At 37.0% G+C, this 114,161-nt stretch overlaps 8 protein-coding genes across 12 annotated transcripts; 4 read left to right on the top strand and 4 right to left on the bottom strand.

Annotated features, from left to right (window-relative positions):
- The first annotated feature begins 24,634 nt into the window (after positions 1-24,634).
- Positions 24,635-40,411, top strand: LOC129356819 (G1/S-specific cyclin-D2-like). The gene is made up of 5 exons (XM_055026372.1): positions 24,635-25,043; positions 26,596-26,811; positions 31,100-31,259; positions 34,505-34,653; positions 37,936-40,411. Exons 1-5 carry the CDS (start codon positions 24,849-24,851, stop codon positions 38,098-38,100), a joined length of 885 nt encoding a protein of 294 aa, XP_054882347.1. The 5' UTR covers positions 24,635-24,848; the 3' UTR covers positions 38,101-40,411.
- A 974-nt stretch (positions 40,412-41,385) lies between these two features.
- On the top strand, positions 41,386-47,200 carry tigarb (TP53 induced glycolysis regulatory phosphatase b). Its single transcript, XM_055026376.1, has 6 exons — positions 41,386-41,442; positions 41,634-41,671; positions 42,647-42,768; positions 43,361-43,438; positions 43,538-43,648; positions 44,680-47,200. The coding sequence occupies exons 1-6, from the start codon at positions 41,411-41,413 to the stop codon at positions 45,031-45,033; spliced, it is 735 nt and encodes a 244-aa protein (XP_054882351.1). The 5' UTR covers positions 41,386-41,410; the 3' UTR covers positions 45,034-47,200.
- A 991-nt stretch (positions 47,201-48,191) lies between these two features.
- fgf23 (fibroblast growth factor 23) lies at positions 48,192-50,389 on the bottom strand. The gene is made up of 3 exons (XM_055026374.1): positions 50,155-50,389; positions 49,963-50,066; positions 48,192-48,638 (listed from the first exon to the last, which is right to left on the bottom strand). Exons 1-3 carry the CDS (start codon positions 50,387-50,389, stop codon positions 48,192-48,194), a joined length of 786 nt encoding a protein of 261 aa, XP_054882349.1.
- A 1,511-nt stretch (positions 50,390-51,900) lies between these two features.
- Positions 51,901-61,395, bottom strand: fgf6b (fibroblast growth factor 6b). 2 transcript variants are annotated; one of them, XM_055026368.1, is made up of 4 exons: positions 60,645-61,395; positions 60,159-60,262; positions 55,372-55,597; positions 51,901-52,681 (listed from the first exon to the last, which is right to left on the bottom strand). In XM_055026368.1, exons 1-3 carry the CDS (start codon positions 60,985-60,987, stop codon positions 55,421-55,423), a joined length of 624 nt encoding a protein of 207 aa, XP_054882343.1. In that variant the 5' UTR covers positions 60,988-61,395; the 3' UTR covers positions 51,901-52,681; positions 55,372-55,420. The 2 variants fall into 2 exon arrangements, with proteins under 2 accessions (XP_054882343.1, XP_054882342.1); XM_055026367.1 differs by having other exon boundaries at positions 51,901-55,597.
- Positions 52,844-79,942, top strand: rad51ap1 (RAD51 associated protein 1). 3 transcript variants are annotated; one of them, XM_055026363.1, is made up of 10 exons: positions 52,844-52,989; positions 75,933-75,992; positions 77,418-77,464; positions 77,755-77,890; positions 78,066-78,163; positions 78,247-78,336; positions 78,398-78,523; positions 78,603-78,788; positions 79,248-79,367; positions 79,446-79,942. In XM_055026363.1, the coding sequence occupies exons 1-10, from the start codon at positions 52,946-52,948 to the stop codon at positions 79,571-79,573; spliced, it is 1,035 nt and encodes a 344-aa protein (XP_054882338.1). In that variant the 5' UTR covers positions 52,844-52,945; the 3' UTR covers positions 79,574-79,942. The 3 variants fall into 3 exon arrangements, with proteins under 3 accessions (XP_054882338.1, XP_054882339.1, XP_054882341.1); XM_055026364.1 differs by having other exon boundaries at positions 52,846-52,989; positions 78,250-78,336; XM_055026366.1 differs by lacking the exons at positions 52,844-52,989; positions 75,933-75,992 and adding an exon at positions 77,104-77,331.
- A 328-nt stretch (positions 79,943-80,270) lies between these two features.
- LOC129356813 (probable polypeptide N-acetylgalactosaminyltransferase 8) lies at positions 80,271-88,322 on the top strand. 2 transcript variants are annotated; one of them, XM_055026361.1, is made up of 12 exons: positions 80,271-80,680; positions 80,759-80,851; positions 82,230-82,470; positions 83,916-84,082; positions 84,288-84,471; positions 84,551-84,748; positions 86,055-86,169; positions 86,742-86,927; positions 87,064-87,201; positions 87,746-87,841; positions 87,910-88,077; positions 88,158-88,322. In XM_055026361.1, the coding sequence occupies exons 1-12, from the start codon at positions 80,659-80,661 to the stop codon at positions 88,320-88,322; spliced, it is 1,773 nt and encodes a 590-aa protein (XP_054882336.1). In that variant the 5' UTR covers positions 80,271-80,658. The 2 variants fall into 2 exon arrangements, with proteins under 2 accessions (XP_054882336.1, XP_054882335.1); XM_055026360.1 differs by having other exon boundaries at positions 80,271-80,851.
- Positions 88,323-88,391: 69 nt separating this feature from the next.
- ada2b (adenosine deaminase 2b) lies at positions 88,392-99,866 on the bottom strand. Its single transcript, XM_055026362.1, has 10 exons — positions 99,795-99,866; positions 98,597-98,985; positions 96,926-97,145; positions 95,489-95,699; positions 95,278-95,405; positions 94,458-94,548; positions 94,262-94,370; positions 89,354-89,511; positions 89,072-89,274; positions 88,392-88,496 (listed from the first exon to the last, which is right to left on the bottom strand). Exons 2-10 carry the CDS (start codon positions 98,895-98,897, stop codon positions 88,409-88,411), a joined length of 1,509 nt encoding a protein of 502 aa, XP_054882337.1. The 5' UTR covers positions 98,898-98,985; positions 99,795-99,866; the 3' UTR covers positions 88,392-88,408.
- A 124-nt stretch (positions 99,867-99,990) lies between these two features.
- On the bottom strand, positions 99,991-106,315 carry atp6v1e1b (ATPase H+ transporting V1 subunit E1b). Its single transcript, XM_055026369.1, has 10 exons — positions 106,207-106,315; positions 106,021-106,082; positions 104,619-104,684; positions 103,318-103,427; positions 103,048-103,114; positions 102,867-102,956; positions 102,116-102,184; positions 101,644-101,738; positions 101,479-101,566; positions 99,991-100,651 (listed from the first exon to the last, which is right to left on the bottom strand). Exons 2-10 carry the CDS (start codon positions 106,051-106,053, stop codon positions 100,589-100,591), a joined length of 681 nt encoding a protein of 226 aa, XP_054882344.1. The 5' UTR covers positions 106,054-106,082; positions 106,207-106,315; the 3' UTR covers positions 99,991-100,588.
- Between the last annotated feature and the right edge of the window lie 7,846 nt (positions 106,316-114,161).

Below are 114,161 nucleotides of genomic sequence, written 5' to 3' on the forward strand. Positions count from 1 at the left end.
GCACGGGCCAAACAGAACACACAAGTGGAGCCAGGCAATGCAAGTCAGATGCAGCGGGTTTTTCCAGAGTGGCTGACAGGGCCTCAGTGCAGACCCAGAGCCAAGAGGCCTCGAAGAGGGGTCCACCGGTCCAACTGTAAATGTCAGAAAATGAATGAAGGCCCTCAACCCCAGATGAAATCTGATATTGCGCGCCCCAGGCTAGCTAGCCCGTTTGATCCGATGCACAATCCGCCGTTCAACTCGTCCGGATAACTGCGCCTATTCTCCGTGATATGACATTGCAAAAGCGTTTTCATGTGGAAGGCCTGTGAGAGCCAACTTCAATGAACTTCTCGGCCCACACAATGTTCCATTACTGCGGGGCTGAGCGACTACTCCTCTGGGGCTGCAGAGGAGCAACAGCCAGCGACTCTTTGTCACGCTGAAACCCGTGTGCGATTTCTCAGCTTGCAATGCAGTTCTGCTCCAAGGTGTGATCCTGAAAGTCCCGGCATACGTGGGATTGATCAGCATATGAAGCCGAGTTGGTTCAGATCTTGTTGACGACGTTACCATTGAACGTTTTGACAATTGTATGTGGTCATATGTTTAGGGTCAACTTCCTCTTAGAAGGTAAAGTCTTCCCTTGTCTCGTCTAATGTAACATCTTTAAGTCCAGCTCTGCTTAGTCTGCTTTAATCTAACCCCAGTTAGTTTCTCTAGAAAGTCAGATTTATTAGAATGCATAATCAAACACTGATGCAGACTAAAAACAGAGAACTCTAGTCCTCCCAATAACCTCGGTATTGGTTCAGTTAAAGTGAACTCAAGTGCGGTTCAAATGCATATGTGAATGCCAAGCAGACCGAAGACTGCTCCCAAAGCAGGAACTGAACTGTAGCGCATGGTATTCTGAGTAAACACAAACAAAACAAACATGTATGTCTCACTCTAGCAGGAGACATGACTTATTGTTTTCCCCAAAGACAAAAAACAAATCATACAACTGCTAAGATTTGACGCTAATACATTTTTGTTTACAATTCATGCAGAATAAAGTTGCCTTCTTCAGAGATTGTTTCCTTCGGTTGTTTTTAGTGCAGGGCCACCACAGGCGAGGAGGGTAACAGGTTTTTCCAGGGGTTTAGTTTTGGCTGAACAATATGGCTGAAAACCATATATAAGTGTTTCATTTAGTTTATATTGATAATTATCAATTAGTTGACTGTCTTAAATATCTAAAATAATTCAAACTGGAGACATGACCTTTACTTTTTCATCTACAGTTTCCACTCCATGTTGTTATTTTAACCAGTTGGTAGTCAGACGAAATGCCGTGCGCTTCTGGATTTGAGTTCAGTGAAATTATTGAATATTCTGCATTCTTACTTTAATCTTATATTCTGTCATGGTGTATATGTTGTTGTTGAGTCGTTGTCCAGCCCTTGGTTTGTTTTGTTTGCAGTGTGAAAGTGAACCACAGCAGCTGAAAATGTAACAATGTTGGAATTCGGTCCCCAGTTGAACCGAGTCTACCGGACTATCGTCCCTAAAATGCGTTGCTGCTCCAGCATACCTGAATCAAATGGATTCAGGCAACCTTGATATTAGCATCTAGGTTGGCTAATATCATATTTATTTACTTTAGCAGTGTTGAAGAAGAGTTGCATCTATGACATGAGGAGAATGGGCTGTTGGAACAATGTTTATGGATTTAATGGATGATAAATAGCTGTTAGCACAGCCGTAAGCAGAATATTTCCTGACTTAAACCATGTTTAATTAATTACAGGAAGATAATATACTCAAAAACTGAGATTTAAAAAGAGGTGAATACAAATGCAGACCCTATTTGTTTACTTCAACCTCAAATTTTTGCGCTACTTTTTGTTGGTTTGTCTCGTATAATTCAAATAAAATGCATGGAAATGTTCTGTTTTTACATAGCAAGTTCTGAAAAAGCTGAAGGAAACTGAATGATTTTGTAGGTATTTGTATATGTAAGGCAAAAAAAAAAGCAATTTCATGACAAAAATGGCAAAGATAAACCTGGCTGGTTTCAGTGGATCTGTAATACCCCTTGGCCAGACCCTCACACATCATCCGAGACACGGCAGGGCTGTTTGATATGCCCGCTCTGATAAAGCACAGTCGTTATCTTTTATAGAGCTTGCTCAGTCATGCCACCATGTTTCCTGCTATGCGAAGATTGTACACAAAACAGAGTCCGCTGATCTTCTGATTACATAGCCAGATCGTCGTTTTTTTTTCCTTCATTGTTGTTGCAGCCAGTGTGGGAAAGCATGCGTTCTGGCTTTGTGAAAATAGGGTGCAGCGCTCTGCATGCTGGCACGTGCCCGTCCGCCCGTCTGTTGTCCATTGCTGTTTACCCACATGAGCGACAGAGAAGTGAACGTCAGGCGTGAAATGTCTCAGAGTTGTCAAATGTCGATTCTGTAGGTGGTGAGAACATCAGAGTTCCTGTCGGGCCCAAGATGCAACTCAGCATCTGTGGGTAGAAACGACTGACTGAGCAAGAAACGGAAAAAAAAAAGAGAAACACGTCAGACAAGCCACTTTGAAAGCTTTCGCTCTCAGTGCTCTGTCAGGTCCTGCACTGAGACGTGAAGTTTTGTAGTGCGGTTACTCTGTGTAGGTGGTGTTGTGATTGATGTCATGATGAGGCAAAAAGATTATTTGAAGAGCCAAAGGTTTTACCTTTACGTGACTTATTCTACTAAAATGTATATACAATGATGTTAAAATTCTGTACTGAGAAATATTTTTGTTTTATTTTAGACTTACAGAATTCACATTTTGAACATTTTTATACTTCCATTTAGGTCCCATCTGCTTCTAAAAAGTCCAAATGCCTAACAAAATACAAAAGCATCCAGTTGTTTTTTGGTAATGTTAATTTTTTTCTGTGCCAATAAAAAAAGCTGTTTCAAAAACCTTTGAAATATTAAGTCAGAATCGGCAGGCTGTGCCAAGTTTCCTAGCAACCCTAGTCGAGCCCTGTCCTGATGTCTAGCAACCCAGCGCAACTCCAGCACATTTGGTAAGCTGGTTTTGCTGCTATATAATGAGAAAAAACAAGTGTATGTAATTGGCTTACCGTCCAGAAACCAGTTGCTGCATTCTTGTTTATTGTGAAAGACGCTCTTCTTCTTCTGCTTTTGCATCTTACTCAGTTTAGATGTACTTCAGGAAGCTATGAACGGGAGTTTATGAGCAGGAGTTTTTTTATTTAAAGTCCCCCAAAACAGTTCATTCTGAAAGGAGTTCAGAATTAAGCAAAGTGAAATCTCATTATCTGAGAATGGTTATGTGAAAAATATGTAATGAACATGTTTTGTATAGACCGTGAACCAATCCTAACCTATTCAAAGAAGCATAATAAGTCACCTTTAAATGATCTCTGATTTACAGGTAAACATAAAACACTATCTTGTCTAACTCAAGAAGGCTTCGTTTAGCTTCTTGCGGGCTGCTCTCAGGGTGAAGTTACTATTTCTTAAAAGTCCCTCACTTTTTATTTTCTGTACAGTGGATTTGCTACGCTCTAAATTATTTAAGACCTCCTTACATCCTTTACCAGACTCGTAAGTTCCAAACTATATATATGAACTTTAGACAAATTAATATTAGATGTTTAAAGATATATCCAGATATGTAAAGGAAAATTACGATATTACAGAATGTCTTATTTTTTCCACTTTAAATAGAATCAAGTTGTATTTTTTGCTCCACTTACCAATACAAAGTGCATCATAAGCGTCTGAGGTTTTGGTCTTCATGCAGCAGACAACTTGCAAAAGCCTGTTGTGGTTTTCTGTTTCCATGTGGGGACAGCATCAGAAATAAGAGAAACGACCTCCAGTGCAGATCAATCTGCACCCAGGAGATCCTGGACAGCTACGGGTCGCGTAGGTTTTGGCCAAGAGCCGAGTCTTAAAGGTCCACAACGTGTCACAGAAATGTCTTTCAGCAGCACAAACTCTGAGTTGTTTTTTGTATGACTTTATCGGCCTCTCACATCGCTGTGGAAGAGCTTTAGTCCACTGTAACGGTGTTTTTGTTCATTGTGGTTTGAGGGTATTTGTTTTGACACAAATTCTAGATGAGGTGTGAACGTTGACTGGACCAATGTAACACATGGATTATTTTCTGTTTCAGGTATTCTGTTGTAGATTCACTGTTATTTTTGAGGTCATTGTTGTATTGATGACTCTGCTTGGGGAAACTTTAGCTCTCCAAAAGGAACCTCTAGGGCACAGGTGTCAAACTCAAGGTCTGTGGGCCAAATCTGGCCCACAGAAGGTTTTTATGTGGCCCTCTAGATTCTAGACTAACACTAACTCTGCTTAAATATTATGTTTTCAGTTAAATTAATTCAACTTTTATCTGTTTACTGCCAAATTCTATCAGTCAGTCCTTCCAGTTTCTTGAGAATTATTGTGGAAATTCACAAAATCAACAAATCTTGCACTTTTCTGAGCTAATAATTGGGAGTTTATGGGAGATTTTTCTCAAAAATTGTCAAAAACTTTCTTATTTACTGCTGCATCAGCCTTAATTGACGTCAGATTATAATCTATGAGCTGTACAGCAAGTGATAAAAAGTCACATCTACAGTCATAAATAAGCGCAAATATTTCCAAATTGCTACCACAAACGCTTTTTATTGCAAAAAAAATCATAAAAACTGGAGGGACTGAAAAGATGTTCAATAATATTGTTTGATTTATAGAATTTATTGACATGTTAACAGTTTGTGAATAAGTTTTATCATATTCTGGCCTTTTAATACCATTCATGATTGTGATTTTATTTTTAAATTGGTGCATTTCCATTAAGTGAATTTATTTTCATAATTCCAATTTATACAATTTTATGGTCAATGGAAATACAGCCAAACATGGCACCATTTGTTACGTTTTCAGCGCCACCCATTGGTCCGGCAGACCAACTACAGCGCTTTCAGTGGTGCTTCGTGACACATATTTTTTCTTAGTTATTTACAAAAATGGACTTTGTTTGTCTTTGTGTGTACAGGGCCCAAGGCATGTAGGCTCCTTGGCAAATGTCTGGGATTATCAGTCTGAAAGTCATAACTTCATTCTTCCCAAATTGTTGCGTTACATACAATTACTTCTTCTCTTTGTGATTTTTTTAGCCTAGTCCTGCATGGTCTGGATAAGAATATTGTCTGTACTCCTGCTTCTACAGATAATAAGATAATCAAGTCATAATTTACTGCTTTACGACTTTTGGTGCAACATTGTACTCAGATTTAAGAAGCATTGACAGTCATGGAAACGTTCCCATAACTGTGGAAAGGGAGGCACAACAGTGCAATTAAACTGTCTCCCATTGTGGTTTCAGTGCATTGTTGTGCCTAATCCGCCCGGTAACAGATCACTGATGGACATAAGATCATAATCCCACCTGACTATGGTAGATTAGGCATATAACATTTGATGAATAGATAGTTTTACCCCAGAATTTGTGTCTTGTCAACATTGCAAGATATGAGCAGAAGAAGTTTATAGAACTTGCTAAAATAAGGTCAAATTTGTTCTGGTTTCCCTCAAACTAATATCTCTTGACATATTCCAAATCTGCAGCTGCGTTTATTTTTTAACCGGTCCAGGGAAGCTTTGATGATGATAATCTATTGATGTTTGGGGCGTTGACTTCTTCCTTCCACTGAAAACGGATGGCGTTCACTTCTCTATTTTTATGAATGAGATTTTTTTTGTGTGTGTCTGTGAAATGTATTTTTTACATGTATTACAGTATCTTGGCCAACAAGTAGAACAAAATGTTACAACATTTGTTTCTGTCTTTCCATTCTGTCTCATGCTGCATTTCTCATTTTTGAACATGAGAAATGTTACAAAATGGTGAATCAAACCCAATAATTGGCCAATCACAGCAGCCCATTTTATTAAAAAATTAAATTGCTGTACATATGTTTATGAAAGAGTCCTATGGATACTCTGCCTATCTGCAGTTGAAAATTTTGGATCCCAACTATTCACAACTTTTTCATAATTCCAATTAATTTGTGGAAAATTCAGTTAAAACCAGAAGTTTACATACAAACACATTTTTTCCCCTCAAAGTCTGAAGTTCAATTGGACAAAACTTTTCCTGTTTTAGATTAGTTAGAATTAATAAAATTATTTCTGTTTGCTTCTTTAAAGTTAAAAAAGATGGACTGATTTGTTTTATGCTTTGTATTGTCAAAAAGTGGTTTATAAATATGCCCATTTACTTCAAAGTAGTTCACATTAAAGCGGATTAAATTTTTATTAGAACTTTGTCTAGGCCATTACATGCACCTTTGCTTTAATCTAAGATATCCTATGTTATCTTTGGCTGTATGTTTAGTCGAAAAATATAAAAATAAATACAAATCTCATTGACAAAACAAACTCCCCCATCATATCCTGAATATCCTGTTACCTATGCTTCTTTGTAGCAATGTGCTGGCAGTTATTTTAGGAGTAACAACATCATTAAGCATAATTGTCCCTCTGTTTGTCCCCACATGTCAGATATCAGTCTGTTGCTCCGCCCACTTTTCCCAAATATGGCCGTTTCCTCTTCCTAAGAGAACAATAGGACATGCAAAACTCTATTGCCAAAATATGAGGTTAAAAACCAGTTTGTAACGACACTGTGGCTACAAGGATATTTGTAGATATGCAAGGTATGCAGAAAAAGTAAATATCCTGAAGCAAACGCGATAATTAGGACTTTAAATGAAACTTGTTGGCTTTGAGTGGATTTCTCTGACATGTATGATTGTTAAATTACATACAGAAACCCTTCATCTACCTGCTTTGGATTGTGGGGGGAGGTCAAGAGGCATGGGAAAGTATTTCTTCAAACTGTAGATCAGGATGTGAGCTTTTTAATGCATTGAGTTTCAAAAGGCATTTCTTAAAAGTCAAATGTGAAGAATTTCAGTGACAAGTCCAAGTTATGTCCCAAGTTTGTGACAGCTTATTAGTCAATGTCACGTCTTTGAAGGCCAAGTCCAAGTTGAGGCCCAATTCACATCAGCATATTTACACCACCAGAAATAGAAAAATGCATCTATGTTAAAAGAATAAGTGTTATTTATAGGACTTGGTGATATGGATTCAAAATAAAATCTCTTTTTTCAAACCAGATCTGATTTTAATGGGGGGTTTTCTTGCTTTATTTTCTAAAAAAAGAAGGTACACACATAAAATATCTTCAAAAACTGGTATTTATTTAAATCATCCCTTCTGTGAGTTGAACAATAGAGTATAAGGGCCAGGCTACTAAACATGTTTATGATATTAGTAATAAGAACATAATTTTACCAGAAAAACATCCAAAATTAAATTTTTATGAGAAAAAAGCTTTACAAGGTCCGATGTGGCCAGCTCAGTCCGTGTGGTTTTCTTCAAAATAAACATTTGTTGGCACAATCGTTTAAAAATTCTGCTACTGATAATAAATTGATGTTGATCTGTTAAAAGTTAAAGTATATTTTTATTTGTTATAAAGAACAGCGTCACAACATGCTGAACATTGTTTTATTTTTCATGTCTCATAATATTCTCACAGTATTACGACTGCATAATATGATAAATTCCCCCAGCCGTTATTGTGATAAACAATAACATTATTGTTTTGAGGCCATTATCAAGTCTCAAAACTTGAAAATGTTAAATGTTTGATTATATTTAACATTGGAATTGGGAGACATTTGAAACAAAACAACTGAAACAACAAATAAAATGGACAATATACAATTTGTAAACAAAATTGTTTTCAAAAATGAAAATGATCAATCTTGATTCCATTTAGTATTTTCATTCAACATATTAGATCTTTATAACGTTTTAGCAGAACTATAACCTTTTAAGAGGCATGTAAGGACCTGCAGACTTGCAATGCTAGATTTTCATGTGTGAAAACATTTCCAATCATAATAATGTCTCAGCTTTTCCACTTTCTGTCCCAGGTCATCTGAGGACAAAGAGCTCAGATTTGAATGTTTAGTTGTTATTTTGCTCAACTTTGCCTGTTTTACTTAAAGCTATATCAACGGTGTAAGTTATCAGGTCGCTTACTTTTCAGCTTTTGCTTCTACTGATGCACATTTTGCAGCACATCCTCTCTTCCCCCTCAGCTGGAAAGCTAGCTATCGAAGCAGAAACTGTGCCTCAGGGAGGAAATGATTATAGCATAACAGAATGTGCTATCATTTTCCCTTTCTTGTGTATTCTCCCTTCAACCAGCTGAATGTCATGTATCCGTGTTTCTTATCTGTTGGACGTGAAACCACCACATGTCACAACTTGGACAAGAACAGCTCGACTCTTCTGTTGCACTTCAAATATGGACATTTCCGTGTGTCGTGTCAAGATGATTAGTCCAGGCGTGGTGGTGAAATATCAAATGTCTTGAAGGCTCTTGTGTGGCTGCACAGTGGAGGAGACTGTATCATGTTCCCCATCCATCAAACGCTGCTCTCTGGAGGAAGCGGACCCAGCTGTTGTCGGCCATTGATACCCTTTTGTTGTTCCTCTCTGTTGAACCGCAGTAGACCCAGGCATCAGCTGCTGCGGCCTTGTTAGTTCACTTTTATGTTCTGTGTACATGCCAAAAAAAAGATTGCCTCATTCTTTCTTACATGGAAAACTGCGTTAGCTGATATGTAATCTATAACCGCCATCGTTAAAAGAAAGTCGTCTCTCTTTCAGTTTGGACGTTTGTCTTTACCACGTTCATAAAACCGCAATGCAGGACAGTACACAGTCTTAATTTATTATACACAAACGATCGAAAATTAAAGGGCTGTTTGGGGGAAAATTAAATGTAATTTATAAACTTCTATAATTTTTTGCAACTCTTTCACCTTCTTGAGGCGTTTGGACCGACTCCTGTGCAGAAAGCAGCCAGCAGCCCACTGTGTTTTAGAGCTAAAACTTGTTCAATGTTTACAGAAAATTTAAAAACTGTTATTAACAATACCTATAGACCTTCTAAAAAGTATAAATACAGAATTTGTTGGCATTTCTTCTGTTTTTATTCTAATTAAAGGCTCCAAGATTTTTTTGACCTTGTGTCAATGACTTGTTACTTTATTTGCTGAAGCGTGTAAAGACAGGAAGTGGTTTCGGAGTTCCTGTAAATTAAAAAATAGACACCTGGACTCAGTCTCCCTATGTGTACACATACTGTCCACACTATGTTGCCATTGTGCTTCCATTTGTTTCACCAAAGAGACTCTTTAGCCTGTCTTCTCTATCGTTTTCACTTAAACTTATAAGCCTGGTTGGGGACAAGGAAACGAGAGGAACACCTCTCGTTTGTTTCATGTCATGGTTGACTTGATAACTGCAAAGAGTTGCAAAACAATCCGGAATCATCACCACTTCATCGCCTTGCTTAACTGTTGTATTGGGTTTGGCCTTCTTTTGTCATCTCTTCTTTGGTTGTCAGCACCAGCTGAAAATGTAGCAATTGTTGCAACTTTGGTCCCTGGTTGAACCGAGTCTACCAGACTGTCAGGTGTAACGGCTACTGACCTAGAGTTTGTGCTGTTCTCTAAACATGGCATTGTGACCAAACACCAATTCTCTGTGCAAATAAAATAATGTCTAATAAGTCTTACAGTTCATCTGGATGCAATTTGAAACTTATGATCCATGTTCTTTTTTCTTTTAAAGCAAAGAGGCTTTTCAAACCAACTATACCTGTTCAGTCTACATCTAATTCTGTTTCCATGAGTTTTAACGCTTGGCATGCTTGCTGAGGCGTGTACAGTCTGAAATGTAGCTCTTTGAGTCTACATAGTCTAACCTTGGGGTAAATGTGCTGGGACATATTCCTAACTGCTTTAAATGTTTTCCACTTTTGATTGATTGTTCTTACTGTAGAATTAAGGAATTCAAATAGTTTGGAAAAGCCTTTGTGACCCTTCCCAGAAAATGGCTGCTCTCGGGTCATTGTGTCATCTCTTCTTATTGATGTTGTGCTAACAGACTTGTGGATAAAAAAACAACTGTTGGTCCAGTTTATTTCAGACCCTGGTTTGGTCCTCCAGGGCAGATTCTGCTATATTTAAATTTAAATTAATATTTTGCATGTTTTCCATTTTGGTCTCAATTGTTTTTAAAAACAGCCTAAAAACTGTTTTTTGTAATAATTTAATTATAATTTTTTGTGCTTTCCAATTGTAACAAATCAAGAGATAATGCCCCTTACCTACCAACCTTAGCTGAACTCCAGCTGGTTTTACTGCTGCATGCTCTGTACAGTGGCTGCTGGAAAAGGCAAGTGTTTTGTTGTTGAAACCACTTGTCATCCAGAAACCACTTGCTACATTCTTGCTGGCAGTGCAGGAGGCTCTGCTTCTGCTTTTTAAAAATGTATAGTTGTATAATTGCTCATTTGTTTGCAGCTATTTTCATGTGCAACTGTAAACGTAGATTTATAGCAGCTTACCTGGATTTAAAGTGACAGGATGCCCTATACTAGCTCAAATATGCAGAACTGAGCAAATCTAATTTATAACATTGATTCTGAGCTCTAAATGTAATGAACATGTTTTGCATAGCTCACAGACTGATCCTAACATGTTCAAGGAAGTATACTAGCTCCCCTTTAAGACGTTGGAGGTTTGATGACTTATAACTACATGAGCACTAACTTGAAACTAGAAATGAAATGCAAATATGCACAGCCCCTTCCACTGCAAATATATGTGCAACTGTAAATGGTGAAAAAAACAGACACACCTTGAAAGACCTGGCAGCTTGTCTAAGAGTCGGCTACATGTGTAAGACCTTGCCTCCCACGCTGGACATTTTACACATTCCTCATGAACGTTTTTTTTTTTTTTTTTTGTTTGTTTGGTTGGTTTTGTTTTTTAAAAGCAGGCTGGGAGAATGAATCCTGAGTTGCATTGTGTCTTTCTAGCAGCATATTTTGTTCAGCTTTTGATGCTGCTCCATAAAACATTTTCTTCTTATGCAATTCATTCTTTGCCAAGTCATCAGTTTTTCTGCAATCTGATTGGAAGTCATGTCTCTGTCTCTGAGTATTTATGTCTTCATAGGCAAACCATAAAGATATCCTCCCTGCGCTTTCATTTCCTCACTGACAGTGGGAATCCTTACCAAGGGCTTGAGCTCTGGCCAGGGCTCCAAACATGACATATTCCCCGCTATTTCCTGTTACTGGGGATCACATGAGGTTTTAAAACAAATCCGACATAAGTTGTCTAGAGATCAGCCAATTTCAGAATAAAATAAGTTTAATAGTGACAAAAATGGAAGTAGGGCTGATCAATAAATCAATAATATATTGTGATAAATACATGATCAGTATCAATAGGTAATCTATTTGATAGAATATGCAATTATTTCACCTCAATTTAGCCTTCAACCTCTCACGGCCAGCTAAACAAAGTTGGTGGCATCAACTCACTCACTCGTTGGTTGCCTAGCAACAACCTGTTAAGTAGCTTTGAGGAGGAAATGAGTAAAAAAAACTTGAGAAAAAACTTTGGATAAAAACAAGAGTGGTCATATCACTAGTTTGGATGTACTTTACATATTTAAAACAAAAAACAAACCATTGATTGAAGCACTTATATTGTGAAATTTTTGTCAGTTTAGCCCTAAATGGAAGTGTAGCAAATAATGGTATATTAAGATGAGTTTAATAACTGAAATTAATAAGAGCAGTTAATCAAAGGTTCCTCAGACATGTTAAATTCTGTACAGTGTTTACCTTAATATCTTAAGGGTGTCATATCAGTTGATATGCATAACTATCAATTAGCTAATGAGGGAATTTTATACACATTTAATATTGAATATTCTATCAGACATATTATCTATCTATTTATTATTATTATTATTTATTTATTAATTGTCCACCCCTAAATTTATATGATTTATGTGAGCAAGTTGTTTTTTATAAACTGAAATTAATAATTCCATCATTTGTTGAAATAAATAAAAAATGTACCTCAATTTTTGGCTTCAGGTTAAATCTCTGGCATTTTAGCAGACTTTTGGTCACTGCTGAATGAGCATATAATTTTTAGGTCAGTGTTGCAATTGCAAAGTGATACAAGTTGAGCGGCGCTCCCTTGGGACGAGGCCTCGGTCCTGGGAAGCGGTGGCCTAGGATCAAGCAGAGCACTGCAGCATCAGGTCGCAGCAGCACTGGGAAACTCCTTCTTTCCCAGCATGGTCTGTCGGCTGACATTTGAACAGCCCCTAGGATTAACTCTGTTCCTCCCAGACTTTCGGTGGGAAGCACTCAAGAGTTTCTCTTCAGGAAAGGATTTTATTTGGGGCGGTAACTATTATTAACGAGTGTGATCGGCTGCTAAACAGGGCAGTCCTTGTGGGAATGTTTAGTTGAATCGAATATCCTGTTTCCAGGGGTGTGAAATTGTTTTGTTTTTCTAGTTATAGCATGTTGTATCATGATCAGTCTGATCCTCCTCTTGTAGCTTGGGGGGTAACAAAGCCCCAGTATCTGGTTCTGTAAGCTTGTTATTTGATTTGGACTAAACTTCAGATTTTGGTTTCAACGAGCTTTGTCTAGGGTGGAAGTATTTTTTTGCTTACTTTTGGTGTCTAAATCTACGTTCAGCCGGCAGAACTGGATTTTGAACCTTTGACTTGCAAAGTTCTGCACCCAAAGCAATGCTTGGAAAGAGAGAGATCCAAGAAGTCCCTCAAATAACTCACTGTACGTTGTTGAATTGAGTAAAAAGTCTGAAGATACTATTTGTCCTTTGTTAGTTTGAGTTACTCAGTGCTCAAACTCGATGTATGGGTAGCATAATATTCATAAATATTACAAAGACAGCCTAGTTTACAAACATATAATCTCCTATTTTTTGTGATGTTTCTTAGCTGTTCTCCTAATGCTAAAGCATCTATTAGCATGTGCTAAAACTCTTAAAAAATATTCTTTAAAAAAAAACCTGGTCATAAATAAACGTTTTGTCAATGAAGATTAAAACATTCTAACAGTCAACCGTCTAAGTATTAAACGATCAGACGAACTAGCAAATTTTGCAGAACGGTAACTCTGCCACACTTTGCGCAATCTGAAAAAGTCCAACTGTTTCTGAAAAGGGAGACGTTGCGCTTTCCATCCAATGTCAGGTTATTACGGTAATTTCACCCCTGTGTAGCAGGGAGTGAACTTAATCTGAGGGGCACACTTTTAATAGATGGTAAAAATAACTGCTAGATATTGAAAGTTCCAGTCGTTATGGATAAATGGGAAAATATATTTACTCACAGGACATTTAAAGAACTTTCTACTATTAAAATAAGCAAAAATATCCAGGCCTGCGGGAGTTTAAATTTGGGATATCACGGGTTAAGATGACATTTAATGTTTTTCAGCATTTTCTAAAGCTAACCTTTGAAATAGACTGATGTGGGTAGGAAAAAGTGTTTCCATCGCAGTTTCGCGAAACACGCTAATTTCGATTTAGTCAAAATTTATTTTTGTAATTGCATATTACGCAATTATACGGCCACTGGTAAAAATACTACATCTCAGTATTTTTGTCTAAAGTTTTGAAAGAACGTGCAGGTTGTGGATAAATGTTCACTATTAGAGCCAGATGAGGCAGATCCAGTGGTATGTGAACTTTCCTTCCACTATTTGAGATGGGAACACCCAATGTGGACCATTGCTGATGGTCTGCTTGATGGCATGCATGCTGGCGGACTGATGGACTCCTGTGCGCCACTGGACCCTTTTGTTGGCGCTCTGTGGGACCCCCCACCCAGTGCATGATCAAAGCTCCGCCGGACGTCAGGGGACAGCAGGAGAACGCCGCTGTCACCCACCCTTGACTACGCCATCACCATGCTAACTCGTATCATGGCATTTCCTGCAGATAGGCCTGGTATGCCGCTGTTTGTCTTCATTCTTTTATTCTAGGGCTCTCTGGAATGTCAAATTTCACAACATGCAAGAGGGAAATATTGGATTTCGCCATCGCCAAAGTGTTTATTTGTTGGGTTTAGATTGCTACCAGTAACAGTTAGCTGAATGCAGGCCTCAGATCCGCCAGACAATTGCCCTGTGGCTTAAGTGGTGGTGCTCATTTAAATCATACAATGCTATGAAGCTTTTAGGTTCTGCAATTCACTCTCTCTTCTCTTTGTAGTCTATTGAAAATTGAATAAGTTGTTGTCATTTTCTGACCAAATGTTTTGAGGAATTTCTTCTGAATTCAATTAGGCAATCAGACCAAAGAGGTGAGGCAAACTAAGTCAGCCTTACAGAGGCCTCTTTATGCCACTGTCATAGTCAAAAGGGGCCCAAGGTTAGCATGCATCACACATAGGAAAACACCAGGCAAGCCCCCAGACAGTCCAGACCAGATCTGAAACGCTCCCTGCTACTCGTTTATAAGGCCTCGCTAGCACCGCTTTCAAAGGGCTTTCCTTAACTTTTCGAGGCCCCTCATTTCCTCCCGTTTCTCAGGAGGGAAATGTAAGTGTGTAGCAGTGAAAATGTTGCAGAGCCGAGGGGGGAAATGAATGGACGAAGAAAGCGATGTTATTTGTGGAGCTGGGAGGCCCATATGCTTAAAATAAACTTACACAAAATGACTTACTGGAAACTTCTCGGTCGTCTGTTGCTGATTAATGCCTCGTTTTTCTGCAGGGCTTACAGATTGTTTGAGAGCAAGACATAAAGAGAAAGAGAGGCTTCACTTTTGTTCGACCAAGGTCATTGAGTGGCCAGCTGCAAGGCTCTCTGTCCACCGCTGGGATCCGTCTTCCTATTGGACATCCTGTCTCTGATGAATTGTCACTCTTCTCATTGAGGATCACAAAGAGGAAGCTGGTCCATGCCAGGACACGCCCACTTTACCTCACCAGCCAATCATAGCTCTCCAGTTGTCCAGCATCCTTTGCACTCAGAGACACAGCTGCCACTGGAGCTCCTCTGCCGGATTTTTGTTTTGTTTGTGTCCTTCCCTCCGTAATCTTTGACTACACACACTTGTTCGCTTGTGACAGGCAGCCACTGCCTTTTGGCCTTGGTCCACTTCAGTCCCCCCCACCCGGGACTTCAGCTCCGCCCTGAGACATGTGTGTTGTGCAGCAAATGGGGATGAAGGCTGGGGGAACTTCAGAGTCAACTGTTGGAACAGGACAAGTGCCCCCCCTCAGCAGGGTTATATAACAAAAAGCAAGCTGTATTACAAGAATGCTGCTCTGTCTTTTTTGGAAACACAAGTCTGTGTTTTCCATGGATGCTCAGGCGCCCAGAGAAACTGGAAAAGTATCATGTTATCCAGGTATCAGAGTTACTTTATAGTTCAGTGTATTCAAGCTGCCACTTGTCACTTATGAGTTAACCCAGGCTTTGTGCAGAGTCCCTTCTGTGCTCCTCACTGAAATATATTTCCTTTGAGAACTTTTGCAAATAGTTCTCAAAGTTCTTTTTTTCGACATTGTCTAACAATAAATGGGACTAAACATTTTGAAATTTCTAAATGCCATGTTAAGAAGTGACATTTTTTACTTAAAATGTACATTAATCCTTAATATTAGGTTACATTTAAAATGTAACTTGACTCAAACAGTTTGATTTTCCTCAAGAGTTCCCTCAGTAGTTTGCTGGAGTTTTGACCTATTCCTCCCAAGGAAACTGCTTAGGGCCCCCACACCACCAGGGGGCCCCAAGAGCTCCAATATTTATATTGAAAATAACATGGATTCATACAGACAAAATGCTTTTACTCATGAAAAGTGATTTATGAGGGTAGTATTATGTGTTTTACCGTTCATTTAGTGCCATTTTGTAGCATAATCAAGTAATTATAAAAATGCAACATTTATCAAATATGACTTAAAAGACATTTGACTTTGCAATTTAATGTCTTGAAATTGGGCCTCTGTCTCTGAGAAATTTCTCCTCTTTCTGAAACTCCCTTCACTCCTCTATTAACCCTTTAACAATGTTTTTACCAGCGTTGCACTGGAAAGCAGCTTCAGCAGGTGTTTGCTAATTGCTGCTGGCTAGTCTGAAGGAGCTGAGGAGGAAAAGGAGATGCATCTCGAAGACCTGTGTGTGTCCAAACCTCAACTTTCTAGTATAACTTGAGATGTTTCTTAATTAGTTTCACATAATGTTCTTTCCTCTTGAAGCCATCTCTTGATCAGCATCAAAACATCCATGCAACATGATGCTGACACTGCCATGCTTCACATTAGGGATGGTGTTTTCATGGCTTACTTTCCTCATTTTCCTCCAAAGGTAACAAAGATCAATACAGCCAAGTGTTTCAATGTTTTAGCATTAAACGTGGAATATTGCGTGTCAACAATTCAACGTTTTATCCTATTGTAGGTCAAAGTTTTCTGGAGTCGTCAGAGCAAACAAAGGAACAGAGAGAAGATAAGTTGCCAGTCCTTTGCATTTCCAATCATGCATTCAGCCGCTGAAGGTAAATACTATGAGTCACTATTTAACTTATGTTTGCATTGACCTGTCACAATGAAAGATTATGGTGGATCACAAATTGTCCTGGTAATTTTTGGGATAAACGATAACATTGTTTTGAGACCATTTTCAAGTGAAATATTGATAATGGCATAATAATGCAAGTTCCTTCTCTCTTTGAGAGAAAGAATATCTGAAATTACAGATTTTAAATATCAAAAATAAAATACAACAAACAGAATAAATAAATAAAAACAACACACAACTAAAATCATAAATAACGTAGATTAGGAAGTCTCAAGACAGAATTGCCTTTCAAAAAATATTAATCATCAGAAAGGAAATTGTTTAGCTCAGTTTAAGTTATTCAGCTTGGTAAAACGCCTGGGTGGCCTAGCGCCACCTTTGAGACGCAGCTCCTGCTCTTCAGTTCCTTCAGACTAGCCAGCAGCAATTAGCAAACACCTGGTGAAACTGTACATCTGCAGAACTCATTATAGGAGCTACTTCTCAGTGAAACGCTGGTAAAAACATTAAAAGAGGAGCCATGTTGTGTTGTGATGACTTTCTGAAGGAGGAGTTTTAGACAGAGCAGGAGTTTTTAAAGAAACGGGGACCGAATTTCAAGTCAAATTTCTTTTAAGTCACATTTGATATATGCAGCACTTTTATAACAACTGAAGGCTAGATAGTTTCTTGATTGTGCTATAAAAGGGGACTACGTGCTTGGAAAATGCATAATACTGCCTCTTTAAGGTTCTAAAAAAAAAAAAAAGTGGTTTTGCAAAGTTTCCAGAGCTGCGGTACGGTCCTGCCACAAATAGATTTAAGGAAATCCCAACAAGAAGTACGATTTCCTTGACAGGAACAACATCAGGACAAAGCACCCGTCAAGCATTGTCAGACTGGTTGTTTGTGGCGTTTAATGAACTTAACTTGTTGACGACGTAAAGAATCAGAACATTTTTGATGCAGTTCATGGAAGGAGACGTTAGGGCCGTAAACCAAGTGGTGAGCACTTTACAGTCTCTTGTTCCAGCACCTTATAGACCCTCCTTTGTTTTAAATTCACGCTCATTATCTCCGCTCTTCGTCTGCTGTCTCTCCTGACTTCATGGTGGAGAATGGGGTAATGTTCTCCGGGGTTCTGGTCGCATCGGGGGATGCGATCACCGGACGTCAGACTCGTGTGCAGACGTAAAACAGGAGGGGGGTAAATTCTGCAGTGACTGAGGAAAAGAAACCCTTTTTGTGCTCGGGGCCCAAAACAGGCCCGGATGTTGCTATCTATCTCTTCATTGTCTCCTCAAATGTTGGCATTTGGGTTTGAATGATGGCTTTCAGTTTAGCCAAAACATTCCAAAGACACAGCGGGGGAAACACCCTCCTCTTCCTGCGCTCACTCCGTTTGTTTTCTAATCTTGCCTTCGCAGTTGAGCGCAAATTAGCTGCTTGTACCGCAGATTCCAATCACATCTGACTGATGGATTCATGGTGGGAGTTACTCTGTGGATTTATGCATCTAGAGAAATATAATTAAGAACCAAAGCAGTTGTTGGGAGCAGCTTCAACACGCCTTGCTGGAATCTCCTGGAAAGCCGCTCCGCAGTGATAACAGACCTTTGATGTGTGATAAAAACCTGCCCCATGCCGCTGATAGCATGACCAGAATAGCATATGAAAGAGCAAGAACATGCAAGTCAACATTTGAGTTGCCTTCTTTTTCGGTTCACGAGTGTTTGGACTCCTTCCACGGTGTTGCAAGTTCCCAGAATGCGAGCATGTGACAGAAAAAAAAGCAGCTTTATCTCCGTCTGAGCAACACCAGCTATCGGTTAGCTCTGGGAGGAGTGCTCACCACTGTTCACACCACTGCATTCCAGCCATAGCATCCTCTTCTCTGCTGTCAGTAAACCCAAACAGCCAGCTTGACTCGGCGCACATGGGTAACCTGTAATCAAGCTCTGGAACTGGCATGCCAAAGTAAATCCTGTGTTTATATCCGAAAGCGGCCTCCCTCGTGGAGCAACTTCCTTGATCTTACACAGGAAATGCATTACATGATTTTAAGCTGCAAACCAAACTCCTGGATTACAGATCAAGACTGCCATCCCTCTTCCTTTGTCTGTTTCTCTTGATCATTGGCAGCCTGCTTATCTGCAGGCCCCTGTGCTCTGGTGGGTTCAGCGGACTGGTATGCAGCAGGAATCTTTGGATCAAGGTGATTTCACGCTGCTCCACGTTTTCCCAGGGTTTCAGGCTCTGACGTGTTATCACAGGACACATGCACAAACAGCAGCATTGGAGTAAGGCTGCTTTTATCTGTTCAACGCCTCAAGTGTCGGAGCTTTGACTGGCTGGCATGGAAGGCTTCATTGTCATTACAGAAAAACTTTGACGCAAGGATTTGTCAGCCTCTCCGTGGAAAGATAACTGGATAACCCGACATGAAATCTCAATTCTGAGAGCGGCCCGTTCAAAGACACTCCTTCTTTTAAAGCAGAACTAATCTTGCTAACCCTGACGTTCCCTCACAGACGGTTCTGATTCTCACTTCACAGTCTGCTCTCATAATAGCTCCACAGTGCTTTGTGTGTATGTGTGTGTGTGTGTGTGTGGCTTTTTTTCTCAATGAAAGTCCATATCTCATTCAGCCGTTTGGTGGCAGCTGTGAAAGGGGGAAGTCTACAACGTGACTCAGTTTAGCTCCTCTGTTTGCTCAAACAGTAAAGTTGCCTTGATCCTAACCGGCGAGTTTAGATTCCTGCATTGCTCCCACAGAACTGAATGAAGCTCCATATATAAAATACACAAATTCGCTTTATACGGAGTTGATGCTTTTTAAAAAATAAAAATAGAATTTTTGTACTTCTGTTCGGGCCTCCGCTATTTTTTGACAATAAGAAAAAAATTTTTGTGTGTGTCTGGAAAACATTCCAAAGGCAAAGTAACAAATCGCTTACTAACGTGAAGCCCAGTCCGTTACCTAGCAACCCCAACAGAGTTCAGGCTGTCACCTAGCAACGCAAGCAGAGCTCCAGCAGGTTTGGTCAGCTGGATCTACCGCTGCTGAAAAAGACAAAGGTCTTGTTGTTGACTTAGCATCCAGAAACCACTTGCTGCATTCATTGTTGGTTGTGCAGTGAACTCCACTTCTGCTTTTCAAAAATGTGTGGTTGTGCAATTGTGTATCTGTTTGCAGCCATTTTCACGCGTGAGTGTAACAGTTGAGTTGGGAAGTGTGGACAGCAGGTGATTATTTGGATTTAAAGTGACAAGAAGCTCTAAAACCATTATTAAACCATTGTTTAATAAAAATAAAGATTTTTTTTTTTTTTACTGTCCCACCAAATTTTGGCTGAATTTATTCATGGCTGGATTTTTTATTTTTATTTTCTCGTTTATTATTTTTTTAAAGAAGAAGATTCTGTCTTGCAGCTCTACTACTCTGTAGTGCAGGTAAATAGAGAATATGGAATTTTATTGTAATTTGTAGAAAACAAATTATATCTTCTGGAAAGACCTGAGATCCTACAGTGTGCAAATCATTTCTCCTTATAAATCCTTTATACCTTTTGATCTTCTATAAATATAAAATATTTAGCTGAGCTTTATTGGAGGTTGATCTGATTCATTATATTCAACGTAAAACATAAACTCGATTGAATTCTCATATTTGAGCTAAAAGAGCTTGATCAAAAAATTTGAAAGTTTTTCTGTACCAATATTTTTGTTTTATCTGTTCAATTGCGTGAAATATGTCAAATTACTGGTGGGAAATGAGTAAATAGTTTTTTTTAAATTTCAGCTAAATGTGATTTTCTCAGAAAAAAGTTTGAGATTTACTGTATATTCTAAAATTTAAATTCACCAGAACAGTCTCACAAATCTCTGTTTTTACAGACATGTCAGCAAGCATAGTTATCTTAATGTTAACCATGAATCCAAGCATCCTCTCATGCAGTGATGACGTTAAGACTTAAAAATACTCAACACCTTTTCAGTATTTTAAGAGCATCATTAGAAAAGTACTTTTAGGAAGCATGTAGCTTTTTGTGAGCCACTCAATATCTTTTTAGCTTTTATTGCATAGTTTAAGAGCTGATATCATTGTAACTTTTTAACTCATACCAGTTATTCCCTGCTCTCTGTTTTGCAAGTTGTGTCTGGAAAAATAGCAACCACTGAAAAACAAAGAACGTGGAACAGAAAAGACTGAGGGGTGACATATTTTAGGTTCGGGTCCTGAAAACATACTGTTTCCGTTCAATCATATAAGTTTATTATTTCAGTAACACCTGTAGACATATTAAATGATGCCTGTTCTATCTAAATATGATTAAATTACGGTCCGATACTAAGCAGTTTGTCTATATATTTGTATATATATTGAGGTTTTTATATAAAACCTCAATAGTGTGTGAGGTTTTTTGTAGTGAATTTGAACTTTATATTATCTACAAATGTCAAGCAACTAAGTCAATAATTAACTGAAAAGTATTTGCATGTCCTCTTCCGGAGCAGGTTAGCTTTTCAGATAAGAAATATTTGTGCGCCTCCCGGCCAATCAATGTCCTGAGAAAATGAAGAACAAAATGCTGAATGGACAGTGAGAGTTTCCTGTTTGCGGTTTCTCCCAGACTTCCACGGTTACCTTTGACTTTTACTGGAAAGCATCTTCATGAGAGACATCTCAGCTGAACTGATACATAAAGCTACCTACAACAGAGAACATTAAGGAATTAAAAATTGGGAAGTAAGCATATTTATTCATGCTTTCTTAAATCCCAGTTGCATTTTCAGAATAGATGAGTGTACATAGTGTTCATGCCTGGGGATCTTGAAAGGATTAATCACATTCAAAGGTCAACTAACATGCTTTATGTAACAATATTGAACCTAGATGAAAGAATTTTCTTTATTGGGGTGATATTTGTCTTTGTTTCTTTTTATTTGTTAACAATATTGAACCTAGATGAAAGAATTTTCTTTATTGGGGTGATATTTGTCTTTGTTTCTTTTTTTTTTTTTGTTTGTTGTCAAAACAGCAACTGTTAAACATATCTGGAGTCTAAAAGCTCAGAATGACATTCCAAGTTAATGAACAGCTTGGTACAGATGACTGTGCACTGCAAAATTAATACTATTAATATTACTTAAATAAAATTAGCTGATAACACACTGGATAAATTGAACGTTGTTTGGAGTCTCTGGTCTGGAACAGCATCAATCAGCTGAGGAGGTTTTACCTTAGAAGTCGACCTCGGTCATCCACACCCAACTTAAGAGTGTTTAATTTGGAAAACCACTGGTATGTGCTAAGTATTGTTGATAAGAGACCAGGCTAATGCCGATTAACCACACCAAATTTGTAAGATTTCAAGAACTGTAAAATTAGGAAGGGATGGTACAGGGACAGCAACGATTTAAGGAGTTGCAAATCAACAAAAAAGCCAACTAACAGTTTAGTCTGTCGCTATTACCGCATTTTATGAATAAGGAGCCGTTGCAGATTGAAATGAGAGAGAAGAGTTGTTATATTTGTACCTGAATGTCAAAATTTCTGAGTTGTAAGTTGGAAAAATCAACTGAAATTGAAGGAACTGGAATTTGTTGTTGGGAAATTGAACATTTTTCACCTGTACCAACTCAAAATCCAATACATAGAATGTACTGATATCTGCAACAGTTCCTTCACACATTTTTGATTTTTGTCACAGAATCTGCAGAGAGGAGCACTGTCACTGGTTGTATTGCTAAAAGTAGTAGTGGTTAAACACGGTTAAGCACTGAAAAATAAGGCCAAGGTTATCATCTATAGAAGTATAACAATCTAATTATTGGCATATCTTTTAGATTAAAATGCAAATTTTTATTTCAATTGGTATTTTATATTTACACCATGTGATTTTTTTTTTCCTGTTTTTTGCACTTTATTGCATCTATTACTGTTTTTATTTTTGTATTTTATATTATTTGATTTATTTTTCTTATTATTTATTATTATTTCTGTTCTATTATTTTGTTTAAATAAAATGTATTTTTTATTTTTCCTACATTTTTGTTAAACTGCTTTACAGATATGTGCATGAAATATGTTTTATATATATATATATAAAATTCCCTTCTCACCCACCGCGGGTGGTTCTTATCCTCTGATATATATATATATATATATATATATATATATATATATATATATATATATATATATATATATATATATATAATATATATATATATATATATATATATATATATATATATATATATAAAAAAAAAAAAATTCCCTTCTCACCCACCGCGGGTGGTTCTTATCCTCTGAGCTCGGGTCCTCTACCAGAGGCCTGGGAGCTTGAGGGTTCTGCGCAGTATCTTGGCTGTGCCAAGGACTGCACATTTCTGGACTGAGATGTCTGATGTTGTTCCTGGGATCTGTTGTAGCCACTGCTCCAGTTTGGGGGTTACTGCCCCGAGGGCCCCGATGACCACAGGCACCACTGTGGTCTTCACCTTCCAGGCCCTCTCCAGTTCCTCCCTGAGGCCTTGGTATTTCTCCAGTTTCTCGTGCTCCTTTTTCCTGATGTTGCAATCACTTGGTATTGCTACATCTACCACAACGGCTTTCCTCTGATGTTTATCCACTACGACAATGTCTGGTTGGTTCGCCATTACCATTTTGTCTGTCTGGATCTGGAAGTCCCACAGGATCTTAGCTCTGGCGTTCTCCACCACCTTTGGGGGTGTTTCCCACTTTGATCTCGGGGTTTCCAGTCCATATTCTGCACAGATGTTTCTGTACACTATGCCTGCCACTTGGTTATGTCGCTCCATGTACGCTTTCCCTGCCAGTATCTTGCATCCTGCTGTGATGTGCTGGACTGTCTCAGGGGCCTCCTTGCACAACCTACACCTTGGGTCTTGTCTGGTGTGGTAGATCTGGGCCTCTATTGCTCTGGTGTTTAGGGCCTGTTCCTGGGCTGCCAGGATGAGGGCCTCTGTGCTGTCCTTGAGTCCAGCTTTTTCCAGCCATTGGTAGGATTTACTGATATCAGCCACTTGGGTTATTTGCTGGTGGTACATCCCATGTAGGGGTTTGTCCTCCCATGATGGTATCTCTGGCACCTCAACCTCCGTTCCCTGTTGTCTGAGACATTCACTGAGCACATTGTCTGTTGAGGCTTTGTCCCTGATGTATTTATGGATCTTAGTTGTTTCGTCCTGGACAGTGGTTCTCACACTCACTAGTCCTCTGCCTCCTTCCTTGCGGCTCGTGTACAGTCTCAGGGTGCTGGATTTGGGATGGAACCCTCCATGCATTGTTAGTAGCTTTCTGGTCTTAATATCTGTGGCTTTTATCTCCTCCTTTGGCCAGCTAATTATTCCAGCAGGGTATCTGATTACTGGCAAGGCATAGCTGTTTATCGCACGGATTTTGTTCTTGCCATTGAGCTGGCTTCTCAGGACTTGCCTTATTCGTTGGAGGTATTTAGCTGTGGCTCCTTTCCTTGTGACCTCATCGAGGTTGCCATTTGCTTGTGGTATACCTAGGTACTTGTAACTGTCCTCTATGTCTGCTATTGTTCCTTCTGGGAGTGAGACCCCTTCTGTGTGGATGACCTTCCCCCTCTTTGTGACCAGCCGACCACATTTCTCTAGTCCGAATGACATCCCAATGTCAGTGCTGTAGATCCTGGTGGTGTGGATCAGTGAGTCGATGTCTCGCTCACACTTGGCGTACAGCTTGATGTCATCCATGTAGAGTAGGTGACTGATATTGGCCCCATTTTTGAGTCTGTATCCGTAGCCAGTCTTGTTGATAACTTGGCTGAGGGGGTTCAGGCCTATGCAGAACAGTAGCGGGGACAGAGCATCTCCTTGGTATATGCCACATATACCAAGGAGGCCTTGGTATACCAACACCATAACAGAAACCAATATATATATATATATATATATATATATATATATATATATATATATATATATATATATATATATATATATATGGTTTTATTATTTTTACTTTTTTGTATGTTTTTTGTGTATCTTAATTTGCTTTTATTTTATTTTTTCATAAGACCGGATATCCCGTACTCGGCTTTTACTTTGAAGGTGTCTCCGGAAGTTGTGCGTCGCTGTAGCTGCGTCCTCTGCCTGGAGGAAGGAGCAGACCCGAGAGGCAGCAGGTCGGGAGAGAACCTCGTTGCCTCAGCCTCATGCTTCGTCTCGGGGACTTCTGCTGCTCCGGTCGGCTGACGAAGTTATTATAACAATATTTATTTATTATTATTTTTTATTTCTATCACTTTAATCACACACAAGCAGGAGAAAAGCGGCGGAAGAGCAGAAAGGGGGCCTTAGTCATGGAGCTGTATTGCCTGGAGTCGGACACAGCCGTGAAAGCCCAGCCTGACCCAAACATCCTCTATGATGATAGAGTGCTGCAGAGTTTATTAACTATTGAGGACAGTTTTTTACCTCAGTGTTCGTATTTCCAGCGTGTCCAGAAGGACATCCAGCCGTATATGAGGAGAATGGTTGCAGGCTGGATGCACGAGGTTGGTGGGAACTTTAGAGTTTAGCTAACTTCTGTAGCCTTTATTTGCACGTTTTACCTAAATGTGGCTTGAAAAACAGAGATGCGGTTCAAAGAATGGCTGTTCTTGATGTTAACCTGTTTTACAATTGAATGAGAGTGACTCACCAAAGGCGTGGGGGAGTCGGAAATTCCTGAAAAAGGAGCCTCAATGTGCTTAGCTACTTATTTACATTAGTTTACAGCCACACTGTTGGGAATTTTCGCTTCATACCGAGCTCAGACGACAGCTAAAGACTTTATCTTAATTTACATAATCGAAAATCTGGTATTTTCCATGTGCACTAATTATTACGAATTTTTAAAAGTGACTCAAGCTGCAAGCCATGGAGCAGGCAGAGCCGCTTTCAGTTTTGTGAACAGAAATAAGTTGATTTTATTCAACTTTCATTCGATTCGAGTGTCGGAAACAATTCGATTTAGTGTTTTATCTGCATCTAAAAGGCGTTTGAAGGGTTTATCTGAGACAGTTTTTATTAATGGAGAAATCGACAATGAGGAAGAGGATTTGAAAAACGAGAAGGGGGTTGCAGAACGACTTCCTACTGAGCTAATTTGCTTGATTTTTTTTTTTTTTTTTTTGCCTTTCATTCAGTAAAATGGTGTGGAAATTAGCGATTTAACCACGAAAAAGAAAATACTCTACTCATATACATGCAATTCCTCTTTAAACCTATTTGTAAGCAGGCCATGCATAATTTATGATTAAATGTTCTCGTTAAAAATCATTGATTATACTTAAAGCACTTTAGTTTTGAAATGGAAAATGATAAATTCAAAATTTAGTTTTCAGCTTTTTTTTGTTGCCAAATACGAACTAAAAAATTAAAATTAGATTTAATCTTTTTTATATTTAAGACAATAACAAAGAAATGGCCCATCTTCTTATTCTGACTCCATTTTTTACTGATGTATGTTCAACCTGTGATGTCACGTTTTGCAAATATTCTGACTGGGCCCACAAAGCATATCAAAATATGAAGCTTGAAGTTCATCAAAAACTGGCTCAATTATTTTATATGTTAAAGTTTCATCAAGTTCCAGTTGTTTGTTTTTTTTCCCATCAGTTCTGCGGAAATATTTGCCCAGAAAGTTTCAGTTTTTAATGTAGAATTTATTCTAATATATATTTTTTGTTGTTTTTCATCTTGAAGACATGATGCTTTGCTCTGATTCAGTTTTTTTCCTGATCATTTTTCAGGAAAAAACCCATTTGTAGTAACTTGTTTGAGTATTTAAGCAAGAAACATTTAAAACAACCAATATCTTAAAATGTGCCCCTAGTGGAAGTAATCTGAATTACACTTTGATTAAAGAACGAAAAGCGACTTGACTTTCAGACCAAACGCCATGTCTGTCACACAACTTCATTGCAGTGTTTGTTACTTTTAACCATCTAATATTTAAACCCAGTTAGTTTTGTCTTAGTCAACACTAAGTTTAATTCAGCTGGATTTGTCTTTAACAAGGCCCTTCTAAGTTTCTTCTTCTCTGTTAAATTCCTGTCATTCCAGGTTTGTGAAGAGGAAAACACCAACCAAGATGTCTTCCCTTTAGCCATTAATTATTTGGACAGATTCTTAGCAGTGATGCCTACAAGAAAAAACTATTTGCAGCTCTTGGGAGCTGTGTGCATCTTCCTGGCTGCCAAGCTGAAGGACTGCAGGCCGCCATCAGCGGAAAAGCTCTGCGTGTACACAGACAACTCCATTACACCCCGAGAGCTGCTGGTAAGAACCCAGGTTTTATTCATTAATTCATGCATTCATGTGAGTCTTTAAAAATGCAGCATCACATTCTTTTTTTGGAGGATTTTATAATGCTAATGGCTGAATTAGTCTCACAGGAAGTATCCAATTTTCATCACAAGTGAAACTGTGCAACACAGCCACATCTGTGCTGTGCATTCATGCAGACAGCAGAGGCGTGTGATGCCATCTAGTGCCAACAGTGCAATACAACATAGTTTTATCATTGTAGTTCTCTCTGTTTTTGCTGTTTTATAGTTTTATTTTAACACAATAGATTTATTGTGTTTAATCTTTTGTTTTGCATGTACGGACTATGATGATAGGTTGAAGTAGAGATCGTCTGAGCTGTTTTTAGCACTCAGGAAGCAAGAACACCCAACAGCAAAATCTCTTCACTGCTCATCTTGCAATGACTGATCTTTCTTTTAATGTAAGCACGTAAGATTTGGGTTATGCACAGGAAACCCACGCAAATGTGAATGGTTACCGGCGTCCGAGGTGACGCTTTTGGAAGAGCGCCAGCGGGGACGGCCCCGGCCTTGTGTCGGGGTTTCACTGCTTACTACGTTTGCTTAGTGGGGATTTGTTTCACCGTAGGGGAAGTTACAAGTCATGCATATCTGCTTCTGATCATCACAGTGTTTAAATGTCGAGTCGTTTTATCTGGAGTTAGCTGTGTAGTTTCTAGTTCTGATTTTAGTAAATTAAATTAAAATATTTTCCTTTGGCTTGTGCTGCTAATTAGCCATATTGGTTGTAAACTTCTGAAGATGTCTGCCAGCTTTTAGATTTTGACCTTCAGAAGAATAATGGAAAGAAAGATAGATGTTTTTGTTTTTACATTTAGCACTTTCAAACATCACAAACTGCTCCATCAAGACATTCCTGAAAGCTTGTTCTGTCTTGCGATGCTGTTTTGCACTCAGATAGCTGTTTTCATGGAAACATTAAAGATTCAGTTCTGTTAACACACCAAGCTAATTATTCTGGTTTACTCAATCTACAGCCAAGGAATGCAAGCAGCTAGTTTAACAATTAGTCATAAGATCAGAGGCGACTTATTCCAGCCACTTTCACTGTTTTATAAACATGGAAGCCATATTGGATTTTGAAGCATTTGTGAGTAACCTCCAACTGTTTATTATGTTTATACAAGATAAATGTATTTCTATTTTTCAGTCCTTTACTGCTCAGAAGAAAGTTGTTGTTTTTTCTTTTCTGCTCTTCTTTTTGATGCACTGATCCATTTTCGATACAGATATCTAAGGTTCAGTATCGGCTAATGCCGATCTAATACAGAAAATTGTGCTGAATGCAATGTTTCTTTTTTTTAAGCACTGAGATAAATGTACTGAATCACAGATTTATTTGATAGCTTTACGCCAGAATAGCACACTTAAATATACCAATCAATACCTTCAAAAGTTTGGTTAAACATGTAAAGAAATTTTCATTTATTAAATCTGTGTAATTAGGGCTAAAGAAGTCAATTTTAAATAAATGATAAAGCATGATGTTACTCAGCATAAAGCATAGAATTAGACTGAATAGATTTGCCCCTATTGCCTCCATGAAGGAGAGTCGTCCCAACGAGAGTGATTACTCTTGATCGGACTCTTGTTTGGACTGGTTGTAGGATTTCAATGGTATTTTGCCATTACCATTGAAACAACAGTATCATTGTTTATCGCAATGGCTCTAGTTCTCGTCAGAATGAGAGTCGTTTGGACAAGAGTCGTTCGGACAACTCTCTAGTTCAGACTCTTGTTCGGACTGGTTGTAGGGTTTCTAAGGTATTTTGCCATTACCATTGAAACAACAGTATCATTGTTTATCCCAATTAAATTAAATACTGTGATTGACACAGACATGAATATCTTATTGGTGCAGCTCTACTCTCCTTCCAGTTTGCTAACCGTAATTTTAAAACCGCATTACATGAATAAAAGTGTTTATGTAGTTTTCCTTTAGTTGGAAAGCCATTTTTATGTCTTGTAAGAATACGGAAAGTGCAATAGCCTTCTTTCAGCCAGCTGTCCAGCAGTGTCCACCTCCAGGTCACAGAGGGAAAGCGCTGGTTGCTTTGTGCTCCATATTCACTCCTGGTGAACCTGTAAATCATTAAAACTTTGGTTTAGCTTAATACCAAAGTAAACTTAATGGCGTAATGGCTGGACTTTAGTATAAAATATTAAACCAGTAACAGTCTTGTAGTAGGAATCAGAGACCAGTTGATTATGGTTTTCCTTCTTGAAGAAATCCAAACTAAAATGGAGTACCATAAATTTTTAGTGGTTGTAGGAGTTCTGTTTCTGCTAAAAGACCACAAGATATCCTGCCAACTAGCACTAGACTAACGCATTTGCTTTGGTTCTTATTACCCAGAATGCCCTGTGCTTTAGTCCACTTCCTGCTTTTGGAGGGGTCTCCAATCCAGTTAGCATTCACATAAGCATTTGAATCGCATCAGAGTTCACTTTAATTGAACTGAGAACTAGGATTTTAGTTGGACTAGAGTTTTTTTGTTCTGCTTCAGAATTTGATTGTGCTTTCACACCTCCACAAATGAACCAGACTTTCTAGGCAAACCGGTGTGAACCCTGATTCATGAAGACCACTAATACCAGAAAACATTTAAAACAACAACAACAAAAAACCTCAACAAGTAGGCGTTCACTTAAGTTACAAATTAACCAATCGGAAGCTTGCCGACCCATGATATTCTGACTCTTTTTCAAAACGGTTTTAAAATAGTTCAATCTTAGTGCATGTAAATGTTTCTGAAGAAAGTCATTTCTATATAAACATATAGTTTTAATATATACCATAAGTGGTAAAACTTTGAAAACACAAGACAATAATTAATGATCCATTTCTAATCTTGATACTGAAAGTTAAAGAGACGATTGAAAGGTTGGTAAATCTTTCATCTCAGAGTGCAGTAAAGCGGAGACACAGGAAATTAAAAGGTGAGAATGCATAGACCTGTTTTGCTGCTACAAAGACCGACTGTTGCCTGTGCAGTGTGAACTCGTTGTAGCTGCTTGAGGCTTGTGACAGGAAGCTCGGCGCTCGCCGTCTCATTGGCAGGGCCTCTAAGCAGGGCAGAGCTCGTCACATGCCGGCGATGTGAACACAAAGGATGCGAGGAATGAGAAAGGCATGCAGATAATAAGACACAGTGAGGAGAGATAAAATGAAGAAATGTTACTCATCTTACAGAGCTATTTCCTCTGGGAATAAGAACTGGCTGTGATCTTTTTCATGGTCAATGAAGTCATGGCAGCACGCCACTGGAGCCCGACTGGGTGGATTTTGTCTACTATTATAGTTTTTAAAGGGCTCATATGATGCACAATTCACATTTTGAACGTTTTCATCCTTCCGTTTGGAAGTGTAAGAACTTCTAAATACTTAAAAATAAAACATTCAGCCATTTTTGGGCAAAAAGTTTGTTTTTTGGTATCAAAAATTTTCTGAATGTAACGTCACAAGTCAGCAGGCGCTGCGCCGTTACCTATAACCCCACCTCATCACTTAGCAACACAAGCAGACTTCCAGCATGTTTGGTCAGTTGGTTTTACCACTTAATATGCAGTTACGTTATCGATGAGTAATTGAATGAGCTTGATGATGATTTTTTTTGAAGGAGAATTTTGTTTCAAATTCAACTCAAAAATACTTTATTTATCCCAAAGGAAAATTAAATGTTAAATGTAAGACATTAATTCAAAATTCTTCAATTATTGTCCATAGTTATTATTACAGAAATGTCATAATACTTTTTTGTTTATGGTTTCTATTGTGTTTTTATTGAGGTTCTTGCATCTTATCTTGAATACTTAAAATGTCTTCCAATTCTCTATAATATTAAAGTTTAGTAGTCTTGCATTATTTTGCCATTACGATTGAAACAATGGTATCATTGTTTATCGCAATTATTCCTGGGTCAACCTATTAGTATTGTTTGCGTTGCACAATGGCTGCTGGAAAAGACATTTGTTTTGTTGTTGACTTTCCATCCAGAAACCACTTGCCACATTTTTCTGGTTGTGCACTTCTGCTTTTTAAAGATGTGTGGTTGTAAAGTGAAATCTGTTTGGAAATATTTTCATGTGTGGGTGTGCAAAAAGCTAATTTCTAAGAATTATTTTGTGCAAAAAATATGTGCAACTTGTTTTTTGTTGCCCATAAGCCTAAACTAACCTGGTCAGAAAGTACAGTATGTCACCCTTAACCGACTGTTTTGTGTTTTTTAACACTTTAGGAGTGGGAACTGGTCGTCCTGGGGAAGTTGAAGTGGAACATGGCCTCGGTCATCCCCAATGATTTCATAGAGCACATCATGCGCCGGCTGCCCCTTCCCAAAGACAAGCAAGCGATGGTCTGCAAACACACGCTGACATTCATCGCCCTTTGTGCCACAGGTACCCTCCTCTCCATTGCTTTTTGTTTCTCACTCGTTTACATGCTCCGTTTGTGCCAGAATATTCCCACACATTCTCCTGGAGTGAGTCATCTGTGACGACTCTCGTCTCTGCAGGCTGATTTATCCTCCGCCTTGTTCTTCTTCACAGCCACTTAAAGCGTTTGCCGTGTTTCTCCTTTAATATCTGATCTGTGCTGGGATTGTAATTATTTCACTAGATCTGCTCCAGCTCTGGCCATCCTGTGTTGTTTGTTGACAGGGAAGCTTCCAGGTTTAAAGAGTCAGGCTGATCTTCCTTCCTCCGCCCATCCTGGCCTCATGTCCAAAATAAACTCTGAAAGCTGTGGGGAGAAAACGTCCCCCTTTAGGCCTTTCCTTTATACTTTCATGGGATTCCTGTTGCCTATACTTGGAATCCCTCTAATATTTTCATATCCTGAAAAGAAATGCTACTTCACTATCATCTAATAGGCATAATGTCTAGGAGTGTGTCACAAGACGGCCTCTGCAGCTAATTCGATGAAGGAAACAAAACAAGGAAGGTCACCTGGGTGCGATAAAATCCCTCACAAACGTCAGCGTCTCTTTTAATGAGTCTCATGCCCTTCTCGGCTCTGCACAGCTTTCTGTGTCACTTCTTTATGCATTTGGGTGTGTTTCAGCGGTTGCTTCTGCTATTCATAAGCAGCTGCTCATATCAAAGCACAAAGCAGCCGCAGTGGGGGGAAAAAAGGGGAAGCCTGCTGCGGTTTAGCTGTAATGTAAATGTTTGGAGTTTTATACAGAATGGAGATGTTATTCTTATATTGGTCACAGCTCCTCCTTTATGGACAGCTGGACTGGACGGTTTAATTAAACCCATCAGGACTTTAGAAAAACTTCTTCCCTTGACATGTTCTGCTGCAGGTAATGGGCTGCCTTAAATTCGCATCTGCACTGTTAATTCACAGAAATGGGCTTTAGAGAATAAGAAACAAGAAGTTAAAAAACTGCTGACCTGCTGGTGTGAACATCAGATTGTTACAGCGCATTGCACAACTGTTCACACCCTTTGATCTCTCGCATTTGGTCACATTTCAACCAAAACCTCAATGCACTTTCATGATGGTTTTTAAGTTATTTGCAGATAAAAATGTGCATTTGTTTTTGGTATTTTTGAGATCAATACATCAACAATTAGAGATTCCGCCACTGCCATATTTGAGTATCCATACATCTCACAGTGACGCCTAATAACTTAAAATTACAGAATTTTTTAATAATCACTTCGTGTTTTAAAATATTGATGTAACAACAAATGCAGATCATTAATAGTTACATTTTTTCTGTAATATTTCATATATTTCCAAAAAGAATGAGAATAAAAGTGCCAGTAATATTTTATTATTTTATTTATTTCATTTTCCATCCCACAAAAATAGAACATTGATCCTCCTTTATGTTAATTTTTATATGAAATTCTAAAAATAGAAATAAAATTCTGTCAAAAATAAGTGGATATTGTCTAAATTTATATGTTTCTTCAAAAACTAAAAGAGGAACTAGAAGTATAATTTACATAAATCTAACTCTGAAAAGATACTTGTTAGTTAGTTTTGTCTTATTTCAAGTGTATGAAGATATTTTCTCTAGAAAATAACCAAAAATACTTTTATTTATTGCATTGTGATGCTGTTTATTCTCTGAAAAAACTTTTGCAGAACTTCTGTATTTGTACTGAGTCGTAGGGCTCAAGATTGCATAAGAGAAACTTTAAATTGTTTCAGGTTTGAATGAGCTGAGAAGGGATTTCACTTCATCCAACCAGGTCTGCTTTAGTTAAAGTTTCTCAGACTTGCATGTGGACTCAGGGGAGTCATGCCTGGAGCTCATTGCACAGCGAGTGGGAGAAATTCCTGCTCTGCTTTTGCAATCAGAGCGGAGGTTTCTAAGAAGGAAAACCCACACAGGTTTGTTTTAGCTGCGTCTGTTGAAATCCAGACTGTGGGAAAAATCCGGAGCGTGCGCATCGGAGATGATGACGAAGGGCTGGGCGATACGGCTAAAAATGTAAATCTCATAACCAATCCTATTTTTTTTGTCGTGTTTTCTTTTCTAAAAAAAGAAATTTCAAATGTCAGATGTTTAATTAAGAGAAGATAGCCATAATATTAGCGAAATAAAGACATCATTTTACCAGAATAACTTTAAAAACTTGTTTTAAAGAGAAAAACAAGAAAGTTTTGATGTGACCAACCCAGTCATGCTACTGATAATAATTTGATGCTGATGCTAAAAGATCCTCATCTGTAAAACTGATACCAAAATAGAACTCAACATTCCTCATTTTATGTTTTTAAATTATTTTTCAAATTAATACTTCATTTTCCTTGTATTACAACTTCACTTTGGCAATTTTAAAACTTCATATTTCTATTATTATGACAGTATTCTTGTAATATTATAATGTTCTTCTTCAGCTAATGTCTCAATAAAAGAAAACCCTTACCATAGCTTTAGTCCTGAAGTTGACCTGAATTCAGAGCCCAAAGAAATAGAATCTATAAAACACGGTTGTGAAACAAGATGGCCGCCTTGGTCGTGCTGACATCACTCATTTAAACTTGGAATCCAAATAATTAATCAAATTATGATTAATTGTAGATCAATTGTTTATTGGATTAAAATTACTTCCAATCGATTGACTTATAACGCCCTTTACTTTCTGTTAGTGTTGTAGTTTGGCTGCCATCCAGCAGAGGGCACCATTGGTCATCCTTGAGTGGAGCCAGGTGACACAGAAAAAAGATGGCGGAAACGGTCCACAGTCGTTGTAAAATGTATTTTATGCGATTCTCTGTGGAAATATAAACACTTGACAAACTAATTGAGTTTCATAATGTTTATGTTTCTTAATTTAGCAATTTATAAAAATGTAGCCCTTTATGCTATGGAGAGATGGTAGAACCCTTTCATACAAGCGGCCATTTTTTTAAAGAAAGTAGTCGCTTATCAAATTATCGATGAGATGAACCAACTTTAGATTGACTCTATAATCAACGCTTCAAAAACATTTTATCAAGTGTTTTTGGTCCAGTTTCCAGTGCAAATATGTTCGTACACTAGAAATAAGACAAAACTAACATAAAAGAAACTTTTCAAGATATAAGAACCCAAGTAGCGGGTTGGTCGAGTTATCGTCCAGTCCTGTGATTGCATCACTTCCACCTGCTGCGGTTTCATTCAAACACCTTTCCTTGACAGACGACCGTCTCGCTATGAACCCTCCCTCCATGATCGCCACCGGCAGCATGGCGGCTGCGATCTGCGGCCTCCAGCTGGACCACAGCGACCAGAGGTTGAGTCGGGACAACCTGACCGACCTGCTGGCCAAGATCACCAACACTGAAGTGGTAAGCATTGCACAAACGCAACAGTTATTAGCCGGGATTGCAATATCGCACGCAAGCAGCATAAAAAAGTCTTCAGTAAACAACAGTGACGACTTGAGTCGCAGCAGACTGAAGCGATTTGCTCTTCATGGAGAGAGAGAGCGTTCTGGTTGCTGGTCGGGCAGCCAGACTGCTGCTATAAAGAGCAGCGGCTGGGGGAATGTCTTCTTAAAACTCAGAGCCCACATTCTTGTGGTGGGACGCATGCAGTTTCTTTGCATGCCTCCCACTTTAGCTGTGGACCCCTCCTGGTGGAGGAATATGTTTGCAATGAAGGCGAAAAAATTTTAAAAAATGTCCTCAGTGGGTGAACGTTGTCCAAACTGTCGTCGTTCTGTGAATCTGAGCAGAGAAACTCTGCTGACCCCAATCTACAGTTCGTTTTTTATGTCGTCTCTGAAGGTTCGGGTTTTTATTTGACCGACTTCCGGGTTTTAATCAGACGTTCTCCAGTCCATCTGGTGGACCTTACTGTCGTCCGTCCACTTTTTTCTCCAGGAATCTGTCTCTGTCTATCCAACATTTCGTCCTCAGTTAGTTTCTTTGTTCTTCTTTCTGCTCATTATTCATCCAACCAGCTTTTTCTTTTTCTTTCGTCCATTCTTTATTGTCATTTGTTTCTAAATTTATTTTTTTGTCCTTTTTTAGTTTCTCTGTCCTACCTTTCTTTTTTCGTTTCTTCTTCATCCTTTCTTTCTTTTGTGCATTATTTCGTTCTTTCTCTCCATTTAGTCTTTCTTCCTTTTGTTCTTTTATCCTATCTTTTTAGTTTTTCGTCCTTTTTCCTTTAGTCCTTTCTTTCACTCTTTGTTCTTTGGGATCTTTCTATCATTCTTTCTTTTTGTTTTTTGTCCTTTTTCATCCTTTCACTCTTGGATTTTCATCCTTTTGTTTTGGTTTTCCACCGTTCTTTTCATCTTTCTTTTTGCTAAGCTTTTCTTTCTGTTATTCTCTCTTTTCATCCTTTCTTTGTCCTTTTGGTTTTTCGTCCATTTTTTGTCTTTTAGCGTTTCTTTTGTCTTTTCTTTCATCTTTCTGTTCGTTTTTCATCCTTTGTCTTTTGCCCTTTGTTGTTTCTATCCTTCTTTTAAGCTTTTCTTCCTCTTGTTCTTTCTTTTTGGTTTTTCATCCTTTCTGATCGTTCTTTTGGTTTTTCTCGTTCTTTCTTCCTCCTTTGAGCGACTGTGATCTATCCGTTGTTTTTAAGTCGTCTTCAACCTTAATAAATGGACGTCTCTGACATTTATGAATCGTCGAGGTTTTAATTAAATATCAGTTTTCTGCAGCCGTCTCTCTAAGCTACCACATGAACCACAGCCATTGTATTATTTCAATAATATTTGGTGATAGGCTCTAAACAGTGTTAAAATCAACACAAACGTTGTTGTCTCCAAGCTTGTGGTTGCGTTGCTACGGTTACGTGGGCCCCCCAGCACCGCCGTCATAACAAGCGCCCCCGACTGCAGCCCATCGGGTTCCAATTATTGGTGCGTTTAGAGGAATGCTGGCCTTTTTTCTCCTTTTTTGCGAGCTTCGGCTCGTTCTTTAAGGGTTCAGACCTCCCACATCTTCAGACCTGCAGCGGGGGGCCGACGACGCAGAAAGGATCTTCTTTCATAGCAGAAGTTTTCCAAAAACATCCGGTCCCACTGTCCTGCGATCTGTTTTAGGCCCAAACTGTGAGGGGTCAAAGTTCAGTGGGTCAAAGCCATTTCCTCTCGGCCTCCACATGGGGCTGAGCGCGCTCTAAACCCAAACTACTGGAGGATCGAGACGCACACGTTTACTTCTGCTCGTCTTATTTGTTCTTTCTTTTTTGTTTGTCCTTTAGTTCTTTTATACGTTTTTCATTCTTTCTTTATTCCTCCGGTCTTTAACTATTCTATTTGTTTTATTCTCTCTTTTGCCCTTCCTTCATTTGTCCTTTTTCTTCTTTTATTCTGTTTGCTCGTTCATTCTTTTCCGTTCGTTTTTCGTTCATTTGTTTTTCGTTCATTTGTTTCTCATTTGTTCGAATTTTCTTGGTTCATTCTTTTTGTTCGTTTGTGATCTTTCGTCATTCCGTCCTCCTTCGTTTGTTCTTTCATCCTTTCTTCGGTCATTCATTCTTCATTTGTTCCTTCATTTGTTCTGCTTATGTTCTTTTGTTCTGTCCTTCATTCTTCGTTCATGTTTTCCTCCTTCGTTTGTCATTTCTTAGTTCGTTTGTTCATTCCTTCTTCGTTCATTCATGTTCGTTTGTTCTTCGTTTTTTTCCTCATTTCTTCATTCATATGTTGTTTTTGTTCCTCTGTTGTTGTTTGTTTGTTCCTCCCTTTGTTTTTTTTTCTTCTTTGTTCGTTCTTCATTTGTTTGTTTGTTCCTTCCTTGCTTCATTCCTTTTCATTTGTTCATTTTTTGTTCGTTCTTTCATTCATTTTGTTTGTTCGTTTATTTTTCCTTTCATCCTTTGTTTCGTTGAAGTGCTGCAGGAACTGTTTCCATGATTTCAGCTCTCTCTTTGTCTCTTTCTCCCTCTCCGATCCCTGACTTTCCCTCGTTTTCTCGTGCATGGCGTTGTGGATCATTCCTGTACCGCTGCGTCTCGATCGCGGCTCTGCTGGTGTTCAGCGTTCGCTGGTACTCATTGTTCTGGTCCTGATGGACCACCTACCTCAACACATATAATTCCCCTCCGGTATGCCAAGCATGTGAATAAAAAGGGTGAACTCGCATGACAAATGGAGCAAAATAACACCCATTTAACTGTCTTTGAACAGGTGTTCAGAACCACAGAGTCGTCTTTAATCATCTTGATTTTATCTTAAATATCTGAAAGTATAAGGTTTAATTTTATTTTTAAGTTTTTAACCCCTTTTTTGTGATTTTTGTTGGGATTTGATGTGATAGAGCAACACTTGAGTTGTGTATAATCGTGAAGTGAACGTTACAAGGACTTTTTTTTTCTTTTGGCAAATCTGAAAAGTGTGGTGGGCACTTCATTTAGCTGACACACCTCTCACACACATTTACATTTGTAAACCTTTTTAGATCTTTCTCTTCAATTAGGTGTTTTCAAGGCCTGGAAAGTTCTTGATTTCTGAAAAAAAAAATCCTAAGTGCTTAATAGTTGATTTGTTTTTATCAAAATCTTTCAAACTCTTTGAAAGATTTTGAGTTAATCTGAGTTACAACATTTAATTTCCCTTTAGGAAGCATTTTTGAATTTGAATTGACCTCTTTTGACGTTTCTTGTGGTTGCAGGACTGTTTGAGGGCGTGCCAGGAGCAAATCGAGCGTGTGCTGGCCTCCAGCCTGCAGCAGGGCCAGCAGTATGGACCCGACAGCGCCGTCAGAGGTGGCAGCAAGTCCAGGGAGCAGCAGGATCAGTCGAGCACCCCCACGGACGTGCGCGACGTCAACTTATGAGCTCCCATCGCCACCTGACTCGGCCGCCGCGTGCCTGCTTACCAATGAACTGACAGGAGCGAGACGCTGGAGGGAGAGAGGGGGCATTAACTGCCAGTATCTATTTTAAGTTGCCCCCTTCAGTGATGGTGCGACAATCTATGAACTTTTAGAAACTAAGAAATTTGTAGTTTTTCTCTTTCTTTTATTTTTTTTGCCCCATTCACACTTGGTTTGGGTCTTTTTTCATCTTTTTTGTACACGTCTCTAGCTATTTAAGAAAAGAAACGGATGAATAATTGTTGAAGACTTGATAGTGCCTTAGGTTCCAAAAACCTGAAAATATTTTTCATACTTGAAAATTGCATAAATGTATGAGATATACCGAATGATGTATATTTAGCCAGCATTTATAACTCTTTAACCAGCTTTAGTGAGTAGTAGTTATCGATTTACAAGAGTTTTCCTTCATTTGGAATTCCATATAGCAGTAATTAAAGCAGAGGAGTGCTACCGTAGCTAGCGGCTCCGTCTATCATACTGTGCACCTGTAGCACGGCTTACTATTTATGCAGAGAGGTGCTGGCTCAGAGTGGGCTGGGCCTGCTCACGGAGGAGAAATGAAACAGGTTTGTGGTCCGGAGCAGTCGCTGCTGTTGACTCCATGGAGTGGCGTTTGAATTCACCAAAGCCACGTTATTGTTTTTTGATGTTGTGTTCAAGCACATTTAGGAGTGTTTAAATAGCGCAGAAGGGGTTAGCATTGATGAAAGAGTTTTTAAAAAATAAGTTTTTGCAAGTTCTTCAAGGTTTCAGAGGCTGAGCAGTTTGTTGGGAAGGAGAGTCGAAAGCAAGTGCAAAGTGGTTGAAAAGTGAGCAGAATGTGGGGTGAAAGAGAAAGCAAGGAGGATATTTTTTTAAGCTTTATGATATTTCTGCAGGATTTTTGTTTTGCAGAAAATCGGCGAAATGTCGTTTTTGGGGTTTTTCTCCTGTTATCAATTACACCATTGGGCCTTTTGTAGAGAGGGCGACGTGGAACGATATCAATGCACTTTTAAAACACACTCCTTAAGTTTCGGTAAGGGGATGGTTTGTGAGGACAAGTTCGGAGGGGTCATTTGTTTTTATTCTATCTTTTTCTTTTAAGTTATTTGGGTTTTTTCTGGGCTGGATTCCCATGGGGTGAAGCATGTTGTCTTGAATGCTTTGCCTCAATTGGTGAGTAGACTTATAAAAATCACCCTCCTAATGTAAAAGTTTATAAATCAAGGCAAGCCACAGGTAGACATCTGTGCTCTTGATGTCTACCTATCGTGTCATCCTAAACTTGAATTTATTCCATTTCCAGATTTAGACCCATTCCATTAGATCTAATAGTTACATCCTTCTGTTTTGTGTTTATTTCTTGTTTCTGATCTGCAGTTTCTTTCAAAGGCGCCCCTTTGACACGTGTAAATACCCGACAAATGCTTGAAACTGTTTCTCGTTTGTTCTGATGCCTTTTTCGATGTGCAAAAAAAAAAAGCCAAATCGTTTTAAAAAAATGCTTTAAGGTTGAGCATGTTTAATGCTTTTATGTTTTTTCCAAAGTAAAAAACAAATAATCGACGACATTCTTTGCTGCTATTAAGCTTTTTCTTTTCTAGTCTTACACAAAAATGCCTTATTGTCATTCACTTGTGTGCTGCTATATTTTAATATGTTGTGTATGTAAAAAGTCTGCTTTTCTCTGTCAATGTACCAGAGGGAAAAGGAGCAGTTTGGTGCGGGACTGGAAATCTGTTTTGATCAGCATGTTTTATTCATTTATTGTTTTAATCGTTGTAATCTTTGTTCTATCTTCGTTCTCTCAATATTCTTGCTGCTTCTTATGTACCTCAGGATAATTAATTGGATAGACACAGCGAGAGGCCATCTCACATTACCTCATCACATGTCACATCACACAGAATGACTTCGCTCCTAAATCGTCGGACGGGTTTCACTTTTTTTTTTTTTTTCCTGTATGTTAATAAATCCACATACCAGATTTCACTGATTTTTAAAGTGCCTCCAGCCTACTTTAAAATGGCTAATTTTCATATCTGGTGCTAGTTAAAAATAAAAAGCCTATACTGTGTTTTATAATTGTCTGAAAAAATCCATTCGGGGAAACAAGTTTGGATCAGTTCAATGAAATGCATTGTCATTTATTTTTATCGAGGTACCCATTTACTCGATTCTACAATTGTTTGCTGTGGTTGTTCATACAAATCCTTTTCCCATTTATCCCCATGTGCAGCCACCTGTGTACCTCAATAATTTGTTCTAAATAAATTGGCTAAAATCACTGGTGTGGCTTGTCTTTCTGTTGTAATGCTTAGCTGCCACCAGGGGGTGCTAGAGTTGTCAGAAATGATGCAATAGAGAGAAAAAGTGATAACGGGCTTCATTATTAAAATAGTAAAGGTCAACAGAAGTAATGCAGAGTAATGTGAGGAAGGAGCAGAGTCTAGAGGTCAATAATCTCAAACAGGTGTGTGGAAATCGAGAAGAGATGTCGGAATTTCAACATGACAACGCCAATAAACGCCATTTTAGGCCTTAATTTCCACAGGCAAACGGCACTTTTACTTTGTTCAACTTACAGTCTTGGGAAATATTTGTAACGTTGATTTTAGGTGCTTTTCTACACGTCTGTCTTCTAAAACAAACGTTTTACAAGACAGCAACATCTTCCTGCTGTTGCTGCGAGAAGAAGCGGCCATCTTGAATTTGAAACGCGAAGTCTTAATTGAGAGTAGTTGGAGTTGCGCCCAGTTTTCCAGTGACAGAAGCGACTCCCGTTGGAGGAAGTCCTAGTTGACTTTTTCCAACTGAGAAGTCTTAACTCATATTTTGATCTGAATCAAATTACATGACAATTTAAATATTTACTAACACACTTTTGATATAATTGTAGCTAAGATAGTTATAAAATTGCAGTGTTTTTAGTACGTTAGAAGTGTAATGTATTAATAATTTTTTTCACCTGCTTAAAACATATTGTGTATTAGAATAATAATTACCAAGCCTTATAACCAGGGGTATCAGTACACACAATCAATTTGTCTTACAAGTGAATAAAACTCATTAAATCATCTTAATAAATAAATATATATATTTCAATTATTATTTATTTAAATTGTTTATTCGTTCCTTCAAACCGCATTGTGTTTAAATTGCGTTATAAAGTCATGCAACGTTTAAAAATCGCATTTTAATTTTCCGACAGCTCCACCGCAATGCGTCATGACGGAGAACGCTACGTCCTGTGACGTATGACTCAACCAGGAAGTAGCAGGTGAAAATGGTAACGTTCACGCTAACGTTCATACGCCAGTAAGTTGGTCTTTTAACAGCTCGTTTCTACTCCAGTTGTTTGAATTCGCAGCTTATATGTGTGGCAAAGACACATGAGGTTATTTTTACGGGCTAATTGGTGAAATAACGTCGACTAATATGAAGTTTGACTTTGTTCTCTCACTATAACAATGTGACCCATTTAATTCATTCACTTTGTTTTCAAACAGTGGGGAGACGCAGTACAACAGAGACAAGCTCCTGCAAGGTAAATAATACTCACAAGGATTTATTTATTAAACTCTGTTTAGGTTACAGGAAAAGGGGTTTATTTAACATGTTCAGTGCCTCTGAACACGCACTGCTTGACCTGCAAACAGACTAATCAGTGTGAAGGAATGAGCCGATTTGGGCATAATTTTATCCAAAGGTGAAGCAGCGATGGTCCTGTAAATGATCCCATTTTCAAATAAGAAGATTATGGTTTCTAGTTACGTTTCCATTACAATTGTGCACAAAACTTTATAGGTGTTTGGGGGGGGGAGGGGTATACTTTTGCAATTGTGCGTTTCTGTTGAATAAGAAACACAATTAAAGTCATAATAAAACAAAATTAAAAATAAGATAAAACGTGAATAAGTTTGTTCGTGGGATAAGTCATTAAAAAAAGGCTTTGTCATAATCCTCCTCCTGCCTCCTGGTGTTGTCTTCGTGGACAGCACCAGGAGGCAATATCCGTTTTTTGACAATACAACTCCTGTTATGAGAAAAAAGTGTTTCTATTGCAGTTTTGACAAATAAACAAATTTTGATACTCTTTTTTTCCCCAAAAAAATTATCTGTTTTCCATTAACCAGATTTATTTTCGAAATTATTTGGTCAATGGAAACAATTCAGAATGTTAATAGTTTCATATTCAAAAAAATCTGCAAAATGAATAAAACAGTGATTGGGGAGGGATTTGGGTCTAAGAAGCTGGAGGTTGGTTTGACTTGATAGAAAAGCATGTTTAGCTAATAAAATGGTTGCAGGTGGAGATGAGATGATGGTCAAATCTACCTATTGAGCACACCATTTACTTAGCATACTCTACCATATACAAATCTAAAAATGTCAGCAAAAAGAGAACTGTTTTTATCTTTTAGACATTGAATGTGAATTAAAACTTGTAATTTGGTGGGGGGGGTTTTCAGTTTAATAATGAAGTATAGCTTTTCCTCAGGCTGAATATTGTCTGTTCCAGGTCAGGGAGTGGACACGCCTCTGTCAGAAACAGGTGTGCAGCAGTGCAAAGCTGTGGGACGATACCTTAGAGACATCAAGTTCTGCAAAGTCTTTGTTAGTAACCTGCAGCGAGCTGTGCAGGTAAGACTATGGCACTTCAATCTGTAGAACTAATTTGGACATGATATATCTGATTGTTTTCAACGCTTGATGTGAGATGCATCATAATTCGACACCAGAATAACTCTAGACGGTAAATCAGAATATAAACGATGGCTAAAATTAAGATTATGAACTTGAAAAAGAAATCTGTGTCACTGAAACGCATCACAATCACCCCATTTTAATTAGTAAATAAAGTTTATTTATAAAGCTCTGTCATTGAAATGGAAAATAGACTGTTTTTACTCAAAAATTCTCCAACCTACCAGGAGATTCTTCCTCCACACATGATTTGATTAACCATAGATCAGCAACTAAACACATAAGTCTGTTATTTTTACTAATTCCTGCCTATTCCTGTCATCTTCATGGCAGCATCCATGGAAAATCAGTTGAAGCTCATGTCTGTCTCATTAGTAAGACAGAAAACAGGATGAATGACTTATCAATGAAATAGTTGTTTGGACATTCATGTTTCTGTGAATGTTTGACTCACTGCTGCTTTATGTTGTCCAATCCAGGAATGAATTTTTTGAGTCATTAATTTCCATGTTGCTTGTCTTCTTTCTAGACAGCAGAAATAATTCTGAGGAACAACACTCACTGCTCTGGTATGGAGATGATTTTGGAGCCCTTACTCAGAGAACGGGTAAGATCCGCTCAATTTTAGATGAAAATGAAACCTGGATGTGTTGAATTATTGTTTTTTTTCCTGGGTTCGGTTCTGAGCTGAGTCGTTCTGCTTCAGGGTTTTGGAGTGGCTGAAGGACGTCACAAAGAGGACCTGAGGAACATGGCGAAAGCAGCTGGTCAGTCCTGTCGCGATTTTACGCCACCGGGAGGAGAAACTTTAGACCAGGTGAGTCAGAATTTGTCAATTTACTGCAAAACAGCGACTCACAGTGGCCATCTTTGGGTATTGCAATAAAATAACTTGGCCATTTTCTCAAAATTGCTTTACAAGTATAGAACAATACTGAGAAATTTAATTATTCCATGTTGAAATATAAATTTAAAGCCTTGCTTATTTGTGTTTATTTCCATCTGTTTGTGTGAAAAACTTTTTGGAGCTTTTTTACTTAAAATATGTTGATACAATTATTGCATCAACATCCCTTCCATCAAACAAATGCATTCAAACTTCAGTTTCCTTCATTTGAGGTAATTTTTATGCTCTTTTAACTGATTAGCCACATTGCATTAGTTGCTCAGAAACCCATCAAACATATTAAAAACCTATTAAACTGCAGTTGAAAATGTATGAAAAGTTGAAAAGATGGAGGTTTTTGGGGAAATTTTCTTAACTAAAATGTTTGAGAGCCAGGAAGGTAGATATCAAAATATTTATGTGTAAGAATGGCCCAGTCAAAGTCTAGATTTAAACCCAATTCAGAATCTGTGGAAAGACAAATGTTGTTTTGTAAGAACAGACTGAAATATCAGTGTGGCTCCATGCAAAGCGAATAGAGACACACCTGAAAATGCAGCAAAGGTATTAAATGAGAAGACGGAGAGGATTGTTTTTTTTCCACACTTTTACATTTTTATTTGCCAGAAATACTTGAAACCTTGCATCATTTGCCTTCAATTCACAATTATCCACTACTTTGTGTTAGTTTCTCAGAGACAAAGGTAATAAAATGAAATTGTAACTTCACAAATGGAAAAACCTTTAGGTGACTTGAGTACTGTACAAAATCTTACCAAGTATTTTTGATCGAGTTTCTAGTTCAAATTCCTTAGTACACTTGAAATAACACAAAACTAACTTACAAATAACTTTTCAGCAAATGTAAAATCCCTAAGAAGGAGAATAAAAACAAAAACTCTGCTGAGTTTTCTTCTCCTCAGTGATGTTCAACTTTTAGCGTTCTTGTCGCTTGATTCCAGGTGAAGCAGAGGTTCAAAAATTTCCTCCAAGTTCTTTTTAAACAAATGCTGGACGATCAGGAAACGACCGAAGAAGTCGCCAGTGATGGCCACCAGGGGGCGTCGGCCCACGTCCTGCTGGTGAGCCACGGCGCGTACATCCGCGTGGCCGTCAGGCACCTGCTGGAGGACTTGAGGTGCGTCCTGCCTGCAGGCGTAAAGATGTCGCAGCTGCTCTTGCCGTGTCCCAACACGGGCGTCAGCCGCTTCGTTGTCACTCTGGACCGGAGCGAGTCGGGTCCGCTGCTCTCTGCCGCCCGCTGCCTCTTCACTAACAGGAAGGAGCATCTGGAGAACCTGCCGCCTCTTGAGTAGCAGAGAAGAAACGGAAAATACTGAGCTTCCATAAACGAAATCAAACTGTTGTCTCGATAATCAGCGCGTTTTACTGATTGCCAGTGATGAGAATCATTTCAAAAGTTGCATCTGTAGGAAAAAAGCACTTCATTGATAAACTTTAATAATTTAATACCAAAGTTGAATCTATTTATTTTGTCTTTGAGTGCACATGTTTCTCATTCTACATGTGCAACAAACTATGAAGACCTGAATCATGGTAAAATATCCTGGATAAAAGATTGTAAAGACACTGTGCTACACTTTATTTGTGATATATGTGCCTGTTTGTTTGCTGTGAGGTGTTAAATTATTACTTTTGTTAAATATTGAAATGATTTATAAGCCAAGTGCTTGAAACCTCATTGTCTTAAGGACAAAATCACTAAGTTAAACTGAAACTGGCAACTTTCAGCTCCGTTCAGACATAATTGCACAAGAAAATTAAGAAATACCTCAAACAGATTTCGGTTATTCACTAATGAACGGAGATGTTGACGCTCCAGGTAAAAATGTATAGGAAGCCTTAAAATAAATAAGTTGTTTATTGCAGCAGCATAATCCTAACTGGGATAAAACTCAAACACAAGTAAAAAAGTTAATTATTTTCCCTAAAGTCACAAGTTTTAGATTTGTTGGTATCCTTAGCAATTCCTGTTAGATAAGAGATGACTGCTTTTTTTTACTTCTGTTTAACCTTTCTTTAAATGAAGTCGGTCTCTAGGGCAGGGCTGTCAAACTCCAGTCCACAAGGGGCGCGATCCTGCATCTTTTCGATGTGCCTCTGCTGCACCAGACCTGCATAGAATAATTAGGTCATTAGCAAGGCTCTGGAGAAATTATCTACAGAAGGAGGAGGGAATTAAGCCATTTCATTCCTGTGTTTGGTCCCTTTGGCACATCTAAAAACTGCACTGCACCGACCCTTGAGGACTGAACTTTGACATCTGTGGTCTAGGGTATGCCATCATCAATAATAATAATTAACTGGGTATGAATTTAACATAATTTTTAACTAAATGTTTATAATTTGGAAAACACGAGAGCATGAAATTCAGATAAAGTGCTGTAGGAGATGGTTACAGAGTGAACTGTCTTTTCTCGAGTTTGATTCTTATTTTAATTTTGTCAGGATGCTGATCCGTTTTAGAGAGTTTCAAAATATTTCTAAGATGTAATTGTCATGATTTTAGTGCCTTTCATAGTTTTGGCCTCTGCAATGATCTCTTAATATCCTTTCTCCCCAAAATCACATTTCTTTTTAATGATGAAAGGATAAACAAAATCATCTTCATCATAAGAATATTCAATAAACGTATCGCAACTAGATGTTCGTCTGCCAAGACGTGAATCTGTTTTGTGATAAAACCCACCTCTCATTATTCCTTAATATTTATTCCCACCAGTACAATTGTACGTAAAAGTTGCGTGTTTTTTTTTTTGTGTAAAAATTTGTGCTGCTGCAATAAAAATAAATATTTTCAGCCATTTTACACATCTTTACCAAGAATAGTGAAGGTTGTTGAATGTTAATCTTAAAAGCTTTTTCGCTGTTTCACAAAACAATCCAAATAAGGCAATAAGTGAGCCATAGATGTAAGGCTAGTCAACAGTTTAGATTTTTATTAACTCCAGTATAACCGGGACTCTGCAATCAAACTTTTCTTTTAACGTGAATTTCTCATTAAGTGTTAAAGTATTCAATGTGATTTACGCATCACGTTGTTATGATGTCATGCAGTGAGTGCAGAGCGCTTAAAGTAGCAGACAGACGCTGAAAATGCTTCCTTTTCTCTTTATTTTGCACCAAATTCAAGCAAATCTCCATCAACAACTTCAGCTCATACATTCAAAAGTAAACTTTTATTTTTTTAGTTTGTATGTACTGTAAACTGTTAAGCGTTCTTATAAATACCATAAATAACAATAAAGGAATGGATTTAAATAAATAAATAGTGTTTGGGTTGTTTTTGTTCCGCTGGATGTGCAGCACCTGATTATTTATCACACAAATTTAAACTCAAAATTATGACTTTGTTAAAGTTTTTCACCCTGTAGTCACCTTCTTTTCAAGTCACGTATTGGATGGTGGACAAATACAGTTAAATTCAGCTTTAAATAATAATCTAAGGTTTATCAAGTAACAAAAAATCTGATATGTAAAAGCAATAAAATAAAACGTCAAGTGAACTAGTAGCTACTTCTATGTTTATTTATATGTAGTTTTAGATTTTAAGCGATGCCTGGCTGGCTTCACACCAGCAGACGGGCCTTTTGGTCCTCCAATAAGTCAGGCTTGGGAAAACATCTTTGTGGGAAGAAAACCCACAAAGTACACATTTACATTTGAAACTATTTTTTCTACTGAGCTATGTTAGTTTAAAAAAAAAAACAAGTACATGGAATATAATTTACGTTTTGGGAATTTAACTAAGTATCTAAACTACTATTTAAAAAAATGGTTGAATCTAAAGATCTGATTTTTGGTGAATGTTACAGATTATTTAAATATAAATTGTGCAAAAGTGATTGCAACTCAAGTGAAATGCTCCACCTTCAGTGTGTAAACACTGCTTTTCTAAATCATTCACCAGTAGTTTGGCCTAATCTAAAGACTTTGAAGTAGCAGAATGTAACTTTTATAATTAAAAAATGTTTTTACATATTTGTTTAAACTCTCCACGTTGTGACAGTTTGTTATGAGATAGGTAATCTATGAAAAGATCAATCTCCTCCACCTCTTCCCTTGGCTACTATGGGGGTCTGAAGAAATGCAATCAAAAACAACAAATCAGAACCAGGAGGAGGGTTTTACCGCTGTCAATCACACTCATGTACGCCGCTAAATGCGCTAATGGAGGAGAAACATCTAACTGTTACGTAAAACGATTTATAAGCAGTTATTTGTGTCATTAATGATAAACAGCATTAGAATTCATGCAGAGGGTGATTGACAATGCTAAGACCGGCCTCCTGGTCTGGTTGTTTCTAATTAGCTCAGGGAGAAGACAAAGGAGTCAAATTGTTTTTGTCTCATGCTGTCAGAACATAATGACAGTTTCAACAAATATGTAAAAATATGTACTTTTAATTAAAGTTCCATACTGCAGCTTTCAGAGTAGTTTGCCCCTCTAAGCTCATCCCAGGGTGCCGGTGCTCCGGGGGCTAGCCTGTCTGGAAGACTGCACGTTCCAGGGGTCATGGTTGGACGGAGCCTGGGGCGGCATCTCCCTGGAGACGACCCCGTCGTCCCCAACCTCAGTCTCCACCTCCAGGTCTCCGTCGTCCTCTCGCACGGCCCTGGAGTCCGAGCCGTCCTCGGTCTGCCGGGTCAGGGCGTTGTGTGGGTCTGAGGGGTCCACCACTTGGTTCCTCTTCCCCCTGTGCAGCAGGAGGCGCTCCAGCGGCACCGTGTTCTTCTTCGGCAGGAAGAGGGCGGTCTGCGGCAGGTTCTGGCCCACTGCGTACACCTGCCGGGAGCCCTCCAGGTTGAACAGGATGCTGTTCCGGGTGGAGTAGTAAATGTCCCGGTTGTTCTCCAGAAGCTTGTGGTTGAACAAACATTCCTCCCTGAGACAAACGGACTGCAAGACGAAAAAGGTTTGACATTAATCACCACTTTTGTTCGTTTTGTGTAGGAGGAAAATCTCCAGCTAACCTCTGACGGCTAGCTAAGCTAGGTTGGTTACCTAGCAACAACTCACTCTCTCCGGTTACCAAGCAACGGCCTTTTGAGTAACTTGCGCTGCAGCAGTTTAAGGTTTTGCTTAACTGCCTAAAAATGTTTAAATAAAAGTCGGAGAGGAGAAAAAACAGGAAAGGCCACCAGTTTGGTAGCATTTCAAATATTTAAAACAACAAAACTAATCAATAATTATTGATGTCATTCAGGCCTTCAATACTAAATATTGATTCAAAGTTTTTCTTTTGTCAGTCTATATTGTAAATCATTTTTGGATAGAGCTACATTTTTGTCACAAAAAGTTTTAATTTTTAAATATATATTTATATAAGTTCATAAGTGAATCAAATAGTAAATTCTAACATCATATGTTGTAACAAAACAACTGTGTTGGTTGAGTGAGTTTTACAAATTTCAGAGTTGTTTTTTTTATTAGCATGCACAATAAAACATATTTTTTAAGTTAGATTAGTTGTTTAAATTATTTTAATTTTAACCAAGTATTGTAGTTGAATGTTGAGGCCAACCAGATGTTTTCAATGCTGAAAAAGATCATGGCAAAGCTTCAATCAGTAAATATAATTGAATTAAGTTTCTACAAGTTAGTTTCTTATTTAGTTTATTAAGTTGTCCAACTAAAATAAATGTAATAAATTAATGAGGATACTTTTTCAATAATCAAAGCAATTATTTAAATTGAATCAACTAATTTTACTGTGAAATTAGTTGGAACTTGTTTTGTTCAGTAATTTTAAACATTAAAATTTTTAAATGTTTTTCTGAAACTAAAATGTTTACCAATTGTACCAGGTTTATTACTTATTGGCTAAATTCTATTTATTTTATTAGTGTGAGCTAAACAATTTTTAAATACATATTTTTTTTATGTCTTTAATAAAAGTTAGCAATTGGAAAAAGTGTCCCAATGAAACAGCTGTACAGTTTTATTTGACTTGTACATGTTAGCCTGAACAGCTAAAACACAAATTAAAAATGTACAAGTAAAGGAAAGTTATATTGAAGCATCTTAATTATATCCAAAACGCAGAAATGTAAAACAATAATTGGCCTGAAACTTGGCAAAAAACAGTAACGTCGAACTGCAATAATCTATAATAAAACGCAGCGATAAGAAGTGCGTCAAGGTGGCTAAGTTGTGCAAAAAAAAGCATTAAAAAATGTATTTTTCGGAGGGTTAGTGGTGATTTCAATGACTGGATGTTTACCGAGGTGTAGGGGTTGCCCTCTGAATCCATACACAAGTAGCGGTTGCTTTTGACTCCGAAGATGGCCACGCGCTCCCGTGTTTCAGCTTTCAGTAGAATTACACCTGCAGGTGAAAACAAATCCACTTTAAATGTTAAAGACGGATATTTTCCCAGCCGTAAAGGGACAGATTCGTGGAAAGCAGCGCTTACTGTATGACGTCCTAGACGTGGCTTTGCGCACCGCGCCGTCCAGCCTGATCTCCAGGTAGAAGGTGTTGAGGTCCGTGGAGGTCTGCAGGTGGACGTACCTCCTCGGGTTCCCCCAGTTGGATCCAGCCAGCGGGGACGGGTTCGAGGAGGCTTCCCCAATGGGAAGACCCTGCAGGACGGCGAGGAGGAGCGCCAGCACGGTGTCCCTCATCCCGGGTCGCTTGCTGACGTCCATCCTGCTGGTTTCCACTTGGAGCTCTGTTGCGCTAAAGTTTGCGGACTGCACCTTTTTAAACCCCTCCAAGCGCCACTCCTGCTAGGAAAAAAAAAGCAAAACAGTCGCCCCCAAAGATGTGCGGGCTGCTGCAAACGGAAGGACCACTTCCACCTCGGAGTGTTTATCCCAGAGCTGTTGGTCAAACACGACCAACAGCTCGTATTTTTGGTTTCACGTCTCTCCTCCTCCACTTCAACCTGTTTATTCATAATCCAGTTCAGGTTGTCATGCAGAGTCACTTCATATGATTGTACAATTATAACAACTCAATATTGACCTGAAACCGTTTAAAATGTAGCCACGTTTGTTTGTGTGATTTTAGATTAAAATTAATGCTTCAAGTGACTTTATTGGCAACTTTTGCTCGAATGTTCTATACGCACTAGACTTTGTCCGTCCTGTTTCTTACTTTGACGCACCTGCACGTCTGCACATTTACACTGTTTCACCAGCAGATGGAGACATTCCCTTACTCAGGATTAATCCGACAGAAGAGGATAAAAAGTTGCATCTTTTTGAAAAAATGCAGAAACAGGAAACTATAAACTGGCTATAATTCTGTTTTTTTTTTTTAGAAAAACTGCCTGCTCTCGAGGAATTAAGTTTCTGTTTTTCTGTAGAAATTTAAATCTTTTCCACTTTTAACTTGCTTTCTTCTATCAACCTAAATAAAATTGTGCAAAATATAAATAAAAATGATTTTGAAAATAAGAATTGGCAGCACAAGTTTGAAAGTTTGATTTCACTGTGGATTTTTTTTTCTTTCTTGGTGATATTTTGTACTCTTCTGGGCAGTGAATTGATTTCTTTGCATTCGTGACGATTTTCTGTATAATTTGTACACATTTTCACCATTATGCTTGCCAGTTATTGTATATTGGAAAACCTCATCTTTACTCATGCGACCTTTCATTGAACCATTAAACTTTTCTCCAGAAAAGTCCAGATTTACGCTGTGGATAGCAGTGCATCTTTAGGACTTTTAAAAATTAATTGTTGAATGCTGTATGTAAACTTTTGAGCAGCACTGTTTTTTTTTCCTAGTTGTAGAACAAATGAAAATCACTTGCGTTTCCAGATTCTTTCTCATTTCCTGGAAAATAAATAACATACACAGGTTGCATTGTCTTTTTATCTAATATTTTTTTAGAAATGTCTGCCGCGGTTGCTTCCTGAGCAACTCTTAGATTTTCCCAACAAAACACCGACTCTAAGACAAACCAGAAGATGTCAGCATTAACTAGTCTGTTTCAGGGCGAGGTAGCATTATTTAATGCTGTGCCAGATATAAACTCCAGAGTAAGTTCATCTTCTTGTCTAATTTTAGACTAAAACTATAAATAACGCAGAGCTTTGCCTTGAACGTCATGGATGTAGTTTGTTGACAAACTCAAATTCAGTGGTTTTAATTGTGTTTTTCTACAACCTTTAACTTTTGAATGTGGACACAACACATCATCAGCCACACGTTTAAAAAAAAAACAAAACAAACTTTTATTATTTCTTGTCTCAGGAATACAGTAGATTGCTGTGCACAGCACATACGTACAAAAATAAAAGGAACAAAAATAATTAGCAATGTCTGCCCACAGAAACAAATCACTAATGTTTGTTTCTTCTTGTTTTACAGTGATCAGCAAACCAAAACTAAGGCAGGAGGTGAGGTATATGAGAACAGAGGAATCGAGAACACATGAAGCCCGCGCCTCAAAACTCAGGCTGCTGCTGTACATTCAAACATAAAACGACATTTTCCCTACCGTCACTTAAGTTAAACTGAAAAGAAGATGTGGAAAGAAAAATAAATAGCAAGAAAATTGTTGTTTTTTTCCCTTTTTTGCGAAAATACGATTGGGATCAAAGCTGAACGCTGAGTTTTAAGTATCAAACATGTTTATTTGCTGTTGTTTACTGATCGAGATGTCTGCTTTAAAGTGCTACTAGAGACATCAGACTTCTTGATGTGCAAGTTTAACTTTTACTTTCTTAGCCTAAATCAAATTCCGAGGAATCTCCGAAGGAACTAACATGCAGTCTCATCTACAAATTTGTATCTTTGTTTCTTTTAGGAAAGCTTCTTCATCCTTCTGAGCTGAAGCGGTTTTACATGCGAGGAGACATGAATCCAAACGGCGTGTCAGCACGAGGTCAGGACAGACGGTGGTTTGCAGCAGCAGAGGTGAGCTCAGCATCTGCATCATCAGAGACTGCAGCAACTCTGCAAAGGTCCTGGCTGCAGAAACACCACCGCTTTGAGGAAAGAGCAGGGAACATGATAAAAGATGCATTTTTAGCAGTTAGCAGATGAAATCTGTTGAAAAAAAAGAAAACTTCATCCAGTTCTTTGTGAAATTATTCAAGTACCTTCATATTTGACGTATGTTTCAGTGTTTAACTGGGATTTTATGTGATGGACCAACACAAATTAGCACAAAATTGTGAAGTGGAAGGAAGCAGGTGCATGGCTCGTTTACGAATCATCTCATCTCATCTCATCTCATCTCATCTCTGCAAATGAAATCCATTGCGACCGATAACCTTCTGAAATCATCTTATCAGTAAGTACACACAGATCTGACCTTGATCTGTGTGAATATGTTGAGTCACATTCACACAGATGGAAATTAGCTTATTAATGTTTTTTGCACCTAGTCTCTGTTTTAAATAAGCCAAACTAAATGGGCACTGCGCGTTACCTAGGAACCCAAGTTGAGCTCCGGCTTGTTTTGTCAGCTGATTTTACCACTGCATGCACTGTACAATGGCTGCTGAAAAACAGAAGTATTTTGTTCTTGATTTACCATCCAGAAACCACTTGCTGCATTCTTGTCAGTTGCGCAGGAGGCTCTGCTAATGCTTTTCATAATGTGCGGTTGTATAATTGCGCATGCTAGCAGCCATTTTCACGTGCTAGTTTCAATGTTGAGTTTAAATTGTCAAGAGAAGCTCAATGTAGGCAGATTAAAATCTCATTAAGACTTATTTAAATGTAATGAACATGTTTTGCGTCACCGATCCTAATCTGTTTAAGGAAGCATAATAAGCCACCTAAAACAATATTTCAAGGTATGAACATAACATAGAGCTGTGTTCAATGCATCATCTGCAAAGGTAAAGAGTATAGCACAACTACAAACCTACAAAACATGGCTCTCCACCAGAACTCACAGCCAAATTCAACAACAATCATAAATCTGTTTCTTTCCACTTCACAGTTATTCTCTTTGCATTGATATCTCACATATAGTTTGTAGTTTTAGAAGACACGTGAAGGGATATGAGCACTTTTAAAAAGACGATGTAAGTTCCTGTTGTGGACAACAGACCACCCTGACCACTGGCTGCTCAGTGACTCTGACCTTGAACTAAAAAAGGCTGAAATGAGAGGAGGAAGCTGACAGGTTAAAACTGGAATCTGAAAGGTTCCTCCCTGCAGCGGGTGAAGGTTGGGGGTAGCAAACAGGCAGAGGTGGACAGCGCAGCCTGTCAAGAGTTCAGGTATGCGGGGAAGCGCCCCTGTCATCCTGGCAGACCCGCATTCCTGCTCGGGGGGGCCGGTTTGACAAACAAAGACAGCATGCACACGTCTTTCCTGGGTTTAAATATTCCTGCTTCCTGTCGCACAGGAATGAAGCAGTTAACAGCTGCAGGAACTACATGTAGATCCACTCCGGTGGAGTCTGGGGAATTCAGAGAACGAGTCGAGAAAAACATCTTTGGAATACTGAACGAGAATATCCGATTCGTGAGTCGGCAAAACGGCCTCCAACTTCTGCTTTGTGGACAAACTGCTGCTATTTATACCGAAAGCCCCTCCTCCTCTGTGGAGAAATAGTTGAGCCTTAATGTAGGTGCTGAACGCCAAAATTGCATTTAGGTCTGAAAAAGACAGAAAGGCTGCAAAAAAATCCCCCCAAACACAAAACCAAAGACAAACCGAGTGTTTTAAGTAGCATCATTGCTGGTTTCTTGTGCAGCCTTTTGTATTTTTTGTGCTACAAAAACATCTTCTTTTAAACTTGCAGCTATTTACATTGTTTTCCATTTCCTTTAGCAGCTATAAGCTTCGCATTTCCAAAAAAAACAGCAGCACACTCTACTGCTATTTGCTATTTGCTTCGTCCACTCAGTCAATAATTGTGCAGAAGCAAGCCAAGTCCGACCCGAACCGTTCCCCCATGCTGTGGCACATACGGATTTCCACCCTGTTTTCTTAGCTACACAGTTAAACACCTGGCCTTGCGCCAGCCTCCATGGCCGACCGTTCTCTGGTCTCAACCACAGATTGTTTATTACTTAATCGATCTAATTACAGAAAAGAAAATAAACCAGAGATAGCCGACCCCCTCCTCCCTCATTCCCCTCTACTGAGGCCCTCTCTCCGGAGCGTCAGCCCTATTTCTGACTCGCCCGGGTGTCTCTTACACAGAGGTTTAAAGGGGGCCAGCAAGTGGGAACACCAAGGCACCTTTAAATCGTGCAGGAACGAAGTAGTGCATTTAAATTTCTCTCTCCCCTCCACTGCAGGACAACAGTAACCGAGCAGTGAACCGTCAAGCATTCAAAGGTTTGAATAAAACGATAAACTCAGCAGATATTTGAGCAGAAGTCCATGCAGTCCTTCATCTAGTGAAGTGGTTCGTTGAGGTAATAAAAAGTATTCATTTCACTCTTTAAAACAGCATTTAAGCTCATCCTCCATTTCAGAAAAGTAGGTGGCGTGTATTTCAGTTTCAGCAAGCACCAAGGTAAAGTGGGACAGGGAAGGGCTTCGACTCGCCCTGTCCAGAAAAACAATAAGCAGCACAGTTTGGCATACATTTACAAACACGGCTATCCAAATATACACATAAATATGTATAACAGAATAAATATTTGTGTTTTCCTTCGCAGTTCATGGGTGCATCTGTCGTGACTTTCCATTTCTACATATTTGTTACCTGGAGGAACATCCACATGTGCAAATTTCTCTGAAAATGTCAGCTTCTTTCATAGTCGCGGGAGGAAATGTGTGACAGTCATGGCGGTGGTCGCCTTGTTGCCTCGCTTTACCCGGCCGTGCTTGCTCAGGCCGATGTAGAAGCCCTTGTAAACAAAAGACTCGTAGGCGTTGTAGTTGTTCGGCAGCAGCGTCTCCTTGAACTTGCACTCGTCCTTGAAGAGGCTCTGGATAAGAAACATTTCCGTCAGTAAACATCACAAACCAGATATTTACACACTGTCTAAAGAGACGCAGTGTTTTTTTTTTTCTCAAATTGGTAGCATAAAATCCAGATTTGGTAGTAACTAGTTACATTTACTTCATTTACTTGAGTAACATTTTGGAAAAGATGTGCTTTTAGGAGTATTTTTTACTACTTCGAGACTGAAAAAAATGTCTTCTTGTCTATATGTTCAAAAAAGATAAAACTAACTTGTAAGTAACTGTTCAGCAACATATAGGAGCCTGTTTTAGTGAATAAATCTTCATTAATGATCGGAAAATATCTGATTATAAGTGAAATAATCTGCTAGTAGAACCATTACCTTTTAATCAATATTAAATAATTTTTCTCTTAAAAGAAATTCCTATATTTTGCTGAAAAGTTACTTGTAAGCTACTTTTGTCTTATTGCAAGTGCACTAAGAACCTAGACCAAAAGTGTACTTGAGTAATTTTATTATGAAATATTGCTACTCTTACTTCACAGAATGAAGAACAAAATTATTTTGGTTTTTTTCAAAGAAATTGATTTGGAAAATATTTTCATTTTGGTCTTTAAACTGCCAAAATTTCCAGATAACTTTATATTTTGGTCTGTTTGATGACATACTTTTAAATTGGTAAATGTTTTGATGAGTTACTCAGAAACTGAGTAATTACTTTTCTTTTACTTGATTAAAAATATGTTGAAGTAGCTCTACTCTTGCGACTTCAACATCTTTTGGTAATTTTTCTCTGAATGGTAGGAAAAACAAAAGAAATCAGTGAAATACTGATCCTCAAACAACTATGTGTGAGTTTAAAACTGAGAATAAGTCGGTGCGTTCTGTGTCTCAGAGATGAACATATTTTGCTTTAGGGTGTAAAACAAAAGCTACAAACCTTGTAAGGATGACAGCTGGCACTGATTACAGAGTTATATTATTTGTGCCAAAATGGACTGAAAAGCCAGTCAGTTAGGAAGAAGGCAGAATTAGTTTGAAGAGCTCAGAGGTTTCATTTGACTTCTCTCAGCACTGGAAACAATGTTTGTTTTGTTGCTAAATATTGTTAGCAATAAAATCCAGTAATTCTTTCCATCTGAAGCGTTCAAACACAAAGTAACATTGATATTTTACAGCATTATGTGGGGTCATGTGGTTTAATGAGGTGCAATCTATTAAAAGTGATAATAAATAGCAGCTTTTACAATGTCCTAAACATAGTTCAGCCATTTTGGGTGCTGAGCTGCAGATTGCCCTGTGACTTTCCCATTCAGCCCTCTGACTCCAGTTCTTTATAAGACTGGAAACCGAGAAAATTTTGACTTCTGAGTCACAAGCAGTGAGAAAAATACTGAGGTGTAATGGAGCATTTAGTATTATTAATCATTAGCAGTGGAGATAAATGTGTATTTTTATTATGTTTTTCAGAAAAGATTGTAAAATTCTCAAACAGTGCCTTCCAGAAATTATCATTGTCAAACTCATGGTTCAGGGGCCAAATTTAGGCCACCATAATTTTATGTGGCCCTCTTGATACTCGGGAGATACATAACTAGTTCCTATCAAATCAAATCAGTTTTTAATCTGCTTTATTCCAAATTACATCAGTATAAAAAAGTTTGGTATTATTTAACTGAAAGAAGTTATCGAATGCAGGCACCAATTTATTCATATTTTAGCAGTTTAATGTGGAATATTATCGATATATTTTGCCGCATCTCGTTCTTTGACCCCAAATAAAAATGATCGGAACCCCGATTTTAAAGTCGTTCACATTTTCCATGTTGCAGTCACAAAGTCAATTCATTTTATTGAATTTCATGCCACAAACACAAAGTTGAGTTTTTTTTTTTTTTTAAATAAATGATAATCTGAAAAGTATGGCGTGCATTTGTATTCACCCCCTTTCACTACGATACCCTTAAAAGAAATCACGGGTTATTTTTTCTCTTTGAAGGGCGAAATAAGTAAACAGACTCCACCTGTGTGGAAATTAATCTCAGAATAAATCCAGATGGATATAAGTGAACAAACAGCATCATGAAGAACAAGAAACCCTGCAGGCAGCAGTGGAAACATAATCAAAAATTGAAAAGTATTACAGCTAAATTTCAACCAACATATTGTGGAAAACTAACTTACAAGTAACTTTTCAGCAAAATATGACAGCTAGGTTTGAGTAAATAATTCATTAATACTGATGACAGATCATTTTACTTACAAGATATTTTCCCATGTTATCAGTGAAATAATCTCATCAATATTAATTATTTATTTAAAACATACTTCTTTATCTTGCTTGGTTAGTTTTCAAGTACTTGCACAAGAAACTAGACCAAATAAAATGTAAAATTTTGCGTTTTTGCAGTGAGGGCTCAACAACAAACCATTCCCACAGTGAAGCACGGCGATGGCAGCATCATAATGTGTCATGCTTCAGTTAAGGGGAAGGAGCTACAAACTGGAGGGCAACATCCCTAAACATTAAACCAGCTACAATCCAATGGTTTAAAATCAAACATTGTCAGGCATTAGAATGGCCCAGTCAAAGCCCGACTTTAATCCAAGTAAGAATCTTTCATCATACTTGAAAATTTATGTTATGTCTGAAGTTTTACACATATCAAAAGCTGGTAGAGACATGGAGCAAAAAGACCTGCACCTGGAATTACAACACATGCAAGCATACTCCACACTTTTCAGATTTTCATTTGCAAAAAGGTTGAAACCCATAAAACCCATAAAAATTGTTTATTTACTTCAGCTTTATGTTGATCTATCTGATAAAATGACTCTAATATCTGCTTTGCTATGTTTCTAAGGTTCTATTCGACAGGTCGTGGCTTTTCAACTGTTGGCATTTTTCAGAGAAACTGCAGAAATATTTTCCAAAACCTTCAACAATCTCAGTTTTATATTGAGTTTTAACAAACAACCAACGCAGAAATCTTCTTCCAATTCTAATTTCAAAATATTTTTGTTATTGTTTTACTCGTCTTTCAAATTATGCAGATAGACTTACTTTGAATTTTTTCAAAATAAAATCCACATTTCTTACAAATGCAATGGAAATAATAAAACAATAATGTACCCATATTGTTTCTTATTGTGACCTTAAATATGACCTTGACTAACTTTTAGTCATAAATATATTAATTTACTGTGATTCAGGACATAGATAATAGTAAATCTGTAGTTTTTATGAGCAATATATGTAATTAATATTGTTCCTAAAAATGACTAATAGTCATCACGTTTTGGCATAAGGTCTGAACTGATGGGTTTACAGAAGGTCGTTGATATGACAAGTCCCCCAATTTTTACAAATTATTTAAAAAAATATTGAAAATAACACCATGAAACAACAATATTGAAAACTATTTTAGTACAACTGGAAATAAATGACAAAATGATGCAAGAGTTTGAATGAATCTGATCAAATCTAAAGTCCAAACTAAACAAGTGTAACATTATATTTCTGTTTAAAGAAACCAGAGAGCAGATCAATTTTTACTTTTAACAAAGCAGTAAAATATATTATTCTATATAGATATAGAGGTGATTGATTCAGCAGAGTGCTGCATCAATTTTCTTTATTATTTCTATAAATACATATGGTCTGTTTTGTGTTTAAAGATGCATTTATATGGATTATTGATTGATGCTAGTTGCTTATTAATTCACTTTTAAGAGAAAGGATTTTCTAAATATCTTTTTTCAAAACACTCCTTTTGTTTACAACTTCCAATGAATAGAATAAACTTTTTCACATCCAATTTAGGCTTAAAATCCACATCCTTTAAAATATATCAGTATTTTTGTTATTCATTAAGAACTTTTAGTGCCTGAATAAACATTTGCAACCAGTTTGTAAATATTTAATAAGAGTTAAATTACATTTCAGCAAATATTCTGTCATAATTAGTGGTGCACATTTTAATTGAATCTCCGTCTTATGTCAAATTGATCCATCATAAAGTAAGAAAAAAATCTAAAAAACATAGTTGAAAGTATTTTTTTCTGTTTGAAACTTACTCTGTTTACTTTAATAAGAATAATCAGTATATAAAATAAAAATGGTTACATTTCCCCACGTCTCTCCTTAAAAAGAACATTTTAAATCAATACATTTCTTGAACAATCTTTTTTTTTCTGTGCAAGTTTATCTGATGGACAGTAAAAAAAAAATCAAATTCATTTTTAAATTAAAAGCCAATTACTGGTTACATCATTGCACTAAATATTGAATGAAATAGTTATAAATGTGATTAATAATCGGATTCAAAGACATTTTTGGGCAAACATTTGGGATTCTGACACTATTGAATGGTAAAACTGCACTCCGGAAATCAAAATAACAGAAGGTTTAAGCTTTCTAGATAGACTGTGACATTTTCAGCAGAGATGGTATATGGATTCCTGTCCTCTCCCATCATCAGGATGTATTAACACCAGAATAAAGCAGCGGATGCAGCAGCAGCTCTGTGTGAACTCCTTACACTCAGCAGGATGTGGGACTGAGTTGCGCACTGTTACGTACCGTTCCGTACAACCTTCCTCTGCTGTTCATTGCGACAAACAGCTGACTCCTCACCCCGAACAGGCTGATCACCCCTCGGTCCACGGTGGAGATCTCTATCAGACCTGAATGAGACACAATGTTAAGGAGACAGGGTCAGTGCGCCGCTGCGCTTCAGGACAAGTTGAAGTGGCCTATGCAGCAGTGATGGGTGTAACCTTGCAGGTGCACTGCGACTCGGATGATGCTCGGTTTTGTGTGCCGTAATCAGCTTTTTGCATGTTAGACATTGTGGGTGGTTTACAGCGTGCTGAGAGCAACATGAGCGTCCCGCAGCGGGGTAAAAATAAGTCGGCGTCATGCATTCGTGTCATGTCTTCGAGCTGCACGGTGCTCTTGGTTTTGCTTTCGGAAACTTTCAACCAAAATATCATGCAAGGAAAAACCCGGCTTTAACTTTCACACAGCGACACTCGCTTTTGGATGCATTTGCGGGATGCAACTCACTGTATGGGTTTTCACTGTGCACACCGCTTATCCTGCCATCCGGGAGCACCTGCAGGTGAAACCCAATGCCCACGTTGCAGTACAGCCGCCGCACTCTTTTGATGCCCTGCAAGTAGTCGCTCTGCCAGTTCAGCTGCGATCTGCCCCCGTTTACACCCAGATAGGAGCGGGAGAAAAGCGTCTCCCACTTCCTTTCTAACAAAGTAGCGTTAGTCCTGTTCGGGGTCGGGAAAGAGGAAGCGATTGCCCACAGAGAAGTCCACAGAACAATAACTGCTGGCAGCGTCCAGTGCGTCTCGGCCCCGCTGCGCATGCTGTAGTGACACCTTTGCGCAATGGCCATCCAGTTTACCTTTGGGGCACCTGGTTAAAGTTACCTGCCCTAAAAAAGCAACTCTTCTTATCTTCTGTCCTTTGGCATGTTGGCGATGAAGGTTCAGAGTTTGTGGGTCAGAGTAGATCAGGGCCCCATGGCCCGAGATCTGAGCGAGTGGAGAACAGAACGCGTCGGAGCTTGGATTGGTGCTGGTGACGATGACCATCTTTCGCCGCTCCGCGCCTTTGTGCAGGCAACGCTGGCCGTGGAGGGGGGCACCACTCACTGCAAGATCAGCTCACCTTGCCCCCTACTCTCTCACATCCTCAAATGACATCACTGTGACTTCAGCGCTGCGTGCAGCTCCCCCATTACGAGAAGGAGGTGGGAGGAGGAGAGAGCACCTCAGCAGCACCAGCAAGTCTGATTGGAGTGATGGGGGGGCTGCACCTTCACACCAGCCTCAGGCAAGTCAGAAGGACTTAGAACCAGAGCTTCCTCCGGTGATTTTCAAAATAAAACCTTCTGCTTGTCAATGACTGTGCAAATATAATGTTAGGCTACATATTTCTACAATTTCACAGTTAGAATCAGAAAATTGATATCCAACAAAATTAATCAGGTAGAAACAAAAAGCAGTTTTCAAATGATTTTATTTAATAAAACTACAGTATGTCACTTTTACAAAAAAAATATATTCTTATTTATTAAAACTGTCATCATGTCACAGTGTAATGTGAAACATAATCTGGAAAAAATCTAATTATTCCACCTCCTCCCTCAGATACTACTGTCTGCAAAAATGTCTAAAACAACCAATCAGAGCCAGGAGGAGGGTCTTAGTGCTGTCAATCATCCTCATGTACTCTGTACAAAAACTTATGTTTATGTCATTGGTGGCTATGCTAACTTGCCTTAGCATTAGTGGCAGGCTATGTTGTGGTGAAGCAGCTGAGAGCAAGTGGGAGGTCTGAGTATGAGGATGATTGACAGCGCTAAGACCCTCCTCCTGTCTGATTGGTTGTTTCTGACAGCATAGTGTATTGTTTGCAGTTACTACTGAGAGAAGACAGAGGAGTTAGAGTTTTTTCACAGATTAGGTGTCTTATATTGTACTGTCACGACATAATGATCATTTTAAACAAATGTGTAAAAAAAACAAAAAAACATATTTTTTGTAAAAGTCACATGCCATTTTTCCAGCCTATCTGATCTTGTTTTAACTCAATAATTTCTCAATGTTGATGAAAAATCTAAGTTATAAGTTAAATAATCTGTAAGTGGAAGAAAACATTTTGACTTATAGGGGACGTGAAACGCTGCATTATTAAACTTTTTCCTCCTTATTTTGAATGCAAACCAGCCTATTTTTTCACTCTTCCTCAATATAACAGAGCTAACTTGACCTAGATCCTCCTCACATGGGAAACCTTCAGAGGGTGTCAGTAAGAGAGAGAGGGAGAGTTTGGCTTTTATTGGCATAGAGCAAGCATTGGAGAGATGGATGGATACTGTGTCCAGGGCCCAAATCGGGACGGTGGTCATATGTCCTGGCAGCCTGCGGCCTTATTTAGAAGGAGGTGTAAAAACAGTCTCGGGGGAGCAAATGGCAATCCTGTCTGACACTTCCCTCGCTGTTTGTCCAGGAAGTTTACACAACCAAAATATTCTCCCAGGTCAGATTGCATATTGTTATTATTGTTATTGTAACTAGCGCACTCTTCAGCATAAAAATACAACCTGCATGGATCAAATTCATTGAATACTTTTGCGTTTCGCTCCACAAATCAAGTCAAACTCAGGCATATAGACAGATAAACGCCAACCTGATGAATCTTAAGAAAAATTTAACCACGATATGACGTCCATCCAAGAATTATTTTTGCTTGGATCACAAAATATATATATATATGCATTTATCTATTTCTGATTTACTACAGACACCTTATCATTATTATTATGGGAAAAAGTATCTTCTTTTGCAGATAAATAATAAATATTTCTTAAAATATAAATCAATCAATATTTAGTTATACAAGTACTTTAAAATGTTTTATTAGTCAATGACTGTGCAGATTCCTTTTGAAACAAGCAATTAAAAAGTTTGCCCACATATTTCTAAATTTATGCGTTCATTTTCACAATTTTAGATCATCAAACAACTTGATATCCAACAAAGAGAATCTGAGTAGATATAAAAATCAGATTTCAAATAATTTCATTTATTAACAGTTAAAAACGGTATTCAGATCAGCCTAACTCTATGTGAAAAAGAATTGCTCTCTAAACTCAATAAAAGGTTGGCAGCTTTTGTGATGATCAGTCTGTAACTTCATATGGAAGATTTATATATATGCATTTAATTATTTACTTTTTAAAAAATGTCCTATTTGCAGTAGACTGGGTTTAGATTATTAACTGAACATTGTTGTTTACATGTCAAAGATCTTTGGTAGATGTATGATCCTTAAAGCCAAACAGTCACTTTTGTAACTGGAAGAAAATAGTTGAATTTAGAAAAAACAGCCAATAAGCATAGATATGTATAAAATAAAAGATTTGATCAAATATAAACGCTTCACTCGTTTCTATCCATGATATTTATCTTCAGTTTTAAGTTATTCTGCAGAATCTGAAAATAGTCCCCTATCAGCTTAAAATAAAAAGTTTATGACATTCTTTAAGTTTTGACTTTCTTGAAAAGGATAATTGGAGTGATGTTGGCAGTAAGGAATACCTCTGAGGAGTTCCTCAGGGTCGTGTACTCGGTCCTTGTTTTTTTTAATGACACATGAAGAAACAAAAGTGAGCTAATTAGGCTTAAATATTGATTTATGTGTTCATTCTTTACTCAGTAATTTTAAGGTTTCCATTTTTTCCATCACTATCATGATAGACAGTCTGAATGCTTATGCTGAAATTTTAATTTGTAGTATATTTTAGTGCATCAAAATCCAAAACCAAAAATTGCTGAAATGTTTGTTTTTCTACACACAGCCTTTATAATATCAATTTATTTTCATCTAACACTAGCAACATGTGTGGTGTATATTCTACAATGGAGGTAAAACCTGATAAACACCAGATCATTTTTCATATTCCTTGTTTGTAAAAACCCGACAAGTTTGTTGAAATCTGTGTTTTACTCTTTTTCTTCCCCAAGGGACAAACTATCCAGATCACACTGAGTAACAAATTAATGAGACAGGCTTTTTATTTGCTGCATCAGCACATGTCTATGCTAACCAAGGCAACCAATAGCCTGAATAGACAAAACTACTGGGTTATTGACAGAGTGGAACCTAAATCGATGGACAGTGTGGCTGTTAATGAGACGGTGCTGAGCTCTTCAGATTAACTCAGCTAATACTGGGGTGATGCTGATGCTGCTCTTCAGTCATGACTACTTTCAATAATTAAAAGAAAAGTAATTAGAAGTAAACGCACTCTGACGGAACGAGACATTTAGATGATATATTTGCACATGCTTTAAAAACGCAGATGAACGTGACCAGAAATGGACCAGAAATTAAATTGTTGCTTAATAAACTAGAAAACATTGTTCATGCTTCCTGGAGCAAAGCCAGAGTTTAATGTCTGAGTTCATCAGGTTTGAAGAGCTTAAAATAACACTGACTTTGTGTCCAAATATGCATGTTCTTCAGGAAATCCTTCTGTTATTTCATCTGGTTTGGACTGAAGGTCGTCTGTATACGAGTGCATATTTTAACCTGATATCACAATGTCACCAGCCACATGTGATCCATACGATTTCTGCTTATCTTTCCTGCTCCCGTTATTTTATCACCCAATTAAGAATCTGCAAAATATTCAATTATAACTTGCTTAAAATGCAAATGCTTAGAAATGTTGAGGCTTTTATTTTGTAGTTATCTATAAGCTGTTGAGCTATTTCCATCACTGTTTCAGTTTCAGTAAAACAAGAAGGCTTTTATTTTGTAGAGCATGTTTAAGTTTTATTTTGAAACTTAAAAGGAGAGTTGCCCTTTTAGGTTTGGTTTAGCTATCATAGTGGCATTAGAGCATTCACTATGTGAGCTACTGACATGTAAAAATTGAATAACTGGAAAATTAAGGCTTTTATTTTGACAAGTAAACACTTCCTAGTTTATTGCAGTTTATTCAGTGGTAGATTTAGGGTCAATTTAGTCTACACATATATCAAAGCAGTAGAAGAGAGATAGATTAAAGATGCAAAGAGCTTTCAATCAGTGTTTTATTAATGCATGATTTGAAAAATTAAATATTAAAACAGCAGCTGGGCAGACGCAGAGGAGAGGGGGGATCTCTGGCGTGACCTCAGGATCTCTCAATAATAATTGTCACAGCTGAGCAATAATTTATGATGCTGCAAAGCTGCACAAATGAACGCCTAGAGACGGAGAAACTGTTTATGGTAGCAGCAGCAACATGTGAATTAATTGCATTAAATTTAGTAATTAATCAAGGTGATGCATGAAAATGTCATCCTCATGAGAACGATAGATGGCATCTGAAACTTTGACCAGTTAACTCAGAAAATGTCTCACAAAATCTTTGTTTGCCACAAAGAAAAGTGATAAAAAGGACGTTATAGCTTTAAATTTAATGGGATAACAAATTAGTGTAAAATTTGCAGCGTTTTTAGTGCTGCACTAATGGAAAACACTTTGGTTCAGTAGCCACAGTTGTAAAGTGCTATCAAAATAAAATAAAATATAATTACTAAATTTAATGCAATTAATTCACATGTTGCTTGATTGATTGATTTGCAGTTAAATGTTTATCAGCTTAAAAATAAATGGATGAAATAAGCTGTGAGATAAATTACTGGAAATTAAAAGTTTTAATTTAAAATTTTGTAATATACTTTATCTATCTATCTATCTATCTATCTATCTATCTATCTATCTATCTATCTATCTATCTATCTATCTATCTATCTATCTATCTATCTATCTATCTATCTATCTATCTATCTATCTATCTATCTATCTATCTATCTATCTATCTATCTATCTATCTATCTATCTATCTATCTATCTATCTATCTATCTATCTATCTATCTATCTTAGTCTGTAATGAAAGCTTTCTTGTGGATCATTCCAGGTTATTGGTTGGTTATTGGTTTGTTATTTCATGATTGGTATTGAAGGAGCAGCAGCTTGTAAAACACTGATGTTCTCCCATGAAGCGGCTCTGGGTTCAGATTTGTGCTGAGGCAGCTGATGAATAATTCAGCAGCCAAAAACTGCAGATGGTGTTCCCCCTCCTGCTTCATATATTTGTGACCCAAGAAAACCCAGCCCACCTCACTGGAGCGTAAACGCAGCAGACACTTAAACACGGTAACGTGTGTGTGATTTTATGAAGTATTTATGAAAGAAATCTGTTTCTGTCGTTATACGTTTGTCAAGAGCGGAGCTGCAGGAGGAAGACAAAGAGCCGGCTGTCACAGGGGAGGCTTCCCAGTAAAAATACCTCATCAAGGGTACAGCTTGTGCACCTTGCAGAGTAAGATGTTGCTGCTGCTAAATCGGGCCGGGAGTGACTAAGGGGGAAAAAAAGCCAGGCAGAGGTGACTTTACACGCCGGCAAATGACGCAGCAGTTTTTAAGCTCAACTCAGTGACGTACTTTTAAACAAAAAAAGACTGCAATCCTTTAAATATCATAAAGCAGCGACCAAACTTTTGTCAAAAGATACATTTATGTGCCTGTTGTAGGTTTAGTACTTTGTCGTGGGTTAGCCTGTTGCAATGAGCAGTTAACCATTTAAAGCTGCAGTTTGTAACTTTTACAAAAACATGTTTGTTTTCCATATTTGTTAAAACTGTGACTATGTCATGACAGGATGGTAGGGAAGCAGGTCTTAGCACTGCAAATCACCCTCGTGTACACTGCTCGATGTGCATTAGTGGCTATGCTAACTAGCATTAGCTTCATGATAGGCTATGTTGTGGGGAGCCAAGACTAAACAAGAGAGTGATTGACAGCACTGAGACCCTCCTCCTGGCTCTGATTGGTTGTTTCTGACTGAGTGATGATCTCATGTTATAGTGCCACAAAATAATGAGAATTTTAATTAAAAAAAACATTTTTATAAAAGTGTTATACTGGAGCTTAAATTGCATGATGAATTAAAATTAGCTTGATAATTTCCAGTTTGATGATCAATTTTTTTTTTTAAATTTTCTTTAAAAGACTTCAAAATCCAATTTATTTATTACTTTTGGTTGTGTGTGGGTTTTTTATCCAATTTATTTATTGTTTTATTTTGGAAATGTAAGGTTATTAGTCTTTGAGAGGGTAAAATTATTATGCCACCATCAATATATCAGTAGAAAATATTCTCATAGCAACAAACTAATAATTTCCAGGACTATTTATCATCCAATAAATGTGTTATTGTTACAGGCATAATTGTAGGAATTTTAAACATCTTATTTATTTATTTTTAAATAAATGCATTTTTATGTCCGTAAAGAGACACTGCAAAAACGCAAAAAATTAATTGATAGAAAAAAATCAAACAAGATACAAAAATAACATGATTAAATTCAATCACTAGTTTCTGATTGGATATGTAATTCACATACACTTAATAGAAACACACAAAACATTTTTTTTCTTACTGTCTGAAGTTAAATCAGAGAAAACTTCTCTTGTTTTATGTCTGTTAGAATCACAAAAATGATTTCTATTTGCTAGAAGCATAACTACAAATTTAAAAACATTTGACTAAAGTCATAAAGCTGAAACGCAACTAACTTCCCAAAACACTAAGAATGTTTGTATAAAAAAGTAAAAAACATATCTTCTATTGTTTTGGCCATTAGAAAGGATAAGGTAACTACATTAAAATTGTTTTCTCACATTGTAAACATCTGGTTTTACCACACATCTCCCTGGATGCAAAAAGAATATTTGAATAATGTGTGTTGAAGATTGACTGATTTTTTTTAAGCTCAGTAATTACATGGTTTTCCCCTGAGAGCTGAAAGAAGCCAGTGGTCTGTTAAACAAGCTCTGATCAAACAGTTTTGCAAGCTTAACACCAGAGCCATGTTACCCTGAAGAGTGCAAGCGCAGCACAATTCAAGAAAGTGTGAACATGGATTCTTCAGAGCAGCTTTAGAGAGCCACCTGGTTGAATTTGTTTAAAAAATTAAGCAAAAGAAAGATACATGTCGTGCTTTTCTCTATATTGAAAAGTTACCTTTAGTTTCATTTTTAACTTTAGTTTTAAAGCAATTGAACAAGTTAGGATAAGTCGATACAAAACATGTTCATTACATTTTTTCCACAAAATCATTCATAATTAACAAGAATTTTAGGTCAGTTCTAACTATTTTGAACTGTTTCTGTGCCTCTTGTCACTTTAAATTCTAATAAGCTGCTGCTGGCCACGCCCCCAACTCCAGTTTACACTGACTGCTAACAGATGAGCAATTACGCAACCATACATCTTTGAAAAGCACAAGTAGAGCATCCTGCACAACCAACAAAAAGTGGTTTCTGAATTGTAAATCAACAAAAAAAAAACACTTGTGTTTTCCAGTAGCCATTGTAAAGGACATTCAGCGGTAAAACCAGCTAACAAAATGTGTTGGAGTTCGGCTTGGGTTGCTTGATGACAGGCTGGGCTTCAATGGGGTTGCTTGGTAACGCTGCGTTCCCTGCTGATTTGTGACTTTACATTCGGAAGGTTTTTGGAACTGCTCAATTTCCAGACTTCAAAAAAAATTTTAATTTGTTTTATGGTCTTTAGATGTAAAGAAATCTAAAGACCACGGGTGTTTTTTTAAGCACTTGGTTTGTTTTTAGAAACAGTTGAAACTAAGCCTGTCATAATAAGCAATCAATCAGTTAATAGCATGATAAATGAGCTCTGATTTTTCCTTCTGATGATTGATTGGGTTTTTTTTTATGGTCAGTTTTGTTTAGAGAGATTTCATAATTCATTATGATTTTGGTTATAAGTGTTTTTTATTCCCCTTCCACTGATTATTTTTGTGTTTTTATTTTAATGTCAGTTAAGTTTTCTGTACAAAATTATAGTTCATTAGTTTTTGACGGGATAAGCTTGCATTTTTATTCCATAATAATATAAAATGGTCTCAAAACAGACAACATTGTCATATATCACAATAACTTATTGTCCATCAAAATGTGTAACAGTGATAGGCCTGCTGGCCCAATGGAAGCATAAAATGTGAATTTAAACCTTTAAAACACCCATGTTAGCATCTCCAGGGAATGTTTAATGCTACGTCCCAAACCACAACAGACTACTCAATCAAGATAAAAAGCTTGGCATTTGTAACTGAGGCCACAAAAGAAAAGCAATGCTTATGCTGAAAACTCAGACAGATTGGTTTATGGCTGTAGGAAGAGATAGAGATCAGAGGAGGTGTCAGCTGCTGAGTCGACTGCCGATTCCTCCGGCTCCTCTTCCCCCTCTCCCAGGAACCCAACACCAATCCGGGCCACCAGGGCCGAGCAGGGGAATGCCAGGAATCCTCTCAGCACATTTGCTTAGCGCTTTGCTCGTTCTCACCCCTGTGAGATGGAAATCGGGCCGACGAGTCTACCTTTCTCGAGCAGTATGGTGGGCGAGAGGCGGCAATGAGCGGAAGATCAAGGCAAATTGGCTGACTGGTGGAAGAGAGCGTCAGGCGTGGCAGACTGCTGAGAGTGAGTCATCTTGGACTGGGCCGCTCTCTTTCTGCCAGCACAACAAAGATCAGATCGTTTATTTTTGTCGTAGCCCCCCACTGGATGAAATCTAAACCCATAAGTAGTTGATCAAAGGTTCTGGTGTGGTGCCTGTCCTGGAGAGCAACTCATAACAGAAGAATCCAAAGTAATATCTATTGGACCCTGGCCAGTTTTCTTTTATAATCACAGTGATCAACAGTCCAAAACACTTGCAAGCTACAGAAAGTTTTAATTAAACCCTTTAAGGAGCAGATGCACTTTTCTCTGTTTTGACATCCAGCCAGGTGTCAGCCTAAATAAAGAACTTGTTTCAGTTTTATTGGTTGGCCTCATGAAACTGATGGAGATGATCCATGAGGAACTGGGTTCCTCAGCTGATGGAGATGCCCCTCCATGCTCATGAAACATGTTCCCACCTTGAAGGCAGAACAAAAGAAGAAGTTTAATCAAAAATATGGCAAAGGCAGCTGTAGCGGCCAAAGCTGGATAAAATATAGAAGTAACAGGGTATTACAGATGAGCTTGGAGAGAATAAATTGTTTCTTGTTTGGTGAAAGAGAGAAGCAGAACCAAAGCAAATTACTCAGTAGTGACACCTGGTGGACAGGTGTGCAACAACAACAGCAAGAAAAAGATGAGCGCTGCAGTTTGACAATGTAAAATATCTCAAAAATCCTAATATTGTTGAAATGCAATTTATTTAAAAACTGAAACTCTTATAATGCAGATTAATTACAGACATAGTGTTTATTTATGCTAATTCCAAAGAGTATTCCTCACATCTAGATAATTACACAGATTTAATGCAGAACGGTGAGATGTTTGCACAATATTTGCATTCAGTTCTTGGTCTGGATTATTTCAGACTTTGAATTGCTTTGTTGCTGAAAATGAAAATACCTTACCTTACCTTACCTTATCTTATCTTATCTTATCTTACCTTACCTTACCTTTACCTTACCTTGTCTTACCTTGTCTTACCTTGTCTTGTCTTACCTTACCTTACCTTACCTTACCTTACCTTACCTTACCTTACCTTACCTTACCTTACCTTACCTTACCTTACCTTACCTTACCTTACCTTACCTTATCTTATCTTATCTTATCTTATCTTATCTTATCTTATCTTATCTTATCTTATCTTATCTTATCTTATCTTATCTTATCTTATCTTATCTTATCTTACCTTATCTTACCTTACCTTACCTTACCTTACCTTACCTTACCTTGTCTTACCTTGTCTTACCTTACCTTACCTTACCTTACCTTACCTTGTCTTACCTTGTCTTACCTTACCTTACCTTACCTTACCTTACCTTACCTTACCTTACCTTACCTTACCTTACCTTACCTTACCTTACCTTACCTTACCTTACCTTACCTTACCTTACCTTACCTTGTCCTACTTTGTCTTACCTTACCTTACCATATCTTACCTTACCTTACCTTACTGCATAAATTGCTGCATCAGCGCATCAACCTGTGCGACTGCTGGAATCTACATTGTTTCAAAGTTATATCTGCGTTATTGTTTATTGAACCAATTATTAATACTTTTTCAGGTTTGATGAGTTGATTTAGACAACATGTCTCTGAAATTACAATTAGTAATTAGTAGGTATTATTAGTAATTTGTAGTTATTTGCAGAAAATGAGAAATGGTCAAAATAACAAAAAAGATGCAACCTCAAATAATGCAAAGAAAACAAGTTCATACTCATTTAGAAACAACAATACTAATGTTTTAACTCAGAGAACAGCATTTGGTGGAATAACCAGGAGGTTTTCTATGGGGTTCAGTGAAGTGGCTCTTAATTTCTTCCAGAGATGTTTGTAAAACTTTTCATCTGAACAAATCATCATATATACATTTTGGAGATTTGTAAACCGAATTAACTGCTGCTACATAATGATACCGCCCTCTGGTGTCAGATAGGGGTCATGACACCCTAACTACTTGCTAATAACTCACTGCATTGCAGCATTTGAAAGTTGGCAAAAGCTTGAAGTTAGATCAATAACTTTTCATTGACTAAAGTAACCTTTTCCAAAAGTATTAAAAGCTGAATTATTTTGAACTTTGTATAACAGATAATGATGAATAAATACTACAAAATATGCAGCATTTCACACCAAAAAGTGCTGAAGCTTTGCAATATTCTGCACTGCAGGTAATAATTAGCATTAAGCAGAGTTGTCCCCCGCTGTGTGTTGGATTGTTATCTAATGGATAATCAGTATTCAACATAAAGCGACAAGATTCCAGGTTTCTGCAGAAGGATGAGTCACTAACATCAAACACATACCAAATAATTTTGGCCTAGTTTCCAGTTCAAATCTCTCTGTACACTAAAAGAGAAACTAACTTCGATGTAACTTTTCAGTAATATGTAGAAGTTTTTTTTTAAAGTAAATTATTCCTTAAAGCTGCAGTATGTGATTATTATTGAAAAAAGGTTTTTTTTTTTACATGTTTTTATAATTACCACCATTACTTTACATAAAATAGAGACAGATTAAATGTGAAAAGTTTGATCTCCTCCAACTCACTACACAAACAACAAATCAGCACCAGGAGGAGGGGCCTAGCGCAGTCAGTCAATATTATGAAAGTGCTGCTCAATGTGCTAAAGGCAGAGAAACAACTCAACTTCACAGGAAAATTATGAACTGTTAATTAGATTTTGTGAATGCTAACTAGCCTTAGCATTCACAAGAGACTGTGCTGATGGGAAGAAGTTGTATCGAGCAAGGCGTGCAGACTGGATGATTGACAACGCTAAGACCCGCCTCCTGGCTCTGATTGGTTGTTTCTAGATGGCGTTGGAAGATTTTATTTCACATGTTTTCTGTCCTGATATAGTGACAGTTTCAGCAAATATTTAAAAAAAAAATATTTCTTATAAAAGTTGCATGCTGCAGCTTTAATATTGATGAAAAAGTTCCAGTTCATCTGGCTTATTATTTTACATTTTACCATGCTGTAAGCAAAATAATCTGTGACGGAAACTAATATTTTTGCATCAATATTAAGGAATTATTTACTTTTTGAAAATCCTCTTTATCTTGCTGTAAAATTACAGGTAAGTTCCTTTTGTCTTATTTCAAGTGAAATGAAATAATTACAGTAAGACCAAAAATACTTCAGAGGCCTCTGTCAGAGATTGGACACTTTGCTGCCATTGTTGATCTTTCACCAAATGAGTCACCGGTGACATCACAGCATCCAAGGCATGATCAGGTTCTGCTGAGCTTCAGCCAATGACCTGCCTGATGAAAGGCTGCAGTGCAGAGCATCAAACAATGCCATTTAAATGGAGTCATGGTGCAAAGTTGGCAGCGATGAATTACTGCCGCCACTTTGAAGCTCTTTATAGCTTCACTGTCTTGTCAACACGTACAATCATCCAGAACGGTGACGTCTGGGAGCGCGTATCGCTCCGATCGGGTTTTAGGGAAGAGGCTGAGAGCATCAACAGATGACTTTAAACTACTTGTGTTATGTAGCATTGAGCTAAGTGATCAAAGCATGGTTAAAGCTTTAGAAATGGAGCAGAAGGTCAAGGATTAATGCTAAAGCAGGGTGTCCAAAGCACGGCCTGGGGGCCATTTATGGCCCCCAGAATGCTGGAATTAATTAAATCTTGCAATAATCCAAAAATAACAACCAAAATGTAGTAAACAAAAATAGTGAGGAGTTGCCCACACCCATTTATGTTGGGCTAAAATATATTCTAACCCCCCAAAATTAGGAAACAGTATTCCTATCTTAGTTGCATATGGTGATAAACTAATAAATAGCAATGTAATAGTATCGATTATATTGTGACATATTACTTTCTCAACCTTAATAATATAATAAATCATGTGTGAACCTTTTCATAAATCACCGTTTTATTTTTGTGCCCTTTTCACTGATTTATTGTGAAGAAGGCACAAAAATTTTTGGGGCAAATTTTAAGAAAATATAGTTTTTATCTTGATGATTTTGACATCTCTGACTTATCAAGTATTTTCTTTACTCCCCTTTGGTTTGATAGACGTAAAAATAAACTTAATATGTTTTTACAAAGTGCAAAGGTGGACTAGTGCAAAGGTTTAAAATCTTTAAACCTTTGTGCTAAAGGTTTGTGCAAAGGTTTAAAATCTTTAAACCTTTGCACTAGTCCAATACTTGTTTATTTACAAGTTAGCGATATACTGAATATTTTCTCTAATTCTGGATGATTAAAAGCCCTAATTTTATTAAAATAAATGTGCAAAATGACGGTTTCTTCCTTGAAATTACCTTTGTGGTCGCTCAGTTTGTAGCTGAAGAAATAACTTTGGTGAAGGTTCAGTGACGGCGAGTTTGGACTCCGGAAGCCGCTGATTGACACATCTGTGTGCCCACTCTGGTTCACCGGCTGCGGTTGGCCTGGAGGCATCTGACTTTAGGCCATTTCTAGATTACAAAAACAACAAGGCCACACCGGATATCCGAAGCGCTACAAGCTCATTAAGGCATCCTTAGGTTGAGGTTAGTAAATAACTCCCAGCCCCAACCAGAGAGGTTTCAGCAACTAAAAATATACCCATCTTGAGATTTAATAATATACTTTATGAATAAGAGCAGTTTTTTTAAAAAAATCTACGTTTGCTCTTTAGATAAAAGAAAATGTGCATTTTGTAAATACAAGACATGAAAATGTGAATGTTTTATAGCATAGACGCTACAGAATACATTTTATTCCCTTCAGGAATGTAAATGACAACACTAGAGCGTCCGCCTCCGGAACAACCAAACATGGACACCAGCTGTGCTCCTTGAGAGCCTCACTCCAACTACCACTCTGAGGCGATAAACACAACATAATGATGGCATTCACATCAGTGGGGGAGAAGGAAAACAGGATCCTGACCACTTCCAACTAACAAACTCAAATTAAGACCACTGATGACCTCAGAGGCCAAGTAGGCTAGGAAACCAAGCTGCTTCTCTTTAGGAGATAAAACAATTACTGAAGGGGAAATATGAAAATCAAACCCTTGTTCTGTCGTTTAATACAACTAAAATTTGCTCTCTTTTCTCTCTGGAGTTAATGAAACCCAGTTTCTCATAAAAGCAGGGCCAGAGTTAGACGGATAAAGGCTTGGATGTTGGCCCCCCATCCAAAAAGCTAATTAAAGTACCTTAATAGACAAATGTAATGTAGGAAAATGGTTTTCTATTTAGAGACAAATGTCACGTAAAACTCAGATCTCAGTATTAGACCTTGATTTTCAACTGTTAAGGTCTAATATTGAGGCATCCCGATTGCAGCTGCTGTGATATTGTCATAAACAGAATGTAAACATCTATATGTGCGATCAGAAGTGCTGGAGCTGCAGTGTTTGCATGATTCGGAGGGATATTTTAGTCCCAGCTGTAGGCAGAGCTGGAGGAGTTTAGGAATGTGTGACCACAAGACCTTTTGGCCCCAGCCTGCTTGTCTTCCTTCCCTGTCTGGTCCGAAGACACGGACCCTGGCGTCCCCGCGTTTCTGCTTCAGGTCCACTGTGTGACAAACCACAGCCGACAGCCACCCACTCACAAAGGGGAAAATGACAACCTTCGGTAGAGCAGCTGCTCTCTTGGAATGGCTGTAAAAATGGACAGATTTCATTTTTACCCACTTAAGAGGGAGCAGGGATCGTTTCCGGCCCAAGTGTGGGCGAGTGGGCAGCTGAGGACGTGTCAAGCTCATGTCAATCAGCCTGTGGAGACAATGAGAGAATCGGACCCACGCCGCCATCTGCTGGAGAAACTGTGTCAAGGAGCTGCAACTATCCATACCCTGACCCCTGTCCAGAGTTCACCCCCAGTCAGGGCCACTGGAGACAGAAAAACAGACAAAAGTCTGCCAAAATACAACAGTTTTTAGATTTATATTAGACATTTTCTAGAAAAGCTCCAGAAGACAAAAACTCGCAAGAAAAAAAACAAAAACTTTTAAATTAGACTGAATTTTTATGTTTGTTTTTTGTTTTGTTTTTATAGAAAATCTTATTTTTTTATGAGATTGTAAAGTTGATCATTTTCAACTTTTGGAGCTCAGAAAAGTTCAAGATTTTTCTTGAAGATTTCTGAGATTAATCTTAAAATATGTGTGTTTTCCCCCCCATGTTATATTAAATTAGCGTTACTTGAACAGTTTTTATTCCCGCAGTTCTTTAACATGAATAAGTAAGTCAGCTTGTCTGACCTCTTTTCCTCTGTCTTGTTTGTCCAGGATGGATCCCACCTGTCGCCTAATGACCGTAGGAAACCCCCAGGGACCCTGCATCCACAGGTAGAGACGGATTCTTCAGTATTATTAAAATTGATGTCTAATATGTCCAAATTTGGTAGAAAATGCACAAGCTTATTATAAAATATCCTTAATTTTGTTAGATGACTGTATTTAAACTGTTTAAAGACATGTGACTATATTTTAGGTAAATTATGTTATTTTTTTAACTTTGGTTCCCCACACACTTCCACATGTTAGCTTGTGCAAACTTATGTTTGGCAGTAAAGTACTGGAAGTGTGGAATGAGTCATTTTTAGGTTTTATTGGCCAATGTCTCAACACATCCTCATTTTAATTTATTCTAAGTATTAGGAAACAGCAAAACACTGTTATATATGTTGTTTTCATTGAGCTCTAAAAATATAAAAATATTTTTTAGTGTTAGTGTTTAGTTAATTTGAATAGATGGATTTTTTTATGATTTTAGCTGAGGAAAAAAATTAGTGTGTAGATTTAACAAGATATCCAGATGGTAAGACAGTGTTAGGGACAACATGTTTATAACATTGTGCAGTCTCATGTTGGAAAAGCTGGCAGTTCATCTGTATTAAACAACACATTTTGAATGAAAAACTGGATAAGAGAAAATTAACAATTGCTTGAAAACAATATTTTGTCTTCTGACTAAAGCTATATTACTAATCAGAAGTCATGAAGTACCATGAAGTATATTAAAAATATGTCCTAGCTTGACACAATAAATAATATTTTAATACCAAAATGCAATAAAAATGTGTTATTCGTTTATACTTTCACGTGGAATCAGCTAAGAAAATATTAATATCGCTGTATCTGTGTTGGTCCAATATTCAACGGTCATACAAATCTATGGGCACAAATTTACCTTTCCAAAATGGCGGCATCACTGACGTTCAAAACGACTGTTAACGCCTGCACGTACGTCAAACGAAACAAAGGAGCACATTCGTCACTTAATTTGCTAAAAATAAAAATATAGTTTCATTAATTTATTAATAGTATTTTGTGTATTTATACATTTTTGTTTATTTAGAAGAAAAACAAACCGAAAAATCGTTGTCGGTAGAGACGAATCAGCTCGGATGTTTCGTCATATTGGTCAACAAAACGTCATTTCCGGTGTGATCCGGCGGGCTGGATGAAAACAGGAAGACGCGCTACGACGTTACTTAACAAAAGCTGAAATAGTTTTTAATTATAAAGTAAGAGTCATGTTTTAAGTAGCCTGAGATTAGCTTCTCCGGACGCATTTAGCATCAGCGTTTTGTCACTGCAGCTGTTCGTGTTTCTAAACCAGCCGTTAATGTTTAAAAACAAAACTTGGCTTCACATTTACTCTGGACATGGAGCGACCATCCAGGTGAGGATTCGTTTTTATTACTTTGTGTTTTTATTTGTTAATCATTTAAACCGTTGTTGACGGCGACACGTTTGGTGTTAACACAGGAAGACGAAGGTTGTGAACTACTGTGAAAACAAAGATTTTGATGATGGTGAGTCATGAGTTTCTGCGCTGGTTTGTTTGCTTCAGTAAATATTTTTTCGACAACATCCCATCAAACGTAGGTCTTATTTAAAGAACTGTTTGTCTCTGAAAATCTTAAAAATATGCACCAATATAAGGTCTTCAATGGGATCTGAAGAAGAAACTATAATGATTTTATGTGCTATACACATAACTGTGTTACTATATGTTGTTTCTGGTAAAACAAAAAAACACCTCCTTATTATAAGCTTCCTTATAATGAATATGTCTCTGTGTCCTGCTCTTATTCTGGGACAGATGAGGATTTTGCCTGTTCGAAAGCACCGCCCAGCAAAAAGGTCAGAGAGGAAACAAAACACGAACAGAAGAAACCTTCAGTCGGGTCCTCCAGCCCAGAGTCAAACCCAACAACAACTCAGAGCGAGAAGAGCAGGTGGGCGACACAGATCAGGGCAAGAAAATCAGTTTTACAGTCTGCTTCTGTGTGTTATCTTCAGATTTAATGGAGCCAGTCAATCCATCGCATCAAAACCTGACAAAATGCTCCTGTTGTAAGCTGTGATGTGTTTAGTTACATGTTGTGACATAAACTCATCACTTGTTTCCAGAAAACCGCTGGATGAAAAGTTGTATGAAAGAGATCTTGAAGCAGCCATCACGCTTTCTTTACTCAATAACTCAGACGGATTAAACGATTCTCCCACCGGTAAGGGTTAGCTGTTGCATGTAACATGTAGATTTTACGTTTCATAAACTTCTAATTCTGTTTTGTTCCTATTATTTTCCCAGCAGATGTTAAAGTTCAAGGCTCTGTCAATGAAAACACAGATCCAGCATCTTTGCTTCTATCCAACTGCAGTGTGGACGGAGCAGTTTTAGGTAAATCTTTCTTTTTTTTCTTTCTCTCGCTCTCCTTTTTTATAAACAACATTTTCTTCAGGCCTTGATGAAATCACATCAGAGAAAGCATTACCAGCTGCCAGGCAAAGGAAGACCTCGAGTAAAGCAGCTGAGGTACAGAAAAAGAAGAATGAAGATGAAGACTACAAACCTAAACTGACTCCAGGTTAGCTGCCGCCCCACTCGTATTCATATCAACCTGCTTTTGTTGTCGACTCGGCGTTATAACCGCCGTTCCTTTTCAGATTCAGAGAGCGATGAAGATTTCAGTGAGCCTGAGGAGAGCGAGGATGAGGAGTTTACAGTGAAGAAATCCAGCAAGGCTAAAAGGAAGGAGAAAGTGTCCAAGAAAGACAAACCCAAGCCAAGTCCCGCTCCCAGAAAAGAAAAGAAACAATCAAGGTCTTCACTTTCTAAACCACAGGCTGCAGGTAAGTTGGCTTCAACGTTGGCTTCAGTTGTACAAGATTCCTGTTAATTTCAGTATTTTCCAGACCTGGTCGGGCCTAGAGAATTACGTTAAAATGTCCCTTTGCTGTTCGTCGTGTTTTCCAGGTTACATATGGAAATTCTGTCCACTATAAAAAAATATCGACAATATCATGTTAAACTTTTCTATTTTGTGCTACAAACTTTCTATTTGAAAAATATTTAACAAAAAAGGGGATTTATATCACCAAACTGCACACAGTTACTGCATTTAATCATATTTTTATATTAATTACATTTATTGATGCCCATGTGGAACAAATGGTGGAGAAAATGGCAAAAAATAATTTTTTTCTCCAAGGTGATGGTAGAAATTCTCATAAAAAATTCTTCACAATAAATAATGAACAGAATAAATTCCAACCCTATTTGTGAGTGTTAAGAAAAATGCTTTGCTTTAGGAATTTCCGGAAGTCCCCCAGCAGCCAAACTGGTTCCCAGTAAGCCAGCGTCATTCAGTGTGAAGCCTGTGATCTCTGTGAGTCCAGCAGGGGGCAGAACACCCAAGTGGAACCCGCCAGGTAGAACCCGACAGCATTTTCTGCTGCATTTCTCTGTTTCCAGACAGTAAAGGTAGTAAAGATGCGTTTGTTCTCCAGCTCAGGTCGGTAAAAGTCCGACCTCATCCCAGACACCGGCTGTGAAGTCTCCCAGCGCCGGGCTGAGACTGGGACTGTCCCGCATGGTCCGGGTCAAACCGCTCCACCCGAGCGTTGCCAGTCACTAACAGATAATCTGTCAATGTTTTTAACCCCGTTTGACCTCAGTCTCAATTGTGATTCTTTTCAGTTTGAATTAGTTCAGAATGAACTTTAGTTAGATTTCCTTATATCCTCTTTTTTGTTGTTTTGAAAACATTTTACTCATCTTTATAGTGCTTGAATATTCTGTACATAAACAAAAAAATAAAGTTTAAAAGCAGTTATCTTTTCACGCTGGATCATTTTTATAGATGGACATCATAAATACTTTTCAAAAATTTAAATCTGTTTCAAATGAGGAAGAGGATTCAAATTCAAAAATACCCAAAGAGAAATTAAATGTTGCAACTTATATTAATTCAAAATTCTTCAAAGGGTTACTAGATAAATGTGTGTTAGGAGCTTTTACTTTCAGTTTTCTTTTTTTAAATTATAAGATGTAGTTGTGCCAGTTTGGTAAACAATAAATAGTTCATAAATAAATGGAAAATAAATTAAATATGGAGTAAAACAATTAAATATGCTGCTTTTGTCAGCATCTGATGGTTGTTGAGAAAACTTTTATCTTAGTCATTGTTTATTTATTCAGAAATTTCTTCTTATTTTAATCTTTGTTCTGTTTTTGCATTTTTTTCGATCTACATCAACTTGTTACTGATTATTGTTTGAATTAAAAAGATATTTGACATTTCACAGCAGGATGCCTCAGGTCAGAGTGAACACAAAGAAAACATGGCATGGATTGGAAAAAAACTTTTATTTAATTTAACCAAATTATGTGTTGAAGCCAAACGAAGCTCCAAGTGAATTAAATGACACCTGTTTTTACTGAATTTATTTAATATAAACAGCAGAAGTAATCGGATATTTGAGTTTTCCTTCATCCCTGCTCCGTGTTTCCCCACACATTTTGCTGGTGGAGTTAATGGTGAACACCCTGCAGGTGTGAAGGAAGGAAAATGAACTGAAGGGTGAAACTGAAACAAGATCATCTACCCAGCAGATTAAAATATTCACAGATGTAGGTGGAGTCAGAGAGAGATTATCCAGCTTGAAGAAAACGTTCTGCTACTTGTTCTAAGAGCAGAAGAGTCCCAGCCTCTGCAGCAGGATGAGAGTCAGCTGGGTCAAAGGTTGGATGACGGTCTTCGCTGTGGCTTCAGCTCTGGTTTACCTGAGCTCCATAAAAACAGAGTTTCACTCCCACTCAGAGAGGCTGCAGAGAGCCCAGCACAACGACTCCATCCGGGGTCTGGGAATGATCCGCAGGATGGACAGGATGGAAGAGGACATCAGCAGGCTGCGTGAGTACACCGCTCTCAGACTTGAGTTGATTTAAACAACTTTTTTGAAGAGTTTTAGAAAATGTCATTATTCTGGGATTATTTGAATATCCATGCTGATTCTTAAACAAACCAAGACTCGTCAGCATTCTCACCTCTTCAGATTTTTTCTTTTCTGTCTATTGCAAGACTATTGCAATAGTCTTGCAATACAAGACTATTGCAATAGTCTTGCAATAGTTTTGCAATACTATTATAGACTATTATATTAATAATAGTCTATAATAGTTAAGAGCATGTTTTTCTGCTCTTTAATTCTGCTGTGATTCTTTGGTAATGTTGCCATTTTCAAAAACAACATTTTACAAAGTATTTGTGGTCTAGTTTCTAGTGCAAATTTCTCAGTACACTTGAAATAAAACAATCAACTTACAAGTAACATTGCAGGAGGATATGGATGTTTTAAGTAAATAATTCCTTAATATTGATTTTTTTAAAAAGGACTTGTTTTATTAGCATATTAATTAACTTATAGAAAAACATTTTTATATATTTTAAGTGAAATCTGCTGGTGGAACTAGTATTTTTAAAAAAATAAATATTAAGAATTTATTTGCTCAAAACAATCTATATCTTGCTGAAAAGTTACATGTATGTGGGTTTTATTTTATTTTAAAGATATTTGCACTGGAAACACGACCAAAAAAGACAAAACCAACTTATAAGTAACTTTTCATTAAGATATAAGATACATATTTTAATAAAATAATTCTTTAATAGTGATTTTAAAAAACAGTGTTTTAAGTGAAATAATCTGGCAGTGAAACTTGCATTTTTGAAATCAATATTAAGGATTTATTTACTCAAAACAAGCTCCTATATCTCGCTGAAAAGTTATTAGTTTCTGTCTAATACTAAAGTGTTTTAACAATTTTTAAAATATTTGAACTTTTATGCAAAATCTGACTCCATTTAAAATTGTCAGAATTCCACAAAATTTAGCAAAATGTTTGTGTTTGTTACAGTAAACTACAACAACAAACTTTTAGCTAGAAACTCGATTCAACTTATGAACAGGTTTAAAGCCATTAAGCTATTTTAAAATGATTCAGCTTTTAGATGGCTTTTCTAAAATGGCTTTTTAAGTTTTATGCAAATCTTTATCTGTTTTTAGTTTTATAATGTAATCCAATGTTGAAATTCTTAAAATGCCACTGTGTGGACTGTAGTTAATACCTAAATAAATTCATACTGGACTTAAAGTTGGCATCATTTGTTAGATATGGATTAATTATCCCAGTTTCAGTTGTTTTTGAATGTTGATTTTATGTGCTGCTGTTTGCAGCTCAGGGTGGAGAAAGTAAAACAAACTAAATACACTAATCGCTTTTGTCCACAGTGAACCTGATGGAGAAGTTTGAAAAGAAAGAGCAGGAGGAAGAGAAAGGGGTGAAAGTGAAGGAGAAGAAGCTGGTGAAGAAGTTGTACCCGAACTCTAGTCTGTTCAGAAAATGGGGAGCGGATCTGTCGGAGGAGGAGCAGAAGAAGGCCGAGGAATTGTTCCAGCAATACGGATACAACGTCTTCCTGAGTGACCGGTTGCCGCTCAACCGGGACATTCCTGACACCAGACCAAAGAGGTGATGCTCCTCTTCCTCCTCCTTCAGGATCTGATGAACACTGGCACACCCTTTCCACATACACGCGTGTTATGACAGGAATCTTCCCAACCCTGAAAAGTCAATTTGCCATAAGCAGCAAAGATTATTTGATTTTGCAACAGGTTGGAAAATCTGTTACAAAACAGATTTTCCGACAAGCAGTATGTCATTCCTGCTTGTTATTTTGAAAGTGTAGGGATCTATGTCTTAGCCTGGATTTTCTCCAAAAATATATATATATATATTTTTTGGAGACCTTTATTTTCTGGTAGAATAAAGGTCAGTAATAATATTGAGCTGACACAGATAATAGTTGCTCTAAGAACAATTTTAAATGCTGCATAAATTCAAGAATACATTAGTTTTAAAAAATTGGAATGCTTGTCCAACTTTTAGCATTACACAAGAGTTAGAGCTGACTAAGCTTGGCTTTTTTCTGTTAAATCAAGATTTTATATATATTACATTTAAATTACAAAACTAACTAAACCAGATGATGTCATTGTTTTGTAAGTTTTTGATAAGTTACAGTATTAGATCAAACATTCAGCTTTCTTATTTGACACCATGAAAAAGTAAAAAATAAAATAAAAAATCAACTAGGATATATAGAAACAGACTTTTGAACATCGTCTCAAAGCGTAGACAGTTTTCTACAACTATTTCTTATATTGTGTGAGCAACTTGCAAAAACAATGCCTTGTTTTACGATTATATTCAAAAGAGCAGCTAAAGTATGACTGTACTGATCGTGGACTGGCTGCAGCGCCCCCTATGGGTGTCTGTGTTCACCTGCATTCCTTCTCCAAACCGTTGCAGTTCCCTTCCTGAACAGGAGGGGTCGCAGCTGAGAAAACATAGCCGTAGCAGAGCCTGTTACTTCTTTAGCAATAATAGCAAAAGTTATTCTGAATAGATCTTTTTATAGCTCTGAAACAATGTAATCAATGGGAAATATAAGAATTTTATGGCTTGAGTAAATCATTGCTGATTTAGGTTTCAAGTCGTTATACACAAGCAATTTATTAAATTAAATTAATTAAACTGAGATCTGGGTTTAGATTTGAGAATGTGGATTTATTGAAGAGCTTATTTAATCTTTGTAATCAAACACATGTTCCTACAATTGAGTAAATAGAGAAACAATGTTAGAACAATAGGTTCCAAATGTGTGTCGTGTTCATGGACTGCCAAAATAAGGTTATGTGATGTTTCTCTGGTTTTCACAGAAAGTTATTTGAATCACCAATAAATTTCTGAAGGTAGAACAGAAGTGTCATCTTTCAATGTAAATGATGTATCACAAAAACCTAGAACAAATGCCAAAGCAATTTTCTTTTTTTCCTTTTTTTTAACAATAACCTCATATTTGTCTTTCATTAATACTATGAATTATTTTATAGTTACTTCATTTATGGTTGCAGATGTGCAGAGAAACAGTATCCAGAGGATCTGCCCTCCCTCAGCGTGATCTTGATCTATCTGGATGAAGCCTTGTCTATCATCAAGAGAGCCATCCGCAGCATCATCGACAAGACGCCTGCCCGGCTGCTGCGAGAAATCATACTGGTGGACGATCACAGCTCCAACGGTTTGTTTGGTGTCCATTCAGCTATGGGATTAATTTGACGACTGAACATTTCTATTTTTCATTTGAAATTTTATCTGAAAGTTCTGCTGGAAACAATGTGGGAACCTCTATTTTAGAGATTCAGGGTCTCTGTCCTTTTTCGGGTGTCTGGATAATCTTCATCCTTATTTCCCCTAAATGTGAGAAATTTTTTATTTTGCTGCAGATGATTTATTGGATAAGCTAGACTTGTACATTAGCTCCATAAATGAGGAGCGGCCCGGTCTGGTGAAGAAGATTCGGCACTCTGAGCAGCTCAGCCTGACGCAGGCCAGACTGACCGGGTGGAAAGCTGCAGTGGGAGATGTGGTGGCCATCTTGGATGCACACATAGAGGTCCATGTTCAGTGGTTGGTTGAAGGACTTTGCATCCTGAGGTTTTCCATCTTATTTTTAACATTATAGTAAAATAGCTTCCTGTTTCTGCAGGGCAGAACCTCTGCTGGCTCGGATTAAAGAGGACCGCACCGTGATACTGACACCAGTTTTTGATAAAGTCAACTTTGACGACCTGATGGTGAATCGTTATGAGACCTTCGCTGATGGCTTTGACTGGGCTTTATGGTGCCAGTATGAGGCAATCGGACCCGAATGGTACAAATTGAAGGACGAATCTCAACCTGTCAAGTAAGAGTCATGTTAGTCGTATTTGTTAGAAAGCTCACACTGTTTATGCTAAGTTTATAGTTTATAGGTCAAACTGAAGGCCTGGGGGCCAAATCTGGCCCGCCGAAGGTTTTTATTCGGCCTTCCAAATTACATCAATAAGCCTCTCTAGTTTTTCACAAATCTGCAAAATTGGTCAAAAACACTGAATTTAAGTGACCGATACAGTGAGTCATAAAAGGTCACATTTAGCATCACACATTAGTGTAGATATCATAAAAAATTGCTACAAATATTTCTAATTTAGCACCAAAATGTCTATGATTTTGCAAACCTTCTCCCACAAAAACAATCACAAAATCTTGGATAGATAAAATGTTCCAAATTATTTAAGTTTAAGAAACCCTTAATGAATGTTGAGAAAACAACTATTAATTAATTTTTCAACAGTTTAATGGGGTTTATTAATACATTTATCAATACAACTTTAATAACATTCATATTTTTCATATGGCCTGAAATGAAACTGAGTTCACATCTGGTTTATAGTTTTACGTTTTGCTGTTTGTTTCCAATTTCTCCTATTGTATATTTGTTTTATTTGAATCTTTGGAGACAACTGAAACCTCGTCTTTTAAATATTTACAAATATCTCTTTGTGTCTCATCTTCATTTTCCGAAAGTAAAAATGTCATGGATTGATTTTGGTTGCAGTTACAGCAGTGACTTAATATTGACCCTCTTTCATGGCTAAACAGATTTGTTTTAAAGAGGTTAATTTTGTGGCATGTTCACACTTCACTGTCAGCATTGGTTCATTTTTTCACAGCAGGTTGAACAACCAGCTCAGTGTTTTGCTTAATTGCTGGAAACTGTCGTTGTTGCTATGTACCAGTTTGTGTACTGGTGATGGAGAGCGTCCATGATGGGGAAACAAACAAGTTAAAGAAAAGCACCACAAACCATTATTGATACAAAGCCTGCTGCAGGACATTTTGTGCAGGGAATATTTATCCTTTAAAGTCTTAAATCAGCTTGGTGTAATTAGTTAAATATGACCTCACAGAAAATATTTTTATTTTAAAATTAAATGGCTCAGACACCAATTTATGTTGAATAATTTCAGGGTGATTCAAAATGTACTCTTTACATAATGCATAAGCATTCAGTCTTAAAATGATTGCAGAACCTTAAAAACTGTCTCCAACACTTACAATTTCAGCCACTAGGTGGCACCAGATGGCGACTTTAAGACTTGTTTTCTCTGCTGTTATTGATTTATCAGCCACTTTCAGTCGGTGATTGATCTGTTTTATGGTCCCACCAGGAGCCCGTCCGTCATGGGAATACTGGTTGCAGATCGGAGGTTTTTTGGAGAGATCGGGAGCCTTGATGGCGGGATGAAGATATACGGAGGTGAAAACGTGGAGCTCGGCATCCGGGTGAGATTTAAAAAGAGCCCAGAACCAAAAAGAAACACAATTAAAAGCTGGTATTTGATATTTGTTAATCTGATATTTGTTTCTAATTTATTAATTTTACCACAAAATGAAATAATTGGATGACAGTTAAATAATAGTAATGTTGTAGAAATGTACAAAAAAAGTAATTAAAAGAAAATTGAATACATTAAATTTCTGCTTTTTCACATAATTTTAAATGTATAAGTTAATATGTTTATGTTGTCATTTTAAATATTAAATAAGAATAATTTGATAAAATAAAATATCCATAATAGGGTTTACATTAAATATTTATTTACTCACCTTCTTTATCACTTAAACATGTCAGAATGATTCTTACATCTTTATTTAGGACGATTGACTGAATATTTTGTCTTTGTTTCATTTCTATCTTAAGAGATGAACTGAGTCATCTGCCCCCTAGTGGCGGTTTCTGGAACCAAACAATTGTCCTGCTTAGCAGTGAAGAGTTATATTAATATTAATGTGTGTTTTAGGCTCCCGTCTTTCCTTTTCTTTGACTGTTTTAAAGTGAGTTTGTGTTTTGGCAGGTGTGGCTGTGTGGAGGCAGCGTAGAGGTCATTCCCTGTTCAAAGATCGCTCACATCGAACGCTTTCATAAGCCCTACGCCCGGGACCTCGGACCCGCAGTGCGGCGCAACGCCCTGCGGGTGGCAGAGGTCTGGATGGACGACTACAAATACAACGTGGAAGTGGCCTGGAACCTTCCTATTGGGGTCAGATGAGACATCACATTATTACTATCATGAGTTCAATCGTTAGTCATCAAAAATAATCTGATTAGGGTTTTGGAAAGGCCACAAAAGCAGTTAATGATCCAGAGAACGACTTCATGAATGTGTTTTCCAACAGAATCATGGAATCGACATCGGGGATGTTTCTGAGAGGAAGAAGCTGAGGGAGAGGCTGAAGTGTAAACCCTTCCGGTGGTACCTGGATAATGTTTACCCCTTGCTGGACCCGCTGCAGGGCCTGCTGGGCTACGGAGCTGTGAGTTTAACACTAGTCACCAATTATAATTAAACTTATAATGGCAGCTAAAGGAAACAGTGGGAGTGAGATATCGTTTAGTTTGGACTCTGTGGAGTAGTTATGAGCTGACAGTATGTTACCTGCGTCACTGTTTTCCAGTGGGGAAAACAGTGACGCATAATCAGAATAAGTGGATTTATTACAACAGCTGCTGTGTGTAATGAAAATAAAACGTCAATTATTCTCTACATTCCTGCTTTAAGGTTTTTTTTTGATGCCACCTTGAATGAAATACAAGGCAGAAGAAATGGATCGTTTGTTATATTACAACCAAGCTCAGCAGAAATTGTAACATTTCTCTGGCCTACTTGTGGCTTTTTTATTTATGCTGTGTTTCATTATAGATAGAAAAGAAGTTGAGGGTTTTTTGTGGAAATGTACTGGTGATTAAATGTGAACTTGCCCATGATGGATGCAAAAAGCTAGCAAAGCTTCTGGTTACTGGTGGCCTCCACAGAACTACATGGTGACATGAAACATTTCATTTCATGTTTTTATGCAGCTGATTAATGACCTCTGGCCCGATCTCTGTGTGGATCAGGGTCCGGTTCCTGGCTCCACACCCATCCTCTATGGATGCCACTTCTACTCGCCTCAGGTAACGCTCAGCAGCTCACAACATTCAGACTTTTGCTTCTTGCTTGATTTTGTTTTTCTGTCTCTCAGCACTGTTACTACTTCACTGATGGAAAACTTTACATCGGTGCGCTCAAATCACACAAATACAGCAGCAACAACTGCGTGGTGGATCCCGGTTCAGGAGTTTTACCAGGACTGCATCAGTGCAAACTCGCCCAGCAGAAGAAACTCCACATGTTTTGGGACTTTAAACAGGTAAAAACAATAATTTAAATTCAAGCAACACAGAAAGTGTTTTTTCTTGAGGGAAGTTAAAAATAAAATTTTATTCGCAGGGAGGACAGATCCAGAACAGAGACACTAAGAGATGCCTGGAAGTAACGACAGGAGACGGTTTTGCAGTGCTGGCTCTCCAGCAGTGCAGCGATCAGAGATGGAAGATACAACATGTGATTTCGGCACAGAAACAGCACATTAATTCAGAGAAACAGGTCCTGTGACCTGCAAGGCTGCATTTTACCAGGCAACATCCTGGGCTTTTTTTTATTATACTTCAAGTCGAACAGGATCAGATAAAATTGGACAGTCATGAATGATCAGAGATGAAGGCGTCCCATTTGTTTTTCCACATGGCGAAAGCTCTGTCTTTAAAATGAGCTGGCAGCGAGCTGTACCTGCAAGCAGAGATGACTTTAAAACTAAGGACAGATGTAAAAAAATTATGTTCATATGCTGCTGTATGTCTAGAGTCTTTAGGTTGGAAACGACACGATTAGAAGTCGTAATCAGGAGAATCAGTCACTACGTGCCAGCGTGTTAGAAAGATGAAACCGCCCGTTTTGTTTGGTGGTGGTTAGCTAACTTCAGTCTTCTCTTGTCACTAACGTGAAGGAATAGATGATTTTACGTGTTTGATGATCCCAGCAGCGACATAAACACAGAAAACCTTCTGTTCCTTCACATTAATGAAGAGACGACTGAATGAATACCAAACAAAGCAGATGAGTGCATCTTTCTAACACCTAGTTGATTTGTAACTCAATGAGCTGAACATAATGACAGCTTTGTCTCTATGTCCATTATTCTTTATGAACCCAAATATGTATTTGCATTTATTAATGTGCATTCTTTGTAAATTTATCTTCAAATTCAAAAAATATGTATTAAATGTGACTTTATTCAAATTAAATCTGTTTTGAATGACTATAAAAAACTCCCTTTAGTTTCATGATGGGCATCATGGACTGACCTGATGGAGTTGGCGGCCAGCTCTTTCAGCGTGCCCAGATTGGCTTTCAGACCTCCGATTCCAAGAAACGCTTCGTAAAAGTCGTAGGAGAGTCCAGTTGAGCCGAAGAGAGCAGGATCGTCGGAGCTGATCACCAGAGGGTGACCCTCGGACATCAGAACGGCGGCAGGATGGTTCCTCAGATCCGACACCAGCTTCAGCACCTGCACAGGAGTCACAAACCCAGATGCTTTAACCATAAAGCTGCTGCCAGGTATACTGCCAGCTGCTCTGACAGTATACCTGGTTAGAGATTGGGCAAAGCTCCACAGCTACGTTCCCATTCCTGGAAAGCGTTTTGGCAAGAGGATGGTGTGCCAGCGCATAGCCGTGCCCGATACGAGAGGTATTGAAGAGAAGAGCATCTAGAATGTTCTGATCTACGTCTGTGCCTTCATCATCTGCAGACAGGGAAAGAATTTTTACATATGTTAGAGGTGTTAACTGCAAGAACAAGATTTTACAACATCTTGACCAAATCTTTTTGTGAAATTTGAAAAGGACAAAACTAATTTATAGGTAAATTTTCAGCAAGATATTTTTTAAGAAAGAAAAATTCTAGTTCCACCGGCAGATTATTTCACTCACAAGACATTCCAGCAGGATGTCAAAAAATTAGGCCAAATGACATACATGTCAAAAATCACAAATGTGGAAGAAGTCCCAAAAATTATATAGTCTGGTATGGCGTCAAAAATGTCCAGAACATCGTTAAAAAAGGACTTATTTGAAATTTTTGGACAAAAAATAAAAAGAAATGACATGCAAAACAATGTCGAACAATTCCGAAAAATTACATATATACTGGAACATTGAAAATATCCAAAAAATGGCACACTTAACTCCTATAAAAAAAAATCACGTATGACATGGAAAATATCGAAAAAATTATATTTTTGGACACAAAAATATATAGTATATAGCATGTCATTTTTTTTTCTAATTTTTGACGACACTATTCTATGTTGTTTTTTTCAATTTTCAAAAACAATTGAAAAAAAAAGTGTAAAAATTTTTTGATGACATACTATATAGTATGTCGTATTTTCAATTTTTTGACGTCAAAAAATTGAAATTTTTGGCGACATTTTTTTATAACATACTTTAGTGTCATTTTCAAGTTTTTCATGACATACAATATAGTATGTAGTTTTTAAAAATTTTTTGACAACATAATATTGTGTGGGGGTTTTTTAAAAAAATTTTCACGACATACTATAATATGGTTTTTTTTTCATTTTGTTCACGACATACTATATAGTATGTGGGTTTCTTTATTTTTTCAAGACACACTATAGTATGTGGTTTTTCTCAATTTTTTCACGACATACTATAGTGTGGTCTTCAAATTCAAAAACAAATTTTCTCAAATTTTTCACGACACTATATTATGTCGTTTTTTTTGTTTTCACGACACTATAGCATGGTTTTTTACAATTTTTTCACGACATACTAGATATAGTATGTCGGTTTTTTTTATTTTTTTGACGCCATTTTTTCACGATTTTTGTTATTTTCCAAGACATACTATAGTATGTCGTGAAAAAATAAAAAAACAACACTATAGTATGTCGTGAATTTTTTTTTAAAACCACACTACAGTATGTCGTGAAAAAATAAAAAAACAACACTATAGTATGTCGTCAAAAAATTGAAAAAACCCCATACTATATAGTATGTCGTGAAAAAAAACAATATTGTATGTCTTGAAAAAAATGAGAAAAAAAACAACATATTATAGTATATCGTGAAAAAAACAAACATAATATGGTATGTCGTGAAAAATTGAAAAAAAAACCATACTATAGTATGTCGTGAAAAAATAAAAAAACATACTATAGTATGTTGTGAAAAAAATTGAAAAAAAAAACATATATAGTATGTCGTGAAAAAATTGAAAAAAACGAGGCACTATGAAAAATTGAAAAAACCACATAATATAGTATGTCGTAAAAAATTTGAGAAAAAAAATACTATAGTATGTCGTGAAAAAATTTGAAAAAAAAACACACTATAGTATGTCGTCAAAAAAAAACATACAATAGTATGTCGTGAAAAAAGAAAAACCATGTCGTGAAAAAATTGAGAAAAAAAACAATACTATAGTATGTCGTGAAAAAAATAGAAAAAAAAATATAGTATGTCGTGAAAAAATTGAAAAAAACGAGGCACTATAAAAAAATGAAAAAAACCACATAATATAGTATGTCGTAAAAAAAATTGAAAAAAAACATACTATAGTATGTCTTGAAAAAAAAAACATACAATAGTATGTCGTGAAATAAAAGAAAAAACCATGTCGTGAAAAAATTGGAAAAAAAAACATACTATAGTATGTCGTGAAAAAAAAAACAGTATGTCGTGAAAAAATTGAAAAAAACCACATAATATTGTGTCGTAAAAAAATTGAAAAAAAAAACATACTATAGTATGTCGTGAAAAAAAAACATACAATAGTAATGTCGTGAAATAAAAGAAAAAACCATGTCGTGAAAAAATTGGAAAAAAAAACATACTATAGTATGTCGTGAAAAAAAAAAAAAGTATGTCGTGAAAAAATTGAAAAAAACGAGGCACTATAAAAAATTGAAAAAAAAAACATACTATAGTATGTCGTGAAAAAATGGAAAAAAACCCACATACTCTAGTATGTCGTGAAAAAAATTGAAAAAAAAACACTATAGTATGTCGTCAAAAAAAAAAAACATACAATATTATGTCGTGAAATTAAAAAAAAACCATGCTATAGCATGTCTTGAAAAAATGTGAAAAACCATACTTTCGTATGTCGTGAAATTATTTTAAAAACGACACTATAGTATGTCGTGAAAAAAAAACTATACTATAGTATGTCGTGAAAAAAAATACTATAGTATGTCGTGAAAAAATTGAAAAAAACACATAACTATGTTGTGAAAAAATTGAAAAAAAACGACACTATAGTATGTTGTGAAAAAATTGAAAAAAACACATATTGTATATTGTGAAAAAAGAGAAAACATAACTATGTCGTGAAAAAATTGGAAGAAACGACATACTATATATAGTATATTGTGAAAAAATAAAAAAAACCATAACTGTCGTGAAAAAATTGAAAAAAAAAATCACATACTATAGTGAAAAAATTTAAAAAACACCACACTATAGTATGTCGTGAAAAACCCCCGACAGTACAGTATGGCGTCAAAAAAATTAAAAAAACCCGACATACTATATCTAGTATGTCGTGAAAAAATTGTAAAAAACCATGCTATAGTATGTCGTGAAAAAAAACAGACATAATATAGTATGTCGTAAAAAAATAAAATTAAAAACATACTATAGTATGTCGTGAAAAAATAAAAAAAACATACTATAGTATGTCGTGAAAAAAATTGAAAAAAAAACATACAATAGTATGTCGTGAAATAAAAAAAAAAACATAGTATGTCGTGAAAAATTGAAAAAAAAAACAATACAATAGTATGTCGTAAAAAAATTGAAAAAAAAACATACTATAGTATGTCGTGAAAAAATTGAAAAAAACCCACATAATATAGTATGTCGTGAAAAAATTGAGAAAAAAAAATACTATAGTATGTCGTAAAAAAAATTGAAAAAAAAACATACTATAGTATGTCTTGAAAAATATTTAAAAAAAACACACTATAGTATGTCGTCAAAAAAATTGAAAAAAAAAACATACAATAGTATGTCGTGAAATAAAAAAAAAACCATGCTATAGCATGTCTTGAAAAAATGTGAAAAACCATACTTTTGTATGTCGTGAATTTTTTTTAAAAACGACACTATAGTATGTCGTGAAAAAAAAAACTATACTATAGTATGTCGTGAAAAAAAAATACTATAGTATGTCGTGAAAAAATTGAAACAAAAAACGACACTATAGTATGTTGTGAAAAAATTTAGTAAAACCACATAATATTGTATATTGTGAAAAAATAAAAAAACCATAACTGTCGTGAAAAAATTGAAAAAAAATCACATACTATAGTGAAAAAATTGGAAAAAAACCACACTATAGTATGTCGTGAAAAACCCCCGACATAGTACAGTATGGCGTCAAAAAAATAAAAAAACCCAAAAAAATTGTAAAAGACCAACGACATAATATAGTATGTCTTTAAAAAATAAAAAAACATACTATAGTATGTCGTGAAAAAATTGGAAAAAAAACCATACTACAGTATGTCTTTAAAAATAAAAAAAAAACATACTATAGTATGTCTTTAAAAATAAAAAAAAACATACTATAGTATGTCTTTAAAAATAAAAAAAAACATACTATAGTATGTCTTTAAAAAAAAAACATATGTCGTGAAAAAATTGAAAAAAAAACATCAAACATACAAAAAAAACGACATATTATATATAGTATGTCGTGAAAGAATTGAGAAAAACCACATACTATTAGTGTCGTCAAAAAATTTGAAAAAAACGACATACTGTGTAGTATGTCGTCAAAAACTGAAAAAAATGTTTTCTCAATTTTTTTTCAAAATTGAACAAAACGACATATGTTGTATGGCGTCAAAAATGTAAAAAAACCCGACATATTATAGAAAAATAAAAAAAACAATAGTATGTCGTCGAAAAATAAAAAAAAACGATAGTATGTCGTTGAAAAATAAAAAAACGATAGTATGTCGTTGAAAAATAAAAAAAGATAGTATGTCGTCGAAAAATTGAAAAAAACGACATACTGTAGAATGTCGTGAAAAAATTAAATAAATTGGACGTAAATGTCCACAAAATGACATACAATACCATGACATTGAACAATTCCAAGAAATGACATTCTATGTCGAAAAATGTCGTAAACCTGACATAGTTCATTATGTTGAATATGTCTAAAAAGATGACATACTATGCTCGGACATCGAAAATGTCCCCAAAAAAAAAAATCACATGAAGTAGAAAATGTAGAAAAAAGACAAACTATGCTATGACATCAAAAACAACTTCAAAATGACAGTATACTATTACATACTATGTAGTATATTAAAAATGACATATTTTTGACATAGTATAATGTCAAAAACGACGTAAAAATGACATCATTCGCAATGATAATTTAGATATTTTAAGCATCAATAGTATCAATGTAAGACTTTTTAAGGATTCACGCACACAGTGTTAAGATCTACTGACCCGTCTCTCCTGCATGGAAGAAATACGGCAGCGATGCTCCCAGTTCAGCTGGCAGGGAAAGAGCTTCTCTGAAGTACCAAAGAGTCCGCCCCCTGTTCTCCCTACCGACCTACAAACCAAAACAGATCACATTATGACAGGAAGTTGCTAATTGATACAGGATGGTCAAACAATTTACAACTGGATAAAGTCTTGCCATGTCAAATCCTGCAACAACATCTGGGAAATCTTTCTTTAGCTGGATGGCTTCTGTCACAGCAGCTTTGACTTCTGATACGCTCAGAGCCCTGAAGAAAGCAACCGTGAAACGCAGTCAAAAACGAATACTGTTCAGTTTTAGCACAAAACGTCTTTGACATACATACAGTAGACCCCAATGTGAATTTATAACAACATTCAAAAGATCAACACTTTGTAAGGATATCCTAACAGTTTCATCTTAATTTAGGTAACTGTTAAGAGTTGACTCATATGTTTGGTCATTTTTAATCTTTCCATACATGTTAGAAAAAAGATAAAAGAAACAATGATGAGAAAAACAAGACAAAAATAGTACATAAATAAATACAAATATTTAAATATACACAAATCAGGCAGAAAAAAACTCATCATTGTGAATTATAACATTAAACTTATCGTGCCGTTAGCAGTAAATTGGCTAACTTCAAATAAACAGACATTAGAACAAAAGAAAACTAGAGGAAAGAGTTGGCTTTCTTAAAAGGAGAAAATTAAGTCCATATGCTTCATATTTGTGTAAAATGTGTCTTTATAGCATCTCATTAAATGTCTGAGCGTTGCTGAAGCCAGAACGTCTCCAACAGCCAGACACTGACATCTTTCTCTTTGCTGCTATTTCTGCTTCCATCATGAGATAAATAAATTAAATTTCAGTTAAATAAAATGATTTTCTTACAATAAAGTGTGGAAATTGAGACACATGGTTTCCACTTTATTGAACCGGCATGATTTATTTAGGTTTATCTATAAATCTATTCGATCTAGCCATATTATACCTGTGGACTGAAATTATAATCCTGGCTCCAAAAAAATCTGGATAATTTTGTTTGAACTTCGACGTCACTTCCTGGAACATATTCAGAGTCCAGATCTTGTCGTGAATCGTTCCATCAAGTTCATACGTCTGAAACGAAGAGAAGAAAAATGTATCTACTGGAAGTGGTTTTTATTAGAAGCTCAAACTGGTCGTGTAGGAAGAAAACAAACCCTGGACAGACCGCTCCTCAGCTCCAGATACATGATGTTGTCCCTGTGCAGCTCCTCTAATCCCTGGTAGATGTAATCCCTCAGAACAGGAGCGTGGGTGATCAACCCCGCAGCGGCGATGAAAGCCTTCTCAAACTTCTCCCACACAACATCCTGGTTTGGATATTCACCATCTGGATTCTCAGTAAACAGGGTGAGGTGCTGGATTAAACTGGAAAACACCCAGACGGGAATATTTCAGATTATTTTCCACCATTAAGCATGAAAACAGAGAGACATCGTAGTCCAGTAGATTTGGTTTGATTGGGAATGAAAACTGCAACATTAGTTACATTTACGGTTTGCTTTTACGCTGAATTGTAAACTAAACGAGTTGAAAAACCTGCTCCCCTCCTCGCCTGTGGCGGCGCTGCACCTAAAACCTCTGCAGAAAAGACTGAGTGCCACTTCCTTTAAAAATTGCAAACAAAAACTGATTGACATCAGATTTTGCGTTGTAGGATTTTTCTTTTGTCTTTTTGTGTTGTAGAATTTTTCTTTTGTCTTTTCTGACACATTTCTACCGCTAGCGCTACACTAACAAATTTGTTTTGGTTGTATTTACCCAGAATGCTCTGCGCTTCAGTCCATTTTGTAGCGGTGTCTGGTCCGGTTGGAATTTATGCATTTGAAGCAGACCAGAGTTAGTTTTTTGTTCTGCACATTAAAGGTGCATTCTCATAATCTTTTTTTAACCCTAGTTTGCTTGTCCATTGATGTGGCCCTCTAAACTTTAGAGGGACACAAAATTTTAATTTATCAGTCAAATCCAATCAGCTTTTGTTTGTATAAGATCAAATTACATCATTGTCAAAATATGTCTAAATCTGCAACAGTTTAAGTTGTACTCAATTGCAGAGAAAACTATATTAGAACAGTTTGTTAATGGGTTAACGCAGCCAAAACCGGCCCTTTGAGGATATTTATGGTCTTGATGAATGTCCTCAAAACATTGAGTCTTGGAGAGGTCCAAAAAAAAAAAGAGTCAAAAAAAGTGAACTGTGGTCCACCTAAAAACCTCGGCCTCAGTTCGACTGAAGTGAACTCTGGCAAGGTTTGACTGTGCATGTGAACGCTAAACAGAAACCAATCCAAAAGCAGAAAGTGGACTACAGTGCACAGCATTCTGGGTAAATGCAAACAAAACCAACGTGAGAGTCTAGCGGTAGAAATGGCTTGTGGTCTTTTACAAATGCCAAAAGAGAAATCCTACAACCAGTAAATCTGACACCACTCAATTTTGTGAAGAAGGAAGTTGTGCGCAGTGTTTTCTTCAGAGGTTTTTGGTGCAGTGCCACCACAGGTGAGGAGGCAAACAGGCTTTTCAAAGAGTTTGAACTGACAATGTAGTATGAAAGTAAACCGCACCAGGCGAAAACACCTTTAATCTCTGCTGACCTGCTGTCAAATTCTGCATTGTCCTCTATCCTGGCTCTGAGCGACTCCAGCAGCTGCCAGTAGAAGCAGTCCCATCGCGGGAAGGGCTGCTGATTGGAGAACAGGAAGCGGACCGAGTTGTCCCATGTGAAGCAGATGTAGCAGTGAGGTCTGTAGGTGACGTTTTTCACCAGCCATTCAGCGCTGACCAGTGATGAACTGTGGATGTGGAGAGCGCCACCTGTGGGCAGAACAGTTGAAAATGGTTTCAAAAACAATATTATTGTTGATCACAATAATTACTGGGGTCATTTATCACAGAGTGAAATTTGTTTTTGGCAGAACCGTTCTCATCCACAAAAGCAAAGATAAATTAATCATCCAAAGAGAAAGTTCTGCACACATTGAGGAATGGTGCCAAGCTGCTGACTTGATGAGGATAATCTGCCTCATAGAAAGAGCATTTAGGCCGTCGCCAATATAGAGGAACAACCCAGCATCTGCAAACAGTCTGTGTACACTGAGACCTTAAAAAGATGTTTGCTGCCATTAATGTGCAGGATGTGCCACATTTTATATCCGTGTGACATTTGGTTCTGTGTCCTGTTTAAGAACAACAACTACTTCAGATGTTAAACAGCTTAAATCTAATTTTATTTGTATTTTTTTTTTCTATAAAATCTTGGTTTTTGTCTTTGTTTATATTCACTTTGTGAGAAGCTTTTCTTGCTACCATAGAAAATGTGATAAATTCATACTCATATCTTATTTGTAGTTTTCTTCCATCCTTTTGCAGTGAGTTTAAGTAAAAAGAAAGAAAAACAACTCACACATGTGATTGGCTTGGTGTAAAATAATAAATATTTCTCTTCTAAAGGCCCAAGCATTTGTGCTAAAGATTAAAAACCGTAAATTTAAAAAAAATACCAGTTTTCACCATTAAATAAAACTAAAAATGGGTCCTTTGGTAGGACAAAACAAATCAGGACTAACTCCCCACCTGTTTAGAGTTCCCTTTGATAATTAATAACTGGAACATTTATCAACACACCGGTATTTTCTTGATAATGATTTCATAATTGATGACTATATGATGTTTCTCTGGTCTAAAGCACTTTGTAGTTGCTAAACTTAAAGGGTTTATGTTTTTGTACTTCTTTTTGGGTTTCTACTGCTTCTGAAAACACCTCAAATGTTTTAAAAAACAAGTAATTTTTTTTTCTTTCAAAAATCTTCAGAATGTCTCAAATCAGGAAAGACTGCCTGTCACCTAACAACCCCAGAGGCCCAGGCTTGTTACCCAACAACACCAGCAGAAAAGTGTTTGCTACACTCTTGTTGGCTGTGCAGGAGGCTCTACTTCTGCTTTTCAAAGAAGTATGGATGTATAATTGTGTATATGTTTGCGGCTTGGCGCACAGTGGCGCACTTGTTGCCTTGCAGCAAGAAGGTCCTGGGTTCGATTCCCGGCCCGGGGTCTTTCTGCATGGAGTCTGCATGTTCTCCCTGTGCGTGTGTGGGTTCTCTCCGGCTTCCTCCCACAGTCCAAAAACATGACTGTCAGGTTAATTGGTCTTTCCAAATTCTCCTTAGGTGTGAGTGTGTGTGCATGGTTGTCCTAATGGTAGTCCTAATAAATTGAATTTGTATCAATCCATTGATATATCCACAAAGCTAAGTATTTAACACCACCTTTAGGCATCTTCTGCAACAGTCTGTAGATGCCACTCTTCTCGATGAGCGGCTTCGCCTTGAAGAAGTGTAAAGCAGGAAGGAAGAGCGTGGCCGCCATCTCCTGCTCCTTTAACCGATGCAGGTCAGCGTCCAGCTTCTGCTCGGCCGCTGTGAGCGCCAGCAGGCCTCCCGTCTGCCGGGACGCCTCCTCACGCATCAGCAGGTCCCTGCGAGCGGGGTCTGGCATTCCCGCAGATTCCCTCACAAACCACAGCAGGGGAACGGAGGTGAGCAGAGCCAGGCAGAGTGAGTTCACCATGTCCTCCTGAGCCCACTGGGAACACTGGGAGGCCTACTGGAACATGCTGCCGCTGCTCACAGATGAGCTGAAGTTTTCTACTTTAGAGCTGAAAACAAAAAAGAAAACACAAGTTTAACAGATCAACCTATCAGTACTGGGGAAAGTAGCACCTTTCAGACAATGTGCACCAAGACCTGCAGCAAACGGTCATTTTAGTAATCGATTATTCTGACAATTAATTGACTAAAATAATATCATGTTCTGTATATTTTCATTTAACCATTGAAGCTTTTTTTTAATGCAATATTAACAATATGTAAAAAGTGCTAAAAATACAATATTTTTTTCTAAATACAAAAATAAACATGCATTGCCTAAAATCCATAGATACTCTTGATTTAATTCTAATTGTTTTATTGCGGTCTTTTTTTTAAATATTTGTACCATTGTTTATTCTTGTTTTCATTTACCTCTTTAAGCACCAATAGAAATGTGCTAAATAAATTTTACATTTGGCAAATAAAAATATGTCAAATATATAAAATAAAAATATTCTGAAGTTTAGCGTGGTATTTAAAATCTCAAGAACAGAAAAGTAAAATTACAAATAATTAAAGATATTTAAAATTAAAAGATTTCAGAAAAATAAATAAAACCTGATTGGGTATGGAGAGATCTAGAAATGATCATTTAAAATTAGTAACAGAACGCAGATTGGATCCCAGGAAGATTAGTAACCAGTTTGGTTACTAATAAATAACCAGACCACATAAAAAGACTAATAAAATCAAGATCTGAAAACATAAATTTAACATTTACTAAGAATAAAACATGTCTAAAATCTTAGATTGCATATTAGAAACATTCGTAGTCGTTTTATTTTAAAGCTGTTGAAGGAAAGAAGCAGAAACTTACAGCTTGGATCTGCCTGTCCAAAACGCTCGGCTTGTTTTTGCGGAGACGAACTGCAGCGGCCGAGCATGTCAGCGAAACACTCGGAGCGGGAGGATAATTGGAGCATTTTTGTCTGACTAATACCATGTGATAAACTAATGAAGGAGGCATGAATGGGCAGGATGAGTCAAGAAGAGGAGCACACAGGAAGCACCAATCATTTAGATATCTTTATGTTGTTTTTACATTTACTCAGTTCAACATTTTCAGTTGGACACGATCACAAACAAAAAAACACAAACATAATTTAATCTGGAAACCTCATATACAAACAGTGCAGCTGCTGGAATGATATCTGTCACTTCTCAGACAGAGAAGAACGTACACTTGGTGTAACATCAATAAATTAACTCAGTAAGGTCATGGATGGTGCTTTTGTTCCTAGGTTACCATTTATTTGTCTGTGATTGGTTGGAGCAGACACCCATTAGCCACACAAAGCCACATGCAGCTTCGTAATGTGCTGAGAGGTCTAGAAAACGAGCAGAAACTGCGACACAGAAGCTGTTTTTGTCATGAAGTCTGATCCAATTAGAGGACAACCTGTTAAACATTCAATCTGCAAACTCAGACCACCGAGAGTTGGGGGTCCCTGCAGTTAGCAGAGCGCCCCCGTCAGGAGATAAACAGCAATACACCACATAAACAACAACACGCCTTTTGTGCATCAGCAATTTGGTTTCACAGACAAAGGAATGATGTCTCCTGTATGACATGTAGAAAATAAAAAGGAGCTTTTTGCACACCGAAGGATCTCAGTCCAAAAACTTGCGGTTCGGGTTGGCGCCGAAGAGAGCCACTCGGATCTCAGGCATCATCTGCAAAGTTTTAGAAAATATAAAATCATCAGGAAAACACCAAGACGGCTGAATATCAGTCTACTGGAGCTACTTGAGCATTCACATTTTTTCAAACCAGAACCAATTTTCATCAATTTTGATCTCAATTTTTTTTCTAAAACATTTATAGAAATTAAATATTTTTTAAAGTGGATTTTATCTCTACCATCCCATGTGTATGATGAGAATATTGTAAAAATATCATAGAGTAAAATTGTGCTTGTACCATGATAGACAATTGTATCAGAAAAAAATATTTTAAAATTATGAGAAACGTATTTGTAAAAAAAGAAAAAAAGGAAAAACTTATATTTTTTTATGAGTATTATCCATAAAACTTACAACAAAGTCTAACTTCACAAATGCTTAACATTCCTCATCTTTATTTTTTTTTTATAATTTTTCTCCTTTATTAATATTACAACATTATTCCAGTAATACTATGTGTTCATTCTCATAATTAAGCTGCCATCTCAAACAACCTTTAACTATGGAAACCCAAGGAGTGCATTGGTGAAAGACAAACAACAACAAAAATCACCAAGATTTTTCAAAAATTAAACCTTCAAAAACCAAACATTTAATTTTTCTCCTTAAATTCCACTACCAAAATTCAACAACTGTATGAAAATTATTGGTATTATTATCACCAAAACAAAACAATAAAAACTTCCCTACCACACAAGAAAAAGACATTTAATAAAATAAATATCTAAATAGTTTTTAGGAACTAAAATTAGATATAACTACAATAAAAATATAGAGGGAAAAAAGATGCAAATATACAAGTCGTGTGTATTTTTTACCTGTTGAGCCATTAGGTCCAGTCTGCTCTCCAGGGTGTTGGAAACTTTGATTTTCCCGTTGCCGTTATAGATCTCAATTCCTCCAGACCTGCAGAAAGCAGGACAGATTAAAACCCAAAGACACACAATCTGCAGGAGAATAATCTGATCCATGTTTCAGCTTACACATCTGGAGAGAGGAAGTTGTCCTGGTCAATCCGGACCTCCAGGTTGTTCTTCACAGCTGCTTTATAAATGGAGATGTTCTTCTGGATGGACGCCTTAAAAACACACAAGTTCTTCATTTAGAGGTTCACATATTTTAGAAAAAACACAAAATCTTGTAAAGTATTTTTCTTATAGTGTCCAGTGTAAATATCTCACTTGAAATTTAAAAAAATATATAGCAACTTTTCAGAAAAATACAGGAGTAAATCGTTAATACTGATGAAAAAGTGCTGCTTCCATTAGCATATTTTTACCATGTTATAAATGAAATAATCTGCCAGCGGAACGTAAAAGATGCTCCTGTATCCTGCTGAAAAGTTGCTTGTAAGTACGTTTTGTCGTATTTCAAGATATTCGCATTAGAAATTAACACTAAAAATACTTGGAAAGATTTTGTTTTTGCAGTAAGATTTTTGCACCATTTTCTCACCTGTACCAACTGAACGTCCTGTTTACGACAGCGGATCGTCACTTTGGGCTCCAGCAGCTGATAGAAACCCTGATAGGAGAGATTATAAAAAGAAATGCACGCTTTAATGTCTTCATATTTTAGGCCATATTTGCTGAAGTCTAGATGCGAAGTCAGAGGAACGTCTAAAATCCTTTAAATTTATCGTTTATCGCAAAAAAATTCCTACCATGATAAGAATATTAATCTATTTTTGTCCCCATAAATTTCAATAAATAATGTTCTAATTGAGACTGACTAATTTAATTGAGTTAAATAAGTTTTATGTAACAGTTAGGAGCCTCACTGACACATCAATCTAAAACTGATCTTGCTGAGTGAAGTGATTTCTATAGAGAAACCTACAGGTTGTTCACTGAAACAATAGGCCTTTTTTAGAAAGAGATAATTGTTTCTAACCTAGAACACTACAAGCTAATTAGACTCACATGATCTTAATGGGAAAACTTTAAACACAATAACTGCAGAGCCAATCTGAGAAAAACTGAACACCACAGAAGAAAATGATCACTGTACAAAATAATACAATGAAGTTGTTGGCAATTTCAAGGAAGCTCCCAGTTAATCTAATATATAGAATAATACCCAGCAGATTACTGTCTCTTACTTTATGAAACAGGTAGAATCTATTAGATTATTATAACATATTAGATTAAATGTGATGTACTTAATATGGCAAATATTAAAAATCAGGTATAAAATGTAAACAAACCTGCAGGATCAAACCATCCAATAGAGCTGGGTACCTAGCTGGATCTTTAGCGATGTTAGCAAGCCTCTGGCGAGCTTCGTTCAGCATATCCTGACAGGACAACCATGGATCAGATTAGATGTTATTTCTACTCAACCTGTGTATCTCACCTGACTGCTGTGTGTGTGACAACAAGGCTTACTGAGATCATATCGTCGCGGGCCTTCAGCACCTTCAGTCGAGCCTGGTTCATCAGGTTTGACATTTGACTGTTGGACAAATAACAGACACATTGGAGCTGCTTAGATTGCTAAATGGATCTATATTTATCCATGCAGACGGAAAGGAGGCGGGCTAGAGGGAGCAGCAAGGTGAAGAGCTGGGATACAATTATAGAAACAGCTGCTTCTTTGTTCCTGAAGTGAGAAATAAAAGGACTTGATGTGTCCTGTGATGTCCCGCCACGACTTACATCTTCTTCTGCTGCTCAATCTGCTTCTCTTTCTTCTCGTAGTACTCCATGATCTTCAGCCGCTGGGTTTGGACCAGACGGCCCTTCTCGATGTTGAACTCTTCCTCTGCCTGCAGGGATACACTGGGTTAGTCTGGCTGGATTTAAAACACTTCAGTTTATCAGATCGGTTTGTGATGTAGAGATAACAGATGGGTTTATTTTGTCAACACTTTTCCAGAGTCAAATTCTCAGATTTCTTTCCTTTTTTCATATTTGTTGTCCAAATAGCAGCAAATATGTGGATTTATCTCACATATTCATCAAGACTAGAAACATTTAATTAAAAGAAATGCATAAAGTCTGGAAAAAATTTTTTTTTTCTATTTTCTATTCTAGAAAATGTTTTTCAGACCTGGAAAAACATTTCCAGACTACACAGAAAACAGAGGAATGTTATGAGTCATTTTGTAACCTTGTTTTTAATTTTTTATATTTGGTGAATAATAACCCTATAAACCAGTCTTGGTTCTACTGACAAAATTGTTATGAGGGCAATTTTTAAATGAGTTAAAATCTGAATATTTTAAATTGAAAAACAATAAGAAATGATTACCCAACCAGCAGCAGTAATAAAAACAATAATGATTAATAAAAATAGTATATAGTCATACTAAGAGAAAGATTAAAAAAACTTACACAAATATTTTAGTTATAAAGAGGAAAAAGTTAAAACTAAAAAATTTCTTAACACTTAAAATTATCTGGATTCACTTTACCTCACAGCTATTTAAGTTATTCAAATATAATTTAAACCAAAAATTATATGCAAAGAATAGAAAAATCAATTTAAAACCTGAAAAAATTCAACATTTATGGCTAAAGTTTTACCACCACCTAGTGGTCAGTTTCTCCCATTGAAAGACAAAATGGATTGAAGTGTGTCAATGAACATATTTTCTCTCTCTTGTTTTTATACAATTAGTATCAGCTTTAGTAAATAACCAGATTTGCTTAATAAATATTAGTTCAAAGAATTTTTTACTTAAAATGGGATAATAATAATAATAAAAGGTCATGAAAAAAAGCCTTAATGAAACTGGTTTTAAATCATTTCCTGTCTGAATTACAGACCATTAGAAACAAAGCAGATGGATTTCCTGATTTCACAATAATAAAAAGAACCCCTGAAGATATTAGGACATCTCAGACCTAATAACTCTGATTCAGAATATTATCCGAGCACAGAATGAGAAATATTTCTTCAAAGCAACAATGACATTCATGAAATTATCGGTGTGTGATAATGACTGTGTTTATACCTTTGCATCAATTTCCTCTGCCTTCTCATTGGCCTCCTGCTCTATGAAGGCCATCATATGTTTAATCTGTGGAAAAAAAAAACACAGAGAAGTGAAAAAGAAATTACTTTCCACAACAGAATGTATATTACCATTTATTTGGCCAAAAACAGAACACAGGACATAATTTATTTACAAAAATATTCCTGTTAATCTGAAGCATATACACAAGATATCTGGAATATTCAAAAAACATATAATTTGTAATTATATCCAAATGCAACAATCCTTGAACAAATCCATCATTCTGTGCAGAACAGAAATATTTTTCTTAATTTTTTATGTCTTATTAATGTGTAATGTGAATAATTGAAATAAAACAATAAAACATGCATCAGTTCTGTTGGTAGATATATTTTCTCTAACCTTTAACATTTTTTCGCAATTTATTTGTAAAGTAACATTTCTGATTCACAGAGCATTCACATTCACATCAGTGAGAAATGTTTTAGATCATTTAGTTGCAGGTCAAAGCAGAAAAGTCTGTTTGAGTCTATTTTTTAAAGACTTTTTAAGTTACTATTACTTTCAAATATAACTCAGCAAATTGTTTGAGGATGTATAATCTTCTGAAATAATTTTAGCTTTGTCAAGTATTCAAGAAACTGCAACTTCAGAACCCAGCATTAATTAAATCGAATTAATTTTAATGTAACATGTTAATTTTTCTAATTAACATTTTAAATTTGTAAAGTGTAGGAATAATTTTGCAAAGCACTATCTTGGCTTTGATATAAACCAACTTACAGTTGGTTTAAGAGTAAATTTATGCACTGAAATTTGCTTCTGATATTAATAAAACTGATTGAATCTGAATAAAATGTCATCATGGTAAAGAATTGGCAATAAAATGAATAAAATCAAAGATTAAGTCCAGAGAAAAGCCCTGACAGACATTCAGAATCCTACTAGTATTCAAGAACACGTCTCTATAAAATGTGGTTTCTTTAAAATAGATGAATGATTTAGATATTTACAGAGGAGGAATATTGCAGGCATATTTAATGCTCAGATCTCTTCTGTAGCTAATTATTGGAGCTTCTTCATATTATTTTCCACCTCAGTCACTCCAAGTTCCTCATCAGGCCTTGGCGTGTTGTTCATCATGTGATCGTTTGGAAATACGACCGCAATAACTTCTGCTTTAAATCCCAACACACATAAATAAAGTAAGACTCCAGTTAGAGCCCCAAAAACCCAGTAACAGAAGGCTTAACCTGTCAATGTCACCCTTCTTCCAGGCGGACAACAGATCATAAAAAAACACTTTTACCTACTGTAGCTTTTAAATTAGCAGCATAAAAGATAATCCTACAATATGGTGCTTTATGGGGTCAAGCTGCGTGTTTGAACAATTTGTTACCTGCTTCTGAACGTCGGCATCGCTGAGCGCCATGGTCACGGCTGTTTAAGGTACACCGAGGCCTTCAGGAGGGGAAAAACAAACACAAACACGGTTTTAAAACGACACAAACGACGACACGCAGCTGCTAGCAACAATAACAATATTTTAATCAAAATAAGAGGGGTTTAAAATGTGTAAATATACCCGAGAATGACGGAGGAGACGGTTTGAATTAATCTCCGCAGTCGTGACTCGTAAAGATGTCCACAGCAGATCAGCTGACTCGCAGGAATCACCTGACGGTTGGTTCTGATTCAGCAGCAGGAGCAACTGGCTCAGAGGCGCATTATCGCCCCCTGCCGGACCGGAGAGGAACTGACAGGCGGAAATAAAATAAAATAAAATAAAATAAAATTAAGATAATTTATTGTCAAAGTACTAATAATTCTGTTCCAAATTAATACATATGAGAGTAAAATACTGTCACTTCTCAAGTGATGTTGATGAGACTGAGATTTATAGATGACAATGACATAAATATTGGTCTCATAGGGATTTTGAAAGTTAAAAGTATAACTGAAAGGATGTAGCTCAAAGACAATTTAAATAGAAATAATCATTTTTGAACCAGATATTTAAAATGAATAAAATGCAGATGCTCCATGTAAATACATAATTACAGGGTTTAAAATTTTGTTTATAGCTTCAAATCACTCATATTTTGCTATTATAAAAATTATTGTAATTTTATCTTGATATCGGAAAAAATATTCAAATTAAGTTGCAATAATTATTTTACCTACACAATCTCAGGCTTTGTATTATTTAGTGCACAGTAACTTCATTGAGTTTAAACAGAGGAAGTTGCAAACAAAGAGGAAGTGCACAGCAGAGGATTATAAAATAAAGGACAGACATAAAAAAAACAGATATAAAAATCTGATTAAATGTGGTGAATCTGTCTGAAGACGGATTGTTTTACAGAAGAAGAGAAACAGAGAAGGTTGTCTTGGAAAATGATAAAACAAAAAATCTGCAAGACAAAATCTTCACGGCAAACCTGAGTTTTTCTCCCCGTGCTGCCAGCAGGGAGAGCTAGACGCTGGAAACTTCAGCTTTAGAAATAGCTCCTCTCCGTGTCTGACATGCATTTTCCGCTCATGTCACAGTGTCACCAGCACCTGCTGTGCTCTCTAATCTGCTTGGACAGCCAGCGTAAAACTCCAGGCACTGTGTACCGGGGTGAATCGCAGAGATCCGCTGACCTCTTTACAGGCCACAAACACAAAGGTTAAACTTTGATTAAACATTAAGTCTTTTTTTTATTACATTTTCATTGATTACCGTCCAAACTTTCTCAGTTGGGATGATCAGCAAAGTCACGATTGACTCCTCTGCTGCCAACTGTTATGTCATGGATTTGTGAGGTGGGTGGGTGAGAGAGAGGGAGAGATACTTGTGGACAGCTTGTCCACCTTGTTATTCCCTTACCAGCACCAGAATGCATTTCTGCCGATCTGCTGACCTGTGGCTTTGTCTCTGAATGCACATCACACTCTGACCTGCTCCTCATCTAGCAACTCTTCCACAGAGGACAGAGGTACTCCTGCTTTTCTTATAAATCCTGTTTGAGTTGCATTAAATATTGGTGACTCGTTCCGTCCAAAGTTAAACTGACGTTTGTTTGGGAGGATTATCATGTTTGCAGCCGCGGTTCAACAAAAACGTGAAGCAAAAAGGGAATTTTTTTTCTCTTGACATTGAAAGCTGACCTTCTCCAACCTGTGTGGGCTGCATGTTAGCATGGAAAGCTCAGCCTAAATCTCATTATTTAACCCCTTGTAATTTGATGTTGATGTAAAGGACCAGGTGGAAACCACATTCCCATGCTGGACAGTAAATAAAGATCTGTTTCTGAGCTGGTAGACCTGGATGAGGTTTGTTTTCTGACTAACTTTACTGTGTAGATCAGGGCAGTCACTGCTACAATCTGGACAGGCCTGCAGGACTAAGAACCCTTACAGTTAAATTTCCCAATAAACTTTCTTCAATTAATAAAACACATGATCTTTGATCTTCAAGGTCTCACTAATTAATCTCATAAAGTCTGAGAAAACTTTAGAAAAACAACAAAATGCTGTTGGAGGACAGAAAGTTTTTGCTTTTCCCTGAAAGACAATAAGAGTAAAATACTTTTGGACACATTTACTTCAAAAACATTCCTAATTTTAAATTTGAGACGTTGAATCATATTATTGTTGTTTAGAAAGAGCAACAAAACAACATCACTACTATGTATTAAATAAATATTTATGAAAAACAAAATATTGAGATAGTAAAACATTAAAAAAATGAGTGCACAGGTTTTATATATATTTTAAAGTTTGCACATTTTATGGAAATTTAAGTCTTAAAGGTTATTTCAGTATGAACTCAGTATGTCAGTCAGTATTTTGCATTTTTATATAAATACACGAAGTGGAAAACAGACCAGTTTTTCTTGTAGAAATTGGTAACTTAACAAACAAATTCTGTAAATTTAAGAAGAATCATAAATATTTTAACCTAATTTTATCTGAACTCCATTCTATTAAGTGTAGTGCAGCTTAATTCAGCTCTGATTTGCTTATGTAAATTTGATTGACTTCATTTTGGCCCGTTTGCATAAATATTATGCATTAAAACGTCAAACTGAATTAAAACATATATCTAACTAGAATTGTGATTGTTTATTTCAACACATTTACATATTCAAAAAGTTTCAGATCCCATTCAGTTCAAACTTTATTTCGACTGAGTTCATCATTTTTTATTTAACCTTGAATGTTACTAGTACTCCATTCATTTTTGTTTTAATTTCAACCAATTTTAATTTAATTCTACATACCTTTGATTAAATTCAGTTTAAATCACAAATGTTTGTTCAAACAAATGGAATCAAACTTAATGATGTTCTTAACTTACTGAACAGTTCAACTGCAGTTTGAATTAAATAGTTTTAGCTCAATTTGAGTCAAGTTGGATTGAATCCTACTGTAGCTAAATAAAACTGAAGCTCAGTTCAACTCAATTATCTTCTACTAAAATTAAATTCAGTTCAATCTAAGTTTAAACAGAAATAAATTGACTTATTTTCACTGAAATCAATTGAACTGAACTAAATATCAGTTTTATTTAGTCTGTCTTGGGTTATGCCACTTCAGTTTAATTCAATGTGATGTTTTAGAAAAGTTGAATTAAAATTTACCGGCTCCAAAACCGGACAGTGAATACGATACAATATTATAGAGTGACCAGAGAGCGTTTCAAATATCTATTCTGGGATTGGCATGAAGAGGACGAGTTACGGTAATCAAAGTTGTGACACAAGAAGGTCAACGTGTGAATTAAAGGAACGTCTCCGAAGAATTCATGAAAAGACGACACGTTTGATTTTATATCGATGAATAAAAAGCTACATTTTCAGATTACATGAGAATGCAAAGTCAGTACTTTAAATCTGTTGTGTTGGCGTTATATCGCTATTTTCCAAGCTGCAGCGTTTCCATTTTTGATTGACAGACAGACATGAATACGGCACCTAAACATAGTAAGATATGCAAGGCTAAAGATAGCAACACAGAGCAGCAAGTGAGCAATTTTTTCCAGAGGCTGATGTCAACGAGAACGCAGACAACAATCGCATGCGATTAAGTTCCTCTGGACAAACTGGATAACTTTGGTGCCTTTAGAAAAACACACAATGTGTATAAAAAAAATATTCACGCTTTGTCACATTAAAACCACAAACTTCACATTATGGCAACAAACCAACTGAAAAGAAACTGTGAAGAAAGTTTTTTGTCATTAAAAATCTGTGCTGAGCATGTGATCACTTTGTGCATGTGGCATTTGCGGGTCTCTCCGAGTCTTTCGTTGTAAAGGTTGGAGACCCTTGGACTAGGCCATTCTAACACAAGAATATGCTTGGATCTGAACCAAGTTGAATCGGGTTTGAATTAGGAATGCAAGTTACTGATTAACTAGTAAATCTAAAGTTGACTGATTTGATCAATCAACTAACAATGAACTGACAAGAAGCCATTTTCTTAAAACAGAAATTTTCTCTTTTATGTCTTTAAAAAAGATAAATATAGTGGACGTACTTATAAAATATATAAAAAACAGGAATGTCTTCAGTTATTTCCACATGAATAGATACGTTTACATAAGTACATTAAGTTATTCTTCAATGAACACTCAAAAAGTTCAATAACTCAAAACAGCCCTCAAAATAAACCTTGCTTATTGGTATGGAGTTGTTATTGTTTTTTTTGTTTTTTTTTATTACCATCGTGTTACAATTTCTCTTGATTATCTATTGCAATTTTCTGGAATATTTTTCTTGCCTTTGTAGCAAGTCAGTAAGTTTTGAATGAGAAGTTAACGCGTCATGCTGCTTCTGAATGAGGGTTGTGATAAATTAAGGAGACTGTTGAGTGTTTATCTTTCTAGACAAAACTGCATTAAGTGGATTTTATAGACCACAAAAGACTGTTTGGACCGTTTATCTTTTCTGTTTTGGTTTGGCCACCATCTTTAATTTTCTATCAATTGCTAGGGATGACCAGCGGTGCCCTCTGCTGGACGGCGGCCAAACTACAACACTAAAAGAAAGTCTAAAGGACGTTTTTAGTTAATCGAATTGAACTAACTTTAATCTAATAAACCATTAATTGACAATTAAGTCAATTAAGTGTATTTTATCTCCAGTCTGAACGCTTTTGAAAGGAATGGTCTCACATCTGATCTGTTATTGTTTGCAGCAGCCAGCCTTCATTCTGGAGGGAAAGGTCCCAGTTGAGCCCAGCAGGGGGGATGGAGGCGGCAGTCCGGCCTCTCTGCCTCTGCCCCAGGCAGAGAGTTCTGGACCTTGGCACAGTGAGAGTCTGCTGGCAGAGTCCTGGTCCACGATGGGCGACATGGACCCCGAGGACACCAAGAGCCTGGACAGCAACGACGGGCCTGTTTTAGCCGGAGACGAGAACCACTCCTCCAACTCCGACATGGTGCACCTGGAGCGGGAGGAGGCAGAGATGCTGGAGGAGACCGAGGGGAGGAGATGGAGGGACGAGGACGAGGAGCTGCAGGCAAGCGTTCTGAGCATGCTCAGTGTGGAGAGAGAGCTGGCGGAGCCGGACCTTCAAGCTCCAGAGGCGAAGGAGCTGTGTCTGCAGAGGAGCCTCACGCAGAGTTCAGGCACGTTGTTCCACCGATGGCGCTGCCTCTGCTGCCCATTCTCAAACTGGAGCCCCCCTCCACGACGACCACACCAGTCCCTTCAACCACAGCCTCCGAAGTGGACGAGCACTATTCCACGCTGGGCCTTCATCCTCCATCCATCCTGCTGCCAAAGGCTCCAGAGCTTCAAACAGAAGAGAGTCCAGAAGCTAAATTCTCACAGATTCCCCTTCAGGATGATGGAGAACATTCAGTTAAAGCAGCCGCTGCACCTGAGACCAAATCTCTGAGCTCCTCCGAGCTTCTGCTTGGAGGCGCTGCGCTCGTGGCTGTCGTAGGAGTGGTGGCTTATGGAGCTGTAGTCTACTGCAAAAAGTAGAAAAACGCATTGTGACCTGTGTCTTTTCAGTTCTCAGATGTCTTCCAGCTGAATTATTCCCATTTCCTTTCTGAATTCTGCAGTTAAATTAGATTTTGTAGAAAAATGTAACACTACCTCGGCTCACAGAAGCCTTTTTTCTGTTTGATCTATGAAAAAACTGACAAATGAAACTGAAATCCAGTTGATTTATGTTTGGAAAAGCTTTTATCAGCACCAGAGAGAAGCATTTAGACGAAAATGAAGACAACCACCACATTTCTCTAAATGTCATACATCTTGCAATGTGTTTGTTCATGTCTTTTTCTGTTTCTTGACCATGTGTCAAACTTGAGGGCAAAATTTGACCCACCACAGCTTATTATGCGCCTTCAAATTACATCAATCTTTCCCTCTAGTTTTTCACGATTCCACCGCTGTGGAAATTTACACTAAATAAACAAATCTCTGCTAAAGTATAATCATGAGTTTATTGAAATGTTTTTGCAAAAAAACTGTCAAAAATTTGGGGTTAAGTGAAGCTAACTCCCACCTCCAGGGGGCAGTATTTCATACTTTTACTCCACTGATGCCCAGACCTTACTTGAACTCAAGTTACAGCCTGTGATTGATTTGGCGAGTAATTAAAGTCACATTTAATTAATTTGTGGTCATACATAACCACAAATATTGCAAAATTCCTTGCATGTATTTCTAAATTAGCATCATATAATCCATCATTTTAATTACAAAGAACCCACAAAAACAATCGTGAAATCCTGGAGGGACTAATCAATGTGAAAAAATGCTCAATTTGATTTAATTTGAATCTATTTGATTTTTATAAGGAACAAAATCAAAATGAGTTTGATACCACTGATCTGACATCATGAATTCAACATGTTTTCCCTTTTTTAATCTGATTACAGCTAAATGTGTAGCATGTGGTGAATTTTATAACATGTAAATCTCTTGGGTTTACAAACAGCTGCATACAAAATAATCATACCCATTAAAACATTTTTACGTTCTGCTTTGTGCTTTACTGGGACATTTTATACTAATAAAAATCATAAAAAGTGAAATCTTCTTTTTCTACTTGATTAAACAAAAGCCAGTGCAACCGGTTTTTAAAGGAAATCCCCTCGCGAGTAAGCAGAGTCCACTTGCGTCATTTAATCTCTGAATGAATTAATCATATTTAGAGAACAAGCAGGAAGACAGCAGAGAGATCAGAAAGAAAGTTGTGGAGATGTTTAAAGCAGTATAAGGTAATCAAATCCCCAAAGTTTTAGGTTGTCATGTAGAAAATGCATGCATGCATTTCTATTAAAATGTTAAGTAATAATACAAATATTTTAATTACAGAAAAAGCTACAGACATATAAACATTTAATTAGGTTTCTGCCACATCATGGCATAATTTAGATAGTAATCTCTCTAGTTCAGAGTTTTACTGCAGCTTTGTGTGTTGGAACAATGAATAATTGTTATCCAAATTCTCAGGTAGGAAACCACTGGAACAGATAACCAAATGTGTGTGAAGCTCCTGGTGTCAGAGCAGGAAATTCAAAACACTCGGTTTAAGTGTTGAGGAGATGCACAGATTTAGACACAAACTAAGAGAGAAAATGTGGATTGATTTTTTTTCATGATAAACACAATTACAATAATTTACTGGAAAACCTGGAATAACTATTAGATGCTGTCATTTCTTCAGTTTATGTAGTTTCAAAGTCTGTTTTTCTACTTTTTCACCCATTTTCTGTCTAAAACACCAAACAGTGTGTGCAGTACTTTAAATCTGTTACAAGAAACATTTTTGTTAAATTGATCTCTTAATATTTGCCTCCATCTATATAAGCCTCCAACCAGCCAATGTTAAATTACATCTTCAAGTACTTTTATCATAAACACTACATTGTTTTTCTTAGTTCCCTCTGTGAAAAATACCAAAGCTAATACAATTCGACATAAGATAAAATTTTAGCTGCTATGCTTTGTGGTTTTCTTATTTCTTAAAGTCATGAGAGTTAATCTTTCTTCACTTTTGGGGAAACAGGTTAGAACAATGATACAATTGGCGAATGAAAGAAAAGACCAGCTGGACCTTCAGATTATTTATTAGTGTTTGAAAAGATTGTTTGCTTGTGTGGTACAACACATACTGGATCTGATTTCTGCTACATAACGCAACTTTCAGATATTATTTTTCTATTCTAGGTATCTTTTAAGATCTGAAACATTATCTTTTGGGCTCCAATTCTCCACTTCTCTCTTCAGCCAGTTTGTAAAAATGATGGGCTCGTAGTGTCCTACTCAAAGATGCTGATGTGTGACTTTGAACAAACTCTTCAATGTGGCAACATTAAAATAAACTTGCAAAAAGAGAGAACTACATTTCTCCAAAGTGAAGTAAAATACTAGTTTTAGAGTAAAATAACAGTTTTTTAAAAAATGGGGCTAGATTGATTTGGGTAAATATTTTCCCTTAATAAAATAAATTATAATTTAATAACAGCATCTTGTAGTTCATCTGTTTATGTTTGTTTGAAACTAAAAATTGTTTGTTTTTCAACAA

Source organism: Poeciliopsis prolifica, unplaced genomic scaffold (genome assembly GCF_027474105.1).
Source record: "Poeciliopsis prolifica strain line A6 unplaced genomic scaffold, Auburn_PproV2 SCAFFOLD197, whole genome shotgun sequence".
Classification (NCBI taxonomy): Eukaryota; Metazoa; Chordata; class Actinopteri; order Cyprinodontiformes; family Poeciliidae; genus Poeciliopsis; species Poeciliopsis prolifica.

Coding starts and splice junctions, on each gene's coding strand:
- LOC129356819 (XM_055026372.1), top strand. CDS start 24,849: ATGGAGCTGTATTGCCTGGAGTCGGACACAGCCGTGAAAGCCCAGCCT. Junction 25,044..26,595: donor TTGCAGGCTGGATGCACGAG/GTTGGTGGGAAC, acceptor CTGTCATTCCAG/GTTTGTGAAGAGGAAAACAC. Junction 34,654..37,935: donor AGATCACCAACACTGAAGTG/GTAAGCATTGCA, acceptor TTGTGGTTGCAG/GACTGTTTGAGGGCGTGCCA.
- tigarb (XM_055026376.1), top strand. CDS start 41,411: ATGGTAACGTTCACGCTAACGTTCATACGCCA. Junction 41,672..42,646: donor CAGAGACAAGCTCCTGCAAG/GTAAATAATACT, acceptor TGTCTGTTCCAG/GTCAGGGAGTGGACACGCCT. Junction 42,769..43,360: donor ACCTGCAGCGAGCTGTGCAG/GTAAGACTATGG, acceptor TCTTCTTTCTAG/ACAGCAGAAATAATTCTGAG.
- fgf23 (XM_055026374.1), bottom strand. CDS start 50,389: ATGGACGTCAGCAAGCGACCCGGGATGAGGGACACCGTGCTGGCGCTC. Junction 50,067..50,154: donor CACGTCTAGGACGTCATACA/GTAAGCGCTGCT, acceptor TTTCACCTGCAG/GTGTAATTCTACTGAAAGCT. Junction 48,639..49,962: donor AGGGCAACCCCTACACCTCG/GTAAACATCCAG, acceptor TTCGTCTTGCAG/TCCGTTTGTCTCAGGGAGGA.
- rad51ap1 (XM_055026363.1), top strand. CDS start 52,946: ATGAAATCCATTGCGACCGATAACCTTCTGAAATCATCTTATCA. Junction 78,337..78,397: donor TGTGGACGGAGCAGTTTTAG/GTAAATCTTTCT, acceptor CATTTTCTTCAG/GCCTTGATGAAATCACATCA. Junction 78,524..78,602: donor CAAACCTAAACTGACTCCAG/GTTAGCTGCCGC, acceptor GTTCCTTTTCAG/ATTCAGAGAGCGATGAAGAT.
- fgf6b (XM_055026368.1), bottom strand. CDS start 60,987: ATGGCCATTGCGCAAAGGTGTCACTACAGCATGCGCAGCGGGGCCGAG. Junction 60,263..60,644: donor GCACAGTGAAAACCCATACA/GTGAGTTGCATC, acceptor TGTCTCATTCAG/GTCTGATAGAGATCTCCACC. Junction 55,598..60,158: donor GAGGAAGGTTGTACGGAACG/GTACGTAACAGT, acceptor TTTCTTATCCAG/AGCCTCTTCAAGGACGAGTG.
- LOC129356813 (XM_055026360.1), top strand. CDS start 80,659: ATGAGAGTCAGCTGGGTCAAAGGTTGGATGACGGTCTTCGCTGTGGCT. Junction 82,471..83,915: donor CCTGACACCAGACCAAAGAG/GTGATGCTCCTC, acceptor TTATGGTTGCAG/ATGTGCAGAGAAACAGTATC. Junction 87,842..87,909: donor GCCACTTCTACTCGCCTCAG/GTAACGCTCAGC, acceptor TCTGTCTCTCAG/CACTGTTACTACTTCACTGA.
- ada2b (XM_055026362.1), bottom strand. CDS start 98,897: ATGGTGAACTCACTCTGCCTGGCTCTGCTCACCTCCGTTCCCCTGCTG. Junction 95,700..96,925: donor AATGCAGAATTTGACAGCAG/GTCAGCAGAGAT, acceptor GGTGTTTTCCAG/TTTAATCCAGCACCTCACCC. Junction 88,497..89,071: donor CTGGCCGCCAACTCCATCAG/GTCAGTCCATGA, acceptor CTCTGCTTGCAG/GTACAGCTCGCTGCCAGCTC.
- atp6v1e1b (XM_055026369.1), bottom strand. CDS start 106,053: ATGGCGCTCAGCGATGCCGACGTTCAGAAGCAG. Junction 103,428..104,618: donor CAGAGGAAATTGATGCAAAG/GTATAAACACAG, acceptor GTATCCCTGCAG/GCAGAGGAAGAGTTCAACAT. Junction 102,957..103,047: donor CCCGCGACGATATGATCTCA/GTAAGCCTTGTT, acceptor TTGTCCTGTCAG/GATATGCTGAACGAAGCTCG.